Source organism: Phacochoerus africanus, chromosome 4, assembly GCF_016906955.1.
Source record: "Phacochoerus africanus isolate WHEZ1 chromosome 4, ROS_Pafr_v1, whole genome shotgun sequence".
Classification (NCBI taxonomy): Eukaryota; Metazoa; Chordata; class Mammalia; order Artiodactyla; family Suidae; genus Phacochoerus; species Phacochoerus africanus.
The window spans coordinates 10,545,439-10,686,831 of NC_062547.1; the positions used below are offsets into that span (position 1 = coordinate 10,545,439).

The following is a 141,393-nucleotide window of genomic DNA, read 5'->3' on the forward strand; positions in this document are numbered from 1 at the left end:
AAAGCAGCAGTAATCCGGACAGTGTGGCACTGGTACAGACACAGACATACTGACCAATGGAACAGAACAGAGAGCCCAGAAATAAACCCAGACACCTGCAGTCAACTGGTATTCGACAAAGGTTGTAAGAAGAGAAAACGGGGAGAAGACAGGCTCTTCAGCAAGCGGTGCTGGGAAACCTGGACACCTGCACGTGAATCGATGAAACTGGAACGCTCCCTCACACCATGCACACAAAGAAACTCAAGATGGCTTACAACTTAACCATTAGACAAAACACCCCCCAACTCCCAGGAGAGAACCGAGGCTAACCCTTCTCTGACATCAACCGTACAGAGGTTTTCTTCGGTCATTCTCCCAAGGCAATAGGAATAAGCCCCAGAACAAACCAGTGGGACTAGTCAACTGGCACGCTTTGGCATGGCAAAGGAAGCCATACAAACAGGGAAAGACAGAGCTTGGAATGGGAGAAAGCAGCAGCAAACGATGCACCCGACAAGGGCTTCGTCTCCCAAACAGGAAAACATCTCCTGCAACTGAACAGCCAAAAGCAAACACCCCAAGTGAGAAATGGGCCGTAGTCCTAAACAGACGTTTCTCCAAAGAAGACATGGATGGCCAACAGACACACGGAAAAGTGCTCCACATCAGTACTTACTGGAGAAGTGCAAATCATCACTTCAATGAGTCACCACCTCACACCGGTCAGAATGGCTGTCATTAAGCAGCCCACGAATGCCACATGCTGGAAAGGCTGTGGAGGCAAGGGAACCCTCCTGTTCACTGGGAATGTCGATTGGTATAAGCACGATGGAAAACAGTATGGGGCGACCTCAGAAAACTAGGTGTAGAGCTACCACATGACCCAGCAATCCTACTCTTGGGCATATCAGCAGAACAGCCTTTCATTCAAAAAGATACATGCCACCCCTATGCTCATTGCAGCACTATTGACAACAGCCCAGACATGGAAAGAGTCCGAACGTCCCTCGACAGGTGAGTGGATTAAGATGTGCCACATGTACACAGTGGAATACCACTCAGACACAGAAGAGAACAAAATCAGGCCATTGGTTGTAACACGGGTGGAACTGGAGAGTCTCATAGTAAATGAAGTAAGTCAGAGAGAGAGAGAGAGAGACAAATTCCATATGATATCTCATATATGGAATCTAAACTATGCCAAAATGCACCTATATACAGAACAAAGAACAAACACAGGGACATGGAGAAGAGACCTGTGGTTGCCAATGGGGAGGGGGTGGGCGTGGGATGGTCAGAAAGCATGGGGTTAGAAGATGCAAACGACTACATTTAGAATGGATAAGCGGCAAAGTTCTGCTGTATGGCCCAGGGAAATATGTCCAGTCTCTTGTGATGGGACATGATGGAAGATAATATGGAAAAAAGAATGTGTAGATATGTATGACTGGAATTTTGCTATTCAGCAGAAATGGAGAGAACAGTGAAAATCAACTATAATGTAAATGTAAAGAAACGGCAGTATTTTCTTCTTTTTAAAGGCTGGATACTATTCCCTGGTATGTCTCTACCACGTCTTCTTTATCCGTGCAACTGCAGATGGATCAGAAATGTTTCGCCATCTTGGCTATTGCGAATATGCTGCAGTGAACAGGACAGTGCAAATATCCCTTTCATATCCTGCTTTTAAGTTTTCGGAATAAATGCCCAGAAATGGGAATGCTCAATCAGATAGCAATTACTCTTTGCAGTTTTTGGAGCAGCCTCCATTCTGTCTTGCGGTGGCTGCCTCCTTGTCCCTTCCACCAGCACACGGTTCCACATCGTCATCAACACGTCCTATCTCGGTTCTTTGTAACACCATCCCAGTAAGTGTGAGGGGATATCCCATTGTCACTTGGTTTGCCTTTTCCTGAGGATTCGTGTGAAACAAACCATCCTCATCCTAAATTTATGGAAGAGGCATCTGCTGTCCAGAGAGGAACTTGTCAAGATCACATGACTTGTGGGTGTCAGAAGTGGGATTTGAAGCCAGGCAGAAAAGCTCCCGGTGGCACTTGACTGCCCAGAATGCTGCAGTCTCTTCCATATGCTTAGCAATCTGGGTATCATGGTCTTTTAAAATTTACTTAATTTTTTTTTCTTTTTAGGGCTGCAGTCATGTCATATGGAAGTTCTAATTGGAGCTACAAATGCCAGTCTACACCACAGCCACAGGATCATGGGATCGGAGTCACATCTCTGACCTACACCACAGCTCATGGCAATACTGGATCCTTAACCCACTGAGCAGCGCCAGGAATCTAACCCACATCCTCAGGGATACTCGTCAGGTTCGTTTCTGCTGAAACAGATGGGAACTCCCAGGATCATGCTGTTTTATATTCTATTCTTTTCTCTCAGTGCCATATTGGAACGACATCTCCCAACACTGAATATCCTCCAAAAGCATAATTTGAAGGCAGTTGCTCCATGGCCTCTCTGTGCTGTGTGTACCCTTTGTGCAATGAGTCTCGGGATATCCTAGAATTTCCCCTTTTGTGAGCGACCCCAGGCGTGCATCCTTGCTCATTTATGTTTGCGGGTGCTTCTGATCATTGCTTTAGCATAAAACTTAGAGGCAAAATTGCTGGGAGAGAGGCCATACTCATTTTAAGGACACATCACCTCCCAAAAGACGGCACCAATTTATACTCCTACGAGAAGGGCTCTAGATCTGTCTTTTTCCTGTTTTTCCGACTTTTCCTCTCAATGGAGCCTACAAATGTCTCTGGTCTGCAGTTAGACCAGAGACATTTGTAGGCTGTGGAGGGTAGGACAAGGTGTTTGCTTTGAACATCAGAATTTATTCTCATGGTGGTGGCACAGGCTGCCAATAGAGAAACACAAAACAGCACGGGCTCATGAGCAGACGCCAGGTTCAGCCCTGCCCGTAGGCTCAACTAGGGAGTAAAGCCTGACCTTTCCAGGTTGCTATTATGGAAATAAGCCAGGCTGACATCATGCATGATCCCCGACATGGGTGCCGCAGGGTGTTCTAGTGGAAGCACTTACTGATTCACCCACTCGACATGGAGTAATTGAGGACCTACTGTGTGCCTGTCACTGGTACTAGAGCCAGAAGATGGGAGGAGACTTCCCTCATCTGTACCATGGGGATCACGCCCTGCAAGGGCTCATGAGGAAACAGGGAGACTGCATGTATAATCAACTGGGGCTATTATTATTATTATTATTATTTGTCTTTTTGCCATTTCTTAGGCCGCTCTCGTGGCATATGGAGGTTCCCAGGCTAGGGGTCAAATCGGAGCTGTAGCCACCGGCCTTTCGCCAGAGCCACAACAACGCAGGATCAGAGCCGCATCTGCGACCTACACCACAGCTCACGGCAATGCTGGATTGTTAACCCACTGAGCAAGGGCAGGGATGGAACCCGCAACCTCATGGTTCCTAGTCGTATTCGTTCGTTAACCACTGTGCCACGATGGGAACTCCCTGGGGCTACTGTTATTACTGTTACTGGTGGTTTTTCATCAATACCTATGGCTCCACAAGGACCACTTGGAAAACGAGTCTCACAAACTCTTTGCTTGAGTCTCCATTAAGCCAAAAACCAGTTCTGATCTCAACGCCTCTGCTGTTTTCTCCATCTGGCCCTTGCCACTGGGGGTTTTCACAGACAACCTGTTCTCCATGACTGGGTTTTAGGTTCCTAAGCCAGCCCTCTATCCACCACAGTACCAGGCACATAGTAGGTGCTCAGGAAATTTGCACTGAATGAATAGATCCAGGCAGGGAGGCATTCCTTTAGGTGACATTTGCCTTGATTAGTGAAGTAGAGACTGGAAATCTATGTTGAGTTGGGTGTGTTTTCCATCTTATTTATCTTCTCTGCTCCTATTTCCATCTAGGTCTCCCTTTTCCTCTAACCCCAGTTGTCCCCAGTCGGGGCCTATGCCAGGGGTCTGCTAATGTGCCAAACAGTAGCAGCCAGAACCAGATGTTCTGTATCTCTGATCCTGAAAGAAGCTCTGAAATATTGAAGTCTTTGTACACCTGGTAGCCCCCCTTTACATGAAAGACAGTTCATTCAACAGCCTTGGAGGCCAAGGTGAGGGCCATACTGGGTCCTCGAAAGGGTGGGGATGGCTCAGGCATTCACATGGGTCTGTCACTCTGGAAGTGGGGCTGGAAAGAGCACAGCAGGTGTGCAAGGAAGAAAGCTGGTGATTGGGATATGGGGACAAAGGGAACATCCTAGTTTGCAGGGCTTAAACCTGAGCCCTTCTGGAGCAGGAGGCCACTGTCAGTGGTCCTCTGAGATGGGATGAAGAAATAAAATTTTTTTGGCCTGGCCTGTGGCATGTGGAGGGGCCAGGGATTCAACCCGTGCCATATCAGTGTCCCTAGCCACAACCTTGATCCTTAACTGCTAGGCCACCCAGGTACTCCTAGCATCTACTTTTTTTAATCCTTACCATCCCTCTGAGAAAGTGACAGAATTGCTGGGGTAGCCACAAACTGTTCCTTAGAATAGAACATCCCTGTGCCACTTCCTTTGAGGCCAGTTCTCCACAGCTCCAGTCACAGGGTTGTGGTGGAAACTGTCAATCAGATGCTGCCTGTTAAGGCCATGTGACCAAGATAAACGAATCACAGTACCCCATGACCCTCTGCATGATGGTTGGTCCAGGGTTGGATACCTGACCTCAAGTGGACCAATAAGAACCCTCTCTGGTACCCTGATCTTTTTCTTGCTTGTTTCCCTAGGGGTTTGATGGGATGTAAAACCCTGGGGCAGGCATCTGAAGAGTCCTCCATTATGTTCAGAAGCCTGAGCAATGAAAACTGTGAGGCTAGAGAATGAAAGATGAGAGGAGGGAAAGAGCGAGGGAGGGAAAGAGTGAGCAGATTGCTTCTGGTGTCTTGAGTCCAGTCACTGAGATCTTTGGATCTGCTCTGGTTCCTATATCCTGGATCCCCAGTATCCTTCCAATAAGTCTGCCCTTCCTTTGGAAATCTCGTGGAGATGGGCTCCTCTCAGTTGTGGTTCAGACTAGGTCGTCGAGTCCTAAAGATTATGAGGCACCACCCAGACTCAATGAGAGGCGCTGGTTGGTATCAGCACCATTGCAAAGGCAATCCTTTATTCTTTACTGAGAACAAGGCTTTGCAGAACACTGAACCCCAGTCAAACTGCGCTCCCTGGGCAAGAATGCCCTAAGTGTGAAGTAAATGTGTGTTTGGGCCTGGTTCTTTCTGGAAGCAGTCCCAGCTTTTACACTGCAGTAGCCAGGCCAATCCTGTTCTGTCCTCGATCAAAAACGGTGAAATACAGCCTTAAGAAGACGTCACCCAGGATCCATATCTCTTCGCGGTTGAAATAACCTATGAGCCCTTTAAAGTTGCTGAGGCAGATTCCGTTACTGTTCTGGGGAGACCAAAAGACACAGCAGTGAGCCAGAGCCCTCACCTGTCACTGCCCTCTGTATCCAGAGCTGACCTTCTGGGTTTCATCTCCCTCCTTAGGTAAGAGCCACGTGGCTCTCTGAGCAGCTGAGGAAGGGGGCTGTCCACCCAAGAACCAGGCAGTCTGTAGCTGCCCTCCAACTCCCTGCTGTTTCTTTCCTTCTGCCCCAGGCTGGCTGTTCTCTCTGCACAGAAGGCCTTTTCTTGCCCCTTTCCCCACAACCTGTTCTTTAAGGCTGCGCTCAGCGCCTCTCCCCCCACCCCCACTCGGGTGGCCTTCCTGGACCCCTGCTCACCCTCTTTGGCCACTCCAGGCTGGGTTCGGTAACTTGCCTCTGTGCTCCCTTGTCTCTAGCTTCATCAGCTAGAGCTGCCCCTGGCATCCCTTGGCATAGCCCCCAGGGGTCCAGGGGCACAGAGCCCAGTGTCGATTTGCCTCCACCTCAGAGGGGCTTCTCACCACTCCATGAGGCTGGGGGTTTAGAATCATTGAAATTCCCTCTCTTCCTCAAAGCCTTCTTTGAGCTCCTTCAGCCTCCTCTCAATTCCCATCGGGAGCTGACATGTATTAATGCTAAAGTCTGAGCCAGGGGCTGTGCAGTCACTGTGTCCCCTTCATGCAGGAGGGCCTCCAACCCCTGCCCAGGGCTGGTCTGGTGTCCCAGCTCCCAGAGGGGGAACTGGGCCTTACGAAGGGCAGGTGCAGCCTAGGACTCGGGAAACCCTCTAATCATCATCCAAACCAGGGCACTTTGGAGATGGGCAGGGAGACTGTGAACCACTCTGGCGGGACAACACACTGGCAGTGTCCTCAGCCAACCCCCCTTGTCCCTCAGCCTGATGATCACAGGGATTCTGTGTCATCCATCCGTGGGCCCTGGTTGACCGGAAGCTCCTTGAGGGCTGAGGCCCTTAGTGGTCCCCTCTCCTTGTGCCTGGCACTGCGCCTGCCTGGGGTGGAGTCTCCATCTTTATTTCAGGATGGTGGTTGTCCTAGTCTTCCCTTTGCCTTCAAGAGGCTGGTTTTGAGGGAGGTCCTGCTTTGGGGGGGGGTGTGGCAGTGGAGGTGGGGTTGGGGGAGGCCTTAACAGCATCTGCAGTAGTGCATCTTGGCCTGTAGGGGGCCCCTTCCTCCCAGCACTAAGCAGTCTAATGGTTCCTGAAAGTCCGGGTTTTAAGAACCAGCCCCCAGAGTTGGCATCTCACCTTTCGGATGTAGGCACGAGCTGGCACTGGGTAGTGGACATTGTTAATGGTGAAAACGATGTCAGGCAGGGTGTCTGGGGCACTACATCGGATCACATACTGTTTGCCAAAGAGGGAGAAAGGTTGGCTTAGTTGTTCCTTACTGTGTGAAGAGCCCCAGGGTGCCCCTGGGCAAGGATCCTTTACCTCACGATTGAAGTAATGGGCGCCGATGAGCTTCTGGATGATTCTGACAGCTGCATTTGGACCACGCAGCAACGAGGTTCCGGTATCCACGATGGCCTGGCAGCCAGCCTTACAAGCAATAACATACCCTCTCCAGGAGATCCTGCCAGACAGTGGGACAAAGTGGGCACCAGGATCACTCTGCTCTCCTCCCACTGCTGCAACCACTACTTCGACTGTCTTCAGAACCATCCTCCAGCTCATCCCCCACTCTGTTTTCCTTTGTTTTGGTCATTTCATCTTCCTTGATTTCCTTTCAGTTCTTGAATGCACCAGGCTCTTTTTTGCCTCAGGGCCTTGGCACATGCTTGTCACATTTCTAGAAGGCCTCCATCCCCTTTGGTTGATTTCTCCTAAACATCCAGGTTGCAGCTTAATTGTCACTTTTCAGGAAATTCTCTCCCCTCCACCTCCCCACCCTCAGACTTGATCAGGCTCCTCTCTTGGATATTGTCTGTACAGATTTTCTCATGTCTAGCCTGGCACAAAGTGGTAATTTATTCTTCGTGCGACTCGTTTCCTGTATGTCCACCTTCCTAGATGCTAGGTCTGTAAGAGCAAGGGGTATTCTCTGTTCCCAGCACACAGCAGATCCACACCATGGGTTTGTTGAATGAATGAATGAATGAATGAATGAATGAAGACATGAATGGGGGACAACCAGGGACCTGTTTCTGGTGTCTGAGAAATAATGGGTCAACACCCAGAGTGACCTCCTATGTTTTCTGGGGCAGCAGACACTCGCTGTGGTGGGGAGGGGGGCCCAGGGTGCCCTGGGAGACATTATCGCCCAGCCCCACCCCCCAGCCTGGCTCAGACACTGAGACCCCCCCAGGTAGGCAATGACTGAGCTTGCCCAGGGGCCTCCAATGGACATGGAAGCTCTTGTCTGAGGGGCTCAACTCCTGCCTCTCGTTCTGAGGCCACTCTGGGATCCCTGGTGGTCCCTGTCATAGTCCCTGTCCCCCTGTGTGCCTGGGAGGGGGCTGGGTGGGTCAGGGTCAGGAGGTGTCTCTCTGCATGATTTGCTTTCTTTTGGGGGGGCAGGGCTGTACCTGCCCCATATAGAAGTTCCCAGGCTCTAGGTCGAATTGGAACTGCAGCTGCCAGCCCCTGCTACAAGCACAGCAATGCCGATCCGAGCCATGTCTGCAACCTACACCATAGCTCACGGCAATGCTGGATCCTTGACCCACTCAGCAAGGCCAGGGATCAAACCCGTGACCTAATGGATACTAGTTGGGGTTGTTACCACTGAGCCATGAGAGGAACTCCATGATTTGATTTCCAGACTCAAGAATGCAGCCAATCTCTGTGAACTGCTGGGTAGCTTCTCCCTAAGGAGACCCGTTTTCCCAGTTTGTCCAGGATGTGTCCTGTTTTCCCACTGGTGACCCTGTGCACTAATCACCTGCTTGGGCCTGAGTAGCCGTGGACGGTTGGTCATCTTAGCACCAGCCTGCTCAGGCTCGTGGAAGTCTCCCTGATCCTCCTTTCAGGACACTTTAGGGTCCCCCTTTAGGGGACGCGGAAGCTGCCACGTCCCTAGGTTGCACAAGCTTCTCTGGGCCCTGGTCAGGACGCCTGGATGATTATAAATCTCTGCAAGGTGCATGTGTCTGTCCATGTATCTCTGTATTTTTGTGTCTTGGTGTGTCTGTGTGGCTGTGTGTGTTTGCCTATGTGTCTCTGTGTGCCTGTGTGTGTCTCTGTGTTTCTTAGTGTGTCATTGTCTGTGGAGTATATGTGTGTGTGTATCTGTGTGTGTGTGATGGTGTGTCTGTGCATGCAGGGGTGTGTGCCTTCCCGTGTCTGTGTGCACATCCTTCAGGGTGGCCCTTAGAGGGAGGGGCTTACCTGTCCAAGGCGATCTGCCAGTAGTGCGGTTTCGACAGGGGCACCCACCTGAGGTCTCCTCTGTAGTATCTGTGGTCAACACCACCAAATATCACCACGCTGCCCTGCTCACTCTTGCTGAGGAGAGGAGTCAGAAGGTGAGTGTAGGAGAATAATGGGTGCCTTTTCTCAAGTTCGGCCACATACCAGGCACTGTTGAGGGCTGTGCTTATCCACCCATCAGAGGCACTGCTATGATCCCATTTTGCAGATGCAGAAATTGAGGCATGGAGAGCTGAGTACCTGACCGGCTAATGAGTGGCCCAGAAGAGGTTTGAACCTGGGAATCCTAGCCAAGCTCTGAGCACCCACCCTTTCCAGAGGGCCTGGCCCCCTCCTGCAATCAGATTGCTGAGAGAGTCCCTCAGGGGATACCAGACTGGAGGGCTGGGGCTTCCACTGGGCCAGCCTGTCAATTTTCAGGAAAGCTGAGACCTGAGGGTGCCAAGGGCGTGGATCAGGCTCACCCAGGGTCAGGTTCCTGGGCTTGTGACCTGTGCTGTCCATGGGCCCCCCATTCAGCAGGGCCCCATGCCTCTGCCATCTCTGTCCTGAAACGCAAGCTTTTTCCACAAGGGGTCCCACACGTTCCTACAGCAGGGGCCAGTGCTCTAGCTGGTCTTGGGCTCCTGGTCAAATGTGAGTGAGGAAGAAAGAGTCCCCCCATCCCTGTCCTTCCTTCCTTATCGAATCCCTCAGCGAATCCCGTTCTCTCCTCCTCCCGCCTGAATCCTGACCCCTCCACTGCTCCTCCTCTTTCCTCCACCTCCCTGGACCAAATGCTGCCTTTGGCCTCATGAGGATGGATATGTTACAATAAAACTTTATTTATAAAAACCTGTGGCAGGGCTAGATATGGCCCTGGGGTCACAGCTGGTTTGACCCCAGTGTATACTATCTCTTAGGGAACTTCTGGATTACATAGGCTAGAATTTTTCATGCAACTGGAACCTTCTTACAGCTGATGTGTAGAGAGGGCTTATCCCACTCAGACTTACGTGCTCAAGTAGAAGGCAAAGACAGGCTGATCAAGGAAGCCCCGTCTCTTTATGTTGTCAAAGACAGGAGTGACCCCACGGATCCCGAGGCTGGCATAGCCCAGGCCCAGCATGCCATCAAAGGGAGCATGTTCAAAGGTCTTACTTTCTTCCCACGAGGTGATGCAAAATCCCTGGCCCATGATGATAAGTGTCCCAATCTGTTGAGAGGTGGATGTTCTCATGTGAAGTTTTGGGAACCGGGATTGAGGCTGGGCTGGGGTCGAGGTGGGGAAGGGAGATGCCATTAGCTTGCAGAGAACTTAAGGCCTTCCTGAGCCCTGGCTTGACCATAGGCCAAGCTAGACCAGGATTTGGGTTCCATTTGTGCAAGGCTGTGGATTTCAACCCATAACCTCTGCAAATACTGTCTGCAGTTACTAGATTGGCCTTATGCCCTCATCCTGGCAGGGAACTGAGACACCGTCCTGAAGGGCAAGCAGGTTGCCAGCCATTTGGGACTTTGGGAAAGGCAGGCCCTCCCAAGGGATCCTGTGTCTATCTGGAAAATAACAGTGCCATCCAGGACTGGCCCTGCCTGAGCTTGTGGTGCCCACATTACCCGAACGGTGTCATAGCCAAGATATCCTGACACTATCCCAGAACCGTATTCTAGTCGGATGTGTGTGGCCGCAAACCGGAAGGTGCTGGATTGAAAAGGGTCGAAGATATCGTGTGTAACTGCAGACAGAGGAGATGAATTTCCATCAGCTTGCTTGACCGAGAAGGGGGTTGGGGGGAGCACCAGAGGGGCAGGGGGTGTGCACTCACCACAGGCCATGCTGTGGCAGTAGACGGAGGGCACCCACAAGTCAGTTGAGCCCGTGTCAAAGACCACGCTGAACTGCTGGGGGGGTGTTCCAATGGTGATGTTGCCCACGTAGACCATCTGTAGGGTCCGGGGAGGGGCAGTCAGGACAGAACTGTGTGCCCTGGTCACCCTGGTTTCTTGAGCTGCCACCAACCTCATGGTCCCTTGCCCACGCCCCACCTCACAGCCTGTGCTCAGACCAGTGCCTCATTGGAGCAGCTCTCCAGTGTCCCCTCAAGGCCCAGCCTGAGCACGTCCTTCTCCTTCCTTCGCCCAAACCCAAAGCATGTCCTGTCAACATCCTGCAGTTGGCCCTTTTATGTGATATTCATTTATTCTTTGTCTGTGTCTCAGGCTGGACTCCACATTCTTGGGAAATAGAGATAAGACCTTTTATAGAAAGGTAGCCATAACCATATTGTATTAGATTTCTGCAGTGTCACCCACTAAAGGGGCTCAATAACTTTTTACTGGTATCATTTTTGGGTCTTCGGAGGCAAACTTACTCTTCCTGGGGTTTCCAACTTTCTTTGCAATTGGCTTAATTGTTTGATTTGTCTCACCCTTCATCTGTAGCTCAGCGGCTCCCTTAGTTCAAAGAGAAGAATCTTCCTCATGCCAATGACATATCTCTGACACAGAAATGGAGGTTTACCTGCCACCTGGTCATTGCTGGGCTGAGTCACCACAGACCAAGAATTGAGGGTGGGAGTACCTTCTCCTCTGGGTATGAGGCGCCAGATCTCTCTGTGGTGCTGCTTCCTGCAGGGGCCCCAGCCCCAACATCCCTCCTGGCCCCTCCAGGGGAACCCCAGGCTTGACCAAATCACCAGGGGGCGCTGTGGGGCCTTCCTCCCCTTTCACTCACATCGAAGTAGTTCCTCAAGCGGTGACGAATGACTTTCCTTTTAAAGGTAGAATTCTGGCTCCCTTGGTTCTGGATCATGTCATAAGGATGTTCCTCCAGGAAATTTTCCAGCAAACCTTTTTCCCTGAGCTTCTCTCGGATGGACTTGACCTTCATTAGAGGGATTCTTTCACGGTGCATTGGGAAAAGGAAACAAATAAGAGATAGCCAACAGCTGTCCATGTTGTAGAATGACTGTCACACCTTGCACTGCAATGGAGCTGTGTGTTTTCCAAGCATTGTTATGAGTGTCATCTTGCAAAGACCATGGCAAAGACATAGGTTTGAATACAGGTTTTTTGTTTAATTTTGTATAAGCCACATGACCATTTGGAGCCTCAGTTCAATCATCTCTAAAAAGTGGAATACAATAACCCACACCCTACATAGAATGTTCTGGCTATTAAGTAAAATGATGTATGTAATGTAACTGATATATGAGAAGTCTCAACAATGACAGCCATTACCATTGCTATTGTCATCCCATTGTATCTGCCTCAAAGTAGCTCTGGGAAGGAGAGAGAAAGGGGATCATTATCCTGTTTTTACAGAGGAGGAATTTGAAATGCAGGACAGGGAGTTTATTACTTGGCTGTGGTCATAATTCTTGTTAGGGATCAAAAGGCTTAGCAGCAATCCTTCTGATCTTTCTCCAGGGCTCAATCAGAAGAAAGGGATGAGAGATAGAGCCAGGAGATAGGGAATAGGGAATAAACTATGCAAATTAAGAGAATGGAGAATGAATCAAAATTGAAAAAAAGAACATCAACCAAACCTCAGAGTGTTCTGCAAGTGCAGAGACAGCCAAAGAGGTGGAGAGAAAAAAAAAAAAGAGAGATACAGAGATGAAGCCCCAGAGACACATATATATAGAAATGGAGAGAGAGCCAAGAGAAGACCTAGGAGCAAATGCAGGAGAAACACTGTTCCATGGGACCACACTGACAGTCGCACAGGTTGTGCACTGAACAAATTCAAGGAGTGCCATTTTTTTCACATAGGTCATAAAGTGACTGGTGCCCCCCAGATTTGTGCAATCCTGCCAGCCTACCTTAAGACCCCTGGGCCCCATGGTACCCATGGAAAAGTACTTAATGATAAGTGAGAGTTCAAGTTTAAGACTGTCAGGAATGATGATATTCCATTCTAACCCCAATGGGTGGAAGAATAAGAGGATGACAAGAAATATTCCAGAGAGAAAGAGATGATGTCACTTCTAGTCCCCATACTTACATGACTAAGCACTCTGAGAGGGCCACCAGCACAAGGATCACAAGCCACTTCATGTTTTGTTACTAGGTCCAAGTACTCAGGAAAGAATGAGTTCTGAGCATGCAGTGGTGGCTAGAAGTTCCTAGTTATATATGCTCTGACATGCCTGAATTTTCCCTTGTCGGCCACTAATGGAACTGATAAAAAATACAGACCTCCTGATAAGATCTTAACCTCTATCAATGTTCTTGGGGAGTGGATTTAGAAAATTCTCAGAATACCGAGATTTCTACATCTATCTCTTCCTTGCTGCTTGGTTGAATAACTATACCAAAGTGCAAGGACTAACGAAGAGTTGGGAGATGCTTGTGACATTAGAGATGAAACACCGCTAATAACGTGATAAAAATAAGTGCTGGGAGCTATGCTTGACATTTCATGATCTCATGTGGTTTTGGCAGCCACTTCATGAGGTGTTCCCTGCTGTCCTCTGTTGACGAGGAGATTTCGAGGAGGAAAAGAGGTCAAATGGCAAAGTGAAGACTTTCGGGGCAGCCCACTGACATGTAAGTGAGTTAAGTAGGGACCCATGGCACAGATCAGGGGCATCTGGAATGTCAATCTGCTTCCAAGACCTAGGCTAGAGCTGTATTACAATGGCACAGTTTTAATATTGGAAGAAATGGGATGCTTGCATCCAAAAGATGTTTTATTCATCCAACACACATTAATGGAGGACCCTGTGTGCTGGAGTCCAGATCAGATGCCAGGAAGTCAAAGTTGAGTCAGACTCAGGCAGTCCTTGTCTTCAGGGAGCTGGCAGTCTAGGGCAGTTCTCACAAACTCATGGCCCAGGATGCAAGAGCAATGAATGGACTGGTTGGACGGGCTTCCTGGGCTAGGGCAGCCTCTCCTTAGCTCCAAGCAGTGGCTGCCATGCTGGAAAGCAGGCTGGTTGGGCAAGTTTTCCAGAGAAGTCAGAAGTCTGGATATTTATGTAAAACCCCCTGATTTCAAATGTTAGCTCCTAATTCTCCCTCCACCCCCCATCCTTTTCTCTCTCTCTTTTTTTCAGAAAACATAGTGTGATCCCAACATCGAGTACCTATGTTCTGGATTCAGCCTACAGGCTGTGCAGGTTTTTCTTTCTTCCCTGGAGGTGAAAGTCAACAGGGGAGAGAGAGGAGGTTCCATTCACATTGGGCGAATGAATAAGAGACTGAATGCATCTTAACCATGCGAATTTTCCTTCCATTTGTCAAGAAAGACCACCAGAAGCAGGTAAGCCAGTGAATATAAAAATTTCCACTTGCTGCTCACCTGATATATTTCCCAAATAGGATCCATGCCTTGAAACATTTTGTTTGTCAAACCAAACATACCAAGAAATAATTAATTTTAATTGTCTTATCAAGCAAAGACCAAAAAAAGACCACTCTGAGCTTCTGCTCAGCCTGAGATGAACAGGGCTACTAGTTCAACTCCTCTATCAACCAAATTAAAGACGATGGCATTTTGTAGCTCCTTCAGGGCTCCCTGGATTTGGTTATTCCTGTGTGAGCTCTCTACAGACCTGTCCTTTGTTTTAAAAAAAAATGGGTGGCTGACCTAATCACTAGCTGGGTGACAGAAGATGCGCGGGCCACTGTGTCTTCCTTCTCGTTTTGCACACTGTTAAAATTTAGGTTTGGTGGTTCAGTCCTTATGGAGGGGACCTGAAAGTACGTAGCAAATGATCTATACATGTATTCTCTAACTCAGCAATTGTCCTTCTATGGACCTATCCCAAAGATACACTGGCAATAATGCCAAACATCATATGTGCAAGCCGTTCACTGCAATTTTATTTGTAAAGGTGAAAAATTAAAAACCTACCTGAAGTGACCATCCACAGGGGTATATCTAATCAGGTATATAGGGCTTGTGCAGAACTCGACATAACCTGGATGGAGAGAGGAATGGAATGGCTGAGATCTTTAGGGTATGTTGTTTGGGGGTTATTTTTGTTGTTATTTTTATAGAAGCAATTGAATGTTTCTCCCTTTAAAATTTTTATTTTTTTCAATTTGAAGTATAATTCATTTACGATGTTGTGTTAGTTTTAGGTGTACAGCAAAGTAGTTCAGCTATACATACATGTATCTTTTTTTCCCAGATTCTGTTCCCTTATAGGTTGTTATAAAATATTGAGCAGAGTTCCCTCTTCTGTACAGTAGATCCTGGTAGGTTATGTATTTTACATGCAGTATACTGTTTAGACTTTTGAAAAGAGGGAACAGAACAATCCTTATAGTTTGCTGCTTTTACGTACACATAGATGCATATTTACACTAAGGAACAGTTGAAGAATAACAAAAATCTAATACAAATTATAATTATGGGGGAGGGGAAGAGATGGAAATGAGATTTTTCTTGCTTTATAATTTGACTTTGCAACCATGTCAATGTATTACAGAATCAAAAAATAAACACATCTGTCAATATTGAGAACAGATTAGCTTCTTTGCATCAAATTGGTGACACAGCCACACAGAAAAAAAAAACAAAAAACATTACTTAAGTGGCTTTAAAATGATGAATTTTGACTCTACATTCAGAGTAGGATATTTTCTAAGGACAAAAAAACAAACAAAAAACCACAGCCCAAATAAACAGAAACCCTCCCCCTTCCAAACCCCAACCAAAACCAAACTAAAAACAAAGTAAGAAACCAAAGAAATCTGAAATTACATTCAACAATCTTACTGTCGGTGACGTTGCTGCTGTTACTTTAAATTATCATATGTATGTTATAGGTTAAAGCAAGTAAGTAATTATGCTAAGGTTTTATGAATCAAGACTTCCGGTGGAAGAGAGAAAAGAGGTTTAAGTGTAAAATTTTAAAAGCTTCAACAAAGTTGTTAGGCTGGCCAAGTGGTCTAATGCGCCAGAATCAAGGATTCTCCTATTAAGTGAAGTAAATCAGAAAGAAAAAGACAAATACCATATGATATCACTTATACGTGGAATCTAAAGTATCACATTAGTGGAGTTCCCGTCGTGGCGCAGTGGTTAACGAATCCGACTAGGAACCATGAGGTTGCGGGTTCTATCCCTGCTCTTGCTCAGTGGGTTAACTATCCAGCATTGCCGTGAGCTGTGGTGTAGGTTGCAGACGTGGCTCGGATCCTGCGTTGCTGTGGCTCTGGCGTAGGCCGGTGGCTACAGCTCCGATTTGACCCCTTGCCTGGGAACCTCCATATGCCGTGGGAGCGGTCCAAGAAATGGTAAAAAGACAAAAAAAAAAAAAAAAAGACAAAAAACAAAACAAAACAAAGATAAGCCTGGGAATCTTTAAGGATCAGAAAGATAAGTCCGTTCCTAGATCACTGAGGAAATAATCATCAATATTTTTGCCTATGTGAAGTATATTTCTTGTAACTACACAGCGTTGATAAAGAAATGTTTTCTTTATTTATTTGTCTGTGTTAGAGTATAGTCGATTTACAGCATTGTATCAATTTCTGCTGTACCACGTAGTGATCATATCCACATATACATTCATTCTTTTTCTCATACCACTTTATCATGTTCTACCCCAAGAGATCAGACATAGTTCCCTGTGCAGGACCCTGTGCAGGACCCATTGTGTGGTAGAACTCAACAACAATAAAAACAAACGGCCCTATCAAAAAATCATCAGAAGACCTAAATAGATATTTCTCCAAAGGGGTCCTAGGGTTGGCCAGTAGGCATATGAAAAAAAGCTCAACATCACTAATTACTAGAGAAATGCAAATCAAAACTTCAATGAGGTACCACCTCACGCTGGTCAGAATGGCCACCATCAAAAAGTTTACAAAAGAAAGCTCTGGAGAGGGTGTGGAATGTTCTTTTTTAATTGAAGAACTCCACCAATGAAATTCAGAAGAAATGGTTGAATTAAGAAACAATTTGAGGAGTTCCCGTCGTGGCGCAGTGGTTAACGAATCCGACTAGGAACCATGAGGTTGCGGGTTCGGTCCCTGCCCTTGCTCAGTGGGTTGACGATCCGGCGTTGCCATGAGCTGTGGTGTAGGTTGCAGATGCGGCTCGGATCCCGCGTTGCTGTGGCTCTGGCATAGGCTGGCAGCTACAGCTCCGATTTGACCCCTGGTCTGGGAACCTCCATATGCCGTGGGAGCGGCCCAAGAAATAGCAACAACAACAACAACAACAAAAAGACAAAAAAAAAAAAAAGAAACAATTTGACATGTTTTATTGAAACCATGGATCTAGGCAAAATCCTCAATGGAGGCTAAAATCATAAGATAAAAAGTAAAGGGAAAGTTTATAATGGAAGGATGAGTCTGGCAGCTTCAAGACCTATGGATCAATCTGAGCATCTTTAAAGTGGGGAAACTAGAAACTATGAGCCTCCTGAGGTGATGCATTAAGAAATATATGGATCTACATGTGAAGTATTCCTATAAAATTTTGGAACTCATCTAGATCTAACTACCTGTTTTCAGGAAATACATAGATGAAGAAACAGGGAAGCAATCTTCCAAACCCAATACTTGGGACATTCTATAGGATGGACACTCCCAAACCCTCCCACTTTTTAAATAAATAAATGGCGTAAAAGTGGGGCGAGATTGTTACTTATTAAAAGTCTCAAGAGACGAGTACCAAATGCAGCACATGTGTACATTCTCTAGGTCCTGATTTGAATACATAAACTGCTAAAAAGCATTTTTTGAGAGAACCAAGGAAATTTGAACATGGACTAGATGTTAGAGATTAACTTTGGAGCAAAATAGCATTGTGGTTATACGTACCTTGTGAAATGATAATCTTGTCCTTAGAATACTCCAGTGAGAATGAATAAATGGTAAAAAATTTCAAACTGAGAGTCTAAATTAAAAAAAGATTTGGGGGAGTTCCCGTCGTGGTGCAGTGGTTAACGAATCTGACTAGGAACCATGAGGTTGCGGGTTCGGTCCCTGCCCTTGCTCAGTGGGTTGATGATCCGGCATTGCCGTGAGCTGTGGTGCAGGTTGCAGATGCAGCTTGGATCCCACGTTGCTGTGGCTCTGGTGTAGGCCAGTGGTTACGGCTCCAATTAGACCCCTAGCGGGAGCGGCCCAAGAAATAGCAAAAAGACAAAAAAAAAAAAAAAAGATTTGGGGAGTTCTGTTGTGGCTCAGCAGTAATGAACCCAACTATATCCATGAGGATGTGGGTTCAATACCTGGCCTCGCTCAGTGGGTTAAGTATCCAGCAATTACCAGGAGCTGTAGTATAGTTTGCAGATGCAGCTCAGATTTGGCATTGCTGTCGGTGTGGTGTTATAGCTGTAGCTCTGATTTGACCCCTAGACTGGGAACTTCCATATGCCTCAGGTACAGCCCTAAAAGAAATAAATAAATAATAAATACATGTATAGTTGCTACGGGTTGAATTTTGTCCACCCCCAAATTCATATGTTGAATCCCTAACCCTGATGGTGATGCGATTAGGAGGTAGGGCCTTTGAGAGTTACTGAGGTTGAGATGTGGTCTTGAGGGTGGGCTCCTCATGATAAGATTAGTGCCTTTATAAGTGCCACCAGAGACCTGTCTCTGTCTCTCTTCCTGTCCCTCTTCTCCCCACCCCCCCAACATGTGAGGACACAGCAATAAGAGAGTTCTTTGCAAACCAAGAACAGGGTTCCCACCAGCAACCCAGTCGGCTGGCATCTGGCTCTCCCGGGTGCCAGGCCCCGTGGGGGCAGCCCCAGGTGGAATGGCACCAGGAGGCAGTGGTCCGGTGCCAGGCCCAGCAGCCTTACTGCTCCCCCTCTTCGTTTGTACAACGCAGACCCTCACAAGGTTGGGTAACATCTGCCTGCATTTACAGTAAGAAGAATTTTCTGCTCAACCTTTCGCAACTTAGATGCAACATCTTAGTCTTTCTTCAGGGAATACCTGGCTGAGCAGGGCGGGCATGCTCAGACCAGCCTGGATTCAAGAGACTTGCTCTCTCTTTGATGCTCAAGAAAGGCGTTGGAGCTTCAAAGGCTTAGACGAGGATGAAACCACTCATGCTCTATGGTGACTTTGTTCTATGGATCTGGCGGGAGAAAAATGGCAGATCAGGGCAGATGCACAGGGAAAGGCTGGGCATTCCCAACTGACTCTGAGTTGAGTTTCAGCCACCAGGCCTCAAAGTTCAGTGATGATGTTGGCCACCTTTTGATAAGGAATGGAGGAAACGAATTTTGCCCAGAGAGCCATGTGGTCTGGGGGCCTCAGGATTACACAGGGGAAGATTAGACAAGGGCTTCTTGGCCCTTTCAGAGCCCTAGGGGTTCCACCCAGGAGCACAAGCAAATCGAGAGGGTCAGGGTCACTGGTGGTGCCCTGGGATCTGATGCACCTGGCGATAACCTACTCTTCCGTACAGTTCTGGACCCAGAGCAGATTCAGCCCTGAGATAGCACTGCTCTCCTCCCCAGTCAGGCTGCAGGCATCCCCAGGGCCTGCCATTCTGGGAAGGACAATCATGGCTCGTCATTGGTAACTCGCAAGTGAAGTGTATGATGAGGTCACCATGGTTGACTTGTGGCCTTAGGTGGCCCTTGCTGGACAACAGTGTGTCCAACCCCAGAAGGAAGATTGGAAGTGTAAAAGTAGTCATTTATGGAGCTGAGTTACCTTTGAAATGTCCACTTCCCCTGTCTGAAATGTTCTTCTCCCAGCTCTTTGCATGGCTGGCTTCTTCTCAAAATTCAGTGTCAGCTCAAATATCTCCCCTTCAGAGAGGCCCTTCTCTTGGCCACTCCAATCTCTCAGGCACAGAACCTGACCTATTTGAGGAGCCCATAGACACTGAATGCGTTTCTCCAGGTGCTTTTCACGGGCCTCCATGAGCTTATAAGTTGAAACTGAGATTGAGCGAGGTTAAGCATCTTCCTTGAGGACATAGGGCCTGTGAGTGGTAGAGCCAAGATTTGAATCCAGGTCTGTCCAACAGCAAATTCCAGCTGCTCCTCAGTCCTGGGCCCAGAGGACCAGGAAACAATGTAGAGGGCATGAAGCAGGAGGGATGGATGGGATAACTGAGAAAGGGTCTCATCTATCAGGAAATAGTCATTCTTTCTGTGAACACATCTTCAAAGTGCTCTAAGCCAAGTCCGAAAAATGCTTTCTGCGTAGATAGATCTTGGAGGGCAGGGACTGTGTCCAGAACCCAGATGCCAGACCAAGGGGGAAGATGGCCTGAAGTCTAGTTCATGTTCTCTTGCCACGAGCCAGTCTCCTTGGGAGCTCGTCCCCCTGGAAGCCCAGCTTTTTCTCCCCCAATGGGCTAGTGGGGGCCTTGTAGTCTAGGAAACAAAAAGTCAGAAAAGAAATGTGACCAGACTGTAATGGAGGTGTGCTCCTGTATCCTAGGAATGGGATGTCTAATGCTGCCTTGGGTGGAAAGCCTTCCTGGAGGAGGTGGCAACTGAGTTGCATGTTAATGAATAAAAGGACTTTACTGAGTTGGTGTGGGGGAGGAGGGCATGCCCCTCAAAGAGAACAACACTGGCATCATAGTGGACTCCAGGTATTGTCAGTTACTGGGCAAGCCTAAGTCTAAGGGACACATTGTATTAGTCAGTATGGGCAGTAACAAGCATCACCAAATTTTAAAATAATAACATTTCTCTCTTACTCTATCTGTCCATTACAAGTTTTCTGGGTTTCTGATTGGAGACCTCTTCTCTTGGTGATGCACACTGATGGAGGTTTCACCATCTGCAATGTCGCTGGTCATGACAGGGGAAAGGGCATGTGCCAACTCATGTGAATGAAAAATGTTGCCTACTATATCGGTTAAAAAAGGATGTTGCTACCCTCAAGCCATCACTTTATAGCTGACTCCAAATGGTGAGTCCGGAGATGGAAAAAGGATGGAAAAAGGATGCCTGCCTTCTAACCCTCAGCTACTGCAACCACCCATAGTAGTGCACCCAGAGGGGACTCAGGATGAGAAAACACAGGCTACCAGCCCTAGATAGCTGAGGTGCATGTCAAAGGAATGATTTCAGTGAGCCCAGATTCTTGCCTCTTTCCATACACGGAAAAGTGCTAAATTCTTTAACTTGAGATATCTGGTTTCCTTCAATTAGCAGTAATCTTTTGACATTCCAACCTGGTCTTTGTTGCAAAAACTCCCATATATCCTGGCTCCTCCATGACCTCTTCAGAGTGGTCCCTTAGAGCTATCCAAGAGGCTGCTTCCTGGGCTTAAGCCCTCAGAAAGTCCCCCAAATTCCACATCATTCTCAGATTCTCATATTTCTCTTAGGTTGTTCTTTTTTTCCCTCAGTCAACATTATCAAAGCATTAGCCAGGCGTGACCTGTGTCACTATTACTTGAATTTAGCTGGTCCGAACATGCCACATTGGCACCCTGAATTTTAGCGGAATATGGCAGTGTCATCTGGTATGAGTTTAGGATGAAGACTTGAAAATCTGGACAACAGCACTAATAATAGGCAGTACAATGTAGAAAAGGAGACCCAAGACCAGCGGGGAGTCAGGGGGAGGGGAAGGGGGGGGAGGTGCTTGAATACTAAGTTCAAGAATGTGGGATTTATCCTGTGGGTGTTGGGGAGTTTTGAGCAGGTGAGTGAGATGTTAGACTGTGGAGAATGGAGGAGAAAAAAGGAAAGTGAAGCTAAAACATCGGAAGGATATAAGAGATGAAAGACATTAAGGGGAAGGAAGTAGATTTTTAAAAGCCCCAGAAGCTGTAGAAACGGGGTGGGGAGATGTTTGGACACTGAGTGAAGGTCATGGCCTCTAGCTTACAACCCTCTATTTCATCAGGGAGAGGGTGCATGGACAGACATTTTTGGAGGGTTCTTTACACTGGAGAACTAAGACTTTGATGGGGCATAAGGGCTGACCTCAAATCTCTAAAACTTTTTAATGAAAACCAAGGACTAGACTTCCTCTAGGGTGAATTTTCAGAATAGATCAGGGACAAAGGTGAAACAGTAGGAAGGCAGATTTAACTCTAATTTGCTAACAACTTCTGTTATTTGAACTGTTGGCCAATCACGCTGCATAGACAAGGGTGTGTGTGTGATATTCGGAAATGTTTATTTCCTTCCTATTCTCACAGCTGCAGGAAAGAAGGGATGGAAAGGTAATACTCTCGGCTAGGAGGAGGTAGTTAAAAGCTTTGTGGTGTGTTCTAGAACTACATTGAAGAAAGCTCCCACCCTGGCTGGTGTTTGGAAGGTGAAGTTAAAGGAAGTTGAATGGGGAGGGAAGCAGAGGAGTAACTGCCAGGATGGAAAGGTGGAAAAAGTTCTCTCTGGGCAAGAGAGGGGTTGTGGTGTCCATACATGGCTGAGGCTGGTTCTTCTGTCACATCTATAGGAAGGGGCAGAGCTGCTGACTGGAGATCGGTGGGTACCAGAGTCTGACCACTGAGCATGTGTCCTCCAGAGGCCTGGCCCTCCCTCCAGCCTGGGACTTGGAAGGGGCACCTCTGTGACCTGCCCAGGAACAGAGGGTCCTGACATATTGTCTTGCAGCTAGGGGTTGGGGGAGCTATGGATATGATGGTGACACCACAGTGCCTGCACACACACACCCCCCATTTTTCTTTTGACACCGCAATTGTCTGGAAATCTCACAGGATTCAAGGCAGCGGTATAAATTTCCTCTGGCCTAGAGGAGAGAGAAGATTGAACTGGTGGTAAAGATAAAGGTATATGCCATGGCTTACAGAATGAGAGGGACCATAGCAGAGCCCTTAAGAACACAGTACTGGAGCCAGAGAGCCTGGGTTTAAATCCCCGCTTATCCATTTACTCACTGTGGGACGCTGGACAAGTTACTTACTCTGTCTGTGCCTCACATTCCCCAGCTTTATTTTTTTTTTTCTTTTTTTCCCCCATCTTTAAATAGAGGATCATAACAGAACCGAATGAGTTAATACGTGTAGGCTGATTTGCTTCTTGGGAAGTGCTTTATGGGTTTTATGTAATGTTGTCAAATGAAAAAAAGCACAATGTGAAATGTGGACTAAGTTTTATTTGGGGCAAAGTGAGGACTATAGTCCAGGAGACAGCCTCTCGGAGAGCTCCGAGGATACATCAAAGAAGTGGGGCTAGGAAAGTCAGTGTGTGAGTGATTGTGGGGAAGGGGCTACATGCAATCCAGCACACATTTTGGCAGAGGCTTGCTGCTAGTCACAAGGAGCAGAGAGTTCTCTTAATGGTTTTAGTGCTTTTCAGGATATGAGAAGATGAAAGGAATATGGCTCATAAAAATCTTCTCCTGAAAATATCTAAATCTCCGAAAGCCTGCTCTGTCGGTTCTTCCCAGAGCCCAGAATATTTCATTTCTGTCCTCCACCCTGAACACTTTTCAGGGTGTGTTGAAGGTTGGCGACTACATTGGCTAGTGACTTCATCCTTACAGTGCCACAGGGTGAGTGCCATATTTTTTTTCTTTTTAAGCCTGCACCTGTGGCACATGGAAGTTCCCGGGCTAGGGGTCAAATCAGAGCTATAGCTGAGGCCTACATTCAGATCACTCCACAGTGACAGGGACCCAAATTCTCTCTTGTTGTTGCTATTTTCAACATATGATCCTCATCTCTTAGTCCAAAGTGGCTGCTTTAGCTCCTGTCATTACATCTGCATTCTAGCTAGTAGGACATACAGAAGGGGAAGTGGAATATGCCATTTCCTTATAGGGCATAACCAGAAGTTATAACATTACTTCATTCATCCCTCATTGGCTATAATGAAGTCACAAGGGCATTTTTAGGTGACAGAAAGACCAGGAAATGACTTGAGCTGGATGGCCCTAGACTAGGGGTTTAATTACCAAAGGAAGGAGGATTCATTTAGCAGTCCCTGTTATACCCTCCGGTTTCCATGAAGATAAGCTGAGCTCTGAAGACATAAAACCCCGAATTTCAATGGCTCAACACAAGTAAGGTATATTTCTCACTTGCCTTTGATGTGGGTGGGCAGAGAGAACCCTGCTCATCACTGTCACTCAGGGAGGAAAGCCGATGGAGGTTCTTTCTGAATGCAGTGAAAGGAGTGTGTGGCAAATTGGACTCTGATTCTTAAAGGGTTCCATGTGGAAGTGACGTATCATCTTCCATTGGCCAGAGTAAATTCCACGGTCATGGCAAACCTGGGGTTTGTGGGTACATAGACAAGCAGGGGAAGGGTGATAAGTAGCAGTGGCCACTACCCTTCATTCATGTGCCTGTATTTTGTTCTTTGGTTTTCCTCATCCTGCTCCTCAGCCACTTTGGCCTGTAGTTACAGATCTGAATGAGATTATATGAAAGGACATATACTAGGTTGTTAATAAGTGGGGAAGCCAAGCCAAAAAAAAAAAAAAAAGAGAGAGAGAGAGAAACAAACAAACAAACCAAAAAAATCCCAAACCTATAAGAAAGCATGTTTATAATCACAATTTTGCATTTATACAAGATTATGTATATGTGCAGTTTATGCTTAAATTTAATAAAATAATAAAGGAAAGAAAAAATTTAAATATAAACTCATTTACCAAATGTAACAAAATAGTAGTAAAAAAATTGTACCATATTAACCACATAGTAGTATCAGGTTTAAGTTTGGATGCACATTACAAAAAAAACCTAAAAGAACCACAAACTTAACAAGATAAAACTTAATTTTTTTTCTCCCACTGAAACAGATCTAGAAGTGGGCCAGCCAGAACTTGACTGGATTTCGTCTCCAAGGTCACCTCCTTGTCCAACATGACTACAAGTATTCTAGCCATCACACTTGAAATCTAGACAGCAGTTAAGAAGAAGGTGGGGGAGTTCTTGCTGTGGCACAGTGGGTTAAGAATCCGACTGCAGTGGCTTTGATTGCCACAGAGATTTCGGTTTAATCTCCAGCCTGGTACAGTGGGTTAAAGGATCTGATGTTGCCATAGATGCAGTAGTGTAGGTTGAAGCTATGGCTTGGATTCAGTCCCTGGCCTGGGAATTTCCATATGCCATGGATGCAGCCATAAAATTAAAAAAAAAAGAAAAAGAAAAGGAAGAAAAAGAAGAAGGTGGGGAAGGCAAAGACACACATTTCTCAGCTGAATCAGCTCCTTTAAAGCAGTCTTCCAGGGAGTTCCCGTCGTGGCTCGGTGGTTGACGAATCCGACTAGGAACCATGAGGTTGCGGGTTCGGTCCCTGCCCTTGCTTAGTGGGTTCATGATCCGGCGTTGCCGTGAGCTGTGGTGTAGGTTGCAGACTCGGCTCGGATCCCGCGTTGCTGTGGCTCTTGCGTAGGCTGGTGGCTACAGCTCCGATTTGACCCCTAGCCTGGGAGCCTCCATGTGCCTCGGGAGCGGCCCAAGAAATAGCAAAAGAAAGAAAAATAAATAAATAAATAAATAAATAAATAAATAAAGCAGTCTTCCAAGAAATTCTTCTTATACTTCTGCTTATATCACAAAGTCACCCATTTATAACTAACAGCAAAGGAGGTTGAGAAATTCAGTCTTTTAGCTACTGGGCACGTTGCTATATAACAAAACATATTCTGTTTTTTGTTTGTTTGTTTGTTTGTTGTTTTTTGTTTTTTTTTGGTCTTTTTGCTATTTCTTTGGGCCGCTCCCGCGGCATATGGAGGTTCCCAGGCTAGGGGTCTAATTGGAGCTGTAGATTAGAGCCATAGCAATTCAGGATCCGAGCCCAGTCTGTGACCAACACCACAGCTCACGGCAATGCCAGATCCTTATAACACTGAACAAGGGCAGGGATCGAACCCGCAACCTCATGGTTCCTAGTTGGATTCGTTAACCACTGCACCACGACGGGAACTCCCATATTCTGTTTTTAAGGAAAGACAGAGAATAGATAATTTTGTAGGCAGCTACCAGCCCCTGCCTCAAAGACACAAAACTTGTCTGGATCAAGCAGGCTGAACCACAGTGCGGCAGTCAGGAGAAAGGTGGTAGGAGTGAGAAACCAACTAGATAGATCTGACTTGTGATTCCAAAAAAAAAAAAAAAAAGACAAAGGTTTCACTGAGATCTCCTGAATTCTGTATTGGAGATTATACATGTTACATGGCAAAGCTCCTGGGCTAGGGGAGAAACTGGAGCTGTAGCTGCTGGCCTACACCACGGCCACAGCAATGCCAGATCTGAGCAGTGTCTGCAACCTATACCACAGTTCCCGACAAATGCCGGATCCTTAACCCGTGGATCGAGGCCAGGGGTCGAACCTGCGTCCTCATGGATGCTAGTTGGGTTCATTACTGCTGAGACACAACAGGAATTCCCAAAACTTCTTTTAAAAATCTGCTTTTCCAGCTCAGTTCCTAAATCTCTCTCAATACCTCGGCTTCTTCAATATCTTGTCCTTATTACCTCACACTCAGACCTACCTGTCCTGCCCTCCTTACTTCCGTTAACATCCCTTCTCCATCCAGTCCACCAGCATCCAACAAGATCCAATGCCAAGGCCTAAACAAGCACTTTTTAGAAGCAGGTAGGAACACAATGACTAGTTCTACTTTAATATTTTTTTTTGTTCTTGATCAAGGTCATCTGCAGGAAGAGATGTCTTGGGATAGGTAGAGTTCCTTTTCCTCTAAAATCCCAACCAAGAATGTAACTTCCTTGAGGCCGGAGATGGTGGTGTTCACCTTTATATCCACAAGGTTTAGCAGTACAGCTATTCAGTGAAAGTACATAGAATGAAAGAACAAGAAAAGAGAGGAAGGGGCAGGCTTCTCTTTCTCTCTCTTTTTTGCATGTATCAGGGCCATTCTGAATGTGGATGAAACTGGGTATAATCAAGGCATGGTATACAGGGACATGGGTGCAGGTGATAGGGGACTGGGATCAGGGAGGGTGGGTCTAGAGCCACAGGAAGCTGAAAGAGCTAGATGGGGAAACCAGAAAGAAACAAGGCAGAAAGAGCACACCTTTTTAATGCCAACTGCCCCAGATGACTTGAATTTCCCACCACTTTCTCTCCCTACCTCCTTTGCTCTAATTCTCTATCTTTAGTTATTCAGAAGGGCTAGCATCATCACCACACCCTCCCCGCCCCTGCCATAAGAAGACTTGGCAATGACCCAACTGTTTCAGAGAGTGGTTTGTCAACACCCTCTGTGTATGTCACATTCACAAGTTATTATTGTTATTGTTTTAGAAGTTTCTAGCATCTGCGTCAAATGATGTATAAAATAGTCTCTGCCTGTCCTTATAGAAGTTGCTATGCAGGGAGAGTGACTGTTCCGTTACAGAAAAATGTAGTAAATGCTAAGAAAGGAAAAAATATGGAGTATTTGAAGAGCACAGAAGGGGGGCACTTACCCAGTCTTGGGGATATGAGAGGAGCTTTCCAGAAATGGAGTCTAAGACCCAAAGGATGTGAGTGATAGAAAACTCAAAACGACAGCAGCTTACAAAGGTGGATTACTTCCCTTTCCTATAAAAATCCTTAAGTGGGCATCCAACAGTGTCATTGGGCTCCATGGTGTTATACTCCTTCTATTTTATTACGTGGTCAGGTATGCCCTTAGTCTCATGGTTGCCTCATGGTTCAGGATGACTATTCTAGCTCCAGCCATCACACCCATGTTCCAAGTTCTGACACAGTACCAGTAAGTGGAAGGATTGCTGAGTATAAACTCAAGACAATCCATCTTTGTTTTCTAATGTTTTACCCCCAAAAGTAATAAAATACAGGATTAAAAAGTATATAGCACAAAAGGGCTTATAACTAAAGGTTAAAGTCATCTGCCCTGGCCCTCCACACCCCTTGGAAAGAGTTTCAACCCAGCTTTCCAGAAGCTGTTGTCAATGGGAGTCACTCTGACATCATATTCAAAGTGAAATAAATGTTTGCAAAACCAGCCATGGCATCTCTCAAAAGCGGTACTGGTGTCTCAAGATGGGTCAAATAGCTGAGACTGCCTTCCTCACTGATCTCTCCTGTACTCTAAAAGGTGACCATTCATTGGAGAACAGTGATCACCTGACCCAATGGTCGTTAATTCATAGGCTGCCTGACAGCCTTTGAGGAGGCAAGAAAGTAAATTCTGCCCACTTGGAGCAATGGGGATTATCTTAGCCAATCAGATCCGTTCTCTCTAGCATTTGAAATAGAAAATTTGGGACTATCTGCAGAAAGGAAAAGAACAGAGTCAAATTAGGAGAATGAGGCCTTGAATATTGCTGTTCCTGGCACTACCATCACCCCTGGATTTTATTGTTATGTGACACAATAATTTCCGCTTTGCAGAAGCTGCTTTGAATTGGATTTCTGTCACTAGCAACGATGGTCTTAATTCAACATCTAATAAGGTTTTGAATTGGGGTGGCACGGTTTCCTTGGTCTATGGCAGCTCTCCTCCTGAGGTCCTATTTTTACAAAGCTGCAATAACAGACGCTGTTGGGAGGCCAAACAGGTAATGGACTTCGTCTCCAGGCCTGGTTGTCTGTCCAGTACAAGCTGCCAAGGTAAGAGAGAGGTAGTAGTGTCAGGACCTTGCTTCACGAGACATCAGCCTTGTAATTCTGGGCAAGTGAGGATGTATAAGGCCGTCTGTTATTTTATTTTAGTCCACACAGAATGGACTAAATGTAACCTACGGCCCTGGGAAACAGGTTACTTTTGGGGAAACTACTCAGAGTTGTTTTCAGGACCCTGCCATATTGGCAGGAGACTGCTTCTTGCGAGGGGACACCTAGGGCTGTGATCCCTCTAGTCTGCGTTGGGGTTCCGCAGTCTGATCTCAGACATCTAAGGAGTCCCATCGGTGCTGGGATTCCATTCTTATCCTTTCGGGGCTCTTTTGATCCGCTTTAGCGGCTTTCCCAAGGCCGAGCTCGGTTAAATCTAGGGGATCCTCTAGCAACTGCCAGCAAAGTCATTGGACTCCTGCGCAGGCGCACTCGCTCAGGGCCGTCTGGGTTCCGCCCAAAGGGCGGCCCCTTCTGGGGGCGGGGCAATGGTCTGCGGGGGGCGGGGCCGGGCGTCCACTGCGCGCGGGTGTGGTCTCGTGGGCCCTGTCGTGGGTGTGGTCCCGGCTGGCAGCGAGTGTATATGTGTTGGGGGCGGGGGTGCGGTATCGTGGTGACTTTGAGGCCCGCAGCGCGCCCGACGTGTTGCCGGACGAGTGGCTTGGCCTCGCTCCCAGCGTCCGGACGTTGGAGGGGGGGGGGTCACATCCGGCGGGGAGGGGGCGGGCCTCCTGGACCCCGGAAGTGTGGACTCGGGCGGCGATTTAACCCGCGACGGCGGTGGCGGCGGCCGCGGTAGGGGTAGGTGAGCTGGGGCCCGGGGAGGGGCAAGGATGGGGATGGGGGCGGCGCTGGCAATCGCTCCCAGCTCACCCCCGCCTGCCCGCCTCACTCCGGCAGAAGCTGGTGATTGGGCGCAAGGGGCGCGTGACTCCCGCTGAGAGCTGGCGCCCCGGCCCCTCGCAGTGGGAGGGCGGGAGGGAGCGAAAGAGGCGCTGCCCGAGCTCCCCGCGCAGGTTGCGCCTCCAGCCCCGCCCCGCCCCCTTCCTCGTACTTGAGCGTCTTGCTGGTCACCAGTCTGGTGACGTTAGAACAGGTTTACCCGTTGTGCAGGTGGGGAAACAGGCCTAAGAGTGGGATCTGACTTGCCAGCGGGAGTGCCGCTTAGTGGGTTCTGAGGGGCGCTCAGGTCTTTAACTCCCTGGCCTATGTCATTTCTCCAGGGCAGTGAGAATGTGGCTTTTCAGCCTTGGGGTCGTTCTTATCCTTTATTCTGGACCTGGACTTAGACTGCTCAGCATCACTGACCAGTGCATAGTCCTGCACCTGCTGGGTGCAAAGGGCATTGGTGTGTGTGTATCTCCAGTATGTACCTGGTTCTCCTGAGATCAGAGAGCAGTGGTGTGTGTGTGTGTGTGTTTATTGGCAGAGTTGACTCTACACCTCAGGGTTTCAGCCCCTGAGACGAGTAAGTGCTTTCTCAGCTACACACTGTCTAGGCTCACTCCCCCTGGAGTGTCCACCCTTAGCTCTGGAAACTTCACAGAAGCACTTCCTTTCACTTCAGTATCCCAGTAATACCATTGCTGATTCAGCCCTTTTCCACCGTCTTCATTGGCTCCTTGCCTCTTTTCCAGGAGTCCTATTTCCTACTGGTGCAGCCAGGATGCTGCCACCGGGCTCTCGGGTCTGTGATGGTCAGCCCTAGAGCTTGAGGTGGTGGTGACAAGGATTTGGGAAGGAAAGACTTTCTTTGGCTATTGTCCAAAGCCGAGACCCTGCACAGGCCTGAACTCTGATTCTGGATAGAACCGAAGACTTGGGATGAGACACTGCACCCTGAAGTGAGGGTTCTTGGCAGTCATAGTGCCCAGAAAAGCTTTTATTCCTAGATTATCTTAGAAGTCTGGCTTGGTGCCTTTGTAATTTCCATTAGGTAGAAAAATTTCATTATAGACTTCATCTGGGCGGCTTTTGGTGGCTGTTTTTTGTTTTGTTTTGTTTTTTCCTAAGGTAGCAGTAGATCTGATTTCTTGTTTGGTTGCCATGTGCCAGGGGTTTTGTGAACATACTGGATTCTAGGAACACTTCAAGGTAGGTGGTGAGCCCATTCTGCAGGTGAAGTGAGTTGCAGAGATGTTAGGTAGGATCCCACTACCAATAAGTGGCCAAGTTGATTTTTAACCTATTTGTCTTATTTCAAAGCTTATTTGCTGGATGTTAAGAATCAACTGGGAGTTCCTTTTGTTGCTCAGTGGGTTAAGAACCTGACATAGTGCCGGTGAGGCCGTGGGTTTAATCCCTGGCCTCATTACTGGGTTAAGGATCTGGCCTTTCAGAAAGGTGTGACATAGGTTGAAGATGTGGCTCAGATCCCATGTGGCTGTGGCATAGGCTGGCAGCTGCAGCTACGATTCAACACCTACCTTGGGAACTTCATATGCCACAACTGTGGCCCTAAAAAGAAAAAAAGAAAAAAAAAAATAAAGAATCATATGTGATCCTTGCTGAAAACACAGAGCCAGAGTTCCTGCTGTGACGTGACAGTTTAAGGATCCAGCATTGTCTCTGTAGTGGTGCAGGTTTGATCCCCGGCCCAGTGCAGTAGGTGTTGCTGCAGCTGTGGTGTAAATTGAAGCTGTGGCTCGGATTAGAAAAGAAAAAATACAGAAGAAAAAAAAAAAATCCCACTTCTGGAGATTCTTGCTTAGACTCTGGAGAGGGACCCAGGAATTTGTATTTTTAACACTTGCTTTGGGTGATTCTTATTGGGAAGCACTGCTTTAAGCAGTCTAGATTTGCTGAGCTTGGAAGTAAAATTATTTCAAGGAATTCTTGTTATCTGTTTGCTTATTGCTGTGAAATTTGCTAATCTATAAATTTGCTGTTAAAAGGGTATTGGGATAACTAGCTGGATGAATCATCTCTGGATACTGTTGGCCAGCCTAGTAGGGTTTTTCCAGACTGACCAAATCAGCTCAGAAAAGACCTTGTTTTAATCTGATTGGCTCTCTGTTCAGGAGTTGTTTCAGTTTCTCCCCTGGGTCTGGAGTTTTCAGAAGGTTTCAGTTTGTTCCCAAATAGATGCTCTCTAACAGAGAGATCTCTGTAAAGGCAATAGTCTCTGAGGTTTTGGGAGCTTGAAGGGCATGTTTATTTAGCAGGTTTTTCTTCCACTGCATCTTTCTCCCGTTTCACTGATGTATGTGAAATATTTGAGCAAATACCAAACAGGTTTGTCATGATTTAGTTGGGGCTGACAAGTAGAGTCCCTGAGGCTTAGGATGGTCCAGAGAGGGGGAGGAGAGATTGAACCAGGAAGGTTAAACAGATAACCCAGGTTAGGTATGCCTAGCATTGAGGACATGTAAGTATTTTTAATTATGCTGCTAATTTATCTGCTTCCTCCTGGGCAGAATTACAAGTAGTAAAAGAGGCAAAGTCAGCATTATAGTATTACTTTTTCATCTTCTGTCCAGTGAACATTGATTTCTAGTTTAATTTCTTTGTAAACAAAGGATGTGCTTTGCTTGATTTGAATTGTGCTAATTTACTGAGACTTGTTTTATGGCCCAGCGTATGGTCTATCTTGGTAAGTGTTCTGTGAGCACTTGAGAAGACTATGTTTTCTGCTCCTGTTGAGTGAATTGATCTATAAATTTCAGTTAGGTCAAGTTGGTTGGTAGCACTGTTCAAGTCTTCTGTGTTCTTACTACTTTTCTATCTTCTTGTCTTATTAGTTATTGAAAAAGGGGCCTTGAAACTTCTGGCTATGATTGTGGATTTGTCAGTTTCTCATTATAGTTTTATCAGTTTTTGCTTCGTGTGTTTTTTAAGTTCTGTTCCATACATAAACATTTTAGGGTGTTATGTTCTTTAAGTGAATTGACCTCCTTTATCATAAATGACCCTTTTAATCCCTGGTAATATTTTTTTTGCTCCAAAATCTGCTTTGTCCCCTTGGTCTTAATACAGCCAATCCAACTTACAAAAAAATTAGTGCTAGAGGATTGATATCCAGAATATTTAAAGAACTGCAACTCAACAATGAAAAAACAAACAACCTGATTAAAACGGGCAAAGGACATGATAGACATTTCTTCAAAGGAGATGTACAAATGACCAGTAGGCACTTGAAGACTCTCAGCATCATTAGTCATTAGGAAAATGTGAATCAAAATGGCAACGAGATGCCACTTCACACTCATTAGAATAACTGTTATCCAAGGAGTTCCCATTGGTGATAGTAATGAACCCAACTGGTATCCATGAGGACACGGGTTTGATTCCTGGCCTTGCTCAGTGGGTTAAAGATCCGATGTCGCCATGAGCTCTGGTGTAGGTTGCAGATGTGGCTTGGATCCCACGTTGCTGTGGCTGTGGCCTAGGCCAGCAGCTGTTGCTCCAATTTGACCCCTAGCCTTCCACCTGATGCATGCAGCCCTAAAAAGCAAACAAACAAACAAACAGCAACAACAACAAAACCCAGAAATTTTGGCAAAGATGTGGAGAAATTGGAATCTTTATTTGTGTTGCTGGAGGGAATGGAAAATGTGCAGCTGCTCTGGAAAACAGTATGGCAGTTCCTCAAAAAATTAAAGAGAATTACCATGTGATGTAGCAATTCCAATTCTGGAGATATACCCTAAGGAAGTATAAGTAGAGACTCAAAATGGTTATTTGTACACCAGTGTTTCTGGCAGCTTTATTCACAATAATCAGAAGGTAGAAGCAACCCAAGTGTTTCCACTGATGGATGAATGGATAAACAAAATGTGGTACATGCATGCAATAGAATATTATTCAGCTTTAAAAAGGAAGGGAAATTGGACACATGTTACAACATGAATGAAACTTGAAGAAATAACGCTAAATGACACAAGTCAATCACAAAAGGACAAATGTTGCATGACTCCTCTTTTGTAAGCTTTCTGGAGTAGTTAAATTCATAGAGGCTGAAAGAAGAATGGTGGTTGCCAAGGGCTGGTGGATGGAAGGAGTGAGAGTGAATGTTTAGTGGGTGCAGAATTTCAGTTTGGGATAATGAAAGCGTTCTGGAGGTATGATGGTGATGTTTGTATAGCAGGGTGAATGTACTGATGCCACAAAACTACACTTAAAATGATGCGTTTTATGTATGTTTTAACACAATTTTTAAAATGGATAGGGATTAAAACAATTAGTGTTAATATGGTATATTTCTTTACAGTCTTTTACTGTTGAACTATTTGTGTCTTTAAAGTGGGTTTCTTGAAGGCAGCATATAGATGAGCTTTGCATTTTGTAAAATCCAGCCTTACAGTTTCTGCCTTTTAATTGGGATGTTTAGATCATTTACATTTAATGTGATTAGTAGTGTAGTTGGGTTTAACCCTCAGGGTCCTTTTGCTTCAACATCTTGCTCCAGATGATGCATTTTATTTTAACATGAGCATGTCATCTGAGATGTTTCCCTTGCAGTTCCCGCTGACAGTGTTCTCTGAGTCCAAGATGTGCCCAGGTGGGCCATCCTGTCAGAGGCTCCTCAGCAGGGTGCAGTCACCTGAGGGGCAGGCCTTGATTCTGAGGCACACAGGGTACTGGGATCTGGCAGTCTCCATTTCTGCTCTGGAGCACGGCATTTGGAGACTCTGCCAGCATTTGGGGACTCTGCCAGTGTCTGGGGCCCAGGCTATGTCTCTGATCTGAGTTTATGTCTAGAAGGTTAATGACCGTAGGTGGGTTTAACTCTACCATCTTGCTATTTGTTTTCAGTCTTTCCCATGTTCTTTCTTCCCATTTCCCTTTTTTTCCTAATCTCTGGGATTGAGTAATTTTTATGATTCCATTTTATTTCTTTTGTTAGTTTATTGGCTGTAACTCTTTTAAGTGGTTGCTTTGAGATTCATAGTATGCATTTTTAACTTGTCACAGTCTATCATCAAGTGATATTATATCACTTTATATATAGTATAAGAACCTTCAATAGTATACCCTCATTTCCTCCTTCCTGGCCTTTATCCTGTTGTGATCACATATTTCACTTCTACATATATTATAATCTCACAATACACTGTTACTATTTTGTTACTGTTTGTGCTTTGAACAGTCAATTGTTTTGTGAAGAGATTAAAAAGAAAAGCTCTTTTTTTTTTAAATTTACGTTTGTCATTTCCAGTGATTTTATTCTTCTCTGAGATCCAGATTTTCATTTTGTTTTGCATTTCTTCTGATTTGAAGATTTAAAAAAATTGTGTTTATTGCAACGGTCTGTTGGTGATGAATTCTTTTAGCTTTTGGATGTCTGAGAATGTCTTTATTTTGTCTTCGTTTTTGCAAGATTTTTTCCCTGGGTATAGAATTCGAAGTCAGTTATTTTTCTTTCAGCATTTTAGGATGTGATTCTGGTGTCTTCCAGCTTGTGTTGTTTCATATAAGTAATCTGCTGTCATTCTTATTTTTGTTCTTCTGTTTTATGTGTCTTTTTTCCTTCTGGCTATTTGTCTTTTATTACAGATTTAAATAATTTAATTATAATATGCATTAGTGTAGTTTTCATATTTCTTGTGCTTGGGGTTAATTGAGTTTTTGGACTTGTGGGTTTAAAGTTTTCATCAAATTTGGAAAATCTTTTGGTAGTAATTCTTCAGCTATTTTCTCTGTTCGTCCCTCTTCTTTGGGGACTCCAGGTACATGTATTTTAGGATGTTTAAAGTCATTCCACAGTTCTCTCCGATGCTCAGTTTTTACTCCCTGGTCTTGTGTGTGTGTGTGCACGTGCGCACGTGCATCTTGCATGATTGCTATTGCTGTTTCTTCAGGTTCACTGATCTTTTCTTCTGTAGTGTCTAATCTGCTGTTATTCCCATTCAGTATACTTTTTATCTCAGACATTTGTGATTTCCATTTCTAGAAGTTTGATTTGGGTGTTTTTTTATCTTTTTCATGTCTTTACCTAACATGCTCTATCTTCTTTAGCTTCTTGACTATATAGAATGTGGCTGCAGTAACCATTTTTGGGTCCTTGCCTGCTAATTCTCTTGTCTGTTTTTTGGAGTCTCTTTCTATTGATTGATATTTTTCCTCATTATGGATCATATTTTCTTGCTTTTTTGTACGTCTAGTAATTTTTGATTGGATGTCAAATGTTGCAAAATTTACTGTGTTGGATGCTGGATATTTTTGACTTCTGTAAATATTCTTGGCATTGTTTGAGGACACTGTTAAGTTACTTGGAAACAGTTTGCTCCTTTGAAGCCTTTGTTAGCTGGGAAAGATCAGCCTTTAGACCAGGCTACTACTAGTACCCTCTTCAGTACCCTACTGATGGCCTGTGAGCTATGAGGTATTTCCACTGGTCGCTGGGGACACAAATTATTCTGGGCTCAATCTGAGGTCCAAAGATTGTTTCCTCTAATCCTGACCAGTATTGTCAACAGTCCATTGAAAAGAGGTGAACTTACTGCCAATTTCCATAGTTTCTCTGTGTAATTCTTTCCTCTCTGGTGTTTGACCCTGTAAACTCTGGCTTCCTTGGCCTCCCTAGAGTTCTGCCTCTCTCTTCGCAACTTGAGGAGACTGTTGGGCTTTGCCTGGGTACCCTCTCCCTGTGCCATGGCCTGCAGATTCTCTCTAGACAGTAAGTTGGGGCAACTGTAGAGCCCACATCCTTTGCTCCCCCATCTCAGGAATCAGTCCTCTGGTGCCTGATGTCCAGTGTCTGAAAACTGTTGTTTCATTGATTTTTGTCTCATTTGTAGTTGTTTGAGGCAGGAGAGTAAATCTGGTCCATGTTCCTCTTAAGTTTGCCAAAAAGTCGAGGTCCCTGTGCAGTCAGCACTCACTGAGCGTCTCCTGTGGCTGGGTGTTGACCTAGGTGCTGGGTTGCGGACGTGAGTGAGCTGTGTGCTGGGCTTTGGGGAGCTCCCAAGACTTATAGATGTGGAATATTTATCAGTGACCAGAGCATGTTGTTTGCTCTGGGACTAGTAGGTAAAACAGAGTGTCAGGGTGGAGTCCACAGCCCATGGGGGAAGGGAGAGGGGGCCTAGCTGGAAGGTGCTTGGGGGCCTGCTGGTGCAGGGCCCTGTATGCCAAGCCAAGGAGCACAAGATTTTGGATGTGATATCAAAGTACTGTTGGTTTTTTTTTTGTTGTTGTTGTTGTTTGGGGGTTTGAGGAGGGGAAGGTTTTAAACAAGATGTGAGGGCTCTGATTGGCTGCTCTCTCTAGAGATTACTGGGGAATATGGAAGAGGGCTGGAGAGGGCTGAGTCTGTTTGAACTTGGTGGGCAGCTGCTGGAGAGGCTGGACATTCTGCATCAGGATGGAAATGAGTCCAGAACTCAGCGTGGACACTGGAATGGCATTGCCACCTCTCACCTGTTTGATGATGGCCTTTGAAGATTCATGCCCCAGTCAAGAGTAGATTTGAGGAAGCTCTGGCCTGGTTTTTCTTTTTCTGTGGATGCACTGTTACCCTCAGAACATCTACCTGCCTCTCCTGGACCCAGAAGTTTGTAGGGTCAGACATCACTGGCAAGGGTAGGGCCTAAAGTTGCCCCACTTTATGCCAGCCTAGGGTGGCTCCAGATCAGTGAGAAGAGCAAATCTCATCCTGTTGGACTTTGAGCAGACACCCTTGAGTGACTGCATACAGACTCTTGGTTATTTGCCTTGCCTGAGTGTGTCTTTGGCTTGATCTTAATCTTGATCCTTCCTTAAGGGAGGCTGAACCTGTTTGTTCAGCTTGATCTGCAGATTAGAAAGTGTGGGGTAGGGTGGAGGACTGACAGCTGCAGAGTGAGATCCTTTCTGAGTCATCTTAACAGTTGGGACAGATGGGAACAAACAGGAGTTCAATGGGAAGTAGCTTAGGATTGTTTTCTTTTCAAGTCAGAGCCAGGGACCAGACAGGAAGAGGCTTCTCTAAGTGGCGGGGTTGGGGTTTACTGTGAGCAAGTTGATTAGATGCTTATTAGGTGACCTGCTTATTAGATGACCTATTTCTTGACCATGGTGTTAACTGAAGTTGAATGCTGTTGATCTGAATTACATTCTCTCTGTTCGCTAATGTGGTCTCTGGAGGAATCTGAAGTTCTGTCTCTTTAGTGTCCACGTGGGGAAGGGCTTGAGTTGCAGAGGTAGGAGTGTGCTGAGTGGGTGGGTGAGCTCAGCCACAGTGATGAGAATGACGACCTTTATTGAGCCTGGCTTGAGAGCTGGGTGTTAGACTTCCGGCCACTCACTCTTTTCATCCTTCTAAAAGTCGTGTGTTACAGAAGAGACAGAGGTATGGAGAGATGAAGTAACCGGCCTCTGCCTTTCCTTGCTTCCTCTCCCACCCCCACGTGTTCTGTGAGTACCACATAGCACTTACTGCTGCGGAACAACCCCCCCCCCCACCCGGCTGGGGAGGCTTCACAGCTGGAGAAGGGGGGCTTGGGCAAGGGAGGGGCAGGGAGGGCTGGGATCTGCCAAGGGGAAGAGCTCTGGCAGTGGTTTTCCAGCTGCCTTCTGGGGAGATGCTTGGGGGCCCCCTTGAGGTCAAGGAGAAGACTGAGCTGGGTGAATAGGGCTCTCCCGCTACCCATTTGCCCAGAGCATGGCCTCTGTGATCTGTTCTTTGTGCTGGGGGGTTCTGATGCTTTGTTCGGGGGAAAAAAAATATATTCTCCTTTTTTATTTTTTACTATCTTAATTTATATTTTATTTATTTATTTTGCATTTTAGGGCCGCACCCATGACATATGGAGCTTTCCCAGGCCAGGGGTTTAATCGGAGCTACAGCTGCCAGCCTACACCACAGCCACAGCAATGCAGGATCCAAGCTGCATCTGCAACCTACACCACAGCTCCAGGCAACACCGGGTCCTTAACCCACTGAGCCAGGCCAGGGATCAAACCCGCAACCTCATGGTTCCTAGTTGGATTCGTTTCTGTTGTGCCACGATGGGAACTCCTGTTCTCCTTTTTTTTAAAAAAAAGTTGAAGAAGTTTAGGAAAATGACAGGAGTGGGCACACCAGGCAGATGGGAGAAGAGGATGGAGATGGCATATGTCCTGACAGCATGTCAGGCTGTGCGTAGACTGCTCCTAGTGGGGGGTGGGGTGGCGATAAGCAGGGGACAGAGGGAGGGGAGAGATGGCTGGCTTCAGGGAAAATGCAGTTGGAAGTAGAGTTTTCTTAAAAAAAATTCATCCAGAGATGCCTGGCACCTGGGTGGTGGGAAGACCCATTTGGAGTTTGTGGAAAGGCAGTGATGTCTGCACCTAAAAGACATTGGAGCAGTGACGAGAGAAAACCTGGTGATGGGGCAGAGCGTATAAATTAGGAGTTTGGGATTGACACATACACACTACGCTGTATAAACTAGGTAAAGCACCTACTGTATAGCACAGGGAACAAACTCGCTGTCTTAAAATAACCTAGAATGGGAAAGCATCTGAAAAAGTGTGTGTGTATGTTCCATGTATGTATCTGAGTGACTCTGATGGGCACCTGAAGCTAACGCAACATCATAAATAAACTATACTTCAGTTTTAGAAAATGGTTAGGAGAAGCCCCAACAACCTGGCCACGGACGTCAGAGGTGAGGAGACCTGGAGGGTTAGACGTGAGGGCGAGAAGCCGAGGGCTCCTGTGGGAACGGAGGTCGAGAGGGAATCTAGTTTGGGGAGAGAGAAGGAGGATGAGGGTTCCCCCCCCCCCATCGCCCGCACTCGGCCCCATAAATGGCTCCTCATTCCTGCATCCTTTCTCTTGGGGCCCGGCCTCCAGGGAAAGAGGGGTCAGATGGGGTCATGCAGTGGACCCGAGGAGCACTCCGTCATGTAAATTTTACTGTAAAGATGACAGTTTCCTTCAAAAAGCCTTGTCCTGAGAGATTGTACACCCCCCCTCCCCAATAGATGTATGGCCCCTCATATTTGTGGACCTTGGTTCAGATTGGTCTGCAGCCTGTTGGGGAAAGCCACACCCTTTGCACCCCTCTGGGACCTGTTCTTTCAGAGCCTCCCACATGAGCCAAGCTGGGTGCCCGGCAAGGTTAGGGCACATTTTACAACCGTAAGGGTTTTGGGTTTTTTAATTTAATTTTAATTTTAATTTTTTTTTTCTTTTTACAGCTGCACCTGCGGCATATGGACGTTCCCAAGCTAAGGGTCGAAGCCGAGCTGGAGCTGCAGCTGCGGCCTACACCACAGGGACAGCGACGGTGGATCTGAGCCACATCTGAGACCTACATCACAGGTTTCAGCAATGCCAGATTCTTAACCCCCCTGGGTGAGGCTAGGGATTGAACCCACATCCTCACAAAGGCAGTGTCGGGGCCTTAACCTGCTGAGCCACAATGGGAACTCCAGTTTTGTTTTTAAATTTTATTCGAGAATAATTGACTTACAGTGTTGTGTTAATTCCAGGTGTACAGCAAAATGAATCCACTGTACATGCACATATATCCATCCTTTTTCACAGTAGGTTTTAATAAGATGTGAGAGAGTATGAATTAATGCTCACCCCTGGCTTGGTAGTGTTCCTAGCACCTCAGGAGTTTGCTTGTGAAATCCTTATAACCACCCCCTGGTGTTGGTAGAATTAGTCCCATTTTACCAATGAGAAACAGAATGAGGAGGCTGAATAATTTGCCCAAGGTCATGTAGCTAGTAGAAGGTCGAGCTGAGGTTTAAATCCTGAATGTTGGGCTCCCGAGTCCTCAGCTCTTTCCGCTGCCTTTCCTACTGCCCTGACTATTTAGCATGGGGAGGGAGCTCCAACCCCAGTCCCAACTCCAGAAATTCCTTAGAAAGAGTGAAAACTGAAAAAGTCTCCCTTCTGGAGCTAGTATGTCCAACTTTTCGATGGAGTTTGGGGCCAGGTGAGAAACACTTACTGGTTTGGTTCGCTTTTATTAACTCCCGTGGGAGGTTAGATGACTGAACAGTCTGGTTACTTGATTGTATGGGTGGAATCACTCTGGGGAAAGAAAACTAGATCAGGTCAACACGTATTTCAACACGTATTTCCTCACTAAGCAGCAGGCTTAGGAAGGTTTCTAAGGCAACTGCAGGTGTATTTGACCTGAGGGGTGGAATGGGGCCAGTTCCTTACATCACCCGCAGACTGACTGACCTGGGCAGGTTGCCATGGTAACAGCTTCCCAAGCTACCCTAGGTAGATGTGTGAAATTTACAAGAAACCAGAGGCCTTTACCACTCTCCTTACAGTGTGATTTCAGGCTTGAAGTAGCTGGCAAGGAAGGGTTGGCTGGGCCTGGTGAGTAACTGGAGCCAGTGCCTTAGCTCCTGGTGGAGCCAGGAAACAGAAGCACCTGGCTCAGTCACAGTTCCTTGTTACGGTTCAGTAGTAGCAGTCATTTTGCTTGACTCAATCCTGAGCCTCCAGGGGTGTCAGGACTCACCTCTCATCATCAGACTGCCCCCTACAGGAGGCAGAATAACAAATACTTGTTCAGTGCTCAGGAGCTTGCAGAGCCCTCTCGGGGCCATTTGCTCGGGGCCTTAGGTACACACACTCTCCCCAAGGTGGGATTATCATCAGAGTGCCCATTTTCCAGATCAGGAAACTGAGGTTAAGGGACTTGGTCAAAGCCACACAGCTAAAGAACTGAGGGCCAAAGTGCAAACCCAGGACATCTGTCCCCAGATTCTGTGTGTTTCTCCACTGCACCCAGCCGGGGAGAGCTGGCACTGACTGTTTAGGCAGCAGCGATGGGTGAGGGGCACAGCAGGCCGCCTCGGAACTGGTTACCTTACTCTGAGCGCCCTCATGCTTAGAAAATGCTACACTGTGCTTTCAGTCTTTACTTGTTTTCTTTTTCTTTTTCTTTCTTTCTTTCTTTCTTTTTTTTTTTTTTTTCCCTGAGTTTATCCTTGCACGGAATCTGGTATGAGTTGAAGCTATTTGTTGTTGAGCTGAACAATCCTGAGAAAGTTGCTCATTGAGCAAGAGCCATCCATACCTTGTTTCTCCCCCCTCTGTTGAGGACACATCTGGAGGGCTGCCCTGAGGTCCCCACTGTGATGTCTCTGCAGCCCCCCCCTCGGGGGCCAGCGCTGCGCGTGAGAAAGGGCCCTGCCTCCGGCCTCCACCCACAGAGTGTGGTGTAGTCGCCTCTGGGCCACACTAGCATCCACTAGATCGTGTTCTCCCCGTTCGAGGTATGTGAGTTTGATTTCGTTAAGATAGGAAGTAGTGGAAAGAAGTTGAGGCCAAGAGATGGCAAGCAGCAGGGGCCACTGGCCGGAGACTTCGTGTCCCCTCACTGTGGTGTGCAGGATACCACCGCCCAGGGGCCGCACCTGCAAACCGCCCCCTCGGTTCTGGCTGGCACTGCTCCAGCTTTATCCGTCCCCACACCGTGCTTCGTGACAGAAAGTGGGCTCCAGGACACCCCTGAAATGTCTGTCACCTCGACCCTCTCGTCCCTCTCGTCCCCCTCCTCCCCCTCCTCTGTGGAGTCTGTCCCCTCACCTGTGTCTCTCATGGAGGGGATGGGTGTTGATTTCAGGTGACAAACCACAGCCCACGCTGTGTTGGTCACAACTTTGAATTGGTTCCTGAAGTTTAAAGATGGGCTGGAGCTTGTGCTTTCAGGACACGGTGTCTGACTCACCTGCCTGGCCTGGGCTTCTGTGGAGGCGAAAGCTGCAGGGGAGAGCAAAAAAAAAAAAAAAAAAAAAGGAAAGAAAGAAAAGAAAAGAAAGCTTTTTTCCTGTGAGGAAAGCTGACACATTTTCCTCTTCTTAGTGAAGGGAACACAGATTCGCACCTGCTCGCCTCCCACCTCCGTCTCGGTCTGACTTTCGGTTGGTGGTGTCACCCCCGCAGAGGTGTTGTCTCTGTACCTGTGAACGAGGCGTTGCTGCCTCCCCGCCTTCGCAGCCTTCCCCACCCCGTCTCCCCACCCCCCAGAGATGCCCCCCTCCCCACTCCTTCCTCCAGACTCACTTGTATTCACTATGATTTGCTGCGAAGTGTTCTGTTTTTTTAAAAGCAAACTGAGTTCCCAGGGAGTTAGCATCAGTCTGCACCCAAGGCTGTGTCTGGCACATAGACGGCAGTAAATATTTACTCCGTCCCTCTGTCCCCATTTATCCCTCCTCCCTTTATCTGGGACCCTGCACAGTTCTTGGCGTATAGTAACTGCTCATTAAATGTTTCTTTAGTGAAGCAGGAAGAAATGAGTGAAGGCTGAAAAAGCAGGAGAAACCATGTCCTCATAGCCCTGTGTCCTGTGTGACTCGCCCGCCAGCTGACAGCCTGGTTTTCTCCCTGCCTCTGTCTGTTTTTCTACACGCATCACCCTGAGCAGTCTGGGTACCAGCCCCTGCCAGGTCCTGGGAATACAAAGGTGAACAAGAATTCTCCTTGCCTTTTAAATTTTTTTTTGCCTGTGCCCATGGCATGTGGAAGTTCCTGGGCCAGGGACTGAACCTGTGCCACAGCAGCCACCCAGGCTGCTGCAGTGACCACGCCAGATCCTTAACCTGCTGTGCCCCAGGGAACTTCCCAAATTCTCCTTGCCTTTGCGGGGCCTGCCTCACCATAGCTCTTCTCTCCTGGTCCCCCAGACCCTGGGCAGACTCTGGGCACTGCCCAAGAATTACCCAGCATCCTCCTGGGCACCTGGAAGGGGAAGGGGGTCCAGGTCAGGGTCTGAGTGCCCAGGGGTGATGAAGTCCCTGGACTCGTCAGGCCTCCAGAAACGAAAGCCTACGGACTTGGTGCTTTAGTCTATGGACTGAATTGTTTCTTAGTCAGCTCCAGCGCACCCCCCCCCCCCCACCTTGGCCCCTGGTTCTCTACTTGGTGGCGTCCCAGGACATTGGGGCTGTCCTGAGAAGCGCTGGTTTGGATCTTTTTGCCACCATGGATGATCTGGAGGCAGAACGCTGATGGTGGCAGATGCTCAGACTTCAGGGCACCTGCTCTGTGGGTTTTGGGTAGAATATTGTCTTGATCTTTTCCATTTTCAAATTAGGGACCCAGTGAAATGCTTGCTGCTTTCAGCCTCAGGGGGACTCAGGATCAGGTGACATCTGCGGACTCCTGAAAGAAAGGCACCGCTCACTTCCAGGGGTGGTGATGCAGCCATAAATATCATAAGATGGAACCTGCCTGCTCCTCGGGCCTGTGATATTGTCGGCAGGCCAGGTGCGAGGTGCCTCCACCTGGGAGGCAGGCGCTGGGGAGCACGCAGATACTCAGTGGCTTTCATGGCCTTGTGATCTCTGCATCTCGGATGACCTTGTAACTGAACTGTCCCCTCGTCGCTCCCTCGTGTCGTTTGTGAAATCAGAATACCAGACACGGGAAGGGATTTGGGCCTCCGAGAGTTTGACGCCAACGGTTTGTAGGACCTTGGGTGATAGAGCCGTTCGCGGGACCTGGGGCAGTACCCTTCCTCTTTCTCTCTGCCCTTTGTTTCTTCTCTGAAATAGGGGTAATGATGCCCTGGGCCCACTTTACGTATCAGACTGATTATATAAATGAATGGGAGAGTATGCGAAGGCCTTTGATCTCAGAAGAAAGGAGCCGTGGGACCATCAGGGTTCCATTTTGTAAGAAAGGAAAATTGAAGGGGCTGCTTTTGGGTGTGGGACCCTGAACTCCCTATTCCAGAAGAAACGGGGACGTGTGGCTCCTAGACAAGCCTGCAGCGCCTCGTGGGGCAGGGTGAGAGGAGGCGACTGGCTGGGCAGAGCCTGGTGGAAGGCGCAGCGGGCCAAGTCAGGGCTCCTAGGTCTCTTGTCGCCATAGGCAAGTTACACGCCACTCTACCGTGATTTCACCACCCATGAACGGGGCATGGTAGAGCTGAGAGGGATGTTGAGTGAGGCTCCAGAAAAGGTGGAATTAGAAGAAAAGTTGCTGCAGCCCGCAGCCCGCTATGGCTGATCTCACCCGAAAACATGCCATATGGCAAGAGGTTCGTTTCCAGGAGTATCAAGGGCATCGGAAGCTGCGGGCTGACCTTGCGAGGTCATTCTCATGAGGGCTGGCCTGTATGAAATGGAGGTGTTTCATACCTGAAGTTCTTGAGGCATCGCAACCATGTGTGGCCTGCTTTGAAGTCTGCAATGAAAGAGAATTGACACCAGGAGAAAGGCTTTTTATGACCCGGGGCGGAGATGGTCTGTCTTCTGGATTTCGGGGCAGCCGTCTTTCCCAGTCGGAGTGGCAGAGATGGTCATCACAGATGGGCGACAAACGCCAGGTGTAAGGCTCTGGCGCAAACCAGCACATCGCCCCATGGAACAGAATTCCCTTCCCCGGCGAGGGGCCTGATCCAGGGAGAGGGTGGTCTGATGAGGAGAGCTGTGTGTTTCCTTCCTTGCCCACCTTAGGGTGAATTCTGGCAGCCTTGAAAGACTCAGGATTATCCACCCAGTGTTTTTAGCAGTGTGGTTTGCAGTAGCCAGGACATGGACGCACCCTCAGTGTCCCTCAGCAGAGGAGAGGATAAAGAAGACGTGGTACTTCGACACTATGGACTGTCACTCAGCCATAGAAAAGAAGGAATTAACGCCACTTGTAGTAACATGGATGGACCTAGAGGTTATCATGCTAAGCGAGGGAAACCAGAGAGAGAAAGACAAATACCCTATGATACCGCTTATATGTCAAATCTTAAAAAAAAAAAGATGCAGATACACTTATATACACAGCAGAAATCGACCCACAGACATAAACCAACTTAGGGAGTTCCCCTTGTGGCTCAGCGGGTTAAGAACAGAGAGTCCCTGAAGAGGCACGACAAGAATCGGGGGCTCAGTCCCTCTGTGCTCTTTCTCCTGAGTCTCCGCCGGGACCCCACAGGCACTTTCCTTCAGGTGCCCATTGCCTGGCCCGTGTAGACACAGCGATGGGGCACTCCAGGATTTAAATTCCAGATGTGCAGCCCCGTGACATCCAGCAAGCACCACCAAGTTAAGGCCACTGCAGCATCAGGACCGAGCAGCAGAACCTGAGGCTACAGTGGGGAGAGGACCCCTCCCAGGCTCTGCTGACCCCACGAGGATGTCCCTACGTCCAGCAGGCCCACCACAACGTCAGGCTTCGAGAAGGCCAGGAGAGCCACACTGCCCACAGGCCGAGTCAGGGGGGCCTGAGGGGCTGGGGCTGCCCCCCTCCCCCAACCCCCAAAGGCCTGATTTTCGTCCTGCCTCTGCAGGGACTCCCAGGACTCCTTGCCAGATCCCTTCCTCTCCTGGGGTCTTTGCTTCTCCTCTGTCAGGTGAGGCTTTGCCCACCTGAGTTCCCACAAAAAGCTGGGGGACAGTTAGGAAGCCCACAGATGCCAAACTGGCTTGACCTGGGTAGCTTAGTAACAATGGAAAGGTCATTAAAAACTGAAATTCAGTCATTATGCCAGTTGAAGTAAGAGAGAGAAAGGCAAATGCTTTTTGACTTCGCTTCTGTGTGGGATCAAAAAACACAAACAAAGGTAACAGAACAGTCACTGCAAATGGCAACATGGATGGAACTAGAGACTCTCGTCCTGAGTGAAGTAAGTCAGAAAGAGAAAGACACATACCATATGATATCACTTATATCTGGAATTGAATATACGGCACAAAGGAACCTTTCCATAGAAAAGAAACTCATGGACTTGGAGAACAGACTTGTGGTTGCCAAGGGGGAGGGGGAGGGAGTGGGGTGGACTGGGAGTCTGGGGTTAACAGATGCAAACTCTTGCCTTTGGAATGGAACAGCAATGAGATTCTGCTGTATAGCCCTGCGAACTATATCTAGTCATTTAGGATGGAGCATGATGGAGGATAATGTGAGAAAAAGAATGTATATTTGTATGTGTGACTAGGTCACTTTGCTGTACAATAGAATATTGACAGAACTCTGTAAACCAACCATAATGGAAAAAATAAAAATCATTTAAAATTTCAAAAAAGCAGTTCCCGTCGTGGTGCAGTGGAAGTAAATCTGACGAGGAACCATGAGGTTGCCGGTTCGATTCCTGGCCTCGCTCAGTGGGTTAAGGATCCGGCTTTGCCACGAGCTGTGGTGTAGGTTGCAGACGTGGCTCAGATCTTGGCGTTGCTCTGGCTGTGGTGTAGGCTGGGGGCTACAGCTCTGATTGGACCCCTAGCCTGGGAACCTCCATATGCCGTGAGTGCAGCCCTAAAAAAAAAAAAAGAAAAAAAAATTTAAAAAAATCATAGATACTGAGGACAAAGAGGTGGTTGCCAGAGGCGGGGGTGGGGTCGGGGGAGGAGAGAAATGGGTGAGGGAGACTGAGGGGTACAGACTTCCAGTTGCAAAATAAGCGAGTCGTGGGTATGAAATGTACAGTGTGGGAAGTATGGACAATAAAGCAGTACCGGCTTTGTGTGGTGACTTCCCATAACCCTGGGGCTCATTTTGAAAAGCATGGAAAAAAGTCACTCCATTGTGCAATAGGAACGAACAGTGTTGTCGGCCAATTATAGTTCAAACCTACAAATAAACTCTTAGAAAAAGAAATCAGATTTGTGGTTGGGGGGTGGTGGAGCGACAGGCAGGGGGATCAGACGAAGGCAGTCAGGGGGTACAGACTTCCCGTCATAACGATAAATCGGCCCTATGGGTGATAAATGATGAATACATCACGGTAAATATCACTGAGAACAACAATTTGTAAGATTTTACTTACAAAAATATAGTTTATAGGGAGTTCCCATGTGGCTCATCAGTAATGAACCCGACTAAGATCCATGAGGACACAGGCTTGATCCCTGGCCTTGCCCAGTGGATTAAGGATCCTGCATTGCCCTGAGCTGTGGTGTAGGTCCAAGATGCAGCTCAGATCCTGAGTTGCTGTGGGCTGTGGTGTAGAGCGGTAACTACAGCTCCGATTTGACCCCTAGCCTGGGAACTAAGGGTGTGGCCCTAAAAAGACAAAATAAGAAATTACAAAAACAGCACGCGTGTGATTGAACACCACACTGTTATATATATGAAAGTTGCCAAAGAGAGTAAATGCTAAGAGTTGCCACTACACACACACAACTTGTTTTCCTCCTTCTTTAGTTGTGTGTCTAGAGGAGTTGAGGGACAGTCACTAAACTTACGGTGATGATCATTTCATGATGCGTGTGAGTCCGCTCGTTATGCCAGAGCTCCTTCGGGGGCTCAGCGGGTGTCCGTGGGGATGTGAGTGTGGTCCCTGGCCTCGCTCAGTGGCTTAGGGGTCCAGCGATTCCACAAGCTGTGGTGTTGGTTTCAGATGTGGCTCAGATCCGGTGTCACTGTGGCTGTGGTATAGGCCCCAGCTGCAGCTCCGATTCGACCCTTAGCCCAAGAATTTCTAGGTGCCACAAGTGTGGCCATTAAAAAAAAAAAAAAAAATTGGAGTTCCTGTCACGGCGCAGCAGAAACAAATCTGACTAGGAACCATGAGGTTGCGAGTTCAATCCCCGGCCTCGCTCAGTGGGTTAAGGATCTGGCTTTGCTGTGAGCTCTGGGGCAGGTCATAGACACACCTCAGATCCTGCATTGCTGTAGGCCAGCAGCTGTAGCTCCGATTTGACCCCTGGCCTGGGAACCTCCCTATGCCGAGGATGCGGCCCTAAAAAGCAAAAAGAAAAAAAAATCATTATGCTCTATGCCTTAAACTTACACAGGGCTGTATGTCAGTTATAGCTCAATAAAACTAGAAGGAAGGGAAGGAAAAAAGAGGGAAGGAAGAACGAAAGAACCCTGGAGACCCTGAAGTGCTGGCTTGGGAGGAGGACCCAGTTCTCTGGCTTCAAACAGGGACTCAGGGCGGTTCCCGCACACATGGCGAGAAGCCACCTGGACTGGCTGAGGCCCTGCTGCTTCCTGGCCTGGGGACCTCTGGCACTTCTCAGAGCCTCGTCCTCAAGGTTGGACAGAAGCAGTCCTCGCTGTGTAACGTGGTTGGGAGGGTCTTGGTAACCTTGGCAAAGACTTAGGCAGTGCTTACTGTGTTCCAGGCACTGCTCTTTACCTGATGGAGAAGCTGAGGCATAAAGAGATCAGATAACACAGCTAGTAAGTGACAGCACCAGGCTTCAAATCCAGGGAGTCTGGCTCCAGAGTCCATTCTCCTACCATCTAGGCCAGTGGTTCTGGAAGTGTGTTCCAGGGACCCCCGGGGGGGTCTCCATGATCCTTTCAGGCTGGTCCATGAGGTCAGAACGATTTTCATAACCTAAGACATCATTTTCCTTTTTCCTCTTTCCTGAATGAGTGTGCAGGGGAGTTTTCAGAGGGTACACGGCATCCTTCTAAGAGCTAGTGTGTGTGTGTGCTTTCATATCTCTGTGTTTGAAACATTTCTCACTTCTAATTGTGACATATAAATGAAAACTCTGTTCTCTCCATAATGTCAGGAGTGACAAGTCCTGAAGTTGCCGTTGTGGCTCAGTGGCTTAAGCACCTGACATCGTGTCTGTGAGGATGCGGGTTCAATCCCTGGCCTCTCACACTGGGTTAAGGATCCGGTGTTGTCTCAAGCTGCAGTGTAGGTCACAGATGCAGCTCTGATCCCTTGTTGTTGCGGCTGTAGTGTAGGCTAGTGGCTGTGGCTCTAATTCGACCCCTAGCCTGGAAACCTCCATATGCTGCAGGTGCGGCCATTAAAAAAAAAAAAAAAAAGTGACACGTTCTTAGACTAAAAGGTGTGCCCTGGGTTCTTGAAGGAGGGAAGGGCCAAGGGCCAGGACCCGGTCTAATAGGTCTAATAGCCTGGCCAGGCGGGACCCTGAAGCGGGGGCCGGCCCAGGGGTACCTGCCTTTTCAGCCAGCATCCCCCAGGGTTCAGGTGTGCACTGACACTTGCAATTCCTTGTCTTGGAGGTGACATTCAGCCCTCAGTAGGGAACAGAAAGTAGTGGTGGCCCTGTTTGGGACGCTCTTTATCAGTAGGGTAACCATAGAATTCGTGAAACTGGGACACTTTTGAGCCCAAAAAGGGGCACTTTTAACAGCTACATCAGGGACAGGAGGCCTTCCTGGCAAATGGGGTCACGTTGTCCCTGTTTATCAGTGTCTCCCTCGCCTTTCTGGTGGCCCTGGAAGCTGCCTTCCCTTCCTGGTGCAGCCGAGGAAGTGGCCTGGGGGTCACCTTTGGCCTCAGCCGTCCCCCTGGGCCTGGGCTCCCGAGTGTCCCTTCCCACTAGCATGTCGAGCAAAGATAAAAACATGGAAACAGAGGCGCCTGTCAGCAGGAGGGAAGCGAGCCCTGGGTGTGTCAGTGCTGCCTCTTCTCCCTGGGGCTCCATCCTGGGCCTGGCTGTGCCCCGTGGGTCACACAGACATCAGCCTGTGTCCTTCTGGGCAGAGTGACGGGGCAAGACCGCTGAAACCAGCTCTTCTGTCACAGCACACGTCCTACTCGAGTCCGTGCGGTTGCCGCAGGGGCCAATTAGGCGTCGATTTTTTGTTCTCTGATGAGGACGGCCCGTGACAGTCAGTTTTTGAGGCTCACGGAGAGGCCGGTCCTTGCAGACAGTGCTGAGGGAATCCCGAGGTGGCTGGTGCCCTAAACATACCAGGCAGGTGAGCGATGGGCCGGTGAGGTCTGAGCCGGCCAAGCCCCGGTGTGTGGAGGGTGGTGCATGAAATATCAGGCTCAGACAGAAATAGCCCCCAGAGGGCATGCTGGCTCCGGGTTCACAGGCAGCCTAGGGCCAAGTTTAGACTCCATCCCTGGCTGTCTGCCTCCCCGCTCCCGCCTTTCCCATCTGCTCCCTGGGGAGTTTCTTCCAGCACCACTGCCAGGAATCGGGGTTTTGCCTCTGGCTGCAAAGGGCCTTTGCGCATCCTGCTGTTCCAGGTTTGGGGTTGGGGGTGGCTTCTTGGTCTCCCCGGAGACAGGGATGGGCAGGGGGCCGGAATGAGCCCCTCCCTGAGCCTCCCTGTGGAGTGGAAGCATCGCCGGGAAACTCCAGTCGGGCTTTGACAGATAATGACCGTGGGCTCGGGGGTCCCTTTCCCCCAGGACCCCCCCCCCGCCCCCTCCTCACTTCACAGTTGTTCTCTGTGTTCCCAGGAAAAGATGGAGACGCTGAAAGACAAGAGCCTGGAGGAGCTGGAGAAGATGCAGAATGACCAGGAGGCCATTGACCGGCTGGCCCAGGAGTCCCCTGAGGTAGAGGAAGGCTGTCATGGGGGCCAAAGATGGCAGATGGGACTGAGACCCTTCTTTTTTTTTGGCTTTTTAGGACCACACCCGCAGCATATGGAAGTTCCCAGGCTAGGGGTTGAATCAGAGCTGTAGCTGCCGGCCTACACCACAGCCGCAGCAACGTGGGATCCGAGCCACATCTGTGACCTACACCACACTCACGGAAATGCTGGATCCTTAACCCACCGAGCGAGGCCAGGGTTCCAACCCACATCCTAACGGATATTAGTTGGGCTCATGATTGCTGAGCCACACTGGGAACTTCTGGGACTGAGACAGTTCTTAAGGGCGCTGGCTTTTTGGGAGTTCGGGTCAAGAGTATCCCCCTTTGCCGTGGCCTCCACTCAGGTTTGGACCCAGCCAGAGAAGCCCGGGTCTCAGTCCAGTTCCTGGGCCCTCTGGGAGTTCTGAGGGGGCAGTGCTGGCAAGTCAGGGCATCTGCAGGGATGGTACCCCGTGCCCCGGGATCCCCCCACTGTTGTTCCAGCCTGGATTTGGGGGCAGTTTCTAAAAGCACCGGTACTGTTTTCGAGCTGCCATTCCCCAGCCGGCCTGTCCGGCCCTGCCTCTCCAGGAAGGAGCCGTTCTGGGGCTGTGATGTCTGCTCATCTCCTGTCAAACCCCTTTCCTATTGTATCAGGCACCCAACCATCTCAGCGCCCAATCACGGCCCTTGCAGGAATAAAACATCCCTTCTGAATGTACAGAGCAGCACACTTTAGAAAGGGCTCTCCCTGCCCTCCCACCTTGACCCTGGCACTCCCCTCAGAGCTGGGCGCACCCACAGCCACGCCTTGTGTGGCTGCAGCCTGTGCTCAGCTCTGCAAGCCGCCACCTCCTGCCCCTGACGCTCGGGAGACACAGACACAAGTAATGCCAAGCGCACTGAGTGGCCTCTGGGATGTTCTGATCTTTGCTGATGAACGGGGATGGCCTGTCTCTTCTGTGAATTCCCAGTATCTGAAAGGGAAGACTTACCATCCAGCTTCTCCACGTCCCACCACCTGCCTCTCCCCAAGGGGCAGGGCAGCCCAGGCATGGTCCCTCGCTCCTCCCTGGCTTGTGCTCGGGCTGTCCCCACCGCCCCTCTGCCTGCAGGAGCAGTCTTTGCTGGGGCCGGGGGCGTAGAGTATGGGGCAGGGTGTGGTGCATCCAAGCTTGTTCAGCCAGGACGTGCGCAAAACTCATCTCGGTCAAGCGCCAAGGCCGGCTTCCGTGGCTGGTGAGGCTGTAACCTGTGCCAGGGGCCGCTCTGAGCTGGCTCCGTGCCAGCCTTCACTTCCTCACCTTCCACGTGTTAATCACCAAGCGCTTCTGGAGTGCGCCCTGAGCATAGTGTGCTGGGAACTCCAAGGCCTGCTCTCAAGCGCACGGAACTTTGTAGAAGCAGGCCGAATTGCATAATTACAGTGGACTTCCGAGCTGGGCGGGCTGACGGAAGCCATGGCAAAGCACAGACTCACGGGAAATGTAGGCAGAAGCTACCTCTTGGGCAAAAGGCAAGTTGAGTGTTGTGCCGTCTCGTCCGACTAAACCCTTTGAATTCTCTGAGGGGAGGAACACTGATGGGATCCAGGGGAGATGAAGGAGGGAGAGCTCCGTAGGCTTTCGGAGCCCCTGGACTGGGTGTCTACCCCAGGCTCTAAAACCGTAATTGAGTCTCTGCAGGATTGGGAGAAGGGATGGGAGCCGATTGGGTTTGGGATGCAGACGCTGCTTAGAGACAAGAGTGGCGGGGGAGGCTTTCTCCACGTGGAAGAGTGAATGGTGGGGTCCAGGCAGGTGGGCGAGCCCGTCTGGGTGTCGATGTCTTACGATGGTAGTCAAGGGCTTCATGGTGAACCCCTAGTGGGGAAAGGTTTGGGGAGGCTCTGGGGAGCAGGAGCAGAAACAGGCGGGACCAGGTTTCGGGGACAGTAATATGTCCTAGGTTGACCGGCTCAGCCCCAGGGAAAAGGCAGGGGAGGTGGAGAGGGGACCTGTCTGCTGAGGATCTGGGGATGCAGATCCTTACAGGGCAGCTGAGTAGAGGGCTTCAGGCCCCCTGCTCTGTGTCAGGCACATAAGGAAAGAAAAGCTTTCACAGCCGGTGAAAATGAGATTGAAACTGCACTGCAGGCGTCCCTGAGCCAGGGCGCTTGCTGGGTGGCTCCCGAGGGGGTTGTGGCAGCAAGCCAGCCGGCCCAGAAGTGGGGCAGACCTGAGAGGCCACGGCCAGGCCCCACGATTTCTGGAAGCTGTGGCATTGTTCTTTCCAGTCCAGAGCACAAAGAGCAGGCGCAGGCCTACTCCAGAGCGCAGGCCCTGTGCCTGGTGGTCGGCAAGAGGGCAGGCCCCCCGAATCCCCCTCTTCCAGGAAGCCCGTGGCCTTCCTGGGTCTGGTCGGGGATGAGCCAGTCAGGCTGGTTCGCCACGTGCTGACCATGGTGGCGAAGCTGCCCAGTGGCTCCCGTGTGGAAGCCGGTCTTGCCAGGCTGTGTCCTGAGCCCTACAGTAGCTGCTGGTGCCACATGGTGCTGCTGGCGTGTTGTCCCCACTCTTTCAGCGTGTGGGTCTGACTCTCTGCCCCCCTGTCACTGAAGAGGCCTCCCTGGCAGATGGAGGCTTCAAGTCAGAGCAGGTCTGGGACAGGTTCCCCAGGCTGCCATCTCGCTGGCTGGTGACAACAAAGGGCCTGGCCGAGGGGCAGAGCACGGCTCAGCTTGGGGACCTCCTTTCAGCTGGGTCACATCCAGAGGCACATCCAGGAGCAAAGGATGGCATCAAGGCCTCGGGTGGGGGGCGGGCCACCTGTGCTTCTGGGAGTCCTCTGCTGGCTATGGGGACCCTCAGCTCACATGTGCAGGTTCTCTGCAGGACACACCTGTGGAAGAAGCAAGGGCAGGTCTCTCAGGTGTCACAGTCTGGCCCTGGCTCTCCCACTCCTCAGACTGACTTTATTTGGGGCCCTCATTGTGTGTCGGCCTGTGGTCTGGCCTGGGCACCTCAGCGTTGGTCCCTTAACTCTGAATCCTGGCGACAGGTGATTGGGATGTTGGGTCCCTTCCCTCCTAGAAAGCCTCTGACTCCCTCCGCCCGCTCCCAGGAGCTCTGCACAGCCTGGGCAGGTCTCTGCCCGCTCGTCACGTGGCCCTTCGCGGCCCGTTTCCCCCATGTGTCCATCTTGTAGGCTGTGGGGTTAAGGATTCGGCAAGGTATCTGGGTTGGAAGGCTTTGCTCCGGGTGCGAACTCGGGTCTGTCTGGGAACTGAGCATGGCCTGGTTCCCACCGTGAGCGACACGTCCCAGAAGCCCTTGGTCCAGCCCGCTGGCAGCTGAGTGGTGCTGGGGTGGGCCTGCCGGTCAAGTGTCCTGTGCTTTTAGGTCCAGGACCTGCAGCTGGAGCGTGAGATGGCACTGGCCACCAACCGGAGCCTGGCCGAGCGGAACCTGGAGTTCCAGGGGCCCCTGGAGATCAGCCGCTCCAACCTCTCAGACAAGTACCAGGAGCTCCGCAAGCTGGTGGAGCGCTGCCAGGAGCAGAAGGCGAAGCTGGGTAGGCGGCCGGGCTGGGAATGTATGCGGGGGGTGCGCCTCTGTTCACTCAGGGTCCCTGTCTCCGGGGGCCGGGGCGGGGGGGGCGCTGGGGGGAAGCTGCTGGAATTGTGTGGAAGGACAGATTCCCTCTCCCTCCTCAGGACAGGAAGGGGCCAGCAGTTACTGAGGGTCACCATGTCCCCAGCCCTGGGCTAAGTGCTTTAACAGCCATCTAAGGGTAGGCACAGCATCACTCTCGTGTCAGCAATGAGAGGAGCGAGGCTCAGAGAGGTGCAGGAACTTGGCCTGGGCGCCTCGGCTGCACAGAGGCAGGGCTGGGCTTTGAATCCAGAGAACCCGCACCCCACGCTGCTGCTGGCCACTTGGCCAGTGCGTCGTGGACCTGGTCCAGGCTCTCTGTGTCCCAGCCTGCCATCTGCGAAGGTGAGGGGCTGCCCTGGTCTTGCAGGTAGAGGACTTGACACTCAGGCAGCGACAGTAACTCCCTGGAGGGCAGAACAGGATCAGGGAGGATGGGGGGGGGGGCCCTCGAGGCCTTTTTCCTCCCAGGCTGGCAAGGCGAGGCGGGAAGCCAGCGGCTGGGCTGGGCTGGGCTGGGCTCAGGCAAACTCCTCTCTGCTCAGAAAGGTGACCTCAGGGGACAGAAAGGGGCTCTGCCGCAGACCCCAAGCACGCAGGACCCTCTGAGAGCCTCATGAAAACCTCAGCCTCTGACACCGGATTGAGAGACACTTTGGAAATGTCACCCTTTCTGCCCTCCCTTCCAGAGAAATTTTCTTCAGCACTGCAGCTAGGGACCTTGTTGGACCTCCTGCAGATCGAAGGCATGAAGATCGAAGAGGAGTCTGAGGTGAGATGGCCACTGACACCCCCCTTCCTTGAGGACTCGGCCCCTGGAGCTGGGACCCTGGTCCTGAGTACAGATGTCTGCAGGGCGGGGAGCAGGGCTCTGGCAGGTGGCGAAGGCGAATGACGCCTCGGTTGCAGTCCCAGTGGAGGCTTTTTTTTCTTTTTAAATGATTTTTAGTTTTTCAATTATAGTTGGCTTACAGTGTTCTGTTGATTTTCTCCTGTACCACAAAGTGACCCCGTCACACACATAGACATTCTTTTTCTCACGTTATCCCCAACGGAGGCTTTTGGATGCAGAGAACAGTCACCCCGTGTGGCTGGCTGAAGCAGACGTGGCCGATGAGGGCACGACCATGGGGCAGCTAGCGGGCCTGGATGGGCAGTGGTGCAGCAGGGGCCCTCGAGGACTGAACCAGGGCCCCCGTCCCTCCCCTCTGCCAGGCTGCCCGGTCTCTCCCTTCCACTTCCCTCTATTCATTCTCTGTGGGCAGACTGGCTCTCTCCACATGTCTGCGCTCCGGGTGGAAGACGCTGCCAGGTCTTACAGCCCCTGGGCTGGGGAGCCAGTGTTCATTCAGTTATTCAGCACATCCGTGCAGTAGCTGCTGTGAGCTTGGCATGATGTTGAGGTCAGGACACTGGTGGCCATGACAGGTGACTCCGCCCTGTGGGAGCTACATCCTTGTGAGGGAGGCAGAATAAATAAACACGGCCTCGTTACTGCTGTGGCTTGAGTTCAGTCCCTGGCCTGGGAACTTCCACATGCCATGGGTATGGCCAAAAAAAAGAAAAAAAAAATTGGAGTTCTTGCTGTGGTGCAATGGGTTAAAGATCCGACTGCAGTGGCTTGGATCACTTCAGAGGATCGGGTCCAATCCCCAGCCTGGCACAGTAGCCCAAGGATCCAGTGTTGCCACAGCTGTGGTGTAGGTTGCAGAGCTGTGGCTCCGATTCACTCCCTAGCCTGGGAACTTCCATATGCTTTGAGTGCAGCCAAAAACAAAGAAACAAAAACACATCAGCACTGATGAGGGCGTAGAGAGAAATTCCCACCACGGGGGGCCACGAAGGCAGGCAGTTCCTGAGCCTGACAGGGTGCAAGAGCCACAGCTGACCTCTGACCCGGGGGTATTCAGGTGACCTGGATCCCAGCAGACCCCTGTTGCCCCTGCGGCCTCTGTCTTCCAGGCCATGGCTGAGAAGTTCCTGGAGGGCGAGGTGCCCTTGGAGACGTTTCTGGAGACCTTCTCCTCCATGAGGATGCTGTCCCATCTGCGCCGGGTTCGCGTGGAGAAGCTCCAGGATATAATGAGGAAACCCAGGGCGTCCCTGGAGCCGGCTGGCGATGCCCCTCCTCCCCGCCCACCTCCCCCACCTCGTCCCAGCCCCCAGGCGACACCCCCTGTGGCTGAAGATCGGCAGCCACCACCACCGCTGCCACCGCCGCCCCAGCCATCAGTGGTCCCTCCCTACCCTCTGCCCTACAGCCCCTCTCCGGGCATGTCCGTGGGCCCCACCGCCCACGGAGCGCTCCAGCCGGCCCCCTTCCCCGTGGTCTCCCAGCCCTCCTTTTCCTACAGTGGGCCTCTGGGGCCCCCGTACCCGTCAGCCCAGCCGGGACCCAGGGCTTCCGCGGGCTACTCCTGGTCCCCGCAGAGGAGCACGCCACCCCGGCCGGGCTACCCCGTGGCCCCCACTGGTGCCTCTGGCCCTGGGTACCCCGTGGCGGGGGGCCGGGCCCCCAGTCCTGGTTATCCTCAACAGCCCCCCTACCTCTCGCCAGGAGGAAAACCGCCATACCCAACGCAGCCCCAGCCCCCGGGCTTCGCAGGCCAGCCTCAGCCTCCCTACCCCCCTGGGCCCGCCCCTCCCTATGGGTTTCCACCGCCTCAGGGACCCACCTGGCCGGGCTATTAGACACGGTCTTGGCCCTTGGCCCGTCCCTACGTCCACCTGTACCACAACCTCCGGCCCACCTCCTGCTGAGATTCGAGGTTAAATTGGAAGTGGAGTTGGCTCCCCGTGGAATCGTGTCCCCCTCGGGGGACTGGGGGGACTGGCTGGGGGTGCACACGCTGGGAAAGGCACCGGGCAGGGCGGTGTGGCCAGCTGGGCCACACCTCATGGTCCCAGCGCTTGCCGGCCTCCCGGGGGAAGGGAGCGCCTGGTTTCAGTGACTGGCTTCGGCTTTTCTGGTGCTCGCCAGGCGGGGTAGCCATTCCTCTCCGTGGGTGCCTGGTGAAGGAGCGGATGCGTGCGTTTGTGGACAGCTCCTTGTGGCTGTACTCCCTCGAGGACATCTGAACAGAAGGCGGAGTTATCCTGGAGATGGGCTGCCCAGGTCTCTGGCCCCGCCCAGCCCCTCCCTCTCTGGGATCTGGCACTTTCCGCGTGGTCCCCACTCTACGGGGAGGGATGTATTAGCTTTTTCTGTCTCTCTGGTCCATTCAAAGATGGCCTGCCCCACACTCCATGGCAGGGTTGAATCAGGGGGAGAGAGCAGAATTAGGAAAAACACATTTACCGATTTTTAAGTGACCTAAAAGCCATAATTGAACTCTGATAGGCTGACGTCAGGTAAGCTTGTCCTGTTGGAATGACGGCAGCAGAGCCAGCTTGGCGAGCAGACTGGGGACCGTGCAGGTGGACCCAAGACCTTGCTCGCCTGGCTGGAGAATCTGGGGGCTGCCTGGACCCTCTGGCTCGAGGTGAGGGAGCAGCCCTGGCCCAGCAGACTGTGGTCACATCAGGGGCTCCTTTAGGAGTGGAGGGCTGCGCCACCTCCCCTGACCTCTTGTCCGGGGCCCTCCGCTTCTGGTTGACTTCTGAGGCCCACCCCATCGGTCCACTCCTTTAGTGCCTTGAATCTCATCCACAGCAGCCCTCTCCCTTCATCCCCTGCCTCTGACTCCTAGATGTAACTCTCCCCCAGTCCCCAGAGCCCTCCTAAGACAGCCATCAAAAGATACCCTACTGTGGTGCTTTCCAAAACACCATCACCATGGCAGAGTCTGTTTCTTTGCATCTCTTTTGTCTTCAGAATGTATAGGACAGGGATCTTGACTCTGTGCCACATGCAGCCCCCAGCACATGGGGGTTTTCAGCACCTTCATTGATAAAAAACGACAATAGACCAAAGCGGGGTGTGATGAACAAAGCATCAACTTGGTTGTCCCAGGTGTGAACCAGGTCTCAAGGGCAGACTCTGGAGCTGCTATCGGTTAGGAAGTCATATGTGCCTTGAAATGTCCACTACTCGAGTACCCAGCATCTGGGGTGTCGGGGGCCAACGAGGAAACTCGACCTTCTGGTGCCTGCCCCCCTCCCCAGCCTGTGTGCCATCGGTGGGAGCGTGCGACGAGAAGCTCGACTAGCCCTGACCAGTTGTGCTTGCTTCACATAAGTTATTTATACAGAGAAATCACTAATGGACTCTACTGGTTTGAGTGCTTCTGAACTGGATGAACCATCGCTCGTGTGTTTGTATAATTAATTGCCATAATAAACTTGATGAGTTACAAGCAGTGTTGCGGCCCTGGTGAATGTGAGAACTGATGATGTGGCTGCCTGGGGGGAGGGGTGGGGCATTGATCTTTTTCAACTGAAAGAAAAAACACAAGAGTTGTGGATTTCAGGGGGGGTTGGGGTTTTTTTGTTTTTGGTTTTTGTTTTTTTTTTTGTCTTTTTGCCTTTTTCTAGGGCTGCTCCCGCTGCATATGGCGGCTCCCAGGCTAGGGGTCTAATTGGAGCCTGTAGCCACCGGCCTACAGCAGAGCCACAGCAACATGGGATCCGAGCCATGTCTGCAACCTACACCACAGCTCACGGCAATGCCGGATCCTTAACCCACTGAGCAAGGCCAGGGATTGAACCAGCAACCTCATGGTTCCTAGTTGGATTCGTTAACCACTGAACCACGACGGGAACTCCTGTTTGTTTTTGTTTTAATGGCTCCACCTGTGGTGTATGGAAGTTCCTGGGCTAGGGACTGAACCTGAGCTTCAGCTGTGACCTATGCTGCAGCTGTGGCAATGTTGGATCCTTTAACCCACTGTTTTGTGAGGGGATCAAACCTGCACCTTGGCAGCAAGCAGAGCAGCTGCAGTTGTATTCTTAACTCCCTGCACCACAGCAGGAACTCCAGTGGATCTCAGTTTTACTCTGAGACCTTACGCAGGGTTATAGCCCAGGGAAGAGCCTTTCAATAGCTCTGGGAACCTGCTCCAAAGAGTTGTGGGGAAGCCTGTATATGCAGGATTTTGGCTGGGGCGTATGTGCAGGAAGGACCTCTAGATGTCGCCCTAGAGTCTTTTCATCTCTTTTTTTTTTTTTTTTTGTCTCAGTGTCTCCCTCTGGCGGTCTAAACGCAGTGGACACACAGAGCCGTAGATGGCTAATCCCTACCTGTGGGTTCCTGGACAAGCCAATTTTTAAAAAGAATGAGTGGGCTTCCCTATGGGATGGCTACACGTTATGAGGAGTCACCTCCACCACTCATGTAATTTCTCACTTGCCTGAGGAAGTTGTGACTGTGTCCCTTATTTTTGGAGCAGAAAGCTCTCATATGGTATCTTCAGTTTTATTCTGACAAACTCTGTTAAACTGCCAATTTGAGGATGACTCTCAGGCCAGTCTCCTACCCAGTCACCCAGCCCAAACCTGCCCATTGTCTTTCAACAGCAGTTTTCTCAATGTCTTTCGAATGAGTACTTTCTCATTATCTTTAAACAGAGAAGTCCAGTATGTTTTTAAACCACCACCAAACTGAACCCAGGATTGTCAACTAAGATGGGAGAGCCAAGACCCGGAGGAGACTCACCCAGTCATCTGGGCTAAATGGGGAGGCAGACGGGCACAAGGGGCCCTTGTTGGTACCAGGGCTCCAGATCCTTGGAGGGTTCAGGTAAAGGAGAGAGGTCTGCTCTGGGTCCCTTTGTGGTCACTGAAAGAAAAACAGCCTGTCAGTAGTTCTGAGAAGCCAGTACGTATGTGATTTTGGCTGAGGAATGTATGCAGTCAAGCATCCATCCCGGTAAAAAGTGACTGCTAGTTGCAAGGATCAGATATCTTAGTGATTTTAGTGCTTTTCTCCTTAGGGGATAGTGCAAGAATCTGGCATCACTAACATTTTTTCCTGAGGTGTCTCTATTCAAGGAGCCTGTTTTTCCAAAGCACAGAGCGCCTTAGCCCACTTTTTGTCCCGAATGACTTTTAGGGTGCACTGTTGGTCAGCGACTACACTGGCTAATGACTTGATCCTGATAGATCTGGATGATGGGCAGCAGTTCTCCGTTTTGCCTTTTCTTCCACAGCCTTCGGGGTCCTGTTCTGCTGAAAGGCCTCTGATTTGTGTTCACAAAGTCCCATCTTTCTGGATATTGTCTCTTGAGCTGTGGTCCTCCCCTGCTCCTTCTCCCCTTGGGCCTTGCTCTTACAGTGTTTTCCTTTCCTCCCCTGCCCTGGATTTCTTTCCATCTGAAGCATTTTCACGCTGGAGCCTGCATCTTGCCCGGTCCTGGGTGCAGAGCTTGGGCCATGCAAGGCCACAGATTCCCACTAGGGGGCGTGCAGGCCTCAGCCGAGCTCCAGCTGGGCTCCCTCCTGCCACCTGCTGGACTGGCAAAGACCTGCAGCTTGTTAGCCCGTCCAGGACCTCCTGCTGGGGTCCGGGTCGTCTCACCGGGTTTGTAAATTGGGATAGAGGCTGCTAAACTAGCTGTGGAGCCAAGTGCTCTCCAGCCATCACCCAGCCTGCTTCCCTCGCTGGCTTCCCCTGAGCTCAGCTCTTCACTGCCGGGAGGGCATCTTCTGCCTTCAGCAGGAAGGGCAGCTTCGGGGGAATCAAGAGACCAGGTCTCTAATGGACACTCGAGTCAGCCCTTCTGCTTTTCCTTTCCTTCAAGGTGCCAAGGGCAGATTGCATGTGGATGAGGCCCAGAGATGCTGAGAATCACCAGTATTGAAGAGTCAATGGCGATGCAGCTTGTATTAACCTTTGAGGTGCATTGGTTCACAAGGTCCCCTCATCAGCCCTTCGACCCCCAAGTTTAAACAAGGGGAGGAGACCGCAGGGTGGGTGGTTCAGTGACCAGGTCTTACAGCCGGAGGGGTGGGGATCAGACTGGCACCCACCTCCCATCTGGCTGCAGGGGTTCCTCCAAGATGTCTTTGTGGCACCAGAAGTCATCAGGCTTCGAGAGGTCACAGTCTCAAGAACAGCTTGAGGACTCTAATCTGGGAGTCCTCCTGGGCTCCAGTTAAAGGATTATTGCCCTTTACCCCCTCCTGAATTCTAACCTTACCTTGCAAGTGTGTCGGAGGCCGAGGACGCAGGACACCGGGGAGAGCTCAGAGACCACTCAGCTTTGTAGGAAGACGCTGAGGATCTCAGAGTGGGCGCAGGGGGCACAGTTAAGTCCTGAGCTTTGGGGGACTTGGTTCCAGAGCGGTGGCAGGGAGCCCCCAGGGGCTGAAGGGAGGAAGCGCCACTTTCTAAGCAGCTTGGTGGAGAGCTGCTGGAGCTGGTCACTCAGTGCACGCCGCCCCCGCGGCTCTGCAGCTGCCTTCTCCCCAGGCCCTCCCCACGCCTCTCTCTTGCCCCACATCCGCTGCATAAAATCACCGGGCATCCTCTGTCAGACCACAGTGGGCCTCTTGCCACAATATGGGCTACACGGGGACAGACCCGAAGTGTCAAGTTCAGAGCCTCACAGAGAATCGGTGAGAAGCTTTGATAGCTGTGATGAGGCCGTTTGAAATGGCCTTTCAAGTTTGTTCCGCTCAGTACTCTCAGACCCTAGAGGCCTGACAGTTTGAAGCTAGGCCTGGTCCTTGGTCGTCTGAGTGAGGTTTCCTTTGGGGGCCCCCCAGTTTCCTTGGCTTAACATGAGGAGAATGTGTTAGAATCAGGTTGCTCTTGAGGGTCAGGTGGATAGCATGATTCTGGGGAGTGAACCGGGGTGTGGGGATGCCCAGGTACCAGCTGAGGTAGAGGGGGTGTCCTCTGCTCCAGAATGTGGATGCAGGGTGGGCCCCGGTCACAGCAGGGCATCCTCTCGGGCTGCGGGAGACAGAGGCAGCAGCGCTGACCAGCGGCCTGAGGGCTGGTGTCTCCCCACCAAAGCTGGAACTTGACATAGTTCCTATTAAGTTGCTTAGGCACACCGATCTTTTTGGAAATGCTCACTTGGGAAACAGTGTCGGAAAGAGACTTTCTGCTCAACGCAGCTCTTCCGGGGGAGGTGTGTTTTTAATATTTTTTTAAATTTATTTCTTTTTTTTCTTTTTTAGGGTAGGACCTACGGCATATGGAAGTTCCCAGGCTAGGGGTCAAATCAGACCTGCAGCTGCCGGCCTGCCCCACAGTCACAGTGACGTGGGATCCGAGCCACATCTGTGACCTACACTGTAGCTCACGGCAGCGCCGGATTCTTAACCCGCTGAGTGAGAGCAGGGATCGAACCCGTGTCCTCATGGATTCTAGTCGGGTTCTGAACCCACTGAGCCCCAACTCCTGGGAACTCCTGGGGCCATGTGTTTTTAAAGCAGGCCATGGTGGCTGTGAGGCCACTGAGTGGTGACCAAAATAGAGATGAAAGAGTTTTCATCCAGAACAGTGCAGGTCAGAGACACCTGCTGCCTCAGGCCCTTTGCCCCTCCCTGAGAGCAGCCTCCCAGTTCCCTTTGGAGGGGCCTCTCAAGTATAGAAAGGGACTGGGTGCCTCTGTTCCCGGATTCCCGGCACGCTCAGGGGCAGAGCCAGGCCCTGGGCTCTCGCGCTCTCGGGACTGAGTCCTGAGCAGGGGTGCATGTGGGAGGTCTGGTTGGAGGGTGCTGGCGGGGGCAGAGTGCTGGCCAGGCCCTTCTGGCAAGCTCGAGCCCCCCCCCGCCAGCTCCCCTATTCTGTGAGTACCACCCCCCACCCCGGCCATATCCTTCTCGTAACTTCCCTTTGCTCTTCCAGAGTTGGCTCCTGAGGCTTGGACATTTGATGTGGGCAGCTCCCAGTGGATATGGTATCAAATCGTGTGGAGCGGGCCCCAGCCCAGGGCGTCTTCCCAGGGGACTGTCCCACACTCGGGGCGCAGAGAGGCCCGGTGAGGCCTCTCCCTTAACTACACTCTTAGGTACCAGTCAAAAGTCTTCATCTGGCTCGTCGTTGAGGGAACCCAGGCCCTGCAGGATTAGGTCTGTGTCTGGGCTCCTAGGGGAGCAGAGGAGATGGTCTCAGTTAAGGGAACGACTCAACCCACAGGATGTTCAGCCTCGTTCTCTGACTCTTGGGTTAGAAGGTTCATGGATCAGAGTTCCCATCGTGGCGCAGTGGTTAATGAATCCGACTAGGAACCATGAGGTTGCAGGTTCGATCCCTGGCCTCGCTCAGTGGGTTAAGGATCTGGCGTTGCCATGAGCTGTGGTGTAGGTCGCAGAGGCGGCTCGGATCCCACATTGCTGTGGCTGTGGTGGAGGCCGGTGGCTACAGCTGCGATTCGATGCCTAGCCTGGGAACCTCCATATGCCGCAGGAGTGGCCCTAGAAATGACAAAAAGACAAAAATAAATAAATAAATAAATAAAAAGAAGGTTAATGGATCAGCTGGAACTGCTCTAGCTTCGGAATTTTATCTGCTGTGTGGACCTAAACCCCAAGCTGGCTGGGATGTACCCGGTAGCACTTTGTGCAGGGCCCTGAGGTGAGATTGACGGCCAGCGGTCCCCGCTCTCTCTCTGTCGAGCAAGGGGACATGGGGTGGGGGCTGGTGATGAGGCTCTGGGCGCCCACATGTGCTGTGCTAGGCTGTCCTGTGTCAGATGTGCAGCCCTCTGACCATGAGGCTGCAGAGGTTCCTGTCCCCCCCTTGGGTCCCCCTTCTCATTGACACCCCCCCACCCCGTGCCAAGGGATCCATGGGGCGGGGGGCAGGGACCCTGGACTGAGGAGGCAGGGCCCTCTAGTTCTCAGGCAGCAGAAAAAGCATTATTTACAAAGAGCATATTAAAAAGACATGAGAGAAATCAGCCCTCCCCACCCCCAGGTGTGAGCTTCCTCGTGGGTTCTCGTGGGGCCAGAGTCTGAGAAGAGAGCCGATCCTGTTGATGGGGGAGGGGCTGCCTGGGTCAGGACCCCGAATGTCTCTGTTGGGGATGCTGCTCGTTTCTGAGCTCTGTCCTTTCACAGCATCTGCACTTGGAACAGCCAACTGAGCCAGGGTGGCGTCTCCACCCGGGCTGGGCTCAGTGGGGAGATGGCAGAGCTGGCAGTGGGACGTGTTAGAAGGTCACATCCGTGGTCCCGCTGGGCAGGAGCATCATTTCCAAGTGGTGACTGCAGGCAGTTCTGGGGACAAAGGGTCTGGCTCTTGACGTTTGTTCCTGGTTTGTTCCCAGCTCTGTGGGGTGAGAAGGAAACGTCACATTCTGGAGGAGGTTCAGAGGGGTGGGGGACAGGCCCAAAGGCCTAGCTTAATGACAGGGACAGGGGTGTCTTCTTCCTAAGTCCATCAGGATGCTCTTAGCGGTGCTTTTTAAAAAGCTGTGGCAGGAGTTCCCGTTGTGGCTCAGTGGTTAACGAATCCGACTAGGAACCATGAGGTTATGGGTTCGATCCCTGGCTTTGCTCAGTGGGTTAAGGATCTGACGTTGCCGTGTGCTGTGGTGTAGACTGCAGATGTGGCTCGGATCTGGAGTTGCTGTGGCTCTGGCGTAGGCCCCCTAGCCTGGGAACCTCCATATGCCGCAGGAGCAGCCCAAAAAACCACACACACACACAAAAAAAAAAAGACAAAAAAAAAAAGCTGAGGCATAGTTGATTTACAGCGTTATATTAGTTTCAGGTGTACAACATAGCGATTCATAATGTTCATAGATTAGGAGTTCCCACTGTGGCTCAGCCGACTAGAATCTGTGAGGATTCAGGTTCGATCTCTGGCCTCTCTCAGTGGATTAAGGATCCCGCGTTGCTATGGCTGTGGTGTAGGCCGGCAGCTGCAGTTCCGATTTGACCCCTAGCCTGGGAACCTCCATATGCTGCAGGTGTAGCCATTAAAAATAATAGTAATAAAAATGAAAAAAAATTTTAAAAATGTTTATAGATTATACACCATTTATGGTTATTATAAAGCATTGGCTATATTCCCTGTGCTGTACCACATGTCCTCGTAGCTTATTTATTTTAGACAGAGCAGTTTGTTCCTCTTAATCTTCCCCTGCTCTTAGGGGCTCGTTTATGTGGTTTTCCGAGTTGGAGTTTAAGGTCCGAGATCCCTCTGCTCAAACAGCCACATCAGCTCCCATCACCTAAACTGCTGGTGTTTATTCCTGGCCTTTACGAGCGTCAAGATGCTCAGGCCCACCCCATCCCTCCCCCCCGTGCGAGTTCAGGGGGAGCAGAGGTGCAGAACTGGGGGCCAGGCTCACCTCTTACAGCCTCTGAGCCCCGTGCAGATCATAATCGCTGTCGGAGGAGTTGTCCGGCTGGGTGGAGAGGCGATGCAGGGCCCCTTCCAGAGCTGCGGAAAGAAAGCAGGCTGTGTGCAGCAGGGTTATTCCTCCTGGCTACACCGAGAGAGAGCCCTTCAGAGCCGAGAGCCCCTCGGGGGCTTGGAAGATCACAGGGACTTCCTGAGCTGGTGGCTCCACCGCCCCGTCTCCGTTGTGATCAAACCAGCTAGCGTCCACTAATGATGCTGGACACCCGGCTCCCTGGGGCTTAATTGTCAGTGCCAGTTGGGGAGCGCTCGATACAGGGCTCTGCGGGCCACTGATGGATGGTTCTGTTCTGCCTCGAAGGAATCCATGGGGCCTCATTTATTGAGAAACAGGTCCTTTCCGGCACAGCGGTGCTGGGCTAATGGCACCCCCACGCATTCTTCTCTCGAGCTGAGTGGCCTGTTAAAGCTGCATCCCTTCCATACCTGCCGGGACTGGCTGTCAAAGGGCCAGTTTGATCCTCCTCCTCCCTGTGGGGCCTCCCTTTTCTCTCAGGGCAATCACGTGGCCCTCTGCTCCATTCATCGGAGGCCAGCCCGCGCTTACCTGGATAGGCTGAGATCTGGGAGTTCCTGGGAGGCTGACTGTATTCATTCTCCACGTGGGAGGCCGTGGGGTTCTCAACGTGGGACCTGACAGTCACTGTGTGGTTTCGATGGAAAGACACTGAGAAGATGCAGGAGATGGTGTGGTCAGAGGTGCTGTTCTGTGCCCCTCCTCCTCTCCCAAAGAGGCCCAGAACTCAAATTCCCTGTTCCCACTATGTAATGGGGTGGGGGCAGGGGTCCCCAGAGCTTCTTCAGCGTGTCCCTCTTTCCCTTTCTTCCTGGAGAGGTTCATTCCAGCCAGGCTCAGACTTTTCAAGCAGCTCTGGGTTGGCTGGCACGTTGATTGGCGGTCAGGCCTTTAGTCAGTCGGTCAGTCAGTCAGTCATCAAACATTTATCAAGCAGGGAACCAGAACACCAGTGACAGGGCAGATATGGTTGCTTCCCTCCCAGAGCTGAGGGGTGTTTGTTTGTTTGTTGGTTGGTTGTTTTTCTAGCTGTGCCTGTGACGTGCAGAACTTCCCAGGGCAGGGATGTAACCTGTAGCCACTGCAGTGATAATGCCAGGTCCTTAACCATTGCACTGCAGGAGAACTCCAGTCTTTATGTTGTAAGAAAGACTTGACAACACAGACACTTCTTGAAGGATTTGGCCCTTGACATGCACAGGGTGGGTTTGGGAGGAAGAGAATATGGAGCGGAGGCAGGAGGAGGGCTGTGGTTCTACCCATGAAGAGGGCTCTGGCCATGGTCAGAAGGAGGGAAGACAGAAACCAGAGGTGAGGGCTGGGCTGGCTGCCTCAAAATGTCTTAAAGGCTGGCCACCTAAAGCTGTTCCATGATAAAGACATCCCGTGATAAATCTATAGCTTGGACAACCCTTCTTAATGTGTGTGTCTGCTTTGGAGATGAACAATGAAAAAATGCCCATTAAGGTTCTGACAAGTCCTGATGTAAAGAACGGCTTTGCTTAACTCATTGATTTCTGAGTCTATTTGGTAATGGCCACCTCCTTTCTGAGAACCGCCTGTGGACACCAGTGGCCACAGTCCCAGCTTAGATAAGTACAGTGGAGATCAGAGGCCTCAAGCAGCCACAGGTGCCATCCGTGGTCAGCCGTGACCCGTGATCAGCTCCCCGGCCTTCTTCTGGAGCCCCGCGGACACTGGCTGGGGTCAAGGGAGGACCTTGACCTCCGGGGTTACTTACTGTTCTGGTTCATTCCCGTTGGGCCAATCCACTGACGCTGCTTCTTCTGGCGGACTGGGTGACAGACAGGAAAGGAATGTCAGGGGCGGGGAGGGAGAAGGCGGCAGGTTCATGCTGAGGGGCTGGTTCTCCAGGAGAAGCCACCACAGGGTGTTTAGAACCAGAATTAAGACCCGGAAGGGTGCTAGGGACCTGTGGCCACTGCCCACCTCCGGGGCCTCTCTTTCCAGCCTCTCTTATCACTGCCCTTGTCTTTGAGTGATTTTCTGCCGAGTTCTGCAGGGTCAGGATAATACCCCCTACGTTCCCAGCTGCTAAGTGGTGGAGCCAGGTCTGAGACACCTGTCTTCTGAGGTCAGAGGTGGAGCCCATGACCTTCTGGACCCACTACGATCTAAGGAATGGTCTCACCCTTGCTTTGGGCTGGACTGGGTCCCAGCTGGGCCCCCGAGGTGGGCGAATCGGTGGCTTCCCTGACTTTCTGCTGATTGGAGCAGAGAAAAGCTGGTGGGCAGGAGAGGGGTGGAGCTGGGTGGTGAAGCAGAGGCGCCTCCTTTGCGGGGCTCGCGGGCAGCCCGTCCAGTCTGCCTGCTCAGGCACGTGAAAGGGAGGTGGTTCAGGGCACCGGCACCTACATTTCTTCACCAACTTCTTGTAGGCAAGAGGGCCGCACACGACCAGCAGCACTGCCAGGAGCACCAGGGCCAGGATGATGCTCACCACGGTGCCTGCGCCCAGGCCCGCTGGGCTGGACCTCTGGCCTGCGGGAGGCAGAGTTCGGTCAGTCTCAGCCCAGGAGGCATGACAACGGTCCCTGAAGAGGGAAGCTACCCGCTGGCTGGCTGGCTTCCCAGTAATTCGCCAGCATGTGCAGAAGGCAATTTTCCACCTGGCTGTCTCTCTACTCTCTGAAATTCTCCGCTACCCATTCGTTTATCCACCATTTACTCTCTAACAGTTGATCATCTGGCTGTCATTTGCCACTCCTGTTATTAGCTATCTAACTTTCCACCAGTTTCCAGTTACTTATAAGTGATCACCTTGCAATCACATACAAATAGCCATCCAACCATCATCTGTCCACCCATCCATCCATCCATTCATCCATCCACCCATCCATTTCTCTCTTTAAAAAATTTTTGTTTTTGCTTTTGTTTTTTTAGTGCCATACTTGCAGCATACGGAAGTTCCCAGGCTAGGGGTTGAATCGGAGCTGCAGCTGCTGGCCTACGCCACAGCCACAGCAACACCAGATCTGAGCCGCATCTGTGACTTACAGCTCACAGCAATGCTGGATCCTTTAACCCACTGAGCAAGGCCAGGTATCGAACCTACATCCTCATGGATACTAGTCGGGTTCTTAACCCACTGAGCGACAACGGGAACTCCCATTTCTCTCTTTTCTGTGTTAGTCAGTTACCATTAGTATAGCCTCTATCCCTTGCTTTTCTTTCTTCCATCCAGAAGAGCAGAAGACAGCCATCATTCATTAGCTGCCTAATTGTTATGGCCAGGCTCCTATTTATGGCTTCTGCTCATTCTTGCACCCTCTCCTCTCATTTGTCATCTCTCCATCCTTTCCTAAGGCTCTCTGTTTAGTTCCTGGGGACTGTTCTTCAGAAATGTGCTCATTGACCGAGTCCTGGAAGGAAGATCCAGAGGTGCCCTCCACCCACCGTGGGCTGTGGCCAACTCACATGTGACAAACACTCTCTTGCAGTGGGATTTTCTCTCCAGAAGCTGGTGGCACTGGGACAGTTTCCCTGAGGGACAGAAGAGCCCCCGGGAGGTCTTCTCCCCGTCGTCCAGGATCTGGTAGGAGCTGACGTTGCCGCACTGCTGCTCCCGGCACACCTCCTCCCACCTCGCCATGCTCTTGGCTGAGGAGCTGTCACACAGGGTGTCCCACTGCTTGCCCTGGCGCACCTCCACGGAGCCTTCACATGTGCCACTGTGCCCCACAAGGCGGCTCTGCACCTTGGGCTGGAAATCTAGGGGTAGGGGAAGCAAAGGGAGGTGAGGTGGCCGGCTCGGCAGGGGCTCCCTGGGTGCCCCAGGCTGCATGCCTGGCCACCGGGACCTAGTGAGGCTGGCAAAGTGGGGATCCCGGCAGAGCCCAGTTCTTGGGGGTTTGGGTATCACGCAGGACCACCTTCCTTTCTGCTTTTCCCTCCTTCTTGCATCCTCTCTGCCATTTTCACCGTCAAGCTCTGTCCCTGGCACCTCTGGGCAGTTGCAACAGCTTGGGTACTTTCACCGGAGAGGTTGGCAAGCTGGCAGTGCCGGTCAGCAGCCGCCAGCAAGTTGGTCCCCACCCAGCTGGCAGTAAGAAGGGTAAGACTAGGCTCTACCTGGGTCCACTTCTCTCTTTGAACATCCTTTCATTCTCTGGCTGCTCTTTGGGAGGTGGCAGGGCTTTGCAGAAAGGGGAGGCTGAGGCCCAGAGATGGGAAGTACCTTCTCCTCTGAGCCCTAGAGAGTCACAGGTGGGATCGAACCCAGGAATCCTGCTGCCCAGGCCTTGAACCTGGAGGGACCAGCTTTCACAAAAGGGCCTGGCCCAACAGAGACTGAATTCATTTCTGCTTGTCAGGGTTGAGCCTGGAGGCCCCCATGTGCTCAGGTGAGAGGGAGCTGTGATCTCATCAGCTTTGGCCAGTTTCTATAGCAACATCCATCTTCAAAGCCCCAGTCAGTCTTCTCTTTAGAGAAAAAAAAAAAAAAAAAACCTCAAAGGCAAGACCTCTGGGTATGGTTTTGCAGGTTGTAGCCTCCAGGAGGGCTCCCAGCAGAGCAGTGGGTGGGCCTGAGAGCCAGCCAGGTTTTCCCCTCCTCAGGCCAAGAGACCCTTGGGGACTGCTTCTGCCTGGAGGGGGCAGCATTTTACTAATTTGCACCATGTATCCAACGGTTTGAGGGCATCCTTGCTTGTAGGAGAGCCGGGTGATCCAGAGTAAGGCTTCCCAGCTCTGTGCACATGAATCCCTGAGACTGCGCTGCAATGCAGAGCTTGTTAGTAGGTGGAGGGTGGGGCCCGAGACTGTGCATTTCAAACCAGCCAGATGAAGCTGGTGCTGCTGGTGCAAGACCACACTTGGAGCAGCCGAGGCTGACATGACCGGCTCTGGAGGGAAGCTGCTTGAGTGGAAATCCCAGCTAGTGCTCTACGATACTGAGAAATGTAACCTCTCTGAGCCTCAGCTTAGCTGTGCAATGGGGATAATAGCACCCACCTCCCAAGCTTGCTATGAAAATGACAGAATACCCTGTATGGTCCCCAGCATGATATAAGCACTGAATATGACTTTTTTTTTTTTGCCATGCCCATGACATGCAGTTCCTGGACCAGGGATCAAACCCATGCCACAGCAAGACAAAGCTGGATCTTTAACTCACTGAGCCACCAGAGAACCCTAAATATGATTTCTTTTTCTCTTTCTTTCTTTCTTTCTTTCTCTCTTTCTCTCTTTCTTTCTCTCTTTCTTTCTCTCTTTCTTTCTCTTTCTTTCTCTCTTTCTCTCTCTCTCTCTCTCTCTTTCTTTCTTTCTTTCTTTCTTTGCTGTTTCTTAGGCCCGTACCTACAGCATATGGAGATCCCCAGGCTAGGGGTGAAATTGGAGCTACAGCTGCTGGCCTACACCACAGCCACGGCAATGTGGGATCCGAGCCGCATCTGCGACTCACACCACAGCCTCATAGCAACACCGGATCCTTAACCCACTGAGCGAGGCCAGGGGTGGAACCTGTGTCCTCACAGATCTTAGTCGGGTTTGTCACCACTGAGCCGGGACGGGAACGCCCGCAGTGTGACTTCAGTCTGGGCTTCACTAGAACATTTGGTCATAAGAGCCCACTACCTCCAAGACTGGCTGCAGTTGTTCTTATTTTGACCTGTGGCCCCTTTCCCCTCACTCCACTGATCCTGCTTTTGGGGTCCCCCCGACCAGCCTCTAGGCTCTTGCTCTCAACCACACCGGCATCGCCAGCCTCTTCAGGCTGGCGGCCTGTGACCAGGGAGCCTCTGCAGGAAACCCCTAAGGCCTGCTCTGGCCTCTCCCTCTGCGCTGTGCCTCGGGGACCTCCTACGTGCCACCATCGCTCCAACCTCATCCAGCTCCGGGATGTCTGAACTTCCGTCCTGCAAAGCTAGTCCCCTCTAAATGCTCCATCTTGCTCAGGCCCTTGCCACAAGCCACGATTCTCACCTAAAAGCCTTCTCTGCTTTGCGCCACCACACCCACCATGAGGCCATGCCTTCCCCCCTAAGCACCCTCCTGATGCCGCCTCCCCTCGTGGCTGCCGAGCAAGGGGGTCTCTGGGCTTGTTCTGCATGACTCTGCAGAGATTCCTGATGCACTGGGCAGGGGTGGGGCCTTGCCACCTGCCGGCTGCCCTCCCTCTCATACACCAGCGCTCAGCACCCCCGGCCCACTTCCCCAGTGTTCTCCGAATCACTAGTGTCCTGTGCTGTGTGCAGGCTTTTCAGGAACGTGCAGTGACCCTCTGGGGGCGCCCCCCCTCCCCCAGCCACCCTGGGGCTCCACCCGGTTCCACTCACCGGAACAGACAAGGCCGAGAACTTGACCACCCGCCTGGGGCTGGACTTTCCTGAAGCACTCTTCCAGGGTGGCACACCATGGGTTCTGGATCTTCCACCGGACCGGCAAGGGTCGGCCCTCTCCTGGCCCCAGTGCCCTGGCTGCCTCGGTCTCTGTTAGAAGCTTCAGGAAGGAGCCACACTGCAGGGCTGCACAGATGACGTTTCCCAGGGGCTCCTCAAGCCTCTCCTGGGACTCGAGGCCGATGGTGCCACCCAGGCTGCCCCTGTAGAACTCCACCAGGCCTGCACAGCGCAGGCCCCCAGGCCCCGCCACCAGCCTCAGCCTGGGAGGTGCTGGGGAGGAGAGAGAGTATCTGAGCGCAGATGACCAGCTGTGGGGCCTTCCGTCCACTGTGGTTGACTGGCCGACAGCTCTGGGAGGCAGTGACATCTGAGATGTTGGCTAGAACATACTTACACTAAAACTTTTCATGCTTATCTGAAATTTACTTATTTATTTTGTTTTGTTTTGTTTTTTGGGCCACACCTGCGGCATATGGAAGTTCCCAGGCTAGGGTCCAATTGGAGCTACAGCCGCTGGCCTACACCACGGCCACAGCAACGCTGGACCTGAGCCACATCTGCAACCTACACCTTAATGGATCCTTAACCCACTGAGCGAGGCCAGGGATCAAACCTATGTCCTCATGGTTACTAGTTGGGTTCGTAACCCACTGAGCCACGACGGGAACCCCTATGCTTATCTGAAATCTACATGTAACTGAACATCCTGTATTTTGATTCGCTAAATCTGACCCCTGACCCCCAGGGCCCTCAGCATCCTTTTACCTGTGGGCTCTGGAGTAGTCGTGGGCGGGGAAGTCGTGGGAGGAGGTGTCGTCCTCGGTGGCTCTGCAAAGGGACATTCTGGTTGGGGAGGGAGCAGGGAAGAGTGAGGGTGTGTGTGTATGGGGGTGGGGGGTGGGTTCGGGGCAATTGGCGGGGTCGAGAAAGACCTGTAGCTCAGGATGTAGGTCCCCCAGGCCCCATTAAGCCCACTTGACCCACATGTTGTCTCTAAGCCTCCTGCGACAGGGGCAGTACCAGCCCATTTTACAGCTCAGAAGATAGAGGCTGAGGAGAGATAATGAAGTTAGCAGTTGGCAGAACCAGCTCCTCGATGTTTTCTCTCCTGCTGGACAGGTGCCAGCACCCCATCAGCAATCCCCATCAGCATATGGTTCTGAGGGGGTGTTTGTAAACCCTTTCCCCGTACCTGCTCAGGTCCTGGATCACAGGCCCTGGGCAGCCTTGTCAGGGCTGGTGCCTGGGTCCAGGGAACCCGTGGGGCTGGCTAGTTACCCACCTAAGCAGACCAGAGACAGAGGGTCCCCCTGGTTTGTCTTGCTGAAGCTGCAGTTGGAGAAGGACACCTGTTGTCCATGGCAGATGATCTGGTTTAGGATCCACCTCCTGCTGAATGGCTGTAAGTGAGCGAAGATCAAGGGCTGCCCGCATTGCAGGTCCTGGCAGAGCTTCGAGGCCTGACTGGGGTCCTCCTGGTGGAACAGGGACCAGCCCCAGCTCTGGCTGTGCACTGTGTACCATGTGCTCTTGTAGTTGACCTCCAGCTGGCCCTGGCACCGCGAGCTGGAGCCGCTCAGTCTCACCATGAACCCTAGGGGTCAAAAGGATGGGGGTCAGGCCAGAAAAAGCCTTTCTCGGGGGCCCCTCCCTGCACCCTCCCCACCTGGCCCCACACCCAGCGAGGAGCCCTCTGCCCGTGGGCTGCCTGCTTGGCTCCTCCTGTGAGCTTTGTCCTCTGGGGCCCTAGAGGATCTTTGCAGAAGCTCAGGCTGGTGCTGCTCCTGACCTAGGAAAGCAGGCGTAAGAGGATGGGGCTTGAGCCAGGGGAACTTGGAGCAGCGAGCAAGGGATTCTCAGCATCCACGGCCCAGCAAAATTCGCCCACCTCTGGAAACTCTTGTTTCCATAGATCCAAGATAAGGCCCAGCACCTGCTTTTGTTTTTGGTTTTTTTCCTCCTCTCTCTCTAACTTTTAAAATCAATTTGATCAAGGTACACTTTACATACAGGGAAATGCCCTCATTCTAAGGGCACGAGTTCAATGGAATTTGACAAATGTATACACGCCTGCAGCCACCACCACACGCTAGACTGAGACTAGTCCCATCACCCGGAAATTCCCTCTTGTCCTTTCACAGTCTGCTTCCCAGAATCCAGCCTCAGGCTGTCACTGATCCACTTTCTGTCCCTAGAGAGGAGTTTTGCCTGTCCCCGAATGGTATATATAAGTGGAATCGTATAGCAGGTACGGTCTTTCTAGTGTTTGGGGCTAGGATGCCATGGCAGGGTTCCAGGTCCCGGCTCAGGGCCCACCAAGGCCCCGGTGACCTCTTCTGCTTGCCTGGTGGCTTCTCGAGACCTCCTCGCCACATGTATCCCCAAATATATGCAGCATGATGTTATCTCAGGAAGTGTGAAAAAGAGAGGTCTGTGGTGAAGTGAGTCTGAAAACGGCTAGACTGGAAAATGCTTAACAGAGTTCCTCATTGCAGGACTTCTCAGAGCCTTTACTAGGCCAGTGCCCCCTGTCAGGCTTGGCTGGGTGATGTGGTATTGCTTACCTTTCATCTAGCGAGTTCCGTGGAACACTGTGTGGGACACACTAGCCTCTAAGATTAAAGTCCAACCTCGAAGGCGAGACACTTCACACCCTTTCCAATCTCAGCCTAGAGAGTCTGCACATGTCCTTGACCAGGAAGCAACTGGCAGGACTGGGTAGGAAACAAGACTTTGCAAGGGGCGTTTATGGGCTGCTGTGTTTTCTGTGCATGGTGAGTCATAATAATATTTATCATGAGAACTAGGACTCGTATGTTCTAGGGCGTCTATCTGCGAGTGGCCCTCTTAAGAGTGTGTGTGTGTGTGTGTGTGTGCGCGCGAGCATGTGCACGTACACATGCAAAAGGGTTTTTTCTCTCTCTGTAGGATGGGATTCACGCCGACGAAGGGATGACAGGTCCCCTAGAGCCTGGTGGGATGCCTCCCTGCTCCCCAACGCCCCTTCCACGTGGCTCCTCCTTACCTGAGTCCTCCAAGTTGAGCCCTCCGAGGCCTCTGAGGCAGGAAATGACTGCGGGAAGGAGAGAGGAGGGTCAGGAAGTGAAGTCTACGGCCCGCTCCCTTCTCCCCGCCTTCTGCCCACAGCCTGATCAATGGCCTTTTCTGCCTCCTGCCACCATCATGGGGTTCAGGGGCCGGGATTTTCATACTCAGGTCATAACCCCTCGGTGGGTCATGAAATCAATGTAGTGGGTTGCAACCATCAATGTTCTTTCTTGTCTTAAAAACTTGCTTTTGAAATGAACATGTGATAAAACTGATTTTCTTTTTCTTTTTGCCTTTTCTAGGGCCACTTCCCGAGGCATATGGAGGTTCCCAGGCTAGGGGTCGAATCGGAGCTGTAGCCACCGGCCTACGCCAGAGCCACAGCAGTGCGGGATCCAAGCCGCGTCTGCAGCCTACACCACAACTCACGGCAATGCCGAATCCTTAACCCACTGAGCGATGCCGGGGATCGAACCCGAAACCTCATGGTTCCTAGTCGGATTCGCTAAACACTGAGCCACGACGGGAACTCCCTGATTTTTTTTTTAGTGCACAATTCTACAACTTTTGACACATACAGGTATCTGCATAATCCCTGGAACAAGGCGTACAACAATCCCATCACCGCCACCCCCCCAGTTTTCCTCATGCTATCCTTTCGTAATCATATGCAACATTGCAACCATCAGTTTTTAAAAACGATGTAATCCTGCAACCATCAATCTTTTTATGATCCCACCCATCGCATACGGAAGGTGCTGGGCTATGGGTCGAATTGAAGGTGCAGCTGCTGGCCTACGCCACAGCCACAGTAATGTCAGATCTGAGCTGCCTCTGTGACCTACGCCGCAGCTTGCGGCAACGCCAGATCTTTAACCCATTGAAGGAGGCCAGGAATAGAATCCGCATCCTCACAGAGACAACATTGGGTCCTTAACCTGCTGAGCCCCAGCAGGAACTCCCCAACTATCAATTAAAAAAAAAAAAAAGAAATGGACTAGAATAGAGGATGTCAGAATGCATTGTGTTTTGTGAGGATAAAGCTCACTTTTCTGTGCATTGGCTGGCAAAGTAAAAATGTCCCGAGTGTTGTTTTCAGTCAAAGAATGTTTGAAGGTCACGGTCCTAGAAGGCTAAGTGAGCCAGAATGGGAACCCAGGGGGGCATTTGTGACTTTCTAGAATTCCCAAGGTCGGACAGGAATGACAGCAATTTCTCGTCCACAGCTCCCATTCTAGAGAAGGAAATTGGATCTCAGAGAGGCAGAGGGCCTCGGCCAAGATCACAAGGGCTGGTTGGTGGAGGAGCCCATGACTGGCCTCCCTCTGGTCTGGCTCCTACCGGGGCCCCTTCAATAGGAATGTGGACCACGTGGGAATTTCCACCTCTCCCTGGCCCTTTCTGACTGTGGAGCGGGGACAAGGTGGCTCACGGCCGGCCTCTTGGCACAGCAGCCCTTGGCCAGCTCATGTGTGGCTGGGGCGGAGGTTTGATCTGGGTGGGGACAGGGTGGGGCGGCACCCTTGTGTGGCCTCAGAGCCCACCTTCCGTGTTTGCTGCCCGGCTTTATCTGTCGTGGAGCAGATGTTCGGGCTTCCATTTGCCCCCTGGGCTCGAGTCTCACTTGGGAGCTGGGGACACAATCAGGCCGGGGCAACAGCCTCGTACAGTGAAGGCCTGTGTTTAAGTTGATTTTGAGAAATTGTGGCTGGGTGTCAAAAAGCCCATTTGTGCCTGAGCGTTCTAAAGCTGATGGTAGAATGTTAAGGGGAGACAGGCCCCGCCAGCCTGCCTTCCCACCTGCCAACAAGATGCCCTGTGATGAAGTTGCCACCAGTGGTGAGTATTAGCCATCTTGGCAAGAGCTGCCATGGTGGCCCAGGAGTCCTGGGCCTCAGCAGCGGAAGGTATTTCTAATGCAGAGGGAGTGTCAGGCCCAGAGCAGAGGCCAGAGCTCTGGCTTGGGTTGGGAGGGGTTGGCCAGCTGTCAGCCATCTGATGTATTGCCAAGGGTAGGGCAGCCTCAGGAGGACGTGGTGGAGATGCAGAGAGAAGGCAGGAGGCCCTTTGCCCTTCCCTCACTTCTCACCCCTGACCTCTCATGCCCACCCTCCTCTGATCCCAGTTCCCCATGGTGAATGGGGCTGTCCCCCCTTAGGGAGTCATTTCTTTGGCTAAGCTCCGAGGGCTGAGCAGCTTGAAGTGGCGCTTATGGGAAGAAGGGACCCAAAGATCCACCCTTTGATGCTGAATGACACAGGACAGCTTTTCAGGCACCCATGCCCTTTCTCTGAGTCTGAGCACCCTACCTGTGCGCCCTGGGGAGTAGTCTCTTAGCCCCTCTGAGCCTCAGTGTGTTCATCTGCAGCATGGGCGCAAGACAGAGACCAGCTTGATATCAGTCTCTTGAGGATGAAATGAAACCACCTAGGCAAAGACTTAGCCCAGTGCCTTCCTGGCCTGCGCTTGGGCTCAGGGCTGGTGTTACTGGTGGTGGGGCCAGTTGGGCCTGCGGCCAGGGTGGGTAGCACTGCAGGCCTGCAGGGATTTTCCCAGGAGCAGGGACTCCCATTTGGACGCTTGGAGAGACAGATCAGGGCTCACCACCTCTCTTTCCATTTGGCACCTCCACATTCCCAAAGTCACAGAGTCAGTATTCATTAATAGCAGCTACTGAAATTCCCCTTGTGGCTCAGCAGGTTATAAACCCGACTAGTATCCATGAGGACACAAGTTCAATCCTTGGCCTTGCTCAGTGGGTTAAGGATCTGGCGTTGCCATGAGCTGTGGTGTAGGTCACAGATGAGTCTTGGATCTGGTGTTGTGGTGGCTGTGGTATAGGCTGGCAGCTGCAGCTTGGATTCGACCCCTGTCTGGGAACTTCCATAAGCCACAGTTGTAGCCCCAAGAAACAAACAAAAACAGCAGCTACCTGAACACCTACTGTATACTCAGCTCTGCTGGGTGGGGTGGGGGGGTAGTTCCTTGCAGTTATTGTTCATTTTCCACGCGGCCCCATACTGTGAGGTGAATATTTTCACAATATTGCTGTTGGAAGAGGTGAGCGCCCTGCCCGGGGTGACAGTGCCAGCAACTGACAGGGCCCTTCCGCCTTCCACACCCACACTCTCTACTCTCTGCCACCCAGTTGGGCCTCCAGGGTGCTGAGTTTGGGGAATGAACATGACCTAGATCCAGACCCTGGGGTCCTGGAGCCCCCAGACTCCGAAGCCTCTGGGAGCAGGGTCTGAACTTGACCGTCCTTGCAAATCTCACACAGAAAAACCCAGCCTTGCTCAGAGAACATTCTGAGGAAAGACTGCACAACCTGAGAACCAAGAAAAATTCTAGGAGAGAAAAAGCCCTGGGGAGAAAAGGCATCTTTTCATTTCAGGGCGTCACCTCCCTCCGGGAGCCTGGCTGGCCTTGGGTGAGCAGCATTTCTTGTCTTGTCACTGCATCACTGTCACCATCACCATCATCACCAGTGCCATCATCACCGCCATCACCAGCACCAGCACCATCATCACCACCACCATCTCCACAACCACCTTCACCGCCATCACCATCCCCACCACCACCATCACCACCACCATCATCCCCACCATCCCCATCATCACCATCATCACCATCATCACCATCGCCATCATCACCACCATCTCCACCACCACCATCTCCACCACCACCATCTCCACAACCACCACCACCGCCATCACCATCATCCCCACCACCACCATCATCCCCACCATCACCATCATCACCATCATCACCATCGCCATCACCACCACCATCTCCACCACCACCATCTCCACCACCACCATCTCCACCACCATCACCAGCACCATCATCCCCGCCACAACCATCGCCATCGGCATCCTCAACACTTTCACAGCTTGCACTCTTTCCTGGGCAACTGTGTGCTTGAATTCTCTTGAACCTCACAGCAGCCCTATGAAGTTGGCACTATTATTTTGACCCCCATTTTGTAGATGAGGAGCTGGAGAGATTATATAACTTGCTAAGTAGCTGGTGAGTGCTGGGACCAAGACTCTAAGCCAGGCCGTCTGGCACAGAGTATCTGCTTTTTTTTTTTTTTCCCTTTTAGGGCCGCACTTGTGGCCTATGGAAGTCCCCAGGCTAGGGGTCGAATCAGAGCCACAGCCACTGGCCTACACTACAGCCATAGCAATGCCAGATCCGAGCCGCATCTGTGACCTATACCATAGCTTGCAGCAACGCTGTATCCTTAACCCACTGAGTGAGGCCAGGGATCAAACCCACATGCTCATGGAATACTAGTCAGGTTCTTACCCCACTGAGCCACGGCAGGAACTCCCAGAGTCTCTGATTTTGTCTGCTGGGCTGAGCAGCCCCCTCCTCTTCAGGGGGAAGGCTGTGACGGCCCGCCCCGTGTTCCACCAATTCCTGCCAGTTCCTGGTGTGCAAAGCTGATGGAAAGGAGTGAACCTAGGATTCCCTCCAGTCAGTGAAACAAGACTTTCCATAAACTTGCTGTGTGATCTTGGCAAGTCACTCAACCTCTCTGGGCTTGGTCTATAAAGTGAGGAAGGTAGATTCCACCATCCCTCACCCTCCTTTCGGTTCAGACTTCCACAGGCCACAACCTTTAGTTCCTGGTGATCTCCGCGGCAGGCAGGCAGGCAGGCAGGCAGGCGTGGGCAGGTATGTGGCTGACGGGGAGGCTTCCTGGGTGCTGCTGCTTCCTGTCTGTCAGGCATCCATTCACGTGTTGATTGGCCACATCTCACCGTCCTCCTTTTTTGCTGCTTCTCACAGGCGTCAGACCCTCCAGACAGTGCTGGGGGTCCCCCTGCGCCCCCTCTGTAGCTACAACTTAGCTCAGTCCCTGCGTGTGGCCCGAGGTCCAAAGCTCTGAGGCCCCAGAACTGGCGAAGAAAAGCCGGAGGATCCTGGAGACCAGGAGGGGCAGGAGGCACGGAAGCATCTCACCATTCCCAACCTGTCATCCGCATCCACAGCCCGAGCAGCAGGGCCCAGGCCCCTTCCCTCCCCTGCCGGCTTCTCCTTGGAGTCCCCAGCATTTAGGGCTGAGCCTGGCCAGGCCAGGGGAAGCTCAGGGCCAAAAAAGCCAGAGAGACACTCAAAAGGCTTCTTCCCTCTCCCCATCCTTCTCCTCATCTCTGGCTCTGCAGAGCCCCTGCCCGCCCAGAGGAGGTCCCAGGGGGAGGGGAGTTAAATGAATTCCTGAAAGCGGCTCTGAGACGATCACAGGCTCACCCCCTCCCTCCACTCTCCTCTTGTGTCCCCACATTCCAGATGGTTCTTACTTCCGGGCTCTGTCCAGCCACCCTGTGGGTCCCATCAGGCCACCGGTGAGTTTTATTGACTCTACACGGTGTGTAATTTTTTTTTTTTCTTGAGCCCATTTTTTAAAAAGATTTCTTTTTCTTTTCTTTTTTTAAATTCTAAGATCCAGATATTTTTGAAAAATAGGACATTTGGGCCACTTGAGGCTGCATCGCCACGAGCCCCAGGTTGCAACCCGCTCCATCCTGGTTTGCCAACGCCCTTGGGACACCTTGCGGTCCCCTCGCATCTGGAGAGAATCCGCTTCACACACATGATGGTTTCTGCCGCAAACCATGTAAAATTTCACACCAAGTGGGATGCGTCGAGATTATAAATAGTCTCCTATTCATTCCCATCAGGATTTGCACTGTATGCATTTTCCAGAAATTTACATTTTGGGGTGGTTTTGGAATTGAAGATGAACATCGGCGGACCTCTGTTTTAGGTCCCAAGTTACAGCGGAACCAGAACTTAGCCCAGGCTGCCGGCTTCAGAGGCTGTACCCTTGAGGCCCGCCTCTGACCCGGGGCCTGCCTGGGCCGGTGGGCATCTGGGCTCACAGCCCCCTCCACGCTGGGAAATGGGGGGCAAGAGCATGGCCTGCTGAGTGTCCAGGGAGCACCAGGGTCCAGGGAGGAGCTAGGACGTTACTGATGCTAATAACAGTGACAGCGAATCTTTATGGAGCTCTTAGCCAGTGCAGACCCCCCGGCAAAGGTTTTCACTGGAGACGAATCAGGGGCTGCCAACATTCTGTTTTCTAGATAAAGAAACCGACAGACTGATTTAATGTGGTTTGGAAATCAGATGCTCCATTTTTTTCCCCATTAACAGTGATTCCCCTTAATAGTCCATGAAATTCTCATCAATGTACAGCAAACACGGTATATCGATGGCCTTTGGGGGGCATTCTGGGCTGTCCCCCCTTCATCCTCTGATGAAGGTCAGGGGCCCTGCGTTTCTGAAATGATCCTCCTCAGTGGAGCTGCGTTAACCTGTATCAGGGCCTCAGGGAGAAGAAGACCGCAAAGGGCCAGCATTCTGTTTCTTGCGTTGAACACCCGATGAAGCGGGTGGTTTGTGATCAGGAGCTTTTTATGTGCAAAACACACAGAGGAGCACACTGGGCTGATGCCAGGAGAAGCCTGGGGGCTGGAGCCAGCAGAAAGAAGATGAATTCGGGTCTCTAATCTCGCCCACCCAGGGCTGTGCCAGCGAGGGAGCGGCAGCGAGCAGATAGTGGGCAGAATGGCTTTCGCTATCTCAATTGCGATTCCACACTCTCCCTGGTGGCCTGGTGTGTCTGATTGAATTTGCATGAGTTTCACGCTGCTGTGTGCAATTCCACCGTCACAGGGACAAGCCTTTCTTTTCATTCAGAGGTTCACATATCCCAAAGCCCTTTCACACACAGGGGCTCATCCTTTCTGTTCACAGACTTGCAAAGAAGGGACCATGCTCACTGCCCTTTACGGATGAAGAAACCGAGGTTCAGAGAGGCCAAGCCACTGGCCCAAGGTCACACAGCTTGCTGATGGTAGGGATAGGGCAGAAACCCACATCATCCTCAATTGACAGGACCCCATGAGACTCTACCACTGGGAGACTCTTAGAGCCTACTCGCCCATTGTACAGATGTGGGAAACTGACCCCAGGGAGAGAGGGACTCACTCTGGAGGGGAGTCTGTGGTGGCCAACGGGACGCTGGTTGCCTCTGCCAATCCCCATCAATTTCCTATCCTGTTCCCACCTTGTCTCTCCCAACTGTGTACCCAAGAGAGAAGGGAGCATCAGGGTCCCTGTGGGAACAGTGAGGGTCAGGCCCCCTAAGGGGACATACTGAGGACAAGGGCAGCAGTGCTGATGGCTGTTATAGAGGAAGAGATTCAGGGCAACTGTCCCCATTTGTAAGTCAAAGTCCAAAACCAAGTCTGTTCTGATGCAGGAATTCCCATCATGGCTCAGCGGGTTAAGAACCCGGCTAGTATCCATGAGGATGCGGGCTGGATCCCTGGCCTTCCTCAGTGGTTTAAGAATCCGGCGTTGCCGTGAGCTTCAGTGTAGATCTAGGACGTGGCTCGGATCTGGCATTGCTGTGGCTCTGTGTAGGCTGGTAGCTGCAGCTCTGATTCGACCCCTCACCTGGGAACTTCCATATGCCTCAGGTATGGGCTAAAAAGGAAAAAAAAAAAAAAAAAAGAAGTCTTTTCTGATGCACTTGGCGGGAAAGTATTTGTGTCTTTACTGTGTGTTCAGTTTCACTGCAGAAATGGGCACGTGTTTGATTCCGGGGCGTTGCCTGGACCTCCTTGGTGTGTTACAGAGCACATGCCCAATATTACCTTCTGCAGCCTGAAAAATTCTGGGTTCTCAAATGCACCTGGCCCGAGGCTCAGGATAAGGGCCTGTGGGCCTGGAGAGGTGAGTTCCCGCTTCTCTCCTGGGCGCCCTCCTTTCTCCTCTGCTTGGCCCCTGGGTGGCTGGAGTTCATTGGAGAGAACGCTCCGACCTCTCGGAGATCTCCAGGCTGCTCACCACCAGCTTGCGTGTGCCAGCCCCTCCTGCAGGGATCGGACCTCCCCAGGACCACAGGGCGTGGTGCCCTCACTCATTTCCTACACATAGTTGCTCAAATATTATCTTCTTATGAGACCCACTGCCCCCTCCCTTGGTCCAGCACGGCCCCCAGAGCTTCCAGTAACTAATGCCACACCACTCACGACCTTCTAACACCCATACAGTCATTATTGACTTAGCTCGTCTCCCTTCTCCCCATCACATCCGACCATGATTGATGTCAGATTCTCCTGGGTGGGAATTTTTTTTTTTTTTTCTTTTCAGGACCGCACCTGCAGCATATGGAAGTTCCCAGGCTAGGGGCTGAATGGGAGCTATAGCTGCTGGCCATAGCCATGGCCACAGCAATGCCAGATCCGAGCCACATCTTCGACCTACCCCGCAGCTTGTGGTAACGCCGAATCCTTAACCCACTGATCGGGGCCAGGGATCGAACCTGTGTCCTCATGGATATAGTTGGGTTTGTAACCCACTGAGCCGACAACAGAAATTCCACGGCAGGAATTTTGATCGTTTGCTGCTGTGTCCCCAGCACCTGGAACCGTACTTAGCTCACACTAGGTGCTCAATAAATACTTGTTGTCCAAATGAATGAATGAAGCAAATTTCATGATTACAATTATCCTTCGGGGGTTATCCCCATTTATGGATTAGAAGGCTGAGTCTTGGAGGGGAGTTCTTGTCATTGTTGAGTGGCCAAGCAGAAATCGAACCCAGATCTGCATTGCTCCAAAGCCTCACAGGTCTTCACGCGTGTGTGCACACACGCACACAAAGGTCATGCACACGTACAGCACACACCCACATGCTTACCAGGTACCCACATTCATGCATACAGAATGGGTGTAATTAAAATTAATTGGTTGGGTGGAGCTGAAGTCCTTCCCTGGTCCCCTGGTCACTGTAGAGAAAACCCCTCTGAACTGTCAGCACTGAACAGAGTGACCGGAGTGGCCAGTGCCAGCCCCTAAGCCTCTAGGTCCCTCCACTCCCTGCTGGGCTGGGGACCTTGGAGCTGCTGGGGGCCTGATCCTTTGTACCCAGAGCCAGTAAGGGTCTCAGCTCTGCAGCCTAGGACAGCGGGCCGGGCGGCCCCTCTCCCCTGCTCTGCCATGGACCCCAGCCACTCTCTGCCTGTCCTGCCTGTTGCCTTCAGCTTCGCTGTCCCCTCTGCCTGGGCCACTCCTCCCTCTTTTCTCAGCCTGGCTGGCTCCTTCCAGCATTCGAGTCTCGGACAAGAGGTCACCTCCTCAGAGAAGAGCCCCTTGGGCTGGAGGCCCCTTTGAAGGTGAACTCGGTTGCTGAGTCTCAGCATTGCTGTCTCTGCCATGGCACTGATTGCAACATTTAGAAATTTGTAAATATTTCAGGTACTCCCTCCGTAAAAGTGGGACACCTGTCTTCCTGCTGTATCCATGGTGCTTTACACAGAGCTGGACACATAGCAGATGCTCAATAAATATTTGTAGGTGCATAAATGAATGACTAATGAACCTGTGCAGGAGGACTGGGGGAGAGAACGACTGGCCGGGCTGGCATCTGCCAAGACTCTCCTTCTGACCAGGTCTTGCCTCACCTGATTTCTTGCTGACTCTGATAATAATAATAATAATAGTAAGTGTATATAATGATTAATAAATGTATATGATAAATGATATAATAATAAGTAAATTTTAATTATTATTAATGCTTACTGAGCACTTAGGATACAAGAAGCTGATATTCCCACTAAAACTCTGCATGCATTGAATCATTGAATCCTTGTCAATAGCTACGAGGCAGGTCTTATTTTTATTCCCGTTTCCCAAAGGAGGAAACTGAAGCTTACAGAATGGGTCTACGCTCACTCAGCTGGCAAGTGGCGGAATTCTAACTGTTCCGTGGGGAAACTCCATGACTTTCCCTTAGGGCCAGCTTCTGGAGTCCGGGTTGCTGGGCCTGAGCAGCTGGTCTGCTATCAGGGTCACCTCCACACCCCGCCCCCAGAAGGTGAGCCCCAGGCAGGTTGGAGCTAAGGGCAGCTGTGGAGGGAAGCAGGCTGGTGGCATCTTCATGTCCCCAAGCCGTGGGCACAAACTTGATGGCCAGCCAGGAGGCCGCAGCGTCCCCACAGCTCTAGCACTGGGGGATGGTTTGAAGGGCGCCTGTGCTCTTTGCCCGTGGTCCCTGCCCCGGCCCTAGATGTCCCCAGCCCTTGGCGGTTACACATCTGCTGGTGGCAGTTGTGTCCTGCCGCCATTTTCCTACCTTTGCTGGATCTTTGCTCTGAGAACCGCAGCGCTAGGCTGGGGTGGGCTCACAGCTCACTAGCTGCTCCCCCAGACCTGTTTTCTGCACCGTAAAATGGGGGCCACAGGGCTGCTTTGGGCTGTTGTGAAGCTTCTAGAAGAAAGCGTCTTTAAAAGCACTTCTTAAGCTGTGACCCACTGAGCAATGGGCATGTTTGTTACCCACTAGTTACATGCACCCACGTGTGCACACACAGATGGAGAACCGTGTACTCCTGGGCTTCCAGATGGTTCCCACACTCTGGTCAAGGTGCTGCCTTCAAGGCTTCCTGACTGGGCTGTGTTGGGACTGGGGCTGCCATAGCCTTGCCCTTGGTGGGGTTCAGGGGGAGGCCCATAGCACAGGACCCCATCCCCACGTCCAGCTGGGAGCCTGGCCAGCTCCCCAGCCCTGTGGGTTCAGAGGTCACAAGTAAGGAGTAGGTGGGGCCGCTTAGGAGCTGGGTTTTGGAATCTTCAGGGCCAACGAGGCCTCAGCAGGACCCTGGACCTGGCTCAGGACCCTGGCTGCCTTCTGAGACCATCCCTTAGTGCCCCTGGGGATAGAAGGCACCTTGTACCTCCTGCAGCTCCGCGTAACAACAGCCACGAGGACATGTGGGCACATGTGCCATTGTCACATGCACGGGAGCAGGCAAGCCTACCTCTGGAGGCCATGTTTTGACAATGAAAACGCACATGAATGCGTGCGCGCACACACACACACACACACGACTCTGACACACTCGTACAGCTACACACCCCCTTCTCTTGGAGGGACTGAGGCCCCCTGCTCGGGCAGGCGAGGTCCCCTGAGTGCTTTCCCAGCAGGAGGCCACAAGCTCCCTCCTGTTTCCACCTGTTCCCGCCCTGAGTCAAGCACCTCGCTCACCCTGCCCCGGCTTCCAAACCCTTGAGAAGTGACCAGGTCTCACCCAGCTCACCCCCTGCATTTTCTAAGTAGGGAGGTGGAGGCCTGGAGAGGCTCAGGGACCTATCTGATGTCACACATACACAGCCAGGCTCAGACCCCAGCACTCAGGCCACAAAGTGGGCTCCCCTCCCCCAACGCCCTGCTTTTGCTCAGAATCCTCCCCACTGGCCAGTGTCACTGAGGGCCCAGTAGCAGGGCTCAGAGCCCGAGCTAGTGTCCTGAGGCCTCGAGGATGGAGGACCGCCCCTTCTGCCATCTCTCCTCCGGCAAACAGAAGCCCCCAGACTCATCACCCCAAACCTTATCCCCAGCCAGCTTCTCCAGAGGCCCCAAGCCATTTGCGGGGGAAGGGTTCTGAAGCCCCTCCTCCAGGCCTGGAGTGAGAGCAGACCCCCGTGTGCTCACACTTGGCTGGCAGGCCTGGCTGAGCCCCCCGGGAAGAACCAGAGTGACCAGGAGCTAAGGTGTACATCTTTGACATCTGCTCAACTGTGATCCAGAGGCGGTGCCCCCCGCCTCAGCCCGCTCTGCCCAGAGCATCATCAGAACTGCCCAGGTGATGGTGAGTTTGCCCGCCGTCCCCAGAGGCATCCAAGTAAAGACAGGACATTCATGGGGTGAGAGTGGCTGCAGGGGTGGCAGGGTGGGGTGGGGTCAGCGGCAGAGGAAAGCTGGCTTTGAATAGGGACTGGACAGCTTGATTTCTAGGCTGAGAGTCTGATCTTGGCATGGATTCTGCCTGGACGGTCAGTAAGGTTCCCTGACGGTGCAAGACCGAAGCAGAGGCAAGGCCCTGGGGGTGGGACAAGCAGGGCGGAGAGCTGGAGCTGGGGGAGAGGACAGGGATCTTGGAGAGCCCAACCCTCCGTGACACTCCAGAGGGGCAACATGTGGGCCCCGAGGAGACAGAGGGAAGAACTGGCTTCACCCCCCCCCTTGCACCCCGAGCCCAGGTACCCTGTCGGATGGCCCAGAAGGGGTACTCACCCAGCAGCCCCAGCAGGTGCAGGGCGGCCAGCAGTGGACGCTGAGACCCCATGGGCTTGGCCTCCTCCTGCCTCAGCCTCGGTGAGCTCGGCCGGCACCTGCACGGTGGGTGAGGGCGTCTGGCCCCGCGTCTCCCTCTCTGGGAGGAGGGGGCGGGGCGGGCAGGCTCCGGCGGGGGTGGGACAGGGAAGCAGGCAGTGCGGGGCCTGCGTCACCCTTGTTTGAAGTTGAAACTGTCAACTTCCTCCTTGGTAAAAAACCATCTGCCCCAGTTTGAATGGCGGTCCTGGTCCCTGCCAGCTTCCTGCCCCCGGGGCGTGAGGGCTGGGGCCCGGCCTCGACCCTGCCACGCTGGGGCAGAGCTGGGGCCTGGGGGAGGGAGTCCTGAGCCTGCGGAGGGGAAGGAGGAGGCCAGGCCGCACTGACAGCAGGCCTGAGGGAATTGAGGGGGATGCAGGGGATGAGCGGGCTCTGAGCTGTGCTGGGGTGGGAAGTGGGGGGTCACCGCCCCAGGCCTTGTAGCAGACTCAGTGATGACGAGCACATGAAACCTTCCATCTCCGCTGTAGGGGTGAGGTGGCAGCCGAATCCCCCCAGGCGGCATCTCACAAGCGCAGGAGTGGCTCCTCCAGGCACACGGGTGGGCGGGCTTTCATCAGGGCGTGGACCTGTGAGATCTCTGGGTGGATGGTGTGATCTCTGTGTAGACATTGCTGCTGCAAAAAAGCCCTGGCTGTTGAGGAAGAGGCGGGGTGGCTGGCATTCTGCAAAGCAGATGGGGGAGGCTGGGGACCGACCCGGAAGGGCTCCAGCCTCTCAGGGGCCTGGGCTCAAGTCTCTCCCTCCAGGACCAGTAGACAGAGCCCAGACTTTGGGCCTCCCACAGTCTCGGCCACACCAGGCTAGGGGCAAAGGGCTTTAGGGACAGGACAATAGCCAAGTTAGGGTTAGGGTTAGGGTTAGGGTTAGGAGAGTGCTGGAGAGTAAGGGCCAGAGCAGGAGCCTCCCAGTTGCACCCTCCCATCTCCCCCACAACCCCCCGCCAGCAGCTGGAGGTCCTCCAGGGCTCCGGGGTGGGGAGTCTCTTTCTCCCTGGACCCTTGAAGTTGTCCCGGTAGCTTCCCAACTGCCCCCACTCAGCTCCCAGCATCCATCAGTCCCCAGACTCCACTGATGTGAAGCTGGAAGGGTTTGGGGGGGGGGGGGGGGCGGTAATTGACTGGGTTGCCCAGAGAGAAGGATCCAGGCCTGGGGGCAAGGGCTGAGGACTCCACAATAGGTGTAACTGGGGGTAACACCCACCATCTCACACAGGATTTGGGGGGGCCCGTTCCCCTCCTCAGAGGGGATGCTGTCTTAGCCTGTAACAGAGGCCTCAGCCAGCCCTTCCTGGCCTCGCCCCCACTCCGCGGTCACATCCATCCTTCCTGTCCTGTGACTGGAAATCCCAGCCTTTCCATTCTCTCCTTGATTTGTTTGTTCATTCAACAAATCTCTGCTCCAGGCCAAGCACAAGGGAGGCAGAGATGGAGACACACGGTCCCCACTCCGCTTATGCTCCAGGGACCCTCTGGATGATTATCCTCTTGAAAACTTGGGGTTCAGGAAGCTTTTACTGGTCACCCGAGTGGTGTTTATTAAGTGACCCTTCAGGGGCTCTGTTAAACCACATTCAGTTTACATAACTGCAGCCTGCCAGGCAGAAGGGGTTTGTATGGAGAACCTCCCCAAGCTGGAGGGGTAGGGCCTCTTTTAATCTTCTCCACCACCCTGGCAAGTGGGTGGAGTTTCCCTTTTCACAGATGAGGAAACTGAGGCTCCGAAAGAAAGGTACTCGGCCTCAGCAGGTTAAAACAAACCTCTCCTTCCATAACCCCTGCCCCTACCTTCCACCCCCAATTACCCAAAGCCACGGAAACACAAAATTTGACTTTTTATTTGATTTCAGAGTCTTCATTACAGGCCAGGCTATACGGTTTCTTTTCTGCTAATTTTTGGAAAATTGGAAGCAGCTCCGGACCTTGGGTGCCTGCCAGCCCCCATCCCAGGGGAAGGGTCCTGCCAGCCCCAAAGCGTCCACTCCCCTCCCCGGCTACCGTCCTATAGGGGTCCCCCTGCGCCTTCTCAAGCCCCTCCCTCCCTGCCGCCCACCCTCCTGGTTAGCCCTCCTTCCCCCCACCCCAGGCCTCCAGGCCCGCTGGTCCCCATCAGACCCCAGATCCCTGTGGCGGGAGTTTCCTGTCCCCAGCGCCCGCACTTTCCATGACACAAGAGGAAGTCGGCTGAGCCGGGGTTGGTTTTTCCAGGCCCCCCGGCCCGGGCCCCCGGGGTGGAGGCCGAAGGTGGGGGTGGGGAGGGGGTTAGCACCCCCCAGGGCCCTGTCAGTACCGCCTCGGCCTCCGAGGGAGAGGTGGCTGCCTGCGCTTCCCCGGGGCCCACACCAGGTAACCATGGGGGCTGTGTGTGTCTGTCACTTGGTCATCCAGTGCTGCCTCAGCCGCTCTGCCCTCGGGGGCAAAGGGGCCACGGGACGCTGTGAGGAAAGGGGAGGAGCTGACAGCTGGGAGAAAGGGAGGGGCTTCCGGAAGGATGCTAAGAAATGTGACTGGCGCTGGTGCGTAGTAGGACCTCATCTTCTGTTGAACAAGTTGATAAGTCTATGGGGGTGGTTCCCAAAGACCCTCTGCATGGCCCCGGGGCCAGAGGGGGTGCCTCTGCTCTGAGATGGGTGGGAAGAGCCTTGCACTGTATTTGTTTGTTGAATGACTCAGTGACCTAACTCCTTGAAAACCTGTGCTTGGCATCCTGGAGGGGGTTGGGGAGCAGGCTTGGCAGCTGGTCTCCCCCCACCCCAACCTCAGGAAGTGTACCCCATCCCCCAGTTTTGCTCCAGTTCAATCATATCATTAGCGTGCGGCGGGGTGTGGGGAGAAAGAGGGGGAGATCTGTTTCTGGATCTGGGTGGGCAGCTGAGGGGCATGCAGATGTGGAGGGGGGTCCCACCTCTAGCCCCCCCTATGGCCCCTCAGAGCCTCGGCCAACTTATCTGTAAACAATGGGGTTGGGTGACCCTGAGGCCAATTGTCCTGTTCTAGGACACACACACACACACACACACACACACACACACACACACACGGCCTCCCGCCCCCTTCCCAGGCTGTGCCATGGGAGTCGGAGGTAGGGAGTTTGTCTGTTCTGGCGCTTGGAGGCTTTGGCTCTTTCTTTCAAGGGTCAAGTGCTAGGACCTTGGGGGAAGGGCAGAGGGCAGAGAATTGGAGGTTGTGCTGGCTCGGTAAGATGGCTCCGTGTGTGCATTGCATTTTCGGGCAATGCAGAGACAGATCAGGACACCCTCCTGCCACCTCCCCCAGTCCCTCCTGGGAGCCGGGTTTTGCTGTCTGATGACCCTGGCCTCACCTCTCTGTGGTGAAACCTTGAATCAAGGACTCAAAATACCTAAACTCCTCATCTGTAAAATGGGATGATTTGAAGATGAAGTGTGGAACTGGTGTAAAGAGCACGGCACAGACCTGGCTCCTGGGAACCCGAGCTGTTATGACGATAGTTTCAGGGTGGAGAGTGTTGAGTTTGGGGATCTGGATGCTGGCTTTCCATTCTGACTAGGTGGGTGACCTTGGGAAAGTCCTTTCTCCTTTCTGAGGCCCAATTATCTTCTCTCAGATGAGGGTTAGGGAGGAGCCCCGCATTGCAGGGCTTCTGGAAGTTTCCATCATAAAGACATGAAGGGCCAATAAACCCTAGTGCGCTTGCTCCACTGAGCCAGTGTGAAGCTGGTGGGCTCAGGTCCATCCCAGCCTCCTCCAGGACCTGTTCACACTTCCTCAGGGCAGGGCTGTGTGCCCGGAGGCGCTGCAGATGCTCCACAAATGCTCTTGAATGAACTGACAGGGCCATTTTCACCTCCACTCTCCCCAAGGTCTGCTGCACGCCTTCCCACGGTGGGTGTGCTAGAAAAACATCCCACAGCCCATGGCTTATGTGTGAATCACCTATTTTGAGGATGCAACACACGCGGTTTCTCTTCTGTTGCGCCTGAGAGATTGGACTTGTTCGACCACAAGGCCTAAGTTTTAATTGAGAAAATGAGGCCATCTAGTCGATAGAGTAGGACAGGTGTTAACCAAGCGCATTTTTCGAATGAAGTTACTGGGGATCAGAGAGGTTGGGTGAATTTCCCAAGACGCACAGCTAACCAGCAGTGAGGTTTGGACTGAGGCCTCCCCCCCACCCAGGTGTCCTGGCCTTTGGGAGACCCTTTCCCAGCATGGCCCATCTCTCTTATCTCAGGCTGGTGCTTCCCTGCCCTTTGAGAATTTTTGCTGTTATAATAGAGACAGTGGGAGCTGAGGAGGCTGATAGATCCGCCTGTGTGGCCTTGGCCCGAAGCCCGCCCCCATCTCCCCCTGGAGCCTCAGAGCTGTTCTGTAAAGTGGGTGGAGCAGAACCTCTCTGGAGGGAAGTCCTGAGGCTGACTGAGCACCCCTGTGGGAAAGGCGCATAGTGGGGCATCAGCATAGGCTTCATGGTACCAGAGTCTCCAGCCCCATAGGGCAGCGTTCCGCATTTCTAGAGTGCTGGCACTTATAGAAAATGCGTCTGTTCTTTGGGTCTCCAACCCAAGCCTTCTCTTTCAACACCAGCCCAGGGCTTGTTGGCTCTTTCTTGAACAAATGAGTGACAGGGAGGCTTTGAACATGGGCACGTGAAATGGAATGACAGCAGCACCCCTCGCCCCCCGTCGCTGCCACCCTAGCACTGAGCTGCCAATCTAGTGAGAAGACCACACGACAGGCAGCTGGGAAAGGGCTAAGCCTGCAGGAGGGGGTGTGTCCATTCCAATCTCTGGGGAAGTCAAGGAAGGCTTCCTAGAGGGGGTGACATCCAGGCTGAGACCCGAAGAATGAGTAAGAATTTGCCACTTTGGTGGTGGGATGGTTTTCCAGGCTGAGGGCAAAGGCTTCTGGGTCCTGTTAGCACAATAATCATGCTACTACAGATAAGGATCTAGAAGTTGGGGGAGCTGGGTGTCAGTCCTGACTCAGCCCATTATCAGCTCTGTGCCTGGGGTTGAGTGTCTTCCTCAACCAAATGGTCCCTGAGATGGTCCCTGAGATTCCTTAATCTGGGATTTGAAGCTTGGGATCTTATTTAAAGAATACCATTCCCCAGAACCTGCAAAATAGACACAGCCTTGTTTTGGAGGACAAAATGGCGAAAGCCATATTTAAAAAAAAAAAAAATTCCTACGTCATATTATTTATTTATTTATGGCTGCACCTGCAGCATATGGAAGTTCCCAGGCAAGGGACTGAATCCAAGCCGCAGCTGTGACCTATGCTGCAGCTATGGCAACGCCAGATCCTTTAACCCACTGTACAGGGCCAGGAATCAAACCTGTGCCTCTGCAGTAACCTGAGCCACTGATGTCGGATTCCTCACCCATTGTGCCACAGGGGTAACTCCCATTGTGTTACTTTGAAAGAGCTCTCTCCTGTACTCCCCACAGTGTCAGGCAATAAATGTAAGGATGCCACTGAGGGGTAATGGAAAATGGGCAGACAGGGCAAAGGGCACATTGGTTTTATCCCAACTCCTCTGCTGGACATGATGTAGTCAAGAGAGAGAACACTTCACAATGTACTGACTCTGAGAGATGGCTGTGCTGCTTAGTGAAAAAACCACGTTTCAGGACAATTTGCAGGTTGCAATCTTATTTTCATAAAATACAAATATGAGTGCACTGAAGAGTCAGATAAAATGTTTCTACACTCACAGAAAAAAGGTTTTGCAGAATAGCCATCAAAATAAGGAGAACAGAGATGAATTATAGGGGACAGGATTTGGTAGAGATGGATGGAGGCTCAGTTCAGCTTTTTATTTTACGCCCCTCTGTATTGTTTACCTTTTTCCAAAGAATGCGTATTATGATTTTATGATAAATTAAAAATAACGTAAAGGGGATCTGCGGAGAATCTTTTAAAGCAAAAGCTTCCATGTATTTATTTGTATAATTATATATGACTTCACCTTTTCATTATATGATTTCCCTTAATAAAAGTAATATGTGTTTGTTGAGAAAAATCAGGGATAGCACAGTATAAAAAAGTAAAACCACCCACAATCTTATCATCCAATGTGACCGCTAATTAACATATTAGGACATATACTCTTATTCATTTTCTGTTTAGAATCATAATAATTATACCGTCTTTCAAAACTAGTATCACATATGATATATATCTTTACATATATGTAAAAGATATGTATATGCATTTCTACATAAATATAGAAAAGATATATATCCTTATATACACACAAATATAGATCCATATAGATATATACACATATATTTGTAACTTGATTTTTCTCTTAAAATATATCTTGAATGTCTTCCCCTGTCATAGTCTTATATAACATAGTTTTTAAATGGTTATATGATAGCTAGTAGATAAAAGTCCTAATGTTTGTTGAATTCCTATTGCTGGACGTATATGTTGTTTACACTCTCTTTTTTGTTGTGAAAAATAACTCTGTGATAAGTATTTTTGCACAAACACCTTCTTTTCATATCTTTATTTCCTTAAAGTAGAATTATTTGAATCAGTGGTTGTGGCCATTTTGCATACCATCAGCCCTTTTAGAAAATGGAAATAGGAGTTTGCGCTGTGGCTCAGCAGATTAAGGACTGGACATTGTCTCTAGGAGTTCACAGGTTTGATCTCTGGCCTCACTCGGTGAGGTTAAGGATCTGGTGTTGCCGGGAACTGTAGTGTAGGTCACAGATGCGGCTTGGATCCGACGTTGCTGTGGTGTAGGCTGGCAGCTGCAGCTCTGATTCAGCCTCTGGCCTGGGAACTTCCATGTGCCATGGCTGCGCCTGTAAAAAAAAAGGAAAACAACAACTAAAAAAAAAAAAAAAGGAATTTGTGACCTCCAGTTTAATTCTAGTAAGTCTGAACACTGATTGGCTGAATTTACTTAAAAAGGAGCACAACCCGAATGGTTTACAGCCACTTTCTGGATCAGGAATTTTTGGTCCTGTGTCAGGGAGGGAGGGGCCAAGGCACACCTTGGAGGACAAATTCAAGACAATATGAAGACGCATTTGGGTGATTTACCGCCCGTTCAGGGCTCTCCTGTGATGACTTCATTTGTCTAGTGATCTGGTGGAAGGTTCTGAAGAGCTGAGGCCACTGGTCCTGCCTTAGAGATGAGGAGACTGCAATTCTGAGATGTGGAGATGGCGCCAGGCATGGTCCGCCCAGTCCTGGTGGAAGAGGCAGGTCAACAGAGGGAGCTCAGCTCCAGAGGTCTGGTGTGGAGGGCAGGAGGGGGCAGCCCAAACCTCCACCCAGTCCAGACCCACCGGAGCCCTCCCCGGGTTCGCATCCCAGCAGCCCCCAACTTCAGAGTGGGTTCTGTGTCCTTAATTCTTCAAGCTCTGCTGAGAGCAGGGCCGGTGAGACGGTCTGGCAGCAAGTACTTGTTGGCTCTGTCGGTGGTGGTAACGGCAACGGCGATTGGTGGTGATGATGGTGTGAAGGCGATGAAAATAATGCTGGTGGGGATGACGGTGTTGAATGGTTACCCCTCACCAAGCGCCTGCCCAGGACGAGGGGCTCTGAGTACTCACTATCTTTCTTTTTTTCTTTTCAACTCGAATATGCCACTGTCACTCATATGGAAGATGGCTTGAGGTGGCTCACAGATGAATCGATAGTCAGGTCTTTGTTTCAATAGACATTAATTGAATATGCCAGCAAATAGATAATTAGCACATCAAACTCATGATTGATGCGAGTGATATAAAGTGTTATTTTTAGATTATTTAGGTAAAACTGCTGCGATGATTTAAGGGAAGACCGCGAAGCCTTGGTTACTTGCATAAATCAAATATCAGGAAAGTGGAAATTAAATAGTCCATGTTTGGAACCGTTAGAGACAGAGCCCTTTATTAGCCCCATGTTGCAGAGGGGAGGATGGAGGCTGAGAGTTTCATTAGCCTGAGATCACACAATATACAAGCGGCAGAGCTGGAACTTGATCTCAGATGCTTAGGCTACAAAACGTTCTATTTAAATATAGGACACACCCAGAAACGTGCAGCTCTCATACCAGCATAGCTTCAGCGACTTGGCAAACTGAACACATCCGTGTAGCCAGCAGCCAGATCCAGAAACACACCCTGACCAGCACCCAGAAGCCCCACTCCTATGCTCCCTCGGTCAGCCACCCCTTCCCACCCAGGTATCCGCCACCCCAACTTCCATCATCATAGACTGGGGTGTCTGCTCTTGATCTAAATGGTAACACACAGTTCGTATTTTGGTGTGTCTGTTTTTTTTCCCTCTGCATCCCGCTCAGGAGATCCATCCCCGTTCCTACATATGCAGGAGGTTGTTCTCTGCTGCCCCGTTGGGTTTCACTGGGTGGTGGTACCAAGGTCTGTTCATCCTGTCTACCAGACAGGCATCTGGGTCGTAAAAGTCCACTTCTTTTTTTTTTTTTAACCCTCTGCTGCCACCCACAGATTCCTGCAGATACAAGAGTAGACGGGACTTTTCTCTAAAGCGCTAGAGACCAAGGAGAGGTGTGAAACACACAAACCCACAGTTACAGAGGCAGGTGCTTTTCCAATCACAGAGCGGCCTTGAGGTGGCCTAGGTGGTCAGGGGTTTGGACAGTTTTCCTGCTTCCCTTGAGGCACTGCACTGTATCAAGTGTTTTTTCCAGCAGCATCTCACAGCCCCCGGGGCCGGGGGAAGGGGGTCGGCAGAGTGTGGGGTGCCTTGTGCCCGTGCGCTATAAATGAGGAAATCTAACCTAGGGAAGCGACGCCGACCCCACACGGTGAAAAAGACACAGACCCAGGATCTGGATCTCCTGATACCACATACCTCCAGCCAGGTCCCTGATAAATCCAGGGGGCCAGCCTTGCCCTGGGCACCCTGATGGCCCGGGTATTCCAGTCACCGGCCGAAGAGGGTTTACAGCCCAAACACGTCTTCTGGAATGAAACGCTGCCTTCCTTTGAGCCTTGTTTTATTTTGTTTGCAAAACGGGGGGGGGGGCCCTGCCCCCTTCCGGGGGGGGGGGCTGTGATCATTCTGATCAATAACAGCTTTTGGCTGTCGCTGCTCATTGAACTTTCACATTCATTGTCGCAGCCGGTTTCCTAACCACCCTGGGAGGAAGGCAGTACAGGTAACATTTGCTCTATTTTTCAGAGGGCTGAAGTGACACACTCAAGTTGCAGGTAAAAGAACCAACCAGGACCCAAGGCTCCTGACTCTTGGCCCCAGAGGACAGCCCCCCTCCTTGCTACCCTGGGGCCTGTCCACTAGGGGAGGCCTGCTGGTAGAATGGAGCCCTCCCTGGGGGGCCTTGGGGCCTGAAACACAGGCACATGGAGGCCCAGAGATGGTCGAGGGCTTCCCCAGGACACAGAGCAAGAAAGCTCGGGCCAGGTGGGAACACGTGGCTTCTGCATCTGCTGTCTGCGGGATGGGCCTGGGTAGGAAAGGCTGAGGCATGAGAGTCTCAGAGCTCCTCAAGCCAGACTGATTCTAGGACAACCCCCCCCCCTTCCCCCGGTGGGGACGTAGTGGGGACCCGGGCTTCTAGAGCCCCCTTTTATTATCTGGGAAGCTCTGCCACTCTGCCATTCCCAGCTGAGTAACCTGTGAAGTTGGAATAATAGTAACTCCTGCCTCATTGGACTGAGGACTCAACAAGGCGAAGCAGGCAAATCTGAGCCCAGGGCCTGACCTGGAGGACCTTCCTCCCCCAAACTCTGCTAATGAGGGCCGTACAGGACCCCCATGGCCGTGGGGAGAGGTGAGCCCACATGCTCCCCCGCCCCCTCTCTTCCAGAAGGCACAGTGTTTGTGGGAAACACAATCCAAGTGTCAGAGCAGGTGGAACCAGTGTAAACCTGTGACCATCCAGCGCTATTCCCTCGATTCTGTGACAAGGCCCATCTGCTGGGTATTCACAAGTTGCAAGGTAAAATGTGTCCCCTTGACTTGTAAGCCACACCCCGCTTGTGCCTGCTTGGTGGGGCAAAGGAGGGGGGATCAAGGAAAGCCACTGGGGGCCAGGTCCAGCCTCGAGGGCCGGCCCTGGGTGCCCCTGTGAGGTTGGTCTGCTCACCGTTTGGGGCTGGCCCGGCCCTTGAGGAGACGGGCCCTGGGGGAGGAAGGCACCAGCTCGATGCTGGGGCAGTGCACCCAGGGCGAGGGCTGGGTGGGGCGTGGGAAGGGGGGGCGGAAGGAAGCTGGAGCCAGTCCTGCCCCCACTCTCACCCTCAGCCAGGCCCTGGCCCAAGGCTTCCTCCCCCAGGAAGCCTCCTCGGTTTCCACTCTGCAGTGAGGTACAGGCTGGCCCATCTCCCTCCATCTTTTCTGCTCTAAGCTTCCCTTCTCTGACCAGGAGGTTGGACAGAAAAGCTAAATGTCTAAAATTCGGTAACCCTGAGAGCTCATTCCTCTGTGGACTCTGCTAAGGGTAGAGCCGTGGTGGCCACAGGTTGCACTGAGAGCTTCCAGGTTCAAATCCTGGTAATAGTTTGTGGAGGGAATAGAGATTTAAAACTCAAATGAGGATTTCTCACAAGGGTCCTTAGCTCACCTGGGTGTCCTTCCGGTGCCTGGATCCCAAAGGACCTTGTGGGGGTGCGGGGGGGGGCTGCGTGCGGGTCGTTCAGTCCGGGGATTCTCCAAAGCACTCAGAGAGCTGCTTCCGGGGGGTGGTCCTGTGACCCTCGATGGTGAGTGAATCAAAAATGGGTCTTTGGGGCCCAACCGAGGGCTTCCCTTTGTTCTGCCCAGCGTTCTGGGGACCCTGGCAAAGGGGACAAGGCATCTCAGGGGCAGCCAGATGGGCAGTCATGCTGCAGAGCTGGGCCTGGAGCTCCATGGCTGGGCTGCTGTCTGGGTGCACCCTGAGCCCCAGTTAGGGCCCTGGCTTGCTCTTCAGCATTCACAAGCTACCTGATGTCACAGGTGTGCGTTTGTGTGTTTTTCTGGGGAGGAGGCACCTACCTCAGTCTGAGGCTCTATGCCTCACTGGCACCTCAGAAGGCTCTCGAGCCCCAGATGCAGGACGAGGCCGTGCAGCGTGGAAGCGTGGTTTCATGTTTTGTTGGTTTGCTGGGCCTTTGCTGCAGAAAGTGCACCTTCTCCCCTCGGAGGAAACCACCGCCTGGGGACCCAAGCTTGGTGCATTTTGTCTGGGCTCTGCATGCAATCGATTGTTTTACCAGATCTTACAGCTCACTTGTCTTTCCCTCCGCTCCCTGTCCAGCTATGTGGAGCCTCTGGCATGGGGCTGGCTGCTGGGGCTGGAGGTGACATGGACCCCATGGTTCAGAGAAGGGGACTGATCCACCGCTCCCCCCACCCCCACCGCCCGGCCACCCGTCAGGTGAACGGCACAGGCCACAGGGCCAGTGCAGAGGGTGTCTGGGACTTCTGGGTCCCCGGCTCTTTCATCCCATTATCCCCCAAGCGCGCAGCCTTCCCTGTTGCCATGGCAACAGCAGAACAGGGGCTGGAGGGAGGTCGTATTTACTAGCACTTTCCATGCATCATCGGCTGTTTCATCGACTGTTTGACATAAGCTTGCAAGCCCAAGATTTTTTTTTTTAATTGAAATACAGTTAATGTACAGTGTTGTGTTAGTTTCTGGTGTACAGCAAAGTGATGCGGTTATATACATATGTAATATACATATATTCTTTTTCGTATTCTTTGCCGGTATCGTTTATTTATAAGGTATTGAATATAGTTCCCTGTGCTTGACAGTAGGACCGTGTTGTTTATCTCTCATGGAGATAGCAGTGTGTATGTGCTAATCTCAAACTCCCAATTTATCCCCTGATTCCCCTTTTGGTAACCCGAAGTTTGTTTGCTGTGTCTCTGGGTCTGTTTCTGTTTTGTAGGTACGTTCGTTTCTATCAGGTTTTCGATTCCACGTAGAAGTGATATCCTGTGATTATCTGTCTTTCTCTGTCTGACTGCACTTAGTGTGATCATCTCTGGGTCCCTCCACGTTGCTGCAAACAGCAAGGCCGGGATCTCGTTCCCCATTCTATGGCTGCTGCCCCGTGTGGACCGATAACCAGGCCAAGGTGCTGTTATCAGACCCCAGAGCCCCTGCATAGTCACGGCTTCTTTCTGCCTCACCATTGGCTTCTCACACTGCAGTCAACAGCCCACTCACGTGAAGCACAATTCTAAGTTCAGCACCATGGAAGTGTGCTGGGCTGAGCAGATCTGACACTGAGCCTGAGCGGTGGCTTCCTTTCAATTGACTAAGAGCCTCCTCACGCTTTGTCTGAGGCCCTGGGGAATTTGGGAGCAGGGAGACCAGGAGAGGGATCCAGACCTAACTTGGTAAAGAAATGGCCCAACCTGGCTCTGGGGAAGGTGTTTCATCACCATTATGGTTCTTGGCCTTTTAGATGTTAAGTGGTTCTTTTTTGCCCCCCAGGTGTGTGGGTTTGGGAGCACTTGGAATGACGAGGCCTCCTTTCAGGGGCACTCTTGGGAGCAGCGTGGGGGGCAGCCACTCCCAGGTTCTCAGAGGCAGAAATCTCGAAGTGACAGAAATGTGATAGATTTGTTATCAGTTACTTGTTTTTTGTTCACAGTGAACTGTGAAATCCAAGTTCCTCTTCTATTTGCCCTGACAGTGAAAACATTCATAGACATTTTACGGGAAACTCACAAAATACAAAGGGAGACTGCTTGCCAGCCCAGAACCTGCTGCCATTATCCCCATGTGTTTGCAGCTGTGCTGGGGCCTGAGTTCCCAGGTGGGCAAGGGGAAGAAAGGCCTTCACTGTCCAGTCCTGATCGGCAGGCCCAGCAAGTTGGGCCTCTCTCAGGCCATCTGTTGCTAGGTTGCTATGCTGCCTTCCTACCCACCCTCAACCCTCAGTCCTTGTCTCTGTCTGACCCTGTTTCCCTTCCCAACCCCGAGGTCAGAGGGCTTAGTTTTCTTAACTACCTTTTTTTTTTTTTCTGATTAGAAAAAATAATACTCATTCATTAGCCCTCATACAAAAATTGGAAGATACCTAAAATATATAGAAAGGATTTAAATCACCCAGAATCCCCATCACCCAGGGATCCCCACGGCCCCCTCCTCCTGCCACCACCCCACTAATGCTTCCCATATATGGCTCTGACTTAAATCTGACCTCTTTAGCACAGTCAGCTAAACTATTTATTTCAGCTTTGCTCTTTATTTTTAACAGCAACAACCCAAAAAAATTTTTGCTCACGGGAGAAAATTTGGAAAGCACGGGAAGGTATTTTCTTGCTTTTTTAAACAAAGAAAGAAAACTCACAATGCCTTCTCCCCGAGGTGACCCCCACTGTTAGTTTGGAATCACTCCTTACTGTCTTCTTGGACGTTTCAAAAAGCATATGTTTCCAGCACATGTCTCCACAGTTGAGAACATATTAAACAGAGGATTCTAGGTCTTGGTCTAAGCTGCAGTAGTGTGAATAAACATTTCCCATGTTGATAAAAGCCGGGGCTCTCGTGTATGGTGTGCGTGCCCTCAGACGTGGCCCAGCTCTTTGCAAGCGACATCTCACTTAATTTTCTCACCACCTTATGAGGCAGGGCTGGTGTTACTTTCTCAGGTGAGGACACTGAGGCAACCTTGTTGGAGGTAGGAGGGCTCCTCTTGCTTTGGCTCCGAGGTCCATGCTCTTAGTCACTAAGTTGGGTCTCTTCCTCTGCATTTGAAATAACGTTCTTTGTTCTGTATAAAAGCAATAATGACCGTGGATAACAATGCAGGAATTGCTGAACCTTGTAAAGAGTATTAAGAATCCCATCACCCCGTGGCACTTATTTCTGCTATGGGACAGTATTTTGTGCATGTAGAGCTCCCATATTTTTATGGTCGATGTTATCCTTACTGGTCAGTCTTGAACGATTTTTTTTTTTTAATCTAACCTTATAGGTATTTCCCAGGCAGACCCTTTGTTTTTCATTTTTAAAAGTTTTATTGAAGTACAGTTGATTTACAGTGTTGTGATAATTTCTGCTATACTCTTTTGAAAAAATATAATTTTTATTGATGATTCATCAGTTAGAGTGAATGTAATCACTTCCCGGAGGCCGGGTTCTCTTTCCGAACGTATAAATCATTCGGGGATAGGTACCTTTTTGTGTAAAACTGTTTCTGTACTTCTGATGATTTCCTTTAATCCCAGAAACTGAATTACTGGGCCAAGGGTTTTTACAGCTCTTACTTCCTATTGCCAAATTATTTTCCAGATGGTCAATCACTCTGCACTCTTCAATTTAGCAGCATCCCCTTTGCTTCTAATTAGGTGAATATAAAATGTGGCCTTGGTTTAATTTACATGCCTTTTATTCCTAATGAAGTTGAATTTTTTTAAATGTGTTTGTTAAAGAAACTGTGTTTGTTAGTCACTTGCATGTCTTCCTTTGTGAATGGTCTAAGAGCTTTTCAGTCGAATTTTCTGAATAGAAATGATTTGTAGCTATACGAATAAGATAACCACCAGCCAAACATAACTGTCGAGCCCTGGAAATGTAGCTAGTTTGACTGAGAAACGGAATTTTTAGCTTGATTTAAATTTAGATTTAATTAAGGTGTTCAAGGCTTTAATTTAAATCTAGATTAATTCAAATCTAAATTTAAGTGGCCAGTGGCTATCATATTGGATAGCCCATTTCTAAGCCTTTCCCTGATTATGCATTGGAGTCTCAGCAGGTGTTTCGTATTGATTTGTGAGCTCTTTATATATGGTGGCTATTAATCTTTTGTCATAGTTGTAGCAGATATTTTCCCCAGGTTGCAATTTGACCTTTACTTTTTTGTTCTCATTGTTTGTAGAGTATCAAAATGTTAGGCCGCCAAATCTCGTGATTTTTTTCTTTTGTGGTTTCTCCCATAGCTTTAGGCTTAGAAAGTCCTCCCCCTCACCGAGGTTTGATAAATACTCTCATCGACTTTATTCGAGTCTTTCTGTGATTTTTTTTTTTCTTTAGCACTTTAATCCACCCAGAATTAATTTTGCCGTGTGGTATGAGGTACGGCAGGTCTTAGTCATCTCTGTGCGTGGCGTAGAATATGTACTTAATACATTTTATCTCAGATGGGCAGGGGACTCTGATGTGCCTGCAGGTTAGGTGGGTGAGTGGGGGGCATGGGTAAGCAGGATGAAATGAAATAGAAGGTGAAATACCACTACTTAAAATGTCGATGTGTTTTGGAATTGTGACGTTTATAAAGATTTTAATGACATAAAAAAAGGACTCTGATACAATGTTATTTTCAAGGAATGATACCAAAAATCATACCTACAAAGTAACGTCAACTACATTTTAAAAAGGCAATGGAAACATTGAAAGAAATATTCCAAAATATTCATAGTCATTGTCTTGAGGTGGGGGTGGGGGGTGTCTCCTGCTTTTTAACATTTTTATACTTTCCCAGTCGACTATAGTGCTTCGATGATGAGAATTGTTAAATACAATACTTGGAGATATAATGCACTATCACTTGGTACCTCTAGCTTCCATAGCTCTCACTGGCCAAGTCAGCAATTCACATGGCCAAGCTCTGGGTTTGGGGGGTGGGAGGGTGGGGCAGCCATGGTGGGGAAGGTTCCTACCTGCCTTTCAGTTCAGACAAGTTGAGACTAGAGCTCTTCTTAACTCACCATGTTGTCTCAGGCAAGTGATATAACCTGGGGCAGTTTTCTCATCTGAAAAATAAAAATAATAATGACTTTGTGTGGGGGCCTGTGAGGATGTATTGTTTTGTTGTTAATTATACATACACATACACACAGTAATATGTGCAATATCATAAGTATCATTGACAATATTCAAAGAACACCAACATAAACCTTTTAGAAAGTAAGTCCTTTGTCTCTGTCATTCTCCACCAAACCTAACCTACAGATGTCACCACAGCTGAAGTTTAATCTGAATTTTTTTTAAGAAGTGATAATATTTATTGAGCCCTTGCTGTGTGCCGGGTATAATTTTAAACCTTGATAGGTATTCACTTACCTAATGCTTGTGTCAGTCATATGAAGGGTAGGTATGATGAGTGTCCGCACTCTACAGATCAGGAAACACGAGGCATGGGGAAGCTAGTGACTTGCCCAAGGTCTCTTGGCCAGCCGGTTGAAGAGCCTGGATGTATTACCCAGGTGTCGAGACTCTACTGCCTCTAACCTGGGCTATTTTGGACCTGCTCCCGTGAGGACATCCTGGGACTTGTGGTGGGTCTCCTATGGGATGTCCTGCTACAGAATTGGTCTGAATCTTTATTTACTTATTTGTTTATATTCATAATGGCATATTATACTTATATACGTGTGGACTATAAATTGCTTCCTTTCAGTTATATAGTACTCATAGTTTTACATAGGCTTCCTTTTTTTTTTCACCTCCCAATAAATGGTGAGTGGCGCTCCATGGCAGTGTATGTAGATTATGTCATTCTCATTACTGTCTGCCCAGTCTTCCAAAAATACAAGTGTGCCATGATTTGTTTTCTCCTTCTCTTCAACATTTAGTCTGCTCCCCGTGCTACAAGGAGAGCACAGCAAATCTGTCTTTAGCCATATGTGTTTAGTAGCTTTTAGGATGGATTTCTAGGTGTGGTATTGTTTTGCATGTATGAGCACTTAACATTTTGAAAGATGATGCTTATGTTTAAAAGTGGTTCTTTTGGAGTTCCCTTCATGGCTCGGCAGTTAACGAACCCCACTAGGATCCATGAGGACGTGGGTTCGATCCCTGGCCTTGCTCAGTGGGTTAAAGATCTGGCGTTGCTGTGAGCTGTGGTGTAGGTTGCAGACATGACTCGGATCCCTGTGGCTGTGGCTGTGTCTGTGGCCGGCAGCTACAGCTCCGATTCGACCCCTAGCCTGGGAACCTCCATATGCCATGGGTGTGGCCCTAAAATAGCAAAAAAAAAAAGGGGGGGGGTTCTTTTAAGAGAGTTGAACAAGTGGATGCGATTACTGTCATGGTAGGAAGCTTTGCTTGTCCCCAGCCTCCTCAACTGTGGAAGTTACTGATAGTTTTCACTTTTACCCCTATGGTAGATATACAGGATCTAATTTCATTTAAAAGTTTTATTTAATTTTCAGGGAAGTTCAACAATTTTTTCATATATTTTGTGGATATTTGTATTTCTTCCTTGGTTGCTTATCTCAATATTTTTTGGCCTGTTTTTCTTTTGAGTCGCCTGTCTCTTCCTGGTGGATGTAGAGAACTCTTTATATACCATGAATATTCATTCTTGGTTTATTACATGTGTTGCACATAGTTTGCCTCAGCCTGCCGTTTTGTTTTTGACGATTTATTTTTATGGTATGTATCTTTCATTATTCATAAGTTTAAAAATTTTACGTGGTCAAAATTCTTTTTCTTTCTCTTTATGGCTTCTAGTGTTATGTCATACTTAGACCAACCTTTTCCATGTTGAAATGACAGAACTTTTCCCCTATATTTTCTTCTAGCATTTTTTTTTTGTTTTATTTTATAACACAAATATCTTTAACCCACCTGTATTTTTTTTGAGTCTGGTGTGAGATGTGACTTGTTGCAGCTATTTAAAATCATCTTTAAAGGTTTTATGTTTTAACTTTTTTCTCCAAAAGGAGGGCAGTTGCTTCGACACTGCTATCCGAAAATGCCACGTTCCTCCCACCGATTAGAAACAGCACTACATTATTGAATTTTGTTATAAATCTGGGTCTTTTTCTGGATTTTCTCTTCTTTTCCATTAAGGAATCTATTCCCCAAATGGTACAGCCATTTTAACTTCTGTAAACCTGGGACGTAACTACACTCCCAGTATATGAAAGGACATTATTCTTCTTTCTCAAACATTTCTTAGTTGTTCTCATGCATTTTCAAATAAATTTGTCAAATCTCCCACCCTCCCATTTGATTTAAAATTCAATGACCGCGTGGATTGAATTAGAATTCAATTAACAAGTAGAAGTTACTCGTTAAGTAGAATTAACAGGATTACAACCTGATGTTGGACTAAATAAAATTTATGCTTTGGGCCTCACTTTCTTCAATGGTGAAGAGAGGAGATTGGGTTAAACGTGAGGTTCCTGTCAGGTTCCCAAATGAAAATAATAACAACAACGGTAATAATAATAGTCACGATAGGGCACAATATAGAAGACAAAGTCCTGAGCTGCCAGGAGCGTCTCATCGAAGGAAAGATGCAGCCTGTGCAAGATGTTATGGCCAAATTGCCCAATTCATGTGTTCCAGATTCATGGGCAAAAGCAGATAGAAGAAAAGATAAACAGATGGAGGGGGCTGCAGGTGTCAATTGGCCACCGCCATCTCTGGGAATGCTTCGCAGGTGACCCAGACATTCCCTTTCTTTAGTGAAACTTCAGGAGAAAAAAAGTGACCATTGGTATGAATATCTAAATTCCTAGACAATACCCCACCTTTGGGGGTATCTCTCTGTTTCTAGTAACCAGCTAGTTTCTGACGAGTTGATACCCCCCAGCATGGTAAGAATGAGTCCAGGCTTGGACACTGACAGCTTCTTAGGGTCGGACGGAACCTCAGAGACCAAAGTCTCTATTGTGTAGACCAGGAAAATGCAGTTGCAACCCTGCCCACCCCAACTCTCGGCTGGGTAGTCTGGGGGTCTTTGGAGACGTGAGGGAGCAAGCTGATACCACATCCTGCTGATTCACATCTCTTGGGCAACCCTGACTTTTATCTAGAAAACTCCCCATGGTTGCAGTACACACGGAGCCTGAGGCCCTGGATTCTGGTCCTGGATCGGATCCTGACTTGAGCAAGTCCCCTCCCTCTGGGCCTGCAGAGAGGGTGGGCCTGAACCATGGTTTCTGAGTCTCCCACTGGGGTTGGAGCCTGCAGAGCTGGTTTTTCTGTGTTCTTTAGCATCTTGGCCATAAGTCGGGTCCCCGGCTCTTGTGTGTGCATCCTGCTGGTCTGAGTGTGACCACAGTCAGGATGTGTGTTCTGGGGGCTGACGGTGGGCAGTGACCAAAGTAGGCCCCAGGGCAGCAGTGGAAGATCAGGCTGGGGAAGCTTGTAACTGCCTCTCGCTCGCACTCCCCGGGAATCTGCCTTGATTCACCAAGTGGCCCAACTCCCTGCCAGCACCAAGCTCTCTGAAACTGGCATCTCTGATTCCCGGTACAGGTGCAGGGCCAAACCAGCTGTGGCCAATCCATATTCCCTTCTGCCCAAGGCAAAGGCCACAGCTTAACCCCAAGTCACTCAGTCTAAGCAGAGGAGACCCCCACTTGTAGCTTCTTGGGAGGTGGACATCTATGGAGAATGAGATTTGAGCCTAGTTATCCCAAAGCCCTGTAGCCTGGCCCTCACCTTCTGAAGGCAGGAAACTAAGGCCTGTCCCCATCCCCGTCACCTCCCTCCCCTGGGACTGCCCCAGGTGAGGTGCCACTTCTTCCCAGAAGCTGACGCCCCCTCCCCCTGGGCGGCGGGTGGGTGGGGTCCTCTGGCGCATTCCTGAAACTGGGCCCCTTGCTCTCCAGGTCTGGCTGCTTCCTTCTTCTCTCTCTTTATAAACAGCTTCTGTCTTTAGGTCATAGGTGCATTTCCAGCTCCTGAGATGCTCCGGAACTGAGATGTTTTTTTTTAAAGCAGTGATGCGGGTCGTCTTTGTGGATGGCTTGTTCATTCCTTCCTTCCTTCCTTCCTTCCATCACTCATACCTTCATTGATTAAGCACGCATTGAGCACCTGGCCTGTGCTGGGCACCTGTGCACTAAGATGGATAGGACGCAGTCAGCTCATGGGTTCTGATCCTACCTGGAGAATTGGTGGCAGTTTGCGGGGCAGGGGGCCTGGGTAAGCTTCCCCCATGCTGCTGGAGATGAGCCCACATGCTCCTTGGAGAGGGATGGGGTCCCATTGGACATTCTGACATGGGGGTGGCTCTGAGGTCCCATTGCCTGTGGCCTCACGCTCGCTCTTGCTTCAGACCCTATTCCCTAAGGCAGGGGGCGGCTCAGCATCCCCATGGGGCCCAGAGAGCCTCTGGGCAGGTCTCTCCCAGGGCCTGGTTGGCCTGCAGTCAACTGAGGTCTCACTGAGGGCCGCGCCGGCCGGTGAATCAGGGCAGCCCCCAGAACTGCACTCAGCATTCTCACCTCCGGTGGGCGACTCTCCTCCCCCAGACTCTCTTGCCACCGCCACCAGCTCTGCAGGAAGTGGTTCTTCTTTTCTCTGTTTCCCCCTCTTTAGTCACACACAGACAAAGCTTGATGCCACAGAAAGGAGAGGCCCGGCCAGAGGGCCAGGGTCTCAGCTTAGATGGTCTAGCTGCCGAGATGGGCCTGGAGGCTGGGTCCTCAGAGAAGCTTTCGGTATTTTTAATGCATTTTTCTAAAATGGGCCCTTCTGTTGGATTAACTAAGCATATCGATATGTGCTCATGGTTAAATTATTTGTAGAATACAGAGAAGAAGAAAATGAGAGCAGAGAAACTCCCCTTGTGGTGCAGCAGAAACAAATCTGACTAGTATCCATGAGGTTGCGAGTTTGATCCCTGGCCTTGCTCAGTGGGTTAAGGATCCGGTGTTGCCGTGAGCTGTGGTATAGGTCACGGATGCCGCTCGGAGCCTGCATTGTTGTGGTTGTGGCGTAGGCCGGCACCTGCAGCTCCGATTTGACCCCTAGCCTGGGAACTTCCATATGTCATGGTGAGAAACCAACCAACCAAACAAACAAAGAGCCCAGGTCACCTCTAGGCTCACTAAGCAAAACTATTATTATTGATGTTTTTGATATGCATCTTTCTATACACTTTCCTGTGTGAACATACACACTTTTTGTATTTCTGTTTGTTTTTTTGTTTTTGGTTCAACAATAGAAGAATGGGTTTATAATTTCTGATATAGATCTATAAAGCAATTAAAATTACATTTTAAAAGAATGCTTAATGACATAGGAAAATGACCATGAAAAAATGTCATACGAAAAAGCTGTCAAAACATGATTTTCACAAAGATCCTACTTTCGTAAAAAAGAATTTATTTGTGTAGACAAAAGTGTAGGAATAAACTTATCAAAATGAAACACCTGGGAGTTCCCGTTGTGGCTCAGTGGTTTAAGAACCCAACACAGTGTCCATGAGGATACGGATTCAATCCCTGGCCTCGCTCAGTGGGTTGAGGACCCAGCTGCCACAAGCTGCAGTGTAGGTTGCAGATGTGGCTCAGATCCAGTGTTGCTGTGGCTGTGGCACAGGCTGGCAGCTGCAGGGCTGATTCGATCCCTAGCCCAGGAACTTCCCTATGCCGCAGGTATAGCCATAAAAACAAAAACAAAAACAAAAACAAAAAAACCCAAAAAGTCACACACTAATTGACATTGTCTCTTGGTGGTGATATTTATTCTCTTATTTTTCTGCATTTTTTTTTCATACACACTTTTTTTCAAAGACAAAAGGGGCTCTTGCAACAGGTGCTTTTGTGCTTCGCATCACAGTTGTCTTTCTGCGTTGGGAGATGTAGCTCCCATCATGGTCCTCGAGGAAGTCATGATTTATTCATCCCTTTTCCCTATAGACGGACGCTTGGATGGCTTCCATTTTTCTCCTCTTGCCAGCACTGCCGGCGTGGACTGCCCCAGACATCACCGTGCATATGCTTTCCTTGATCGCCTTGCAATAAATCTCTAGCTGGGGGGTTGCGCGCTTGCAGGGATGTGCATTTATTTAAATGACCAAGGATATTGCTTCCTGGGTTTCCGTCAGTATTGGCTTCAGGGTGAGGGAGAAGGAAATTCCCTGGTGTCTTCCCAGGCTTGCTTGAGCCCCCTCAGGCCCTCTGCATCCTCCTCCTCCAGGCCCCAGGATCCCGCACTTTCCCTGGGGCAGGAGCTTTGCTGGTTTGTCTGTCCTCTGTCTGGCACGGTCACAGTCATCCCTGAGGGTCTGCCTGTGCTGCTCTGGAGGATTCAGGTGGTAGAGACATGGTGAAGCCGAGCTCAGGCTGAGACTGGTATCAGGATGGGGTTGGGGGGGCGGTTCTCTTCCCTCTTTGATATGTGTCCCTGGGCCTTAGTCTGGGTGACAAGGATGCTGAAACCTTGCCCAGGGCTTGCATGGGGACCTTGATGGTGACGCTGTCTGTAAATTGCAGAAGGCAGGACAGGGGAGTGGGGGACAAGGGGTGTCTTGGAGGTTGAATGGGGGAAGCGGGGAGAGCCATGTGACCAGAAGAGGGGGTCCCTTGTCCCCACCCTGAGGTGACACAGGGACCTACTGAGACACAGCACACATCTGTGACTCTGCCCTGAGAGTGGGCACCGAGGGACCAGGAGGAAGGGGAGGAGCTCTGCTGCCGAGGCTGAGGCCACAGAGGGGGGTCACCGGGCCCAAACCCATTCATTTTGTCAACAACTTGTTCAGTGCCTACTATGCGCTAGACCCTTGCTGTTGGGGAAACAGCAATGAGCAAAATAGACCCCAAACCCTTCCTGCCCTCATACTTCTAACGTTCTAATTGGAGGAGACGGACAATAAACAAAATCAATGAGTAGAAACATACTGTGTCCGATGGTGAGAAATGCTACAGAGGGGAATAAAACAGAGGGAAGAAGAGAAATTTTATATTTATTTATTTACTCCTTCATTGACTTTATGTATTTATTTATTGCTTTTTACGGCCGCACCCACAGTGTATGGAAGTTCCCAGACCAGGGGTCAAATCTGAGCTACAGCTGCCCGCCGACACCACAGTCACAGCCACGCAGAATCCGAGCCATGTCTGTGACTTACACCACAGCTCACGGCAACACTCCCTGAGTGAGGCCGGGGGTCGAACCCACATCCTCATGGATACTAGTCAGGTTCTCTTGCACTGCGCCACGATGGGAGCTCCCAGAAAGGCAATTTTAAATAGGGTGGTCAGGGAAGGTCCCACGTACAGTGAGGATAGATGTCTGGGGGAAGGGCTTTCCAGGCGGTGGACCAGGCTGTGCCAAGGCCCTGAGGCAGGGCTGGGTGGTGTGTCTGACGGCAGGAAGGCCAAGGTGGTGGGAGCAGAGGAGAGCAGGAGGATGTGAAGTTGGAGGGGTTCCAGGGCCTTTTCACAGGCTGGCCCATGTGCCGCCTGGAGGATGCACTGGAGGGGGCGAGGCAGAAAGTCAGGAGGCGAGACCTGACGGTGGCGCAGGCCAGGGGGCTGTGGCGGAGGTGATCAGGGTCTGGCTGGCTGTTGAAGGTGGAACCAGCAGGGGTTCTGGATGGACTGAATGTGGGATGTGAGAGACTCAGGGGTTTCTGGCCAGAGCTTCCGGAAGGGTGGAGGGGCCCTGTCTTGAGGTGGAGCCAATCAGCAGTTTGCCCTTGGTCGGGTTACACTGGAGATGCCATGGAACATGCCACTGGGGGTGCTGAGGGGGCGGTGGGCAGTGACAGGTGTGAGTCTGGGCCCTGGTCCAGGCTGGGGACGTGCTGGCGTCATCACTGTGGACGTGGGAGGCATGTGGGTGGTGGCAGCAGAGTCCTGTGAGGTCACTGCCCTGCCTTTCTGTGCCCCTCGGTGGGGCCACAAAAGAACAGCCAGACAGTTCCACTTGGAGCCCACCCCCCCTTCACCTGTCAGCCGTTCCCCTCCCCCGCTCCCGCCTTCCTTTTCCAGCCACCTGTCGTCTCTGTGTGGGTGGGGGAGGGCGTTACTATTTTGGGCTCCCTCCATCCCACACTGAGCTGGAGGAAAGAGCTTCGGAGGCATCAGTCTCAGCTCGCTGGAAACTAGGTCATTCTGGACTCCGGGGGCCGCCACGCCCAGCTCTGGTCCATCATTGATCTGAGACCCATGTGTCCCTCCTCCCAGGGGGCGCCATCTGGGCCCCCTGAGGCTCTGGTCGCCCTGTAGCTCCCCTTTTCCAGCTCAGAAGGTGAAACGGCCGACTCCTCTGCGGGTTCCAAGCACGGGCTGTGGAAAGGGACATTTTCACCGACAGGTTCCCCCAGGTTGACCAGGACCGCTGCCCTCTGTCACCACTAGGAAACACACATGGCTTGGCAGAGTGCCGTCTCCTATTTCACAGGAAGGATTCAGGCTCAGGCAAAACTGTCTTTGAGCCTTTTCATCAGTTGGCTGTGAGAGAGATGCGTAAACAGACACTGGCAATGACTTTAAAAAAAAAACAAACTTTTACTGAGTTACCACACACACACACACACACACACATGCACACACAATGCCGACCTCAAGATATAGAACATTCCATCACCCCAGAAGGCTCCCTAGTGTCTCCGCCCATCCACAGCTCCCGTCCCAGCACCAGCCAAGCCCCGTTCTGACCCCAGCCCGACGGATTAGTTTCACCTCTTCTTGGGCTTCATCTAAATGGAATCACAGAAGAGGTTTTCTCTGGTGCCTGGCTTCTTTCACTCAATATTCTTATGCCTTTGACCCACATCCATGGTTTTGAGTGGAGCAGTGGATGCTCTATTGTAGCCAACGTGTGGATACTGCATTCGTTTGGTGCTAAGGATGTTACACTAAGTAACAGGAAGGTCTAAAGGCTGCATCTTTTGCAGCATTGTATCCATGGAGCCTGCCACTGTTTGTCTCATAAGTAAATGAATCATTGTTGCAATTCCCCCCGGGGCTGGACTGGAGCCACTGCATGGTCACCACAGTTGTGGACTGCCCCTCAGTCACGCTGGGATTGTCTATCAAGGACCAAGGAGTTGCTCATGAAAACCTCTGGTGAGGACCTGGAGTCCACAGCCTTTGTCCCAATGCTCTGTGGAGGGTGCGTCCCCTGCTCCATCCGGCCCATGGACTACCACCTTGTTCCAATCCTGGTGTGGGGTGACTTGAGCCCCTGGAGTGACCCCCTCCATCCCCATCTTGGGGAAATAAGTGGAAACATCTGTACCCCGAGTGACCTGTAGCAGTGCAGGCTGCAGGGATGATCCCCCTAAGCCAGAGTGAGGAAACTGGTGCTCGAGCCTTGCTGTATGATGACAGTGACACCCATACCCTCTCTGGGCCCTGCCTTCCTTGTCTGTACAGATGGTCTGGCTTTGTCCCACTTCAGGTTCTGTCCACTGTTGCCACAGTTGGCTGTGAGGATCTGCAGGATGGGACAGGTGGGGGATTTTTCAGAATGTCCCTCCTCTGTCGGCTCCTGGGAGGGGCTGATGGGATTCAAAGCTGCAACCCCAGAGCCGCTTCTCCAGGTGAAAAGCTGTTGCTCAGCCCGGTATGTTGCTGAAAGATTGCTGCCCCAACCCTGCCCTGGCTCTTGCCTTTGATGGTGAAATGTGAAATCAGGAAGCGGCTAGCTCTTGAGTGAAGTTGTATCGAAATGAATCCATCAAGGCAAATGGGATCTTGATTTTTTTTCTCTTCCGTGGTTGCTGTTTCCTTAGTGGAAACGTGAAAGATGACAGGGTGCTTTCAATAGAAAACAAAGTGAGAGGAATGAATGGTGGAGTCCAGGTTGGGCGGGGGGTGGGGTGGGGGGCTTTGGGGATGCAGTTATAACCAGACACTCTGTGGGGAGAAGGACTCTTCCAACAGGCCCTGTGTCTTCTGCCTTCATACACTGAGGTTGGGTCTACACAGTCTAAACATCTGCATGAGTCCAAATGAAAAGAAGCTAGATATTTTGATCACACTGGTAGCAAATGTATAACACACATAGAGCAATTCTGTTCCTGTGCCCCCAGCAGACATCACTAATCAATTACAGTATTCATTTCTCCCTAGTTCAAACAGCTTGGATTCATTCTTTTTTTGTTCGTTTGTCTTAATCTATTTAAGACCACACTCGTGGCATATGGACGTTCCCAAACTAGGGGTCAAATTGGAGCTATAGCCACCGGCCTATGCCAGAACCACAGCAACACTGGATCCGAGCTGTGTCTGTGACCTACACCACAGCTCACAGCAACACCGGATCCTTAACCCACTGAGCGAGGCCAGGGATCATAGACTCATTCTTAGCTTAAACAGTGCTTCATGCCATTAGATTTGGTGTGTGAATTGAAATGTGTTTGTTAACTCTGGTCTATACGTAGCCAAGCAGTATGAAAACTTGGAAACGTCTGCTCATTGGCTGAGGTTATTTATGCTTTTATCCATCCAGGTCTTTGGCTTGACTTAATCTAGATGCGCATTAGGTAAAATTTGAGAGCTCCAGAAAGAGCCATCTGAAACACTGCTTTTAGAAAATCATTCTTTGAGGAACACTTTAAAAGTAGGAAGTGGGAGGAGCTTTCTGAATTTTTCGTGTGAATTTCATAGCCTGAGAAAGGGTCTTGGGATAGCGACGGATCTGGGAAACTTTGGGAAGGGGGAAAAGAAAGATGGCGGGCTTGACCCTCTTTGCCTGACTTCTCCTTTTGGGTTGGGGTCAGCCTTGGGTTCAACATGGGAAAAGAAAGGGCGACGACAGTACCGTGTCTCTCACAACTGTCGGTCACGTTGCAGTTTACAACCTGCCCTTCCAGACTCCCAGTATCATTATCTTCATTTTAAAAGTGAGGAAACACCCAGAGAGAAGTTCAGGGATGAACACAGTGACACACAGCCAAGAATGGCCCGAATCATCCTGTGTGACCCCAGCTCCCGTGACCTGCCCCTTGTCAAGTGAAACGTCCTCACTGAGCCCCCAGGTCTTGAATTCCTTTTCTTCTTCTTACCTGCCCACTCCATTGGCATGCCTTTGCCCACTGCCCCATCTGCTGACTGTCCCTGAGTTCTGTTCATGGCACATGTAAAGTGAAAACATTCTTCTGTGCCTTTTCACTGGCGGTTCCATGGGGCTCAGCCCTGTCTCCTCTCCTGGTGGGAGATGACATGAGTTCTTCCTTCCAATCAGCCCTGAAAGTTAGCTCCCAAGCACATCTTCCTGATTTTTCTGTTTGGCTCTAAGTTACTTTGGAGGGTCTCTGTGGACCTCGGACTCCCCAGTGAAAACCTGCTTGCTCTCGAAGTGCCATTTACATCCGGATCCTCCAGGAGAAAGTAGAGAAGAGAAGCCCTGCCAAACTAATCCCCCCGCTTGGATCCTGCCTGGACAGTACCGTATTTCCTGATTGGCTTCTCACGTCCAAGCCGATGCTCCATCCATCCTTCTTCCAGACAGCTGCCAGAGGGATCTCTGTGAAATAGAAATCTGCTCGCCACTGCCCTCCCTCCACTCAGAACCCTCTACTCCTGGCTCCTCAATCCCTTCCCCATCATGCACGCCAGGCAGATACTATCAGTGTACTGATCAGAGCAGACGAGGGAGACATCAGGGTGATGGGGGCCACAGTGAACTGGGAAGAGTGGGGGTGGCTACAAAGAGAACCATCCCAAGCTTGATTCTTGCTATAGGAGAATACAGCTCTGTGGTCCCAGATCCTGATCTTCCAACCCAACCCAGGTAAGCTGGGTTTTTATATCAAATCTCCCCATTTTCAAATGTTGGTCTCTGGTTTTTCAAAAAGCACCCTGTGGGCCACCAACAAAGCATTTCCCACAGCAAAACATACCCACGTGTTGTGGCCTTTGTCCTTTGTGCTATGCTCAGGAGAGGCTGGCAGTTCTCTGTAAATGCCACGCTTTTTTTGTCTCCGTGGCTCCCCACCTCCTGATCCCTAATACTGTCTCTGAAGGTTGTGTGCCCTCGTGCCATGTTCAGTCTGGCTGTGTGGCTTGGGGCCAGAGGAGGGGACATCTTGGTGATTCGGTTCCGTCCTCCTAAGGTGAAAACAATAATGTCACCAACTTCGAAGAGTGGCGGGTAAGGTTACACGAGTAAATGGATGTGAAGCCTTAGAAAGTGCTTGGCACAGAGGTGATGTCGACTGAAAAATATACACAACTTTTATTGGATGACTTTCTGAGGACTTCAAGCCCGGTTCCAAAGAGGAAAGGAGGTCAGGGGTAGGGGCAGGATATACAGGAGTTTTTGCAGCAAAAACCAGGTAGTCAGAACATCAAAAGATTAGTGTTAATAAAGAAAGTCAGGGAGTTCCCCTTGTGGCTCAGCAGGTTAAGAATCCTACTAGTATCTGTGAGGATGTGGGTTCGATCCCTGGCCTCGCTCAGTGGGTTAAGGATCCAGCATTGCCATGAGCTGCAGGGTAGATGGCAGATGAGGCTCGGATCTGGTGTTGCTATGACTGGCATAGGCTGGCAGCTGCAGCTCCAATTAGACCCCTAGCCTGGGAACTTCCATAAGCCACAGGTGAGTCCCTAAAAAGAAAGAGAGAAAGAAAGAGAGAAAGAGAGAAGAAAGAAAAAGAAAGAAAGAAAGAAAGAAAGAAAGAAAGAAAGAAAGAAAGAAAGAAAGGAAGGAAGGAAGGAAGGAAGGAAGGAAGGAAGGAAGGAAGGAAGGAAGGAAGGAAGGAAGAAAGAGGCAGTTCCCATTGTAGCTCAGTGATTAAGGAATCCGACTAGGAGCCATGAGGTAGAGGGTTCAATCCCTGGCCTTGCTCAGTGGGTTAAATATCCAGCATTGCCGTGAGCTGTGGTGTAGTTCACAGACACGGCTTGGATCCTGAGCTGCTGAGGCTCTGGCATAGGCTGGTGGCTACAGCTCTGATTAGACCCCTAGCCTGGGAACCTCCATATGCCATGGGTGTGGCCCTAGAAAAGGCAAAAAGGAAAACAAGGAAGGAAGAAAACCAGACATCTTAAGTTAAGGAATTTAGTGCTTTTCCATGTATGGGAAGATACAAGAGTCTGGGCTCATTGAAATCAATCCTTTGATATGTACCTTAGCAATCTAGGACCAGTATCTGGAGTTTTCTCATCCTGAGTTTCCTCAGACTGTGCCATCCAGGGTGGCTGCAGCAGCTGCTAGATAGGCTTGGCAGTGGGCAGCCCTTTAGTCTCTATCATTTACTGATATGGCAGGCTATATATATATATATATATATATATATATATATATATATATATATACATATATACATATATATATATATTTTTTTAGGGCCAGACCCTCAGCATATGGAAGCTCCCAGTCTAGGGATCGAATCAGAGCTACAGCTGCCAGGCCTATGCCCCAGCCACAGCAACAAGAGATCCGAGTCTGTGACCTACACCACAGCTCACGGCAACGACAGATCCTTAACCCACTGAGTGAGGCCAAGGATTAAACTAGCATTGTCATGGATCCTAGTTGGGTTCATTAACCACTGAGCCACGAAGGGAACTACCAACAGACAATATTTTAGTACTTAGTGCTAAGCCAGTGTTTAGCTAACTTCATCGTTATTATTGTTTATCGTCCTTCTACTCTGGTTGTCACCTCCTCTTAGAAGCCTTCCAAGCTTCCCTGAGGGCAGACCATCTGTACTCTGCCTTGAACCTGTAGCCCACGTGCAGCCCCATCTCAGCACCCATCTCAACATACTGACTGCAGCTTAGTGGGTCTGTCTTCCTCTGACTGTGAGCACCTGGCCCCAAAGAGGCCTCCATAGAGACTGGCTGAATAGATGGACCTTGAAGGAATGGGGGAGGCTGGAGGCCTGATCAACTGGATACTTCAAGCCTGGTCAGGGCTATGCTTCTTCTGGGGCCACAGCGGGGGAGGGGGGGGATGTGTCTGGCGCCACCATGGTAGGACATGCAGCCCTTCTGGATGGCTGATGGAACCAAGGAAACAGGAAGTGAAATTGACCGACGTTGACACTGACCAACCCCCTTTCACTTCAGGTGTGAATGAAAGAAGCTGAGCCCTTTGCCAGCGGGGCAGCGGAGGGGTGGGGGGTGTTCGTGAGTCATGGTGTGTCATAGAGATTTTTTTGGATGCATCTTTCAGTTTCAAAAGCGTGAACCACTCTTAGTACGGGTTGAGAACCTGGAGTGCCAAATGACTGTCCCAAACAGGACGCTGCTACCTGTGTCTGGTAAAGTACCTGGGAGTTTTTTTTGTTTTTTTTTTCCCCCCTCCAACCGAGGTTGGTGGCTGAGCTGTGGGGCCTTACAGTGATGCTATGGTCCCATACAGTAATGCTCTTGAACCTCTGAGCCCTGACTAATTCTTCTGTCCTTGAGCTGGTGTTAAAAAAAAGAACACAAAAACTCTCTGTGGTCGCAAGCAAGATGTGATTGATGATAGACTCTGAGCCCCGAGAGTCTCACCAGCCTACTCTGGCACGTTTTGGGGATGCTATGAAACTCGACAGAGCTGCCTGTCATCATGAGAGAACCAAGTGAGTGGGGGTAAGACATTCAGATCAGCACGAGTTCTGTTTCTCGCGGGCTGTACAAACAAGGCACTTGCCGGAAGCTGCCTCAGTGGGAGCAAGGTGGAGCTTTGCGACGGCCCAGTCGGGCCTTTGCTGGGAATGATGGAGGTTTTTTCCACTTTCTCACTTTCCATTACTCAAATACCATTATGACCCGGGACTTTTTGTGTGTGGGGTCCTGGCTGAATGTTTGTGATTTTCAGGAGTTTGGGTGGAAGTCGGGTGTGGTGTGGAGGGGGGTGAAACTTACCCCCAATTTGTGTTCCATTCATCATTATCAATTAACTCACATCTTGCGTGACACATGGGTTTAAGAGATGCCTGGTGTGGCTGAAAAAGTGTGGGATTTGGAGTCAGCTGAGCTGCTCCTTCGTGATCAGTTTCATTGGACAAGTTCCTCCCTGTCTGAGCCCCAAGTCCTCGTCTTTAAAAAATCCATTTGTGACATAGGATCAGTGGGAAGAAATTAAAGGGGCAATATGCAGATGGGTCCTGGCACAGAGTGGATGAAAGGTGGTTGCTATTATTACCCACCCTCATGCTCCAGGCAGATTGACCTTGAAGCTGGACCAGGTCAACCTCAGGGCTGCTTACGTTCATGAATCCTTTCACGGTCCTTTATCTGATTTTGTGTCCTGTTGGATTTTTTTTTATTTTACAAGAGGGCTCCCGAACTGTGTAAGCTTCAGCTCCCCTCCCCACTAAACCCAGATCTATCCCTGACGGTGTATTGTGTATCATGAATAATTAAGAGCGGGCTCTGTTGACTAAGAGTTGGAATCTTGACTTCATCTAGGATCCAGCTATTGACAGATTTATTCATCTTGTTTGCCGTTGTTATGAAAAGTATTTACTTAATACCCCAGATAAGACTCATACCCTTGGGACCAGTCAACCTGTGCAGATAATAACTAGGTATGACAGTCCCTGCTAGAACATAAAAGGTCCCATGTGATATGCACTTGAATCAGCTCTGATGCCAGGGAGAACAGCAAGTGTGAAGAAGTGTCTCAGCTGACAATGACAATTAACACATACAAGATCTCACAGGTAGCATTTCAAGGGGCTGACAACTACCTGTGAGGCGGGGAGGATGGGTCATTGCTGTTCCTTTTAGCAAGTGCACAGACAGACCCAAAGCGGTCAAGGAGCTCATTCAAGGTCACACCACCGCTAAGAGGCACAGCCAGGCTTCGAATCCAAGCCCCTGAAACTCCAAATTCAGTGCTCTTTCGACTGACACCACCTTGCTTCTCCAAGAGACTGCTTTCAAGAAGGACTGGGGTAGATTTGCTGTCAGGTATTCACTCATTATGAAGAGTGATCGCACTTGAACGCTATCCGGATGGGTTGGTGAGAATGAAAGTTATTGGGAGGGGTCTGAGGGCTGGGGTCTCTGCCCAGTGGGGTCACAAAGACCTCTCATGTGCCTTTACTCTTCGGGGTTTTCGGAAGAGGTGATTGAGGCTTGCACAGAAGGTGGAGGCTCTCCCCCTCCCCCAACCCCCTCTCCTAGATTGTCAAGTTCCAGGTTAACCTGAAGATGTTGGCAGTGGTTCACGTGGTGCAAAACCAAAATGCCCATTTGAGGTATGATGACTTTTTGATTGTGTCGCTCTGTTTTCCTCGGTCGACTGTTGACTTACATGTTTGATATGGCATAAGGGCAGCCTGTCTTGTGTTTTGATTGATGCTAAACATTACTTATCTTATAGGTTAATGCTGGACGTTAGCTGCAACTAACCTCCGATATAGCTTCAGTTGGGGTACACAGCAGCGCTAGAGACCCAGGATACAAGGACCCTAAAATGTGGCAGGACTCAAAGGGGCTTCTGGACATGTCTAGTCCCAGCGTTGCAAACTCAGATGCCCGAGGAGCCAGGCAGGTGGCCATGCCATGTGACTCAGGCCAGGGATAAGCTGAGAGGTAGTGGCAGGGCTGTGGCATTCAAATTCAGAAATTTCAAAACTCTGCGCTTGTTATCCGGGGCAAATTTGACCCCATTCTGTCAGTTGTCTGCTCCAGTGTGGTCAGACATTCATTCCACCAGTGGGAGAACAGAGGTTCTGGGCAGCTGACACTTCCCAGCATCCAATTAGATCATGAATTCATTCAGGACTTTATCCTTGTACATTTTTTTTAAAGCCCCTCATTGGCATGTAAGATTTCAGAGTTATTAAGTGCGTGGTCACACGAACTATTTTATTTCCTTATTTTAAATGCGAGGAGCTCGAGGGTCAGAGAGCATAGCCAACTTCAGCTCCATGTTGGGTGACTGCAAGTCCTGCTTGTCTGGGACAATCCTGACTTACACCTGCTGTCCCATTGTGGGTATGCAGAGCTCCCTCTGCTCCCCAAAGTGACCTGGCCTGGCTGGCTAGGAGGTCCCTGTGGGCTCTGGACTTGGTTTGCCCTGACCTTCTGAGGCATTGCAGCTTGCACCTGGCCAAGCAGCTTTGGTTCCAGATCTGATCTCTGTCCTCTGCTGTGTCCTCATGAGAAGGATAGCGACAAGGGCGCTTAGGTGGCCCCAGGAGAGGGGGGAATGGAGCTGTTAGGGAGAACACAGGCTCTCAGGTGTGTGTCTGACCCAGTTCCAGCCCAGACCCCACCACTCATGCATGTAAGTTCTTCACCTCTCTGAGCCTCAGTTTCCATATCTGTGAAATGGTCATAATGATAAAAGCAGCTTCACAAGCTAGATCTGAGGATTAACTGAGGGGATCCGAGGAAACTACCAGCACAACAGCTTGCATGCACGTTGGTAATTACCACGGGCCCGAAGAGGTGTGTTTGGAATTGGTTAACCTGGGCCCGGATGGGGGAAATATCACCATCTAAGACATTTGGGGCAATGCAAGGCCAAAATCACTGGCCGATGGGGAGGAGTAATGGCCTGACCTGTTTTGGAACATGAGGCTCCAGGCTGGCCCACACGCTCAGGAGTGTAGTACCCTGTGCCCGGGGCCACATAGGAGCTTGGTGGGGTGGGGGGTGGGGTTTTGGGGGGGGCGCTGAGGGACCCACTGTGCACTGGCCTCACTGAGGAGATGGGTTTGGAGTGGAGTTACTGGAGTGGGAGGTGGGATCTGGCTGTGTTTTCCCGGACCTACATGGCTGTCAGGGAACAGATGGAACTGGGGGCAAGGCAAGGAGAGTTTGAAGCAGGTCAGCTTGCCAGGGCCACGGGAGCCCTTGGGACATGCAGGCTTGAGGGCATTGTCCAGGCACTCCAGGGATAACACCCAGAACGCAGCTACCCGGTGGTTTACAGGCGCGGGGGCTTGAAATCCAGCCCGTCTCCCTTTAGGAGCCAGCGGCTCTCCACCTTGGCTGTGCTTTAGAATCCCCTGGGGCGCTCAAAAGAATCCCTTAGTCCAGGCTGCACCCCCAACAATGAAGTCAGCATTCCCGGAGTGGCCACAACGGTCAGGACTCGGTTGGCTCCGAGCTCAGCTCTCATTCTGCAGAGTTCGATCAGCCCCATTTGCGTCTGTGAGTACTACCTCTTGTGAGGAAATGGGGCTGATTATTGCTAGAAAAGCACTTCGCAGGCCATCAGGGGGCCATGCTGGCGTAAGGTCATAACCATCAATCCATCCAGCGTGGACCCAGACCGCATCCTGCTGACATGTGATTCTCATCAGGCGCCCTCACCTTGGTGTTTACTCTTTGACTAGTTCCCGCCCCATGTCTGGTTGTGCATGGGAGCAACAGAGGAGGGGCCAGATGAGAAAAAAGCACGCTTGGGGTCTTTGTGATGCTGACAGGGGGTCCGTATTGACCGGAGCTTGCAGGCAGCAGTGGGGTGACGGGCTTTGTGTGGTCCACAGCTCTGGGTTGGCAGGCCAGTTCTGTCACCGCCACCAGCCACGTGACTTCCCCTCTCCAGGCCTCAGTTTCCTCCTTTGTATGTGGGGCTCTGGGTGCCTGCTGGCTTGGGGCCCCATGAGAGGTCAGTGCAGAGCTTCTGTTCCACCATACACTTTGCAACATCTGAGCTGTGTTCCTCTGAAGCCCTTGGCCGAGGGCTCCTCTTTTCTTTCTTTTTTTTTTTTTTTAACTTTGGACACAGCAAACTAATGATCTACTGATATCCAGATCTTTCTCTATTTACATTTCTATTTTCCTGTGTTATTGGGGGCCGATGGTTCTCGAACTTCTTAAGAATTACCCGGTTCGCTTTCTAAAATGCAAGTTCCTGGTTTCAGTTGGTCCAGGGCGGGTGAGACCTAGGAATCTGCATTTTCACCAGTGTCCTCCAGGGAAATGTTATCTGGATGATTTGCTTGGCCCAGAGCTCTGTTCCCTCCCTCATTGCACATTTCCTCTAGGCACCCCAACTTGACCTTTGGAGTAAGTAAACCAGGTTTGACCCCTGCTCTGCGGCTTACAGCTGAGAGACAGACACAGGACAAGGTGTCTGTCCCTCTGAGCCTCAGCGTCCTTGACTGTGAATTGCGGGGACAATGCAGGGCTCATTGTCAGCCAGGGTTACATTTCTCTGTGCCTGCCTGGGTTCTGGGCTGCACAGCCTGTGGCTTCTCCCCACACCGTAGCTGGACCCTCACCCATCTCAGACCCTCACGTGTCTTTGCATGGGCTTTCACCCTGACCCTACATCATGGGCAGTGCTTGGAGAACGGGGAGCTGGCCCTGTGTCAGGCAGAGCCAGCTTTGGGCTGGTGTGGCAAATATGAGGAAGTTCAGGATGAACCAGAGAGTCTGATCCTACACCCAAGGGATCCTGACAAATGGCCGTGAACTGCAGAAGGGATGCTGTGATGAGGGGGACGGGTCTGTAGCCTTGTTCTTGGTCCTGGGGCCCTGCTCTGTGCTGCTGTGGTAGTAAGAGCGAGGATGCGGGTGATACCCAGAAATGCAGTTAGCGAGCACATGGCCATTTGCCAGGTAAGTACTAATCGACTCGCATCTTTAACTCACTTAATCTTCACATCAGCCCCGTGAGACTGTTAGTATCTCTTTTCTGGAGAGGAAGGAGCAGGGGCTCAGGGATCAAGGACTGGTGTTGATTCCAGGTCTGTTGTTGTGGTTACCCCCACTCCCCGCTGCCACAGCCTTACTAATTAGAACTTGTCGCGACTGAACAGTTCATAATTTTTAAAGCACTTGGTGTACCAAGTATCCAAATCGATTCTTAGAACTAACACCATTCCCTGGGTCCTTTTAAACCACAGCTTTGTTGGCGTATTCTTTACAGAGCCTAACATTCACTTGTTTTCATTGTACAATTTAATACACTTTAGTAAATTTACAAAGCCGTGCAGCCATCACCGTGATCCAGTTTTATGAGTTCCCGTCGCCCCAGCAGATCCCTTGGACCTGCTTGCAGTCACTGACCACTCTCCCAGCTCCAGGCAGCCCCCAGTCTACTTTCTGTCTCTATAGAGTTGCCTTTCCTGGATATTTCGTATAAATGGAATCACAGGATACAGTGTCTCCTGTGCCTGGCTTTTTTCATAGGCAGAATGTCTTTGAGGTTGATCCGCGTCGTGGCAGGTGTCAGTATTCATACGTGTTGTACGTGTTTGCCGCTTTCTCTTTACCCGTTTACCAGCTGATGGATGTTTGGGTCGTTTTCAGTCTGGCCACCAGTTTCCGTGACTTGGGACATCTTACCGCCAAAGACACTGGGTGCTGAGAGCTGTCACCATCCTCATGTTAGAGTGGAATGGTCTTGCTAGTAGTTAACCTGCTAGGAAGTGGCAGAGGCAGACTCGAACCCTGGCAGCTCAATTCCAAATGCACTCCGTGGTCCTAAACCCCCAGGCTTCAGCTACAAGCCTGGGCAGTCGCTCTCTCATTTGCTTTTGAAAGTCCCTCCGGGGAGTTCCCGGTGTGGCTCAGCAGCAATGAACCTGGCTAGTCTCCATGAGGACGTGGGTTCGATCCCTGGCCTCGCTCAGTGGGTTAAGGATCGGGTGTTGCCTTGAGCTGTGACGTAGGTTGCAGACGCAGCTCAGATCTGGCTTTGCTGTGGCTATGGCATAGGCTGGCAGCTGCAGCTCCACTGAGAACTTCCATATGCCCCAGGTGGGGCCTTAAAAAAAAAAAAAAAAAAAACACAAGTCCCTCTTCCTTCTGCACCTCCAGGATTCTTGGCGAGGGGCAGCCATCTCCCTCTAGCCACCGCCAGCCCAGCAGGAAGAACTTCTTTAAGCAGCTGAGACTTGGCGGTCAATTTCAATTGAATAGTGGCTCACTCTCTTCTAAGAGACAGGGCCAAATTTCCTGCAGCAAGGAGGACAGTGATGGTCCCAACCGGGCTCCCCCAGGTATCAGAGCTGGGAGTGCACCGAAATATGGCTGTGACTCTTTGGTGTTAATTTTATTTATTTATTTATTTATTTATTTTTAATTGTTTTGCTTTTTTAGGCCCCCATCTGCGGCATATGGAAGTTCCCAGGCTAGGGGTCGAATTGGAGCTATAGCTGCTGGCCTACGCCACAGCCACAGCCACAGCAATGCCAGATCCAGGCCACGTCTGCGACCTACACTGCAGCTCACGACAACGTGCGATCCTTAACCCACTGAGCAAGGCCAGGGATCGAACCTGCCTCCTCATGGATACTAGCCGTATTCTTAACCCGCTGAGCCACAAGGGCTACTCCCTCTTTGGTGTTAGTTTTAAAAGCTCTCAGGTGCTGAGAAACTAGACCCAGAAACAAGCCGCTGGCTCTGGGGCACATGGAGGGCATCTCCTGGTCTTTGTCTCCCCTTCCATGGAGTTAGGGAGAGAGTGTTGGCTGTCCTGGGGCCTGACTGCTCATAGCACCACCCCTGGACCAATCTCCCACCCAGGTGTCTGGCCCCCAGGGCAGGACCCCTCCAAGGTCCAGGGGTCAGGCCCTGGCTAGGGGAAAGGGAGCCAGGCAGGAGTCCCCAGCTGTGGGGATCAGTTGCCTGCAGTCATGGGGAAGGAAAAAGGCTGGATTCACCCCTGGTTTAGAAGGCTCCCTTCAGTGAGCAGAGTCGGGTGGGAACAAGGGCCTGCCCAGAGCCCTCCCTGGGTGATGTGTGGTTCAGTTTGGGGTTCACACTGGACTATGTGAGCTGGCTCTTCAGCCTCATGGGAGAACCCTGGCTAGGAATGGAAGTGTGGGTGTGATGGGGGTTCTCATAACCTCTGACCTCCATGCGTCAGCTATGCCGAACCCTCTCTCAAAGCTGCTTTCTTGGGAAGACATGCATCTCTTCTGTGGGACAACATGGATGGGGGGAGGGCACAGAGAGGGATTCAGCCAGCACTGGTGGCATCCTGGCTCTGTCAACAACCATGTGAATCTGGTCCAGGTACTTCTGAAGCTCAGTGTCCGCACCTGTGGCACGGGAGCCGGATGCCTGTCCTGCCTCTTGCCAAGTGTGTTTGCAGCATCCTTAGGGGACGAGGAAGCACCCTGTGCCTTCAGCAAGGGAGGCGGGGTGGCAGCTCCGGCCCCTCATTTTTCTGGACCGAGGCCCCTTTCAGGCCCCAGGAAATGGCAATTTGTGGGTGTCTGCAGGGCCTGGAGGAGCAGAGAAATTGTTCCGTCCCAGCACTTGGAGTTGAAATGCTTGTGATTTAATTTCCTCCAGAGATGATTTATTCATGTTAGCTGGTGATTATAAATCAAATGTGCAGAAAGCCAGTTTCATAGAGATTTTAATGAAGTTGAAGGGAGCCAGGGTAGAAAATGGACTTTTAAAGGGCTGGAACAAGAAAACGCCAGGATTCTTCTATCCTGGCTGTCCTTTGATGGCATTGAGATGAACAGTTATTTCTGTCAAAAATTAAAAGACACCGTGGTATTCCCACCGTAGCTCAATGGGTTACAGCAGCTCAGGTGTCTATAAAGGTGCAGGTTTGATCCCTGGCCCGGCATCCTGGGCTAAAGGATCCAGGGTTGCCACAGCTGTGGCATAGGCTACAGTTTGGATCCAGTCCCTGGCCCAGGAACTTCCGTATGCCACAGGTGTGGGCATTAAAAAAAGAAAAATTAAAGGAGATCCCTTTGTGGCTGGGTGGTAACAAATCCAACTAATATCCATGAAGACTCAGGTTCAATCCTTGGTCTTGTTCAGTGGGTTAAGCATCTGGCATTGCCATGAACTCTTGGTATAGGTCACAGCTGTGGCTTGGATCCCGTGTTGCTGTGGCTGTGGCGTAGACTGGCAGCTGTAGCTCCAATTGGACCCCTGTCCTGGGAACCTCCGTATGCCTCAGGTGTGGCCCTTTAAAAAAAAAAAGCCAAATAAATAAATAAGTAAATAAAGGTATCATGGTGTGAGTCTTATGCAGCCATGAAAACTCATGTAATAATTTATGCTGATGGGAAATACTGTCGATATTGTGGGAATGACACTCAAGCAAGATGTGTGGATTTACCTTGAAATCGCAGCTACGTTGTATGTTTTAAGTGGAAACTTACAACATTTATTTTTAACTTATAGACATTCTAAAGATACAATTTTAATTTAAAATTATTGGTTACTAATATCTATTTACTAAGATGAATGTTTATCCTTAAATAGTCCCCACTCTGTGCCAGGAAACCATCCTTACTGTGTCTCGTCTTACAGACGCCTCATATCAACCTTGTGAGGTGGAGCCTCTTCTCTCCATTTCACAGAGGAGGAAATGAGGCTGGGGAAGGCTAGATACTAGGCTCAAGTTTTCATGGATAGGAGGTAACATGGCTAGAATGGTTCTAGTGTCTCTGCATCTCAGGCTCCCCAGCTCTTTATGTTGTTTTATTGATACACTTCCCTGTTCTTTAGACACTCGGCTTGTATGTGTTGATGCAGAAGGGGGATGGGAAGACTTGAAAAAATGGGAGCATTGATTGCCTCCAGATGGAGAAGTTGCTTATGGGCAGTTAAAAAAAATTGGTTTTTAAATGTTTGAGCACTTCCTACACATATGGCTATGTAGGGAAGGTTAAAAGCAAACAACCCCCAAAACCACATAGCAACAACAACAACAACAAAAACCCTTATTCTTTATCCTCTTTAAATTCAGTGCCTGGGACCTGCCAATCAAACTGATAAAAGCAAGAGAAAATGTTTATTTCACGTGCATTTCTTCACAGGAGAGAAATGAACACCAAAAGGAGGGGTTAGACCTGGGAGCTTATATACTGTTTGAACAAAGGGTGATAAATTGTGGAAAACTAACCAGACACAGGAAGGGTCCCTGAGGCAAATTGTGGGAAGTTACATACGTGGAGGAAACTAATGGGAGGTGAAAGTTATTTGGTAAGTTCGTGACGCAGACTCAAGGTGGTGCCTTCTCCAGCGCCAAGGGCCGTCGCCAGTGACTAGAGTCATCGTCCTCTCCCTGGCATGGAAAGAGCCTCCTTGTACAAATGGTAGAAAAGAGGAGGGTAGCCTGCTGATCACTTTCAGCTCGAAACTGTCCTTACCCCAGAGTGGCTTGTTTTGGCACGCTGCAGCCTCCTGCAACTGCATGTTAAATCTAAAGCAAGAAGATGTGATTACATTTCTTGTTTTAAATGTGCTTTGATTTAAAGGAGAAAGGTCTTTGCACATATACATCCTTAGCGGACTTCTCTGTTGGACAGCAAGCAGGTGTGCCATGGAGATGTGACTAAGGGAAGGACCCTGAAGCCACTCAGATGAAGAAGCCGTTATGATTAATAGGCTGGAGTTCCCATCATGGCTCAGAGGTTAATGAACCTGACTAGTATCCATGAGGATGAGGGTTTAATCCTTGGCCTTGCTCAGTAGGTTAAGGATCTGGCATTGCCATGAGCACGGGGTAGGTTGCAGAGGCGGCTCGGCCCGCGTTGCTATGGCTGTGGCGTAGGCCACATATGCCTTAGGAACCTCCACATGCCACGGGTGCAGCCCTAAAAAGAAAAAAAGAAAAAAAGAAAATCAGTAGGCTGGGAGGTGTTAGAGGAGCCCAGGAAAGTCCTGGGATGTGACATGAGGTGACATGGGGCAGAACCAGTGAGGCCATGCGGGCAAGCAGAGTCACACAGAGCAGGTGGAGCTCAGAGACAGTGGTCGCATGGTTGGGGGAACTCGATGTGGGGGAGACAACACAGAGTGGGACAGCAAGTGGCTTCTCTCTGCCCGGGACCCTTGCATCGGATGGTTCACTGGTGCCTTTTTAAACCTTGGAAGAACACGGGGAAAACAGTCAGTTAATTCTTTTCAAAAAGGAAAACACAGAGACTCAAACTAAACAAATGATTTTTCCATCACAAAGCATCGTGTCATTACAAAAGAAAAAAGACTCGAAAAAGGTCTTCTTCCCACAGTGATGAAACTGTGGTGGTTGGTTTTACAAAGAAAACAGAATTCAGCCGAACGTGCTGTGAGAGTATGTGAAAAGATGTCAAGGCCTTTGAAAACTGCGACGCAGTAATAACCACAGAGCATCGACAGCTAGGATTTATTGAGCACTTACTATGCAGCAGGCACTGAGCCAGGAGCACCCACAGAGATCAGCGTGTGGGTAATTTGAGGGGGACGGTGGTGATAAGGGGGTCCCTATTAGGGGCGGGTTGTGTCGTGTGCGAGCATTGTTCTGAGCCCCTTTTATGCCTGAGCTCACTTCGAATCACACCCACCCCGAGGAAACAGACGCAGGGAAGGGAAGTCAACAGCCACGTAATCTGTGGGGTGCGCACCTGGTTTATCTCCATTTAACCAGATAGGAAAGGCTGAGCGAGGCTGGTGTGTAACTAACTCAAGGTCAGAGGTACACACCAGTAGGTGTCAGGGGACTGAGAAAATAAATATGATGCTGGTACACGTGGTATTTCGGATCATTGCTTTTCTTTTTTCTTTTCTTTTCTTTTTCTTTTTAGGGGGCCACACCCACGGCATGCAGAAGTTCCCTGGGCCAGAGACTGAACCTGCACCACGGCAGTGACAGCCAGACTGTTTCTTTAGAAGCCTTGTTCTGTGATGCTTGGCTGGGCATTGGGGTTCATCTTAATTTGAACCACATAGACACTCAGTGTGGATACCTTACCATCCCTCTGCCAGGGCTAGGTCTTAATGACAGCTTTGGCTGAAATAGTTAAAGAGGAAAGGGTGCCCGCAGATTAGCAGGTAGCTTTCTGTAAAGTCACTTGAAACCAGGCTAGCGGTTGAAGAACCCGCAGCTCGCTCTGGTCCAATTGAGGCCGGGCCTGCAGCTGGGGTGGGGGACTGGAGGCAATTACCTGCCTAACTGTGCTGAGCTTGCAACAGCTGGAAACGGGTGAGCGAGCAAGCATGCAAGCAAGCAGAGGAGAGAGAGGGCCCCCAAGGCCCCGGTGGGTCAGGAAGCCATTGTGGGGGAGGAGGGGCTCCCCTAGGCCTTGCCTGGGAGATGGACGGGTGGGGCGGGTAGCGGATGGCGGGGGGGCATGCCAGGTGGAAAAGCAGCAAGTACAAAAGCTTAATGACCAGAAGGAAGGTGATGTTTTATGCAGTCTGGTACCAATGTGTGCCTGATGTGAATTTCTTTCTTTTTTTTCTGGCCGCACCCACGGCATATGGACATTCCCAGGGCCATAGACTGAACCCATGTCTTTGCAGCAACCTGAGCTACTGCAGTCAGATTCTTAACCCACTTTGCCGCAGCGAGAACTCCATGCTGTGAATTTCTTGCTCATGCCTGTACAGGAGCATGAAAACTGTCAATGCGGGAAGGGTTTTTGTTTCTGTGTGTTTTTTAACTCAGACTTTTTCTCAGTCGATTTACAGCCCCATAGGCTGCTCATGTAGAGTTCTGGTCCTAGGAGATGGCCTTTCTAGGGCTATTTTATTTTATTTTATTTTATATTTTTCAGGTGCTTAACTTTTTAAAATTGAAATATTGGATGTCCCATCATAGCTCAGCGGAAATGAATCTGACTAGTATCCATGAGGACACAGGTTCGATCCCTAGCCTCGCTCAGGGGGTTAAGGATCTGGCGGTGCCGTGAGCTGTGGTGTAGGTCATAGATACACCTCAGATCCCAGCTTGTTGCGGCTGTGGCGTAGGCCAGCGGCTATAGCTCCAATTCGACCCCTAGCCTGGGAACCTTCATATACTATAGGCGCGGCCCTAAAAAGACCAAAAAAAAAAAATTGAAGTATAGTTGATTTACAATATTGTGTTAGTTTCAGGTGTACAGCAAAATGGTTCAATACATATATATATTTTCATATTTTTTCCATTATAGGTTATTAAAATATATTGGATATAGTTCCCTGTGCTATGAAGGAGGTCCTTACTGCTTATCTATTTTATATATAGTAGAGTGTATGTTAATTCCAAACTCCTGATTTATCCCTCTATCCCCCCTCCCCTTTGGTAACCCTAAATTAGTTTTCTAGGTCTATGAGTGTGTTTCTGTTTTGTAAAGAAGTTGATTTGTATCGTTTTCTAAGTTTCCATATGTGCGTGATATTATATGGTGTTTGTCTGTCTCTGCCTGATGCACTTGACTTAGTATGATAATCTCTAGGTCTAGCCTTGCTGCTGCAACTGGAATTATTTCATTCTTTTTTGGACTAAGTAATATTCCATCGCATATATCTTCATCCATTCATCTGTTGGTGGGCATTTAGGTTGTTTCCGTTTCTTGGCTGTTGTAAGTAGTGCTGCTGTGAACAATGGGGTGCATGTATAGTTTCAAATAAGAAATTTTGTTCAATGGCGATTTTAATTTACTGATGATGTCGCCTTTACCTCGGGGACAGGGAGAACGGGTCTACTTTAATGGTTAAGAACAGAGGGTGGAGCTCTTGCAGAGCTCCAGGAGAGCTGGAGAGCTCCAGGAGACCCAGTCAGGTGACCTAATCATCAAATATGGGAAGAGGGCTGTGAGGCAGGGGAGCCAGTCCTTTGTCCTGTCTCTGACTTCTACCATTTCTTTCTTTCCTTTCTTGTTCCACCAATCAGTGTAAAAAAGGGAATAGGATTTTAAAAAATAATAAGAAAAATCTGGATGCTAGGAAAATAAGGATAGAAGGCAAGATAAATTTGGTGGAAAGATTGTCTGTCTATGCGATGTATCATACCCAAAGCTCTGTCCATTTGGTGGGTGGTGGGGCATTGGTTTGCTTTGGAGCTTCCTGGTGGCCAAAGCAAAGAAGTAAACCCAGCGGCCTGAGGACCCCTCTACTGTTTTGAAAAATATTCTTGTCATCAATTTGAGCAATCAATAGCAAGTTTCCTGGGGCTGTTTCTTACAAAATCCCTCAAGGCCTGAAAGTCTGCCCCAAAACACAGTTCAGTGAAAACAATTCTTCAGGGACCCAAGCGAATTAATGCCTATAGAAAGTATTTATGAATAGCTAGATGTAATTGTTGTCTCAGCAGGGATTTATGTATCAGACAGAGGATTGGGCCTCGCTAAGCCTGGTCTCTAGAGTCAGAGACACTGTTCAAAGCTGGGCTTTTGGCGAGGGTTTCCCCTAACTGCCTTCAGGAACTGCTCAGTCCTCTGAAATGAAGCGATGCATGAAATGTGCTTGGAGCCGTGTCTGGCACGGTAGGTGCTCCGTTACATTTGTTTTGGCTGCTCTTGGGTTAGAGCTAGTGTGTCTAGTTGAAGCCCATTCTTGTGCTTGCTACCAAACAGCAAAAGCTCTTTGCTAAGAAGAGGCTCATTTTGGAGCATTTGTTGAGGGTATAGTATTGAGAGATTTGCTGCAGAGCAAACATGGAACTCAAACATCCTAAGGTGTGCATGTTTAAGGTTCAAGCAAAGGACAGGACTCTGAGAGCAGCGTGTAGAAAAAGAGAACTGGATGATTGGGCGAAATTGCCTGCATAGCTGTGCTTCTTTCATGATGCTGGGCTGGCTGAAGACAGAGCTGACTTCTTATGTGTTTACAGCCCAAGGTGGCATTGGAAGTCACCTACTTGTCACCCTCCAGATCAGGAAATAGGGCCCATTTAAGCCTTTCAGATATTTAAGGGGTTTCATAGTACATTTGAAAAAGGAACACTATTCTTTTCTTCTTTTCTTTTCTTTTTTTTTTGGGGGGGGGCATGCCCCCCAGGGCATGTGGAAGTTCCTGGGCCAGAGATCGAACCAGTGCTGCAGCAGGAACCTGAACCACAGCAGTGACAATGCCGAGTCCTTAACCACTAGGACTTGAGCTAGGCCACTAGGAAACTCTCCAGGAACGCTTTTTTTTTTTTTGTCTTTTTAGGGCCGCACCTGCAGCATATGGAGGTTCTCAGGCTAGGGGTCTTATCGGATCTATTGCTGCCGGCCTACACCAGAGTCACAGTAATGCCAGATCCGAGCCATGTCTGCGACCTACACCATAGCTCACAGCAACGCCAGATCCTCAACCCACTGAGCAAGGCCAGGGATCGAACCCGCAACCTCATGGTTCCTAGTCAGATTCATTTCCACTGTGCCACGATGGCAATTCCAAGGAACACTCTTCTTAACTGTGCCGTTTATTCTGAATGACACCCAAGACTTCCTATTCTTGAAAAATCAACTGCTGCCTCAAGAAATCAAGGACTGCTACAGCTGGAGGCACCCCCAAGGTTCACTTGATGTCCCCCCCCCATGTCCTCATCTTACAAAGGGGGAAACTGAGGCCACAACAATGATAATGAATTAGCAGTGGACATGATTACTAGCCTGGAGGCTGACTCCCAGTCCAGCCCACTTATGGCTACATTAATCACTAAGTGAACTATTGCAAGACCACCTCAATGTGGGTCAGTAGGGGATTGGTTACATAAATAATGGTACATCCTTACAGCCAGAGGTATGGGCGGAAGTATTTTAATGCAAACCATTAAAAAAGAATGAGGTAGATGAACTTTTATTGATGCATAGGCATGTCCATGACATACTGATGAGTGAAAGAAGCAGTTTGCAAGGCAGGATTTTTTTTTTTAATTTTAAGTTAGATTTTAAGAAAATGGAAGTATAGTCGATTTGCAATGTCATATTAGGGGTACAGCTCAGGGACTCGGTTATGCATGTATATTCATTGCAAGAGAGCATTTTGTGTGCTTGTGTGTGTGTGTGTGTTATTGCACAAGATGTAAGAGGTGATGATCTCCAGGTGTAGGATTTTAGATTATTTTTACTTCTTTAAGTTTTCTGCAGCATTTAGCTTTTATTCTTTCAACGATCTGGGATTTATTATAATAAAAAGATACACTAATTTTGAAAATTCTTATTTTTTCACTTAAAATGGGTTTTAAAAGTTATCTGAAAAATACACGTTCGTAGTAGAAACATTTGAAACCTGTTTTAAAACTAGAAAGATAAATGCCTTTGGAATTCCCAGGTGGCTCCAGTAGGTCAAAGTTCTGGCATTGTCATGGCCGTGGCCCTGGTCGCTGCTATGGCCTGGGAAATTTTGTATGCCATGGCCAAGGCCAAAAAAAAAAAAAATGCATTTTATTCCTACCATCCAGAGGTACCACAGGCAAATGTTTGTTTTGCTGTATATCACGCTGGAATTTATAAAAAAAGAATCACACTTAAAAGTTGTCTAAAACCCAATCTGATCTATATACCTGAATTTACTACCTGGTTTTCCCTAATGTTGGATGTCTAGTTCTGGTTTTTCCTCATAACTCATAGGGTAAAGAACATCTTTTAATCAAAAGAAGCACAGGCACTGATGCAGCCTCAGCAAATATTTTCCAATTGCTTTAAAAAACAGTCGATCAATTGACATTCCAATGTGAGGTATGGGACAGTGCCTTGGGACCCCAGACTCATCAATATGGAGATTGTCTAAAAAATATGTACTAAACTAATTAATCATCTTTGAGCTGTTAAAGGTCTGCCAGGCTGAAAATCAGAAGGCCTGTGAAGAGCTCCAGGTGCTGCGGGCATCATGAAAGTTGGCTTCATGACCTCTTGCGTCCTTTCCAACTCAATACAGCAAACATCCAAAGGACACGAAGGGAGGTTCAGTGCAAAGGCATCCAGAAGTATTGGATGGAAAAACCAAGTATTGCAACTTCGAGGTTAAAGGCAGTTCTTCCTAAACCCATATGGCTTTGGTGGGTGTGATGAAAGGGAGGGTGGCTTTAAGTAATTTTGAAGTTCACCTAAAGGAGAAAATGGGAGTTCCCATTGTGACTCAGTGGTTAACAAACCCGACTCGTATCCATAAGGACGAGATCCCTGGCCTCGCTCAGTGGGTTAAGGATCCAGCATTGCCGTGAGCTGAGGTATAGGTTGCAGATGCGGCTTGGATCTGGCATTGCTGTGGCTGTGGCATAGGCTGGTAGCTACAGCTCCTGTTCGACCTTTGGCCTGGGAACTTCCATATGCCTTGGGTGTGGCTCTGGAAAGACAAAAAAAGAAATAAAAAGTAAAAAACTTAAACATTTTAAAACAGTTCGGCTGAGTTTTGATCCATTGAAAGGTAAATTGTTTAAAACATTTGGAGATAATTTGATAATAGCTGTGTTTTTTTTTGTTTATTTGGCTGTGGACATGGCTTGATGTGGGATCTCAGTTCCCAGGTCAGGGATCAAACCCAGGCCACAGTGGCAGAAGAACTGAGTCCTAACCACTAGGCCACCAGGGAACTCCCAGGTAGTAGTTTTTTAATGATTAAAAATGGTATAATTTGATCTAGAAACTCTAGCTCTATGACTTTATTCTAAGCAGTGAAACCAGAGATGTAGCCAAGGTTAAACTGACAAGGGTGCTTATCACAGCATCCTCATTTCTCTCTCATAAACACACACACACACACTCACACACACACACAGACTTAAAGTTTTCAACATTTGAGTAATATTTTAACAAATTAAGGTGCATTTATATATGGAATATCACGTAGACATCAGAAACTTTGCTTCCTAAGACTATTTAATGACATATTACGAGGTTAAAAAAAAGTAGCTTATAAAACTCTGGGAATATTTTAAAATCTATGTGTTTAAAAGCCCACAATGTTCTTAAGTGTATAAATATTTAAAGGTCTGAACAGATGCGAAAAAAGTTCATAAGGACACACAGCAGGTTGTTAACTTTGGGGAGGAATCTCCTTTCTCTTTTAAAACTAATATCTTATGTTAAAATTTTTCCTATGCAGAAGTAATGCCTTTGTAAATAGGAGCTATTTTAGGAAGTTAGCATACAATAAAAAGTACAATTAACAAAACCCAGGAGGGACTACTTGCTGGCATCATGATAATTTGAATTTTGAACTATATTTTTATTTTTGTCCAAGTTTTCTAAATTTTCTACAACAAAGAAGTGTAGCTTAGAAGTTGATCTGTGAACTCGGTTCCCACTTTCCTCTTCAACCATTGAATAAAGCTCGTGTTGTGTCAAAAAAAAAAAAAAAAAGAACCTTTTTCACCAGGAAGTAAACTACAACCATTACTATAAAATGCCTGAAATGTTTAGGTGACCCTTTTCCTATCTTGATGTCCCCAAACTCAGGAAACAGGATAAACTTATTTGGAACCATTGTTAGTTACATTTCAATTGTGTTCTCTTCAACCTCTAGACACTTTTTCACGTCTTCACATTTGAAGTAGTGGGTCCAATTGTTAGTCTGAAAAATGGGGAAGAAATAATCACTAGATCACCTGTGTTGCCAGCCTCTGGGGACACTCTGTGGTGGATTTGTTGCACTGGGGGATGAATTAAACCATACGGAGCATAGTAGTTGACATTTTAACACGTTTAAACAGAAATATGACTGGCGGGAATATAAACACAGTACAACCACTTTGGAAAACGGTCTGACAATTTCTTATCCAGTTAAACATTCCTACAACATGAGAATTCCTTTTCAAGATACTTACCCAAGAGAAATGAAAGCATCTGTCCAGACACGGCTTGTACGCAAATCTTCAGAGCAGCGCTGCTCAGAAAAGCCCCAAATTGGAAATGACTCAAATATCCATCAACAGGTAGAGACAAACTGGGGTATATCCATATTTTGCAACAATAAAAAAGAACAAACCACTAGGAATAGGACAACACAATGAATCTCTGACTGTGGCACCGAGAGAAGACGGGCAGAAATCCAAATATGTGCTATGCAATTCTTTTTTTATAGAATTCTGGAAATGACAAAATACGCTATAGCAACCGAAAGCCCATCCATGGTTGCCTAGGGCTGGGGGAAGGGGTGCGACTGCACAGGGCATGGAGGGAACTTTCTGGGGTCGTGATGGAGGAGAAGTTCCTTTACCAGTGGTGGTGACATTTATTACAGCTGAACTCAGCTGTCCACTTCAAATGGGTCCATTTTGCTGTATGTTAATTTTACCTTTGCAAAGTTGTTGCTGTTATTGTTTTTAAGTGTGTTTATTCTGTGCACTGGAGCCCTTCTGAGTATGGGGTCCTGCCCCACAGGTCCTACACCCAAGAAGGTAGCCCTGATTCTGTTTCCTGACTTTTCAGATACTGTGTGTGTGTGTGTGTGTGTGTGTGTGTTATGTGTTATGGTACAAAAATGAAGTCTCCTTACAAACGCTTTTAGAAAATTCATTTTCTAATGCAATACTATGTCAAGGTCACCTCTCCAAGCCCATAAATCACCCTGACCTGAGCTAGACTGAGAGCAGCAAAGCACACATATTTACATAAATGTTACATGCCATGGGAGCCTTCTTTAGGAATGAAAGCCCAAAGACATGGTAGAACCTGCTTGCTTTTGTAGTAGTTTGCACAAAGAGAGGTAACTGTGGACAGGTAACAAACTATATGGGAGACTGAAGGAAGGTGAGAGTTATCTTAACAAGATCTGTTCCGAAGGAATTCTCTCGGTCTCAGCTTCTCGCCCTTGATGGGAGAGAAGGTTACTTTCCTTCTAGATACGGAGGACACCTTTCACGTGGGAATTTCATCTGCTGCTTTTAAGAAAAACAAGGAAGGTCAGCGTGTTCGCCTCGTCTTTGCTGGTTTTCACGTCTCTTGAATCGAACATAATCTTTATGCCAAAGTGGCATGGGGGAGGGGCAGAGGGGGTGGCACATTCTTTAACGCCCATGTTCACAGCGGAATTATCACAATAACCGAAATGGAGAAGCAAGCCGCTGACGGCCATGCACAAATAAACAACACGTGCTCTGTCCACACCATCCAGCCTTTCGAAAGGAAGGAGATTGCCTTGCCTGTTACCACACAGGATGAGCCTTGGGGACATCACGCTGGGAGAAATAAGCCAGTCACAAAAAGACAAAAGCTTCAGGGTGCCGCTTACACGCGCTACGTAGAGGAGTTAGAATCCTAGAGACGGAAGGTAGAACGGTGGTTTCCAGGGGCCAGTGGGACAGGGGATGGGGACCTTATCATTTAATGGGTGTAGAGTTTCAGTTTTACAAGATGAAAAGAGCTACGGAGATGGATGGTGGTGATGGCTGCACGTTTTGAACGTATGCAATACACCGAACGGTACACTTCAGAATGATTAAGACAGTCAATTTTGTGTTGTGTGTATTTGACCACAATAAAAAATTTGAAATAAAAAAAAGAATGACGATGGATATCAAAGTCCTTTTCCACTAGGTTCCTTTCAAAGGACGATGTTAACAGTTTTAAGATGCCAGTATTTAAAATGTGACATTGAATATGAAATATGAATCACATCCTGCTTCATCAGACTTCGGGGGAAACATTTTTAAAAATGACCTAAAAATGTGTGAGGGCCTGTGATGCAGCTTTTCTTAAAAGCGTTCCAGCAGGCTGAGAGGCAGCTACTCCACCCTTGGGCCGAGCCTGGTCCAGCACTTGTTTCTGCAGGGCCTGCATGCCGAGAATGGTTTTTTACAGCTTGAAGTGGTTGAAAAAAAAAAAAAGTGAAAAGAATGTTTTGGGATACACAATATGAAAGTCAAATTTTAGCATCTCTAAATAGAGTTTGATGGGAACACAGCCACGTTTATTCATCTATGGCATGTCTGTGGCCACCTTCCCATCCTTCGGCCGAGCAGAGTAGTCGCGACAGAGACCACGTGGCCAGCACATCCTGAAATTCTTCCGATCTAACCATTTACAGAAACAGGTTGCTGACTGCTGCCCTAGACCACAGACCCAGAAAAGCTGCATTGTGACTCCAGCTCTGCGCCTCATCATGGATAAATCATTTTGGCCCTTTGAGCCTCAGGAGTCTCATCCGGAAAAAAAAAAAAATATGGTGCTTGGAGAAAGGGTCTTTGAGTTCGTTTCCAGCTCTGAAAACTCAAGAGCATCTGGGAGAGAAATTCATACTCAAGTGTTAATGGTTGATACCTCCCTGTAGGACTGGCCTTTGCAAATGTCACCTGAAGAGGCCTTAACCCAAAGGGATAAAGTGCTAACAGCAGGATTTCAAGGTGCCATCCGTGGTTGATGGTGGTGATTTGGATGAACAGAAGGAAGGTTTGTACAGATCAATCTGTCCAGTTAGGAACACCTATCACCTTCCCTAGAGGCTAATCCTGGTCCTTTCCAAGCCCGTAAATTCCCCAGGCCCTACAGAAGCCTCAGGGAAAGCCAGGCACAGAACAGAAATGGCACTGAGCTCAAGCTGGCCCCTCCCCTGGTGCCAGGCTACAGGGCAGGATGGGCTCTGTCTATGGGACGCTCCCCTCTAGAGTGGGGCTTGCAGAGAGCGGTGGGTGGTGCCACATGAGTTACTGGCAGACCCAGAACTGGCCACCTGCCTGGTGGGCAGGCCCTGCTACTTCAGGTCCCCAGGAAGGCCACTGTGCAGCCCCCAGTTCCAGTGGGCTGTGCACTGGGATCTCAGTCAGAGGGAGGTACACTCAGCAGAAGCGGGGGTGGGGGACAGTGGCTGAGCATCAGGGTCTTTCTTTGCCTCTGCTCCACCACTTCCTCCAGCCAGGGCACCAGCCATGCTCTGCTTCCCTGTGCGTCACAGGTGGCCTCGCTGGCTTTTGTGGAGGGAGAGGCCCTGAGAAGTGGGATGGGGATGGCACCCCTAGTGCCAACAAGGTTCCAGCCTGGGTAACAAGTGGCTCTGCTCCACCTCAGAGGGCCACCTCTCTCCATCCCAACCCCAGCCGATTGTAGGTTGAGGTTCCAGACCTGGTGTGGCCAACGGTTCCGATTTTTCAAAAGAAATCCAAAATCTGGAATGCTATGTGGAATCTCCTGATTTTTAGGTCTCGGCTGTTCATTTTCAAAAAAAAAAAAAATGAAAAACACCCAGCTGGCTTCCAAAAGCACATCTATAGGTCAAATTTGGGCTCCAAGGAGTTCCCGTTGTGGCGCAGTGGAAATGAGTCCAGCTAGTATCCACGAGGACGTGGGTTCAATCCCTGGCCTAGCTCAGTGGGTGAAGAACAGGCATTGCCATGAGCTGCGGTGCAGATTGCAGACGAGGCTTGGATCCCGAGTTGCTGTGCTTGTGGTGTAGGCCGGTAGCTGCAGCTCTGATTCAACCCCTAGCCTGGGAACTTCCATGTGCCACGGGTGCAGCCCTGAAAAAAGCAAGGTAGGGGCGGGGGAGGGGGGGTGGCCTCTGGGCTGCTAGTTTGAGAATTTGAGAGGGAAAAGCCCAAGTTTGGGGCTCAGGAGTTGGGACTCCAGGCTCATCCCTGGCACTGACAGTGCGGCCCATGGGCCTATTACCAAAGCATCAAATTCTTCATCTCCAAAGCCCGATAATGGTCCTGCACTTCACAGGCATTTCATGAGGTAGCACCAGGAAGGTCACACGTGTATGTGGAAATCCTCACGGCTGTTCTTCCTCTCCTGACTTGGAAACTTGCCGGCTTCTCCTGATGCTAAGAGAAGTGAAGGTGAGGCCAGCGATCTGGCAGATTGGAGGCTCTGCCTGCCTCTGCTTGTCAGGGCTTCTGGAAGGAAAGGCCAGACTTATCTGGGCAAGGTGCCAACTGGCCATCTCATTCTTACCCTTGCAGGTGCTGCCAGAGGCCCATGTGGCAGCCCCCTCCCCACCCAAGGAAGCCTCTCAGACCGGAGATGCTCTAAATCCCACTGATCAAGACCCCGGGGAGGGGGCGGCTGCGGAGATGGCGCTGATAACCTTGTCACATGACAGGCAAACTGCTTTCCGGTTTTTGCGTGGGCGTTTTGCGCTTAGAGGAAAATTCACTGTCTTGATGTGTGAGATGGGTCCACCCTCTGGCCCCTGCTGAGGGCAACTCGACCAGCACGAAGCCGTCCCGAGGAAAGGCCGGCAGCCCCTGGCTCAGGGCCTGATCACGGGGACCCGGGTGTGTTGGGAGCAGAGATGACCTTGAACCCCACGATGATCGGGGTTGAATTCACTCTGCTGCTAGTCCTTAATTGTTCCCCAAGCTTCTATGTCCATCCGTAGAAAGGAGGTAATAACAGCAGCTACCACATAGGGCTATTAGGTAAGGGAGGCAGGAGGACGGCCTTTGGAGCAGGAGCTGGGGGTGGGCGGAGGAGGAGATCTGCAAATGGAATGAAAACAAAACAAGTGAGGAGGAACCTTCTTTTCTAAACCGTGGATTTTGCGAGAATGATTTATCTCCGCACTCGGAATATATTATGATTCCCAATGCAGTGCCCCGCGGGCTTGGCTTTCTAATTGGGTTTCATCTTTCCATTTTACTTAATTAAGAAGTAATATACCGAGAGACTTGGCGTTCAGAGATGTCACTCGCATGCCATGCAGGGCTCTGTGCCTGAGTGATGGGTCCCCTAGCCCCTCTGGTGGGGCTGGGGATCACTGACAAGCAAAGACAACTCCAGGTGGGGCTGGAGACCCTCTGAAGGCCTAGGCAGGACTGACCGGGGTGGGGGTGGGGGGTGATGGGGGGTTGTGCCTGGACAAGGGGCATCTGGAGTCCTTTGATTATTTTAAATTGGGGCAGACATGAAGGTTGACCATGACAGCCATTTACAACTTTTAAAAAACCTTTTTGGGACACAGATGTTCAGGTTGCTGCATAACCTATTTATAGAAACGCAATGAGCCAATGAGCAAGACTTCTCAAATGAAGAGAGGTGGAACCAAGGACCTTCTGATGCTGTGTGCAGGCGGCCAGGTCATTTTCTCCAAGGGCCAGAAGCCAGGCAAGGCCTCTTCATCCCATTCCCTCCCTACAGCAAGAAAAAAAACACCCCACAGTGGCAGGGGCCCTCAGGACCCATTTCAAGGGTTATCCCAGAGTGAAGGGCCCAGATGGGTTTTTTTGGGGGGGGGGAGCCTCAACTGTATTAGATTAGTACCTACCCTTCTTCTCACTGCAAATGGCCCTTTTGTGTTTCCATTTTCCATTCATCTTGACAGAACAATGCTTTAGAAAGTATCACAGGAACAGTTCCAGCCAGTATTGCTAGGCAGGTGGGAGACAGGCAGTGGTAGCTCCAATGCCCATTCATCCACAGATGGGGGTGATTCAGATGCAGCACCATACATTTTAATTTTATTTTATTATGTTATTTTTAGTATAGTCCATTTTCAGTGTTGTGTCAGTTTCTGCCGTTCAGCATAGTGACCCAGTTATACGCACATGCGCATTCTTTTTCTCATACCGTCTTCCACCATGGTCCATCCCAAGACATTGGGTATAGTTCCCTGAGCTGTACAGTAGGACCTCATTGCTGATTCATCCTAAATGTAATGGTTTGCATCCACCAACCCCAAATTCCCCATCCATCTCACTTCCTCCCCGCCTCCCCCTTGGCAAACCACAAGTGTCTTCTCCACGTCCGTGATCTGTTTCTGTTTTGTAGATAGGATCATTTAGCACCGGGGATTTTAGAGGCATGAAAGTGCAAGAGGCCTGCCTGAGAGGCACTCGAACAAAAGTTGAGGACGACCCCTCCCTCCCTCCCACATTTATTGAGTAACTACTGCATGCCAGACTTTGTTCTGGGTACTGAGGATATAGCCGTCAACAAAGTAGGCAAAAATCCCTGCCTGTGTGGGCTGCCATTCCAGCCTGCCTCTCCTCTCTTTGTAGTCCTCTACTTGTGATGTGTAAGTCTTGTCATTCCAGGCAGATGCCATGATTTTTTATTTCATGTTCACCAGTGTTTATTGGCAGCAGATGCAACTGGAGTAGCAGCGCCAGGATCCTAACCATCTTTGCCTCCCCCCAGAGATCAGCAGAGAAAATGACCCATAGTGGACAGTCATAAAGTATTATATATATATATATATGACATTCTGCTACACATTGGTAGGGGGCAATGAGGACAGAAAAAAAAAAAAAAAAAAGCTCGGGTTTTACCCTTGAGGAACTTATAATCTTGATGGAGAAAATATGAAAATTTTAGGAGGAAAAGTAATATATAAATTCAAACAAGTAAATGGATGGCAGATGGTGGAGCCATGATTCTCATTGGGGGTGAGACAGATTACTGGTGAACAGGAGGAGACTGGAGTGATCCGTGGGATATTGGATTAGAGCTAGAGGCATTAGC

General features: G+C 50.2%; 3 protein-coding genes across 5 annotated transcripts; 1 reads left to right on the top strand and 2 right to left on the bottom strand.

Annotated features, from left to right (window-relative positions):
• Positions 1-5,260: 5,260 nt before the first annotated feature.
• LOC125123946 (pregnancy-associated glycoprotein 2-like) lies at positions 5,261-12,819 on the bottom strand. The gene is made up of 9 exons (XM_047774118.1): positions 12,767-12,819; positions 11,495-11,660; positions 10,587-10,704; positions 10,378-10,496; positions 9,777-9,976; positions 8,740-8,856; positions 6,844-6,985; positions 6,658-6,756; positions 5,261-5,413 (listed from the first exon to the last, which is right to left on the bottom strand). The coding sequence occupies exons 1-9, from the start codon at positions 12,817-12,819 to the stop codon at positions 5,261-5,263; spliced, it is 1,167 nt and encodes a 388-aa protein (XP_047630074.1).
• A 16,129-nt stretch (positions 12,820-28,948) lies between these two features.
• Positions 28,949-57,753, top strand: VPS37C (VPS37C subunit of ESCRT-I). Of its 3 annotated transcripts, none has more exons than XM_047775604.1 (5): positions 28,949-29,024; positions 50,237-50,335; positions 53,735-53,906; positions 54,676-54,758; positions 55,949-57,753. In XM_047775604.1, exons 2-5 carry the CDS (start codon positions 50,243-50,245, stop codon positions 56,675-56,677), a joined length of 1,077 nt encoding a protein of 358 aa, XP_047631560.1. In that variant the 5' UTR covers positions 28,949-29,024; positions 50,237-50,242; the 3' UTR covers positions 56,678-57,753. The 3 variants fall into 3 exon arrangements, with proteins under 3 accessions (XP_047631560.1, XP_047631561.1, XP_047631562.1); XM_047775605.1 differs by having other exon boundaries at positions 28,955-29,028; XM_047775606.1 differs by lacking the exon at positions 28,949-29,024 and adding an exon at positions 47,914-48,234.
• Positions 57,754-63,736: 5,983 nt separating this feature from the next.
• CD5 (CD5 molecule) lies at positions 63,737-86,940 on the bottom strand. Its single transcript, XM_047775607.1, has 11 exons — positions 86,772-86,940; positions 74,653-74,700; positions 72,910-73,221; positions 72,393-72,455; positions 71,562-71,897; positions 68,701-68,994; positions 67,639-67,764; positions 67,004-67,057; positions 65,794-65,913; positions 65,176-65,267; positions 63,737-64,148 (listed from the first exon to the last, which is right to left on the bottom strand). The coding sequence occupies exons 1-10, from the start codon at positions 86,821-86,823 to the stop codon at positions 65,179-65,181; spliced, it is 1,494 nt and encodes a 497-aa protein (XP_047631563.1). The 5' UTR covers positions 86,824-86,940; the 3' UTR covers positions 63,737-64,148; positions 65,176-65,178.
• Between the last annotated feature and the right edge of the window lie 54,453 nt (positions 86,941-141,393).

Coding starts and splice junctions, on each gene's coding strand:
- CD5 (XM_047775607.1), bottom strand. CDS start 86,823: ATGGGGTCTCAGCGTCCACTGCTGGCCGCCCTGCACCTGCTGGGGCTG. Junction 71,898..72,392: donor GACTACTCCAGAGCCCACAG/GTAAAAGGATGC, acceptor TCTCCTCCCCAG/CACCTCCCAGGCTGAGGCTG. Junction 67,058..67,638: donor CAAGAAGTTGGTGAAGAAAT/GTAGGTGCCGGT, acceptor TCTGTCACCCAG/TCCGCCAGAAGAAGCAGCGT.
- LOC125123946 (XM_047774118.1), bottom strand. CDS start 12,819: ATGAAGTGGCTTGTGATCCTTGTGCTGGTGGCCCTCTCAGAGTGCTTA. Junction 10,497..10,586: donor CTGCCACAGCATGGCCTGTG/GTGAGTGCACAC, acceptor CTCTGTCTGCAG/TTACACACGATATCTTCGAC. Junction 6,986..8,739: donor TGGCAGATCGCCTTGGACAG/GTAAGCCCCTCC, acceptor ACTGTCTGGCAG/GATCTCCTGGAGAGGGTATG.
- VPS37C (XM_047775604.1), top strand. CDS start 50,243: ATGGAGACGCTGAAAGACAAGAGCCTGGAGGAGCTGGAGAAGATGCAG. Junction 50,336..53,734: donor TGGCCCAGGAGTCCCCTGAG/GTAGAGGAAGGC, acceptor CTGTGCTTTTAG/GTCCAGGACCTGCAGCTGGA. Junction 53,907..54,675: donor GGAGCAGAAGGCGAAGCTGG/GTAGGCGGCCGG, acceptor CCTCCCTTCCAG/AGAAATTTTCTTCAGCACTG.